At 43.0% G+C, this 141,751-nt stretch overlaps 1 protein-coding gene and 1 pseudogene across 10 annotated transcripts; one reads left to right on the forward strand and one right to left on the reverse strand.

The window, feature by feature from the left end:
* Window positions 1–7,942: 7,942 nt before the first annotated feature.
* Window positions 7,943–66,319, reverse strand: LOC149313252 (spermine oxidase-like). 10 transcript variants are annotated; one of them, XM_089526349.1, is made up of 10 exons: window positions 66,145–66,169; window positions 58,168–58,512; window positions 29,458–29,692; window positions 23,107–23,333; window positions 21,698–21,724; window positions 18,715–18,888; window positions 17,091–17,790; window positions 10,151–10,311; window positions 8,644–8,819; window positions 8,365–8,445 (listed from the first exon to the last, which is right to left on the reverse strand). In XM_089526349.1, exons 3-9 carry the CDS (start codon window positions 29,663–29,665, stop codon window positions 8,646–8,648), a joined length of 1,671 nt encoding a protein of 556 aa, XP_089382475.1. In that variant the 5' UTR covers window positions 29,666–29,692; window positions 58,168–58,512; window positions 66,145–66,169; the 3' UTR covers window positions 8,365–8,445; window positions 8,644–8,645. The 10 variants fall into 10 exon arrangements, 9 of the variants coding, with proteins under 9 accessions (XP_089382481.1, XP_089382482.1, XP_089382478.1 ...); XM_089526352.1 differs by lacking the exons at window positions 58,168–58,512; window positions 66,145–66,169 and adding an exon at window positions 62,035–62,262 and having other exon boundaries at window positions 8,345–8,445; window positions 8,671–8,819; XM_089526350.1 differs by lacking the exon at window positions 58,168–58,512 and having other exon boundaries at window positions 66,145–66,319.
* A 5,774-nt stretch (window positions 66,320–72,093) lies between these two features.
* Window positions 72,094–77,765, forward strand: LOC149313253 (lysosomal enzyme trafficking factor-like; annotated as a pseudogene).
* Window positions 77,766–141,751: the final 63,986 nt, after the last annotated feature.

The raw sequence follows: 141,751 nt of genomic DNA on the forward strand, positions 1-141,751 counted from the left end.
CATTGGATCTAGTGTTTCCACAGCACTGGCATCATTTGTAGTGGAGAGGACCTGAGCAAGAAATATCAACCTGCAAGACTCACTGGTACCAAGAGAGAGCCATGGTCTAATTAAGATATGGCTGTTTGTTACGGCGAGAAAATCACTGCCCTGCCTTTGCTTGCCCTGTTGTGGCAGCTGGAAAGCCATAGATCTACCCTGTCGCAGCTAATATTAACAATGTGCTGTAGCTCATTAACCCAAAATGAGATGATGCTGACAAAATCATTTGGACAATGTTAATTTAAGTCAGAGCATCCCTAAAGTGGAATAGCAAAAGAAAAGGGTCCGCTTCTCTTTACCAGCTCTTAGAATCAGGACAAACCAATGACAAAAGGGTCGAGTGTGATTTTCATTCCTTCCCCACTGAATTCCCTCAGTGTCACTGCCCCACATACAACAAGCTAAGGGAGGGGGGTGGTTGTTCTCACAGAGAGTTACATAAGCCTCGGCATTGTTTCCATCCCAGCCTGTCCTGAAGCGTGGCAATGATTCCAGACCTGAAAAAAGAACACAGAAATCAATTCTAAAACAGCTGACCTTCCCAAGAGAAACCCAGTTCTCCAAAGTCATGATATATCGATACAGAATCCCTGGGGTCAGAAGCAGAAAGCCACTCTTGATCTGGTTGGTGGACGTTGGATTTGATGTACCTTTGGATAGCACTTGGAAGCACCTAACTGGTTCCACTCCCTGCTAGGTCATGAAAGCCACTGAGTGACCTTGGGCAAGTTGCATGCTCTCAGCCTCAGAGGAAGACAATGGGAAACTTCCACTGAACAAATCTTGCCAAGAATACCCCATGATAAGGTTGCCATGAGTTGGAAATCACTTGAAGGCACACAGCAATGTAATTTGTAACAAGGTTTAGAGCCAGCATGGTGTAGTGGTTTGAATGTTGGACTACGACTCTGGGAACCAGGGTTCGATTCCCAAATTTGCCATGAAACCCACTGGGTGTCCTTGGGAAAGTCACATATTCTCAGCCTCAGGGGAAGATGATGGCAAACCTCCTCTGAACAAATCTTGCCAGGAAAACCCCATTAAAGTCACCATAAGACACAGAAGCATGTGACTTGAATTTTGATCCTGTCCTCTGGGGTATTAGCTACTCCTCTAATTTGGTGCCATCTGCAAATCTGATACGCATGCCCCTATTCTGTCCTCCAAGTCATTGATAAAGATGCTGAATAGCACTGGGCCCAGGACAGAACCCTGTGGGACTCGACTGGTCACTTCTCTCCAGGATGAAGAGGAGCTATTGCTGAGTACCCTTTGGGTTCGGCCAGTCAAATTGCACTGGAACATCAGTGTCTGCACTTAATCAAAGCTGAGTAATACTTGAATTGAGAAAAATATCATATTTATGAAAGAACGGTGCATAATATTACGTCTTTATTGTGTTTTTTTTTAATTCAGCACCCAAAAATACAATTAAAAAAACTACAATATTGAAAAATAGTTTTTGCAGGCCACTGTCTTAGGCGTTTATCACACGGGACGGATCCCGTGCAGAAAAGGGATTTAGAAATCCAGAAAAAAACCGCAAAAGCAAGTTGATTTTCAGACACATCGGGGTTAATAAGCAATAACGTGACATTAACCTGAATGGAAAGTCAACAAAGCCTGCTCTTTTTTACTTTCGGGATTTACTTTCCGTTCGGGTTAATGTTGCGTTAATCTCATTAACCCTTACATTGTGTGAAAATAAACCCACTTTTGTGGGTTTTGTCCACTTTTTGTTCAGGTTTACCCCGACGTTGTCTGAAAATCTACCCGCTTTTGGAGTTTTTTTCCAGTTTAAATTCAGTTGCTGCACGGGATCTGTCCCTGGTGATAAATTCCTTACAAACCAACAATGAAGCCCAAATAAATAAGCCAAGTCACTCTTTTTGGCCATTGGTGTGAAATGAAAAGGAACATCCTTCTTTTTGGATAGCGAGTTCTTCAAAGACATTGTATTTTACACAAACATTATTCTTCCAGCCAAGCGCCGTTAGCTTCCAATAAAGAATTCTACAATCTTGAAAAGCCAGTTACAAATCTGTGTAAACAAAGGTCAGTTGCTTGCTCCATCTCACGCCAGTCAAACCAGCCTCTATGCACAGTTCTTCCATTCATGCTTATGCACAAGATGGCAGCATTTCACCATTTTTTGAATCTAAACTTGGAACGACTGAAAGGCAGACATACTATCTGTGAGATACACTGAGCTTCCTAAAAGACTTACCGATTTTATTACGGCTTGAACTTTTATAGACAAACACTTACTCCTCCAGACACTTAGAAAAGTTGTCCTTGATTGATATCAGCTTATTAGCTATTTGCCCTACTAAAACCTCTTCTAAGGCAATGTTTGACTCTCTCAAATCTAACCCATAAATCTGATCTAATCAAAGCTAATCAATCAACCAATCATGCCTAAAGCCAATTGTTACTTCCAAACAGAGTAGACTCATTCATCTATGAATTTACATACCTTTTGATTTGCCAAATTTACATTCACTCAGTCTCTCTAATTGACATCAACAATTGGATTCAGTGCAATATTTTGTCTAGTCTAATCTAATTTCACTTCCTTCTACAGTATTTTGAACTCGAAGCATGAGGGATCGACCCAAGAACCTTCTTCACTAAAGCATGTGTTCTCTTTGGGTATGGGTTCTTCCTAAATCTTTCAATGCAGCAGATTATAATAGAAATAGAAGGAAGTATTTGTTCTTATGTAATTCCTATTACATAGCCTTCAACATTTCAGATGAAAAGTGGGACCAAGCAACATCACAGAGTGGTTATGATAGCAAAAGTTGTTCATGAGGAAGAAGTCACAAGCTAGAGAGGCTGCAGCAGTTTGCTGTTACCTGAGCCTCCTGGGAAAGACAAGCTCCTGACCCCTCTTGTCTTCTTCAATGACTGAGTACAAACTACAGTCCAAAACACACTGCAGAAATATTCCAGTTTGAGACTACTTTAACTGCCCTGATTCAATGCTAGGGAATTCTGGGAACTGTAGCTTTGTGAAATATTTAGCCTTCTCTGTCAGAGAGTTCTGGTGCCATAATAAACTACAATTCCCAGGATTCCCTAGCACTGAGCCAGGACAGTTAAAGCAATTTCAAACTGGATCATTTCTGCAATGTGTTTTGGACCTAAATGTGAACTTTGAACTCAGTGTGCAGCAAATGAAGTAAGATGATGACAAAGGGGGAAGGGGAGAGACAAACGGGGACCTTTTAAAACCAGGTGAAAAAGTAGAATGGCAGAAGATTAATTGAGACTCTTGCTGCCAAATCAGGACAGTTAGAGGGTATGATGACAACATTCAGCAACCTTCATCAACATCATACCCTCTTAACTGTCCTGATTTGGCAGCAACAGTCCCAATATTTAACATAAATACACAGTAATAATATGGGCAGAGCATCATAAAAACTCAGTCATGAAATGTAGGGATACCTGGGTCAACATGGCATAGTGGTTTGCATGTTGGACTACGACTCTGGAGACCAGGGTTCAATTCCAGCTCGGCTATGAAACCCCTGGATAGAGCTTGGTCAAGTAGTCACACTCTCTCAGCCTTAGCGGAAGGCAACTGCAAACCTCCTCTTCACAAATCTTGCCAAGAAAGCCCCATGACAGCTTTACCTTAGGGTCTCCATAAGTTGGAAATAACTTTAAGGCATGCACAACAAAATCTGCCCCCCCCCCCTCGAGGATGCAACCCCTTAGTTGCTTCCCTGAACCCCTTGGATGATGATCAGTTGCCACAATCTCAGGTAGTGGTTGGAGAAATGGGATCCGCAGATTGACAGTGGCCTCAAGGTTGTTTTAGGGTTTGCAAGACCCCCCCCCCCCTCTTTTAAAATATATCTTGACCTCCAGTGTCAGTTCAATTAACTGTAGCACTCTGAACAATCTGCCCTTATGACTCCAGGTTCAGATTTCTCCCACTGGGCTAAATTTAGCCATTGTTTATGGGCAGGCGTGTAAATTTAGATGTGTTTACAGACTGAGGAGCAGGGCAGGGAGCATATGGGCTTGAAATAAACATATGCTCTCAAGAGATGGCCTCACAGCCATATAGGACCTATATAGAGCCTATATATCTGGGAGAGGATGCTATGCCACTTCCTGAACTGGTCCAAGATCTCTGCATTGGGGTGGGCACAGTGTGGCCCATGACCCCCAAGTCTCGTCTGTGGGCTATGCTTGTTCTGGTAATGAAAAAGACTGCATTGCACCTTCTGGAAGCCCCTGGGAGCCATAATTCACCTTTTAAATCACAAGTTGGCAAAGACATGGTGGTGGGACAGGTGCCAATTGCCCCCCCTCTTTACTCCCTGTAGGTCATGCCACCTCCAGCAAGGCCCAATGCCTTCATTTGCTTCTGTAGCCCTTCTGAATAGGACAGGCAGAAATGGCGTCATGTCACATCTTGTCGCCATTTTGACTGTGGTGGAAAAGCATTTGAGAGTAGTGAAGGTTTTGGACATCTGGGGATTTGGTATGCCTGAGGTTTTCGTGCATTTTGGGTATTTTTGGTGCACTTTCCAGACCCCCCCCCCAAAAAATGTCATTTTTTTCCTTAAATTGAGAGGATTTGAGAGACTATTGACAGGGTGAGCAGACATCCTCCAGTGCATGTCCTACATTTCAGCCTTCTGCCCAGGAGGAATTCCAAAATGTCCTCTATTTTCAGGCTAAGAACCACAAATTTATAACAATATTTTGGCTTTTATTTGGACATGTCCTACTTTTTTCTTGAATGCATTTTACAGCACCTTGTCCTCCTTTGCAGTCATGACATCAGCTCACCCTGCTATTGTTGGAGCTTCAGCAGCCACAAAAGAAAATCCCAGTGGCCACATGTGGCCCACAGGCTCCACTCGGCCCACTCATCTTTTAAATAAGATCTCTTCTGGCCAATTTTACAGTGTGAAAACATTTTGAAAACCAGAAATGGTCTTCTGGGCTGGAATCCTGTGGGTGTCATACCCATATGTAAGTTTCCTTGTACAACTGTTGTAATTTTTGCCCATTGTGCAACAGAGGTAAGCAGTATATGGTTGCATAAGCAGAATTCCACAGGTGTAACAATTCCACAGTGGCCTAAATCCTGTTGTTAGTATAAATTCAGGTATAGTCATTGAACCCTAACCCTAACCCATTGAATCAATTGGATTTACCTATGTGTTGACTCATCATTCAGCAACTGATTCAGTGGGTTTACTGTCCTGGAATTAACCCATGGGATTCCAAATATAGCTATGGCTATGGCTATTCCAGGTATAAGGTGTTACTGGAAGGTGCCTAATGATTTGCCATTGCCTTCAATGTGCCACTTGATTTACTGGGATTGCATAAACAAACACTGTACTTTACATAGTATATGCCCCCGTGCATGACTTTTTAAACAGGAAATTTGGCAGAAACAACATGAAAAGAGCATGGCCTTTGTGGTCCCTCCCAGCGCTAAGATTCTAGAAGGGCTAGGTTCCTACACTACACACAAAAAAGCAGTTCAATATGTTTTAGTAATGTTTTTATCGAAAACCAATATGGTCACTTGAAATGAAACAACCAAGTCATGAATGCCTTTCACAAGATGGATGATAGATAGATAGATAGATAGATAGATAGATAGATAGATAGATGATAGATAGATAGAGATAGATGACAGAGACAGATATTGAGCCCTCCTAGAGACCACATAAAGCTTTTTGAAAATGCATCCTTGACTCTTTTCCTGTTGTCCTCTGCTGTTGTGATTTCCAGTTTTGTGGCCAAATGAATAGATCTAGACTTCCTTGTTTTCCCTCTGCTTTGCTGTTCATGCATGTTCAGAAAGGGTTACTGGAAGCAGTTACTCTTCAGTTTGCTTTTTGTAGGCAGGTGCGCAGTTACAGAATGGTTGGCTGGAGTGGAATCCCATAGTTTCCCGACTCAAGCTTGGCTCACTGCAATGTTTGCTGCAGGCACACTGCCGCAATCCAGCACTGAAAGTCTATGGCATCCTCTCAATGCCAATACTGCAAACCTTCCATCTGAGAAGCATAAAGAGACATTGTAAAAGGGGGCTTCTTTATCAGAAGCATTGTTAACTGAAGCATGCCTGTATTCCCCATGGCACTATGGGCCAGTAAACAGCCACACAATGCAAGCCATGGCGTATCTGGATCCTTGCTCGGTGATGGAAACCCAATGGGTGATGTTAGGCAAGTCACACTCTCTCAGCCTCAGAGGGAGGCAAAGGCAAACCCTCTCTGAACAAATCTGACCAAAAAACCCCCATGGCCAGGAATCAAAAACTACTTGAAGGCACACAGCAATAATTTGTTTTGATAGTTTAATTACTTTTTAACTTTGGTATGCTTGTTTGTACATTTATTTGTAGCTGTTATAAGATGCCTTGAATCCTGAACTGGGGGAAAAAGCAGGTGGAGGAGATGGAATAAAAACACAAGTGGCCCTTGTATCCACAGTTTGAAAGTATTAAAAAAAAATCCAAAACACAAACCTTGATTTTGCCATTTTATATAAGGGACATCATTGTATATAATAGGACTTGAACATCCACAGATTTTGGTAAACACGGGGAGTCCTGGAACCAAATCCCAGCGGATAACAAGGGCCCACTGTAGTAATTTGTAGTAGTAGCAGTAGTAGTAATAGTAGTAGTAATTTGATAGAGGCTTCATAGGCCATCAGCTCTAACCTGCTGCTCAAAGCAAGATGTCCAGTTACAGTATTCACAGCAGGTAGCTGTCCAGCCACTTTTTTGAAGACATCCAGAGGAGAAACCACTACCTCTCAAGGCAATTGGTTCTATTGCCAAACAGCTCTCAGTCTCTCTCACTATCAAGATGCGCCTTCTAGTATTCAATCAGAATCCACCTTCCTATCCCTTAAAACCATTAGACCTGGCCCTATGCCCTGGGACAGCAGAGAACAAACCTACACTCGCCTCTCTGTAACAGCCCTTGAGGTATTTAAAAAGGGCAATCATATCATCCATCCATCTTCTCATCATCAAGCTGAACATACCCAGCTCAATCAAGCTTTCCTCATGTTTTGTTCTTCATACCTCTTTTCATTGATCGGAACGGGGACTGCAGTCAAGGAATCATCAGAAGACTAAGAATGGGGAGGGCTATGAAAGAACTAGAAAAGGACCTAAAATGTAAAGATATACAACTGAACATGAAAGTTAGAATCGTACAAGCCACTGTATTCTCTATTACCATGCATGGCTGCGAGAGCTAGACAGTTAAGAAAGCGTATTTCATTTGAAATGTGGTGCTGGAGAAGATTGCTGAGGATATCATGGACAGCCAAGAAGTCAAACAAATGGGTGTTAGAACAAATCAAGCCAGAAATCGCCCTGGAAGCCAAGATGACAAAACTGAGGCTGTCGTACTTTGGCCACATCTTGAGAGGGCATGACTCACTGGAGAAAACAATAATGCTAGGAAAGGTGGAGGGAAGCAGAAAGAGAGGGAGGTCACAGGCAAGATGGATGGACCCTATAAAAGAGGTCACAGGTATGAATTTTCAGGAACTGAGCAGAGCAGTGGAGGACAAGGAGTCTTGGAGATGTCTTATCTACAGGGTCGCTGTGGGTTGAGACTGACTTAAGGGTGGATAACATGAACAACCACCTCTTTTTCTCCTTGATACCCTTCTCTAAACCCGCTCCAAAGACTCTGACAATGGAACTTCTTTTTATACCTGCCTCCCTTTTTTTGTCCTCTGTCTAGCTGGAAGGGTTTTTTTCCCTACTAGCGTCAGCTCGAAGAAGTGAACTATAAATTAAATAAACAAACAGAAAGGCTGCATATTAATTTAACTAAGAAAGGCAAGATATAAATTAATCAAATAAATGAATACACTGCACACAACCACAGTGGTTATTACAACATTTATTGAAATATAAAAGGCACTTACAATACCGGAGGACAGGGGTAGGGGGAGAATACCTCCATAAGAAGCACCAGAAATTCAATCAGAAATGAAATTACACAAAAAGAAATAGCCTTCACCCAGACAGGAAGAAACACCCTCTCCCATGGACAATACAGTACGTGAAAATAAGCTACAATCAATCAATCAATCAATCAACTACAGGTTAAAATAGTTAAGACTTTTATTTTTTTATAAAAAGATATAAATGTTTCTATTATTAGCCTTTTAAAAAAGAAAAGGATCCTTTAAATGCACATCTGCAAAAAGGAATCACGAGTTAGTGGTTCTTCTCAAAGTTCAGGCCTCTCAGTTCTTGCATTGCAAGAGGTCTTGGTACATTTCGACGAGGTGAGCTGCCTCTCTCTGGCCAGAAAGCAAAGCACCATGGGTAGTGGAATAATACTTCCTGTGAGTGGCTTCCCCCGAAAACATCACCTGCATAGGCTGGAGAGAGACAGGCCAAGGAAAGCAAGGGAGGGGGGAAAGAAAGGGAAACATAGTTTTAAAAAATGTTTTCAAAAAGAAAAAATGCCCACCTAATTTATTTATTTTTTAAAAAAATAAACAGAAATTAAAATATTCAAGCATGCACTCTCATAGATGGCTGGCATCCTATTAGTGACTTATGCACATGTGATTTACTTTCAGGGCATAGGGCTAGTCACTTGCCCTTGCACTCTGTCCAGAAACTTCCCATCATAAGCAGCTGTCAAGATCTGGAAGGTCCCTCCGCTGCTGTCTTTTACCAGTGGGGCAGGGAAGTGAGGGAGCAGGTGATTCGGGGCATGAAGTTCCTGTTGCTCTGATCTTCTGGGGAACTGAAATGAAAGATGCACTCTATCTGAGAACACACCCTCATTTCTTTTCCCTCCAGCCAACTGAACTGAGACCAGCTGCTTGTTTATGGTCAGAATCGCCTCCTTACTCCCTCTCCATCCCACCAATAAGCAACAGGAGCCTAGGACTTGAGTTATCAAGTAATGGGAGGACACGTAATTGCACAGCAGAGCAATGCAGAAATTTAAGATCTTGACCCATGTGTATTTCTCCATTCTCTGCACAGCATGTCAAAGGTGGAACTAAGGAAGCCCTGAATGAGAATAGCCCAACAGTGGGCAACTTGTGGCCATCTAGGTGTTGTTGGACTCCCAATTCCCATGATATTCATAATTCGTTATGCTAGTTAGGGCTGATGGGAACTACAGTCCAACATCTGACGGGTCAAAAGCTGCCCTTGCGTGAGCTATATGGACAACTTGTGTCCCAATAAAGCATGAGTGGGAGTGAGGTTATGTTCACCAGACAGGCTCCATGTTGTCACTATCATCTCTATACCTCTGGGGTGCATTCAGCAGTAATTTATTTTATGATGATCACTTCTATAGTTTAGAAAGTTCAGGTCATGTCCCTTAAAGTATCTTATCTTTCTTTGGGTAAAGGTAAAGGTAAAGGTAGTCCCTTGACATGAATGTCTATTTGTAACAGACTGTAGGGTTGGTTCTCATCTCCGTTCCTAAGCCAAAGAGCCAGTATTGTCCTAAGACTACTCTGTGAATCATGTGGCCAGCATAACTGCACCGAATGCTATTACTTTCCCACTGAAGTGCTACCTATGTATCGATTTGCATTTGCATGCTTTCAAACTGCTAGATTGGTAGAAGCTGGGACTAGTGACAGGAGCTCACACCATCAAGAAGCACTAGGGCAGTGATGGTGAACCTTTTAGAGGCCGAGTGCCCAAACTGCAACCCAAAATCCACTCATTTACTGCAAAGTGCCATGTCCCTCTGGCTTTCTAGTAACAAACTCTGGCAAACTCTGTGCTGGGGCGACGGCACATGTGCCCACAGAGAGGGCTCTGAGTGCCACCTCTGGCACGCGTGCCATAGGTTCGCCATCACTGCACTAGGGCCTCAAACTGCCAACCTTTCAATTGTCAGAACTGGTGTCTTAACCACTAAGCCACCCCATCCCTATAATTCCTTACAGAGGTCTTTTCAGACTTTTAATTGCTTCTTCCTGTATGGCAGGGGGTTGGACTGGATGGCCCTTGTTGTCTCTTCTAATTCTATGATTCTGTGACCTGCCAGTTTTACAAAAGTGTTTCCTCTCACTGAAGTGACTGGGTCCTCTTCTGAGCGATACTTACAGCCGTCTTAGAGCTCTCAGTATAAGGCAGTGGCTTTGCAAGTTTCTCCACGTCTGCTCCACTAGATCCAACTTGAGTATAGGAATAGGACCCACGGAAATAAGGATTGCTGCCCCATGAGGATCGTAGGATCCGTCGGGGTTTTGGAATGTCTGGATTCCCTGAAATGAAAGACAGACAAGACAAACCGTGAGGGAAATAGAAATGTAATGTAATGTAAAACTAAATAAAAGTTCCAGTAACGAGAGATGCAGGTATCTCTTATGACTACAGAACATCAACCAGGCTTGTTGTCATATTGTGATGCATGTCTTGAAACTGACTATTGCCAATGCTCTACTGATCCTGCCTTTATGGGGGAAGGAAAAGCTTAAGAGGTATGCAAGTCTCTGTGTGTGCCTTCAAGTTGCATGCTGATTTATGGAGACCCCATGAATTTCATAGGGTATTCTTAGGCACGGTATACTCAGAGGTGGTTTGCCATTGCCCTGCTCTGAAATGAAGACTACAGCACCTGGTATTCTTTGGCAGTCTCCCATCTGACAATGAACCAGAGCAGACCCTGCTTAGTTTCCAAGGTCAGACAGGATCTGATGATTTCAGGGCATTTAGGCAAGCCGAAGAAAAATTACAACAAATCAAAATGCTTAGTTACAGAAAAATGCACACTAGTTTGTACACCTGAATGCAATGTGCTCTTGTTAATGAGGAACATATTGAATCAGATCACTGGTCCAAATATTATCTCCTCTGACTGACAGCAATATCTCTCTTTACTTCAGGGTAAACTGATAGTGCTGCCTCCAAGTGTGGAGGAGTCTCCTTCTTTGGAGATTTTAAACAGAGGCTGGTTGGCCATCCTTGATCTGCCAAGGAAAAGCGGGCTATAAATAAACAGTTTATTATTATTATTATTATTATTATTATTATTATTATCTGTCAGGGGTGCTTTGATTGTGAGTTCCTGCATGGTAGAATGGGATTTGACTGGCTGGCCCTTGAAGTCTCTTCCAACTTTATGACTCTATGTGGCCCACCAGCCACATAGCCACATGTTGACAAGCTGGAGCAAGTCCAGAGGAGGGCAACAAAACGGTGAAAGGTCTGGAAATCATGTCCTATGAAGAATAGCCTAGACAGCTGGGTGTGTTGAGGCTGGAGAAGAGAAGGTTAAGAGGTATTACGATAGTTCTGTTTAAATTTTTGAAGGGATGTCACATTGAGGATGGAGCAAGCTTGTTTTCTGCTGCTCCAGATACTAGGACATGGAGAAATGGATTCCAACTACATGAAAAGAGATTCCACCTAAACATTAGGAAGAACTTCCTGATGACAAGAACTGTTCAACAGTGGAACACACTCCCTCGAAGTGTGGTGGGGTCTCCTTCTTTGGAGGTCTTCAAACAGAGGCTGGATGGCCATCTGTCGAGGATGTTTTGAATGAGAGTTCCTGCATGGCAGAATGGGGTTGGACTGGGTATCCCTTGAGGTCTCTTCCAACTCTATGATTCTATGATTTTGATTCACTTTGGCCAGCCCAGTTTGACACCAGGAATGCTTACCAATACCACTGGCATGCAGAGACTCCACACGACAGCTGGTATAGGTGGAATTTCTGTGAAGCACACAGTGCCCCACGTCAGGGTGACCAAAGTTTGCTTTACATGTTTGCAAAAGGGATATTTTTCCTCTAGCTTGCTTTCTAGAAGCTACTGTTGTAAAGAAATCCAGATATTTCCTAAAGGTCATGGACAGATCAATGACATATTTGTGGTGAAACAACATGAGCCTACTTGTTTTATTTTTAAAATCTCTTCCCGGCTGATTAAAGCTTCTAACTCAAAAACACAATTGCTCAAAATTATTATTATTATTATTATTATTATTATTATTATTATTATTATTATTATTATTTGCAAGCTGTCTCCTGAATAAATCTAAAGCTCAGGTAGGCAATTGCAATACAGGCTGAGTCTCCCTTATCCAAAATCCTTGGCACAGAGGTGTTTTGGATTCTGGATATGCAAATACCTGTATTTGCATATACATACATAATTAGATATCTTAGAGGTGGGATCCAAATCTAAACATAAAATTCATTTATGTTTCATATACACCCTCTACATATAGCCTTTTACAAGTATACAGAACCAGGTAGCAGTATTATCATGCTGAACATATGTATTTAGACAGATAACAAGATGAAACAGATGAAAAGAGGACAGATTCTTTCAAGAAAGGTCCTTTTAATGAAGAATGCACAGTTTTAGAAAGTGAAGTGAAAGCTGTTCTCCAAACATTCGGAAAGAACAAGTCACCAGGAAGAGACTGCATAGCAACAGAACTGTTTCAAGCCATAGATACAGAATCTTATCAAAAAGTAATGTCAATAGAAGATTTATATAACTTTAAATTGGTGATAGACTGAAACAGTGAAGATTTTCTATACTCTCAGCTCAGTTCTAAACCAAAATGGAGTCTGCAGTCAAGAAATCAAAGAAGACAAAGAACTAGATAGATAACTATGAAGGAACTAAATCAAATCCTCAAATGTAAATACATATTAATACCAAAGATACAAAAGATATACCATTGAATACCAAAGTCAGAATCATCCGTATTAAGTATTACTTCCAATTTCTTGGTATGATTATGAAAGCCAGAAAGTGAATAAAGCAGACAGGAAAAAGTCAACTCACTTGAAATCTGATGCTTGGCAAAAGTATTACAAGTACTTTGGACCACCAAAAAGACAAATTAATGGATCCAAGAGCAAATTAAGCCTGAACTTCACTTAGAAGCCTAAAATGAATAAATGGAAGCTATCATCCTTTGGACATAAGAGAAGGCAACATGATTCATTTGAGAAACAATAATGCCGAGAAAAGCGGAAAGCCAGTAGGAAAACCATTACAGATGGATTGACTCACTCAAGAAAGCCACAGTCCTAAGTTTGCAAGTGCTGTTAACAACAAGTTCTCTTGGAAGTCTCTCATTCATAAGATCCCCATTAAATTGAAGCTGATTTGACAGCAACTAGCAACAACTAAAAACATATTTCTGGTAAAGTTTTACTTTGATAATCAACTTTTTCAAGTAAAAAAAGACAGAGAGAGAGAGAGAGAGAAACCACATCTTCCTCTATGACCCTGCCCAAGCTTTAACTTCTGCAGGGAAGGTGTTTATCTCAGGCCCCATTCATTTTACAAAAATAATCCAGGATGAATCTGGGTTGAATCCTTGTAGTTAACACACATTCTGAATGCACTTTAGAGGGTGGTTGGCAAAAAACCCACTTAACCCAGGATATCCGATACTGGGTTTTTTTCCTGACTTTTCCTGAAAGATCCATATCAATCTACATCTTTGGCAGTGTGAATAAGCTTCCGAATCTATTTGGATTGCTCTGTATCATCCAAGAGAATGGAGGAGGCTCCATTTTATCCTGAAACGATGGCACATGTGAATAACAAAGGGGTTACAATCACTCAAAGAGATTCATAAACCCAAAACAAAATGGAAACAACAAACCCGATATGCATCAGCATGGCAATCGGCATCTCCTCAGGACAAAAAAATGAATGTGATTGCCCCCTCAGTTCCACTACCATCACAAGCACAGTTGGTAATGATATGGGAGAAAGACTTCTGAGTGTCTGCTTCCAAATTGTGGAGCCCCCTTTTTTTAAGTTGTGTTGCATTTTTAAGAGGCAGTCGTGACTCATTAGAATAGACAATAATGCTAGGAAAGGTGGAGGGCAGTAGAAAGAGGAAGGCTGCATGCCACGTGGGCAGATTCAATCAGGGAGGTCACTGGCCTGAAATTGCAGAAACTAAGTGCCAAAACAGACAGCCCTAAAGGGGCAGTGTGATGCCGCCCCTTTGAGTGCCGCATCGGGTCCGCGGCAACAGCATACTGCGGCCCTGATCCAGCTATTTGCTGGCTCAAAAAGGGGTGGTAAAAGAGCGCTCTTTCAGCCACAGCCACAGCTTTGCGGCGCTCCTGTGGTGTGCGGTGTGTAAATGTCTCATGCTGCCCACCCACTGGTTGGGCAAGCGGCATGAGGCCAGCTTGGAGGGCAACATTGGGTCATGCATCATCCAAATGTCACGCCCCCACGCCACCCATAAGCCAGCGCTTGCTGCTAGTCTGTTTGGGACCTAAGTCAAGCAGTAGAGGACAGGAGGTCTTGGAGATATTTCATCCACGGGCTCACCATGACCTGAGGGCATGTGCAGGGAGAAAGGGGGGATATAGATAAAGCTGGCTTGGATCCCATCCAAAGAGAAAGGCATGGTATACATCTAATGAGAAGAGAAGAGAAGAGAAGAGAAGAGAAGAGAAGAGAAGAGAAGAGAAGAGAAGAGAAGAGAAGAGAAGAGAAGAGATATACAGTGGGCCCTTGGTATCCTCTAGGGCAGTGGTCCCCAAACATGCTCTTTAAGAGATTTTGGACTTCATCTCCCAGAAACCTCAGCCATGTTAGCCAATAGTCTGGGATTCTGGGATCTGAGGTCCAAAATCCCTTAAAGAGCACAGTTTGAGGACCACTGCTCTAGGGTTTGGTTCCAGGACCCCTCAGATAACAATTTTTAAAAATATTTTCAAGAGTTGAATATTTTCAAGACAGTTGAATCCATGGATAAAGAATCTATGAATGAGAGGAGTGGCTATTTCGTAAACTGTGGGCTAATGCAATCATAAAGATCATAGGAAGCTATCAAAAATTCGAGCTGCCAGTAGCAGAACTCCAAGTTTCTAGACAAGATTATGTTGTAGTTCCACCTGGATACGCTGGCTCTACCTAGTACTTCCCAGTGGTCTCCCATCCAAGTACTAACCAAGTATGACCCTACTTAGTGTCTAAAGTCACACACAGGGAGGCATGGTGTACTTGGCAGCCCCAGATCTAAAGTGCTTCCTAACTCCATGCTCAAGTGATGAAATTATCTGAGCAAAATTATAACATGGAAAGAACAAAAGGAAGAGCTGAGACTTACAATGCAGCTAAATGCATTCCTAGGAAAACAGAAAAACAGACAGAGACAGACAGTGCATTAGTGAGTTTTCAGGGTGTTAGGATGGAGGCCAAAAACTACCACCATCCTAAGAACTGGAAAGCTCCTGGCTCCCCTGAAATCCAGGCGCCTAATAGAGAGGATTTAAATCCACAAAAGCTTGTGTACAAGGCAGTGAGTTGTTTGAATGAGGCACCACTTTAATCAGATTTACAAAGAGCCGCAGTTGTCAATGGTTCATAGGCCACTCAAGTCCAGCAGTAAATTCAAATAATCCACTCTGCCAACTTGTATGGGAAATCAAAGCCCCAGAGATTAATCATTTCTGCAATGAAAGGGGCACCAAGAATAACTGGTCATGAATGCTAAACATCACAGAATTTAGATCCAACCCAGAGTCCATGCAAAGTTCCTGGCATAACTCTTCCAAGAGCAGCAAGTGCAGCTGTTTTCAAATGGTAAGGATGGACAAGTTTCCCTGGAGGCCAGATCTCCAGGCGTTTCCAAGGTGAATGGGTGGAAAGGGGCACTGCATTTATCCAGAGGCTAGTGAGGCTTGGCCATCTCCTTGTGTGAACTGAGTAGCCTCCACCTGTGAATCCCACTGAGAATCCCCAGCAAAAGGTAGAAAAAGGTTTTCTTGCCTGTAGAAAGTTTCAGAAATGCTCTTGTGGGGAAATCCTGGAAAAGACATGCAAAACCAGCATCAGCCCTCATAACTGAAGATGAAAGTGTACTGGGAGCGCAACACACAGGCAGAAGAAATAGTGTTCAGTACATAAATTGCAGCAAGTTTCCCCAGACTAGGCCATAATGCCTTGGAGGATGAGGCAGAAGAAGACAAGAGAAAATCAAATGGATGTACATGACATTAAGACAGTTACATGATTAATTCAGCTTTGGTCTATCATCAACCAGGAATTCTTTCTGCATATATTCGGCCCAAGGAACATAGACACACACACACACACACACACACACACACACAGAGAGAGAGCATGAGCCATACATATCTTTCTCAACTTTAGAGAGGAACAAGTTAAGTAAATAAAACAAGAAACTCCCCTGTCATAAAGGCAGTGAGAGGGAACCTATGGCCTTCCTGAGTCACCACACGGGCTGGGGTTGATGGGAATTTGAGTCCAACAACATGAGAAGTTATTCACACTATGAAAATAATCCAGGATGAATCGAGGTTGAATCTCTGCTGTCAATATCGGGTTTTCCCCCAAGTTTTGAAAAAAGATCTGTATCATCGGTAGTGTGAATAACCAATGCGAACAGACTTGAATAGACCCAGGATAAAACTCTGCATGCCTTGAATGTGTTCCAAATGCATTTGAATTGTCGAGTCCATTTTTATTCCAATGCTTGCACATGCGAGCAACCGAACTTGCAATGATAAATATAAATGTGGTTCCATAGTGTGAATAACAACCCTGAATGCATGAATGAGATGATTTGCAATATTGCGCCAAAAAACCCCACATCTATATGACACCTTGAGCTTATAAATCTCTTCCAGCAGGTCATACCACAGTCTGGGGGAAGCCAAAGAAAATATCCTCTGGATATTCACCTAGTTTTGGCTGACTGAAGCAGATGTCTCCCAGACTAGGCAGAGAAAAGTTTATGGAGAACTGCTGCCTGTCAGAATAAGGTTTGATATATTTATTGTTCTCCTGTATCTGAAGCTGGGAGACCAGCTAAGAACAAGGTTTGCCTAGTAATCCATCAAATTATGCCAGATGCCAAATGTGAAGGAAGAAAAAATGAAAACTCATTCTTTTGGTATTTTCCCTTCCTCTTCTTCCTCTTCTTCCTCAAACCTTCTCTCTCTCTCTCTCTCTCTCACACACACACACACACACACACACACACACACACCACACACCACAAACAAAGGCCAGGATTCACAAACCTGTGAATTTACGTAGCATCTCAGTGCAGGTCTCTGCCACAGTTTCATCGTCATACTTCTCCATGATCAGGGCCTCTTCTCCACAGATCCAGCCACTCAGCACATGGCCGTAGCGCTCTGGTGGGTAGAGAACGTCAAAGCTGCAAATCTTCTTGTACCACAGTTCCTCGGGGTAGGTGAGGCTCTCAGCCTCAGCTTCATCTTCCCAGACAAACTGGATGCTGTTGCACTCAGGGCTCCAGAAGGGCTCCTCAAACTCCAGGAAGATCTTGTCAGTGGTGCTAATGCCCAACTTCTGAATGGCCATGACTTTCTCTTCTGGTAGCCGGGGGGAGAACATGTGCTCATGATGCTTCTTCAGGACCCCCAAGGACACTGTTACAATGACATGGTCGGCCAGAATGAACTCACAATCCTCACACTCCAGAAGGACATGGTAGCCGGCATCTTCCTCCATGTGGTCGCTGTTGTGGTCAGCCAAACGCTCTATCTCCTTGCTGATGGACTGGTTCCAGTGGATGCACTTGACTGGCTTGTTCATTTGGATGACCGACTCTGGGATGGAACAGGACAGGATCTCCACAATTTTTATGAAGCCACAAGGGATGATGTGGTGGGCTCCGGGGATCTCGGTCCACTCCCCAAATTCACTGAGTGAGACTTCATCCATGCTATGGGAGCTACTCTCGCAGCTTTCCACCTATGGTAAAGCAGTCAGAGAACATCATGGAGGGTGATCCCCTAGTGATGATGATATAGAACAGGAACATTGTGGTTTGCTGCCAAACTGCTAAATGCACTACAGTGGGTGGGGAAAGGAACTAAATTCACTATAGTCAATGAGTCAGTTAACATTGTAGTCAATTTAGTTCCTTTTATCTCAAAAAAAAAAATAAAGATCATATTAAGTACAGTGGAGCCTTGCCTTATGTGGGGATCCGTTCCGGACCCGCCTGCGTAAGGCAAATACCACGTAAGCTCAAGCCCCATTCAATAGAATGGGGCTTGTGCTTGTGGCGGTGTGGCGCACGTGCACCACAAGCACACACACCATTCAATAGATTGCAGCGTGGCCTCCACATAAACCAGAAGCCACATATGGTGGGCCTGCGCATGGAGCGGCCACGCTGTACAAGTCTATCTTGATGATTTTTAAATTATGAATTTTAAACTATGGACTGATTTCATTAATAGGTTTTTGCGTTTATATGTTCTTTTAAACTGATGTTATGTATTTTTACTGATATGTGTTGTATTTTAATGTGTTGGTGTTTTCCACCTCAATCAATAGGGAGAGATGGGTAAGAAGAAATTGTTGTTGTTTTTTAAATTTTAAATGTACACCAGATCTAGTGACAAAAAAGAAGAGAAGAGCCATCTCTTCATAACTGCTTGTCAAGGTTCCAGAGGCATCTAGCTAAAACACTAATAAAACAAGGCCTTGGACTAAGAGTGATCCAGCAAAGTGAATTCTTATTTGTTTATAATATAACTTAGGCCTAAACTAGTCACAATGGAACAGCCAAGTGTATTCTACCCACATGTCCTGCTTTATTCACAGCTGCTGAAATGTCCCAACATTGCACTACAGCATTCCAACAAACCTCCAGGAATACTGTCTTACTTTAAGGTATTGCTGGATCATGGCGAGCTTCAGCCTCCTGATTGCCTCTGAGTCATCCGGATCTGCTTTGATGCGCTTGCGCACGACATCTCGCGTGAAGACACCCACGCTATTCTTGCTCTCAGCATTGACTGGTTTACCACTCTGGAAGAACTCCTGAGTCAGGTTATAGACCTGTCCCAACACAAGGAAGAGGAACAGACCAAAGAGGTGTTAGGTCAAGCATGAAGAATACTATTCCTCAGCCAACCACTTTTTCATCCATCCAAACGTGACTACCACATGGTCTTTATGCCTCCCAGGCCTTATAGCAGAGTTCCTAAAGAAGTCACCAAGGTGGAACATCCTAAAGAGTTATAAGTTTCACAATCCAGCACGTTTTGAATACCATTATGGACTGTGTGTGTATGTGCCTTCAAGTCACCTGTCAAATCACAGTGACCCCATTAACTTCACAGAGTTTTCTTAGGCAAGAGACCCTCCATTTGCCATTTCCATCCTCGGAAATATAATCTCGAGCACCTTTGACAGCCTTCCTGAATGTGCTCTACTGTTTATTTGTTGCTTTCTTTTAATGGTTTTGCTTTTTTAAGAAATTATTGTTAGTTACTGGTAATTATAATTTTTTATGATATGGATTTTAAAGCTGTGTCTTAAATTTGGGGGGGTTTGCCCGACTTTAGGGGGACAGAGTGGGCTTTTGAGTGAGAGAAATGGGCTTCCAGGGCTGTATCCAGCCCACAGATCACACTTTTTCACTTCTGAGGTAGACAAAGGTTGGAAGACAAATGGTTAGTCCCAACCAGAATTAGCTTACTGAATCAATTGTTGAATTGTGAGTCAACATGTAGGTAAATCCCATTTATTCAGCGGGTCTACTCATTGGTATTAAAAACAGGCCTAGAATTTCTCTTGTAGCATAAGAGGGTTAAGGGCATGTTTTCCCCCAATCTCTTTCCACCCTATTGTACAACAGTCTGGCTAGGCCAATACTCCCCAATTCAATGAGGTCAAAATTTCATCTAGCAGAAATTTCTAAAAGCTGCTACAAATTTGTCCTCAATACAAAGCTGCTCAGCTTTCATAAGCAGCTTGCAATTGTAAGTAGATCATGTATTCACAAGACAGGCAAAACCACATTAAAACCCAGTTAACAATTGGCCAGAAGCAAAATTAGCCATAATCATGTTTTTACTGCTCTTTGTGCGGAATGCCTAATTTTTAAACCTCATACACTGGTCTGAATCTGCACCTCCAGAGTCCCAATGAAGGAATGGGAACTTTGAATCAACTGCCTGACCCTAATTCTTGGAACCACAAGTGGCATTAAGAATGTTCTAAGAGGCTCTAACTAATACATTTCCAAACGTAACCCTTCACTGACAGGCAGAGTGGAAATTCAAGACTTTGAACCACTTGTTGTTGTTTTCCTACCCACCTCTTCCCAAGGCTCAAGGCAGGATATAGCACATTAAAATGCAATGTATAACTAGCCATTAAACACATAAATTAAAACACATAATCATTGGACTGAAATAACCATTGCACATTAAAATAATCCAGATTAAAATATACTGTACCAATTTAAAATTAATATTTCAAAATCAAATGGGTAGGCCTGCCAGAAGAGATAGGTCTTTAATACTGTTTTAAATTCAGACAGCCTGTTTAGCTGTCAAATCTCTTCCAGCAAGTTATTCCACATCTTAAGGGCTGCGGATGAAAATGTTCTCTGGGTGACAGTTGCCAATCTAGTTCTGGACAACTGATGTAAATGTCCCCCAGAGGACCTGAGCATATGGGATAGATCATACTAAGGCTGGAGTCCTAGGCAGATTAACCTGGGAATAGAGAACACTTGAATCTGGCCTTTTAAACTGTCGTGATGCATACTGATTATTGGGATGGCTTTACATTTTTGTTTTATTTGTTTGTAATTACATCTGTTTGCTTCCTTGGTCATTTGGACTAGATGAGGGCAAACAAATTGAAGCTTAATCCATACAAGACAGAGGTGCTCCTGGTCAGTCGTAAGGCAGATCAGGGAATAAGAACTCTGCCTGTGCTGGGTGGTGTTACACTCCCCTTGAAATCTCAGGCTCATAGCTTGGGTGTGCTCCTGGACTCTACTCTGAGCCTGGGTACCAAGGTTTCAGCAGTGGTCAGGAGTGCATTTGCACAGTTAAAACTAGTGCACCAGTTACATCCATTCTTTGAGATGTCAGATCTGGCTATGGAGACACATGCTTTGATTACCTCCCATTTGGACTACTGTAACACACTCTACATGGGCAGCCTTTAAAAACTGTTTGTAAACTTCACCAGGTTCAAAATACCACTTTAAGAATGCTGACTGGAGCCAGTTATAGGGAGCATATAATCCCCCTGCTGGAACAGCTTCACTGGCTCAATTCAAAGTGCTGGTCATGACCTATAAGGCCCTATAAGGCTTAGGTGCAGACTAACTGAGAGACCATATCTCCCCATGTGAACCTGCTAGAGCCCTATGATCCTCAGGAGAAGGCTCTCTCAGTCCCAGCACCATCACAAGCTCACCTAGTGAGGACACGAGAGAGAGCTTTTTCAGTGGCTGTTCCCACCCTCTGGAATGCCCTTCCACAAGAAGCAAGGCTGGCCCCCCTCCCTGCTTGACTTTAGTCAGCAAGCAAAACAGTTTTATTTAGGCAGGGTTTTAATGTGTGATCATGGGATGGCTTTATATATGGGGTATTTGTTATATGGGTTGGGTATTGTGGGTTTATTGTGGTTTTAATGTTTGTAATTTTATATTGGTTTTTAGCTGATGTTTTTAATTGTTTTATTGTAATATTTTGTTAGCATTTTTATTTGTGAGCCGCCTTGGGTCCTTTTCTGGGAGAAAGGAAGCACAGAAGTCAAATAAATAAATAATGTTTTAAAAATGTTGCAGAATAAAGGAAAAATGTAAAAAATGTAATAAACAAATGAATTTGGGGGGACTTACCTTCAAATAAATGTGCCATGAACTATGCTGCATATCACCCAACACAAAAAAGAAACGGTAAGGAAAGGAAAGGGACATTGAGGTCCAATTCATACAACAGATGAAGGCAAAACTCACTGTAGCATGAGGTAGAAACTGGCTGTCTTTGTGTGACTGAACACAAGTCTAAGCTTCTCCACCTAATCTATTTTCCCAGGTCCCTTTTGAGGATGATGTAAAGCTGCATCAAGCAAATCTGCATAGCCTGAATATTGCTGGTGTCACACACATGCACAAGTTCCCTTTACTTACACAGGAAACAGAAGAGAGCTCCTTTATCCTTAATGGTTGTGTAGAAGAAGTTTCAGTAGGTGTGGTTATCACGCAACCAGGTAACAAGCAAAAGCTGCTGAACTTCTCTCTTCTGCACAACTATTATAGTTATAGAAGCGCCTTCCGCATTTTCACTCTAGCAAACCTAGCTCCCTTATACATGCAATTGTACTTTTTTGGCTGTTGTGCAATGGATGTATTCAACTCAGAGGGTGGTATTGTAATTTGACATATGTAATACTTTCAGAGCACCTAAATTATAATTTTTTTAGGAGTTTATCAGACAAGGGAAATTGGAAGTATAATCCAATGGCAATCTGAATGCAATCATGGGGTTTAACCTACTACACACAAATTCGGGCAATGGGAAGTCAGTCTGAGCGCAATCATGGGGTTTCACATTATTGTGTGATAGACTGCCACACACAAATACGGGCAATGACATGCTATTTTTGCGCAATGGGGAGCCAGTTTGAATGCAATGAGCATTCACATAATTTCGCTAAACTAGCAACTTTACGTGAATGCATTCTGGCCCCACTTTCTTTTCATTTGAAATTAAGAGAAATTCCTCACGTGTGATAAACTCCTTAGTCTTGAATACAGCGCAGCCATGGAAACAATTGCTGGATAAACTATCATTGAACAACTGATTCAGAGAGTCTACTCTAGTTCAGTGACAAACCGTGTGTTTTGCAGAAAGTCTCAGATTCAACGCCCAGCACCTCCAGTTTGAAAGATATCCTATAACAGGGCTGGGGAAAACCTCCAACCTGCTAGAGACCTTGAAGAACTACTGCCAGGGGAAGTAAACTATCTGGGTCTCATCTGATATAAAGGCAGCTTCATGTGCTTGGTGACTTACTGGTCAAGACTTAGAAGAACAGAAGCCATAAGCACATTCTTCCACTACGTAATATTCTCCAGACATACCTGGACTTCAACTCTCAGCCAACAAGACCAAAAGTCTGGAGTATTGGAACATGTGATCCAAAACAGACAGAGAGCATCAGGTTAGGGAACTGTATTAGCAGTTTCTTTTCTAGCCTTAGCTGCTAATCCCGCCAGATGAATATCTGAGGCCATCCAATACAAACCTCGTTGTATAAATCACTGAATTCTTCAACCACATCTTTCGGAATCCTTTGACCATTGTTGGTGAGGTGATAAGCCACCCCATTTTTGGAGTACAGGCTGATACGGCCCACACTCCTCTCATCGTCAGTCGTCTCTTCAAGTAAGCCATTATCTTCTGCTAGATGATACACTGGATTTCCATGAGAACCATGGATCCACGTAGCTCCCAGTTCAAAAGTAGCACTTTCTGTGGTGGGGAGAAGAGGGAAAAGCCCTAAATTAAAAGAAAAAGACACTGACACCTCCTGTCCCACCCAAAAAATCCCAACCCCATAGAAGAATGGAAAGGTCCAATGGCAAACAGAGACATAAAAACCATAAACCCAGCAAATAAAGGAACAATTTATCAGCCTGTTAAATGTATTTTAATTAAATGTACCTTTTAACATCTCAAAATTCTAACACTAATGCTAATGAACTTGCTAAATTAAACTGAACCTTAAGGTTTGGGCCTTAACTATTCTCACAACAAGGAGGCAGTGGAAAATGGTATGGCTTATTGCACAGCAGGGATGGGCAATTCAAAGATCAGGGGTGCAAATATCCCTCAAATTCAGAGTACTGTACCCCATGATCCAACTTCTTTATTTTAAAAAGTTCTTTGCGCCATCTAGGAGGTGGGAGGGCAATTTTGCTACATGCAAATCTATTTTAGACTGGAGTGGTGGTGTCCCTTTTGTAAAGCCGTAAGTGAGTGGAAGTACATAGAAAAGTGAGAAGGGGAGTAACATGTCCCTGCGCAGAGGACTGAAAGTCATTTAGATTCAGTCTCAGGCACAGCAGATATGAGAAGTTTTTACATGTCTGCCATTCTTTTGGCGATACCTTGGCCAGACAGAGCCAGAATATGGCAAGAGAACAGAGGGATGTGCCTCAATATCACCATGCATTGTTTATATGCCATGCATCCTTGGGGGACTGTGGCTTCAGGTGGCCAGGACTAGCACAACTCAGGTACTTGCCCAGCTGTCACATAAATTCATCCAGAAGCCGAAATAGCACTGTCACTCCCACAGACAGGGCTCTCTCCTGCAATTCAAGCTCAAGAAAGTGCAAAGGGCAGTTTTCAGAAAGAAATATTGCCAAGAAAACCCTATGATAGGGTCGCCATAAATCAAAAATAACTCGAAGGCACACAACAACAAAAACAACCTGCACAAAAGTTTAGCTGCTGTGTTATTCTTCCTGATGGGATTTCCCAATGGTTGGGAAACTAATTTTTTGACCAGGAAAAAAATAACTGAGAATATTATTTCCATCTCTAGTATAGGGTGAGTCGGGTGTTGTGGGGGCAGTGATGACAAGAAGGCCAACACAAGAATATCTACCACTCTGTGTATACAGATTTCTCCCATTCCACAAATGCACACATGTTCTTGTGTTCTGTTCACCACACCCAGACCCTCGCTTTGCAGACTAGGACACCTAGATTCCCATAATCCATCTTCATCTCAAATAAGCAGCTTTAGCAAGGCCAGTATGATGAGGTTAATTTGTTTGTTTTTGTTTGTTTTTTTATTTATATACCACTATTCCAAGGATCATAGTGGTGAACAGCAAGTAAGCTAATTAGCAAGTAAGCTAATGATAATGAACATCAACCTGCTCTGGACATTTATGTTGATTGCAGAAGTGCCAGGAACAGAAGCCAATCTTTCATGTTTCTGGTTCCATACAGCACCACAATCACAGCTACATGGAATACAGAGAGTGACAGGCAAAGCTTAAAATAATCCAGGCCACCTGTACACTTACAAATTTGTTAGCCAATATCCCCTCAAAGCAAATGTGCCTGGTTCAAGCATAAAACATCAAAGTACTAAGTTAATCACATTCTTTAAACGCAGATACTCAATCCTGACTAAAAGGCCTCTCAGAAGTGGGGTTGGGGAAATGGACTGTTTCTGTGCCAGGCCCCGTTATAACTGATGCTAAGTCCAGCAACTGTGCATGTGTGTGCTGTTTTAACTGCAGGCTATTATTACCTATTTCCACTCTGCTTGTGTTCCCACACTCCTACTCTTTTCTTTTTTAACCTCAGCACTAGAAGGTCCATATTTTCATGGGAAAACAGAAAAAGGCAAAGGGAAAACCTGCCTCAGAGCTACTCAACCACAAGGCTGAAATGTGGGTCCTGGATATTGCCAGGGGAGGATTGAAGTGAGGAACGCTGGCTGCTTGCACAAAAGGGATATCCTGGGAGACTGATAGTCCCATGGCACCCAAAGAGGATATAACATGACATTTCATGCTTATGACAGAGGATCACTCTGAGTCAGACATTCTGCTGCACAAGCCTCACTGAAATGAACAGAAGTTGTACAAGAACTATATGGATCTAATCTACCTGTCTGCTGCTTTCGGAGACCATCCTACTTTCTTTTATGGTAAGAAATCAAATGACAACAAAAACTTGGAAAAGCAGCCAACTAGAAAAGGTCCCCAAGACATATAATTAAATATGAAACTCAAAACCATTCAGGTCCTAGTATCTCATTTCTACATATGGGTGAGAAAGCTGGATGACCAAAGGATAGGATCAGAATTTGAAATGACCTTGACATACTGGAGAGTGCAGCCAAATTTTAAAAAAAAAATTCAATAGGGATTATAAAGTAGGCAAAAAAATGAAATGCACAAATATGGGATGGGTGATAGCCAGATGTAAAGCAGTACATGTGAAAAGGATTTAGACCACAAGATAATCAAGTGTCAGTGGTGTGGTGTGGTGGCCAAAAAAGCCAATCCAATTCTGGGCTTCATCAATAGGAGTATAGTGTCCAGATCAAGAGAAGTAATTGTGCCACTCTATTCTGCTTTGGTCAGGCCTCACCTGGAATACTGTGTCCAGTTCTGGGCACCACAGTTCAAAAAGGGTGTTGAGAACCTGAAGCGTGTGCAGAGGAGGAAGACCAAAATGGCCACAAGTCTCAAAACCAAGCCTTATGAAGAATTACTTAGGGAGCTGTGAAATGTTTAGCCTAGAGAAAAGAAGACTGAGAAGTGATATGACAACCATCTTTAAATATCTAAAGCAGGGGTCAGCAACCTCCGACCTGTGGGCCAGATGCGGCCCACGGAGGCCTTTCGGCCAGCCCCTGCTCTCTCCTGCCGCCGCCACCGCCGATTGAGGCATTTTGCCGCTCCGGGCACCGCCATTTTATTTCTCAAAATGGTGGCGAAGCCTCGCGCGACCTTTCACGTGGTCACGTGAGACTTCGCCGCAATTTTGCAAAACAAAATGGCGGTGGCCTCTAGGAGGCCCGCTGCGGCCGCCGGAGCCCTTGAACAGGACTCCAGCGGCGGCAGCGGACCTCTGGGAGGCCTGATGCTGTAGCTGGGGCCTTCCAAGAGGGCTCCGGCGGTGGCGGCGGGCCTCTGGGAGGGCCACTGCGACGGCCAGGGCCCTCCAAGAGGGCTCCGGCGGCAGCAGCGGGCCTCTGGGAGGCCCGTTGTGGCGGCCAGGGCCCTTCAAGAGGGCTCCAGCGGCGGCGGCAGGCCTCTGGGAGGCCCGTTGCCATTGCCGGGGCCCTCTTGGAGGGCCCCAGCGACAGCAAAGGGGCCAGCAAAGAGGAGGAGTCCTCCAGCGCTGGCTTTTTTGCCAGCCTCTGACGGGGCCTGGGGCCCCATCAGGGGCCGGCAAAGAGGAGGAGGCCTGGCCCCCGGAGGGTGGAAGCTCCACTCCCTGGCTTCAGCCCCCCAGTTGTCTGAGGGACAGCAACCTGGCCCCCGGTTCAAAAAGGTTGCCTACCCCTGATCTAAAGGGATGACATGTAGAATATGGATCAAGCTTGTTTTCTGCTGCTGCAGAGATCAGAACATAAACCAATGGATTCAAATTACCAAATTAAAAAAAAAGATAATCCACCTGAATGTTAGGAAGAAGTTCCTTATTGTAAGACCTGTTCAACAGTGAAATGGACTGTGGTGGAGGTGGGATTCTCCTTCTGTGGAGATTTTTAAACAGAGGTTGGATGGTCATCTCTCAAGAATGCTTTAGTTGTGTATTCCTGTATGGCAGGGATTGGACTAGATCACCCTTGTGACCCCTTCCAACTCTATAATTCTATGTTTCTAAATCAACACAGCCATGCCACAGTTCAAGACTCCCAAACTTCACACTCTGGCTAAATCCTAAACATTCTATATATAAAGACCACAGCCAGGAAACCTTCCACAGGTGTGTTGAACAATGCAATGACCGCCTAAAGGCTTGGAATATTAAGTACTTCCCTTCTGTCTGGCAACACGCACTGCCAGGGTCTATTTTTGACACAGTGTATTTGCCGTCTATAACCCATTTCCCATTCCAAGGCTGCTGCCAAGTCTTTAGCAGTGTCGGCAATTCTCAACTGAAAAGCCGGATGCTGGACTTGTTGGGCTTCCTTTCTCATCCACTTCCTGGGCAAAGAGCTCGTCAGATGTTCATGTTTTAATTTACTGTTTTGTGTTTATCAACTGAGATGCAGTATGTGATGTCAGAGATGGGCTAAACAAGAAGGAAGGAGGCAGCTCAAGCACGCACATACACAACAGGATAAAAAATAGTGTGCAGCCCAAAATAAAGGAAGTCAATTCATTATGACAAGCCAGTCTGTGCAGTACAGTGAAGGAGGTCAATAACAGCAGCATCATAGGTATGCTCTACCCAAAGGTTTGTGCAGAGCAGCCTCATACTTTGAAGAACTTGTCCATTATAATCTTGCACCTTAAAAAGTGGCCGTCAGATCTCTTAAGTAGTGGTAGAAACTAGGTGCCCCTGAGTTTTAGTTATTCCCTAACTAATTTTAGTTATTCCCTAATTATTTAGTTTTTGACATGTGGCAGGCAGTATCTCCTGGTTTTTTTAGCACAAATCTCCCAAATATCAGCCCCAGAAGTGACCAAAAGTCTACTTCCAGGTCTTACTTCCATTTTTTCCATCCACTTTTCAGTTGTAAATCAGTGGTTGGGAGCCTTGAGGGAAAACAAAGGAGTCTAACTACCGCTCCAGGTGCTGATTCATATACAGTTGGTTGTATTTTCACCTGAAAAAGAGGTTTACTGTGGCATGAGCATGGAGCAATATCCCTGGTTGGCAGGTAAATGTCTATATACGGAAAGAAAGGTCAGAAACGTAAACAGAGCCAAAAGGCCAAGCACTGAAGAAGGTACAATCTCTGACATTTCTGCACAAAGCTCACTAGCCTAATGGCTTTTTCACCCCACTGTTTACAGGTGTTATATACATACACACAACCCATATCCATACATTTATCTGCCAATGAAAGAGAACACTTCCTGCATTTGAAGACATGGGCTGTAGTCCATGAAAGCTTACACCATAATAAATGAGTCTAGTTGAAGAGGTCACAGGGCTTCTTTGTTTTGCAGTGACAGACTTAATGCCACTCTCCTGCCTAGTATTTATGCTATTTATAGGAATGCAAAAATGGAAGAGAGGTACTTTATTATATGAATGCGCATTCTGGGCAAGTCAAGCTTCAGACCCGCAACCCCTAGCCAACTGTAGTAAGGAGCTGAAGTGTGAAAACAAAGACTGCCTCCTATCCTCAACTCCACAACAAACTGCAATGCCATTTGTGCATTGAGAAGCAAAGTAAAACAATCACACATTAAAATGGCAAAGGTACAAAACCAAAGGCACATCCAGAAGTATTTGGTGGGCTGAGAAAACTGGCTTAAAGGACCTCACCTTTTAATGTAACAAACCCAGTATTTATCTTCCTAAAATTAAATTTCCCTAAGCCTTTGAAGGAAAAAAGCAGACAGAGGCTATCAAAGGCGACTAGCCAGGATGCATAAGACCTTCAACAAAATGTTGCAGTGTAGAGCTTTCTTTTCCAGCAAGCCGACAGAAATTGATTTTTAATAAGAAAGGGCTGTTTTATAGTACTGTACTCTTTGTTTTAAAGTAACATTTAAAATGGTTTTTATTTGGTTGTTGTTTAATACCGATTTAATCTTAACTTTGTATGTTTTTAACTATATGTGTTTTTGTTGTAATTTTCTGCCTTTTTGTAAACCGCCTTGAATTCCAGTCCGGAAGAAAGACAGGATATAAACAAAGGGATAGACTGATTGATGTTCACATTTCCAGTTAGCCAGCCATGCCCTCTTCCACAAAACTCCATTTCTTTCTCCCGCATACTGGGACCATTGCATTCCTTGCTTATGGGCTTCCCAGAGACACTTGGTTGACTACTCTTGAGGTCTACTTAACTCTAACTACTCAACTCTTAGACAAGAGAGACCTGAGGTTTAATACATCAAGGCCAAAGTAGAACCAACATGCAAGTCTGTTTCCTTACCGAGCTTTACGCTTTGTACTCGGCCTCCGATTCGGTCAGATGCTTCGAGGATAGTCACATCCGTGAAACCGTTTTCCAGGAGAGTTTTTGTCGCAGAGAGGCCCGCAAGCCCAGCACCAATAACTACTATTCGCGGCTGTCGTTTTTTCCGTAGGCCACTACTAAGAGGATCATCAGTGCTGTCTGCAGATATGTCACTACTTTGCATGCCGTCCAAGCTCTCTTTCTAAGGAACCTGCCGAGAAAAGACACACACAAGTAGGTTCAGACCATTAACTTGGTGATTTGTTTCTTTGCTCTTTCTTTCTCTCTTTTCCTCCCTTCCCTTAAGATCCCATTCAATCTCTTGCTCTGTTAAATCCTGGAGAAACTCTAAGACAGACAAATGGGAAAATGAGAGCCAAACCATCTAAATGGAACACAGCATGGAATATAAATGGTTCTGAACCTGGGCGAGGAAAGATTTGGAGACTAAGAAAAGCCTCCACCCAGTCATCAGAGATGACATTTTGGGAAAACTCACAGAGTGTTTGGTCTGAAGTTACTTTTTATAGACCTTCAGAACCAACTGGGGTGGCAATTTTGTGGTAAGGAGGGAGGGAATCCAGACATCACTCTGCAAAACCTGCTGAGCAAAGGAATGATTCGGTCTTGCTGCTGCTTCTCTGGCAACCACAAAACATATGCTTCAGGACCTAAAGATAAGGAAATGGGCAGTGGCGCCTAGTTATAAAGGTTCAGCAGCTAAGCTGGGCAACACAGGCCCCTCTGCACATTATGTATTTTAGGTTTCCCACACCCACCCAGCATCAAAGCTGAGAGCCCCAGGCAGCAAGGAACTCAGAGGAGGTTGGCAGGGAAAAAACTGAGTTGGCAGAGAGCAGAGGGAAACATACTGCAGCTGTGAAGAGCTTGGTAATGTGTTTCCTCGGGGATTTTTTTGTTTTTGTTTTGCTTTTTTGCCTTCCCAGTACTCAAGGCAGTTTGAGACATTTTGCTTTTAAGTATGCTTTCCTTTCTTACATTTGTCTTTTCTTTTGCATATCAGACAGCATATGAGTATTAGGTAATTTTCTGAACATTAGGCAATATCTGCAAGCTTTTTCTCCATCCGCCACCATTCCAGGTGAGGAAGCAGGAGAGAGCCCACATGAAACTTGGTTGGCCACCCCTCTGTTCACCTTACATGGACAGGCAAATATCTTTTTATTTAGGCAGGCCTTTGATGCTTAAATTATGGTGGCAGACAGGTCTTTTAATGAGGCGTGTTATGTTTTTTTATCCTTTTTACTATTCTGCATTGTGCTTTAAACTGTTTTAATTTAGTGTAGAATTAATAGATTGTTTAATTTTTGTATTAAATAGGTTTCAATTGTATTTTCTTTTAATTTATTGTAATTAGTCTTGGGTCTCATACTGGGAGAAAGATGGGATATAAATTAAATAGATTAACAACAACGAATTATTATTTATCATAGAATCATAGAATCGTAGAGTTGAAAGAGACCGCAAGGGCCATCCAGTCCAACCCCATTCTGCCATGCAGAAACTCTCAATCAAAGCAGCCTGCCAGATGGCCATCCAACCTCTGTTTAAAGACCTCTAAGGAAGGTAACTCCACCACTCTGTGAGGGAGTGTGTTCCACAAACAGCCCTTACTGTCAGGAAGTTCCTCCTAATGTTGAGGTGGAATCTCTTTTCCTGTAGCTTGCATCCATTTTTCTGGGTTGTGTTCTCTCGACCAGCAGAAAACAATCTTGCTCCCTCCTCAATATGATATCCCTTCAAGTATTTAAGCAGGGCACCTCTTAAATCTTCTCTTCTCCAGATTAAACATCCCCTCCTTTGGACACGCTCCAGTTTCTCAACATCCTTTTTGCATTGTAGTGCCCAGAACTGGACACAGTATTCCAGGTGGGGCATGACCAAAGCAGAATAGAGTGGCACAATTACTTCCCTTGATCTAGACACTATATCACACTTTTCCCCCAGTGTTGGGATTCAAGGCTGCAATGTTAGGATTCTTGGCCAAGGAACAGATTACAAACATACAAAACACCAGTAAAATATACACTTATCCCTTGGTATCCACTGGATTTGGTTCCAGGACCACCAGTGGATAACAAAAACTGTGGATGCTCAAGTCCCACATACTTTTTAAAAACCCAGCCAACCAACACACCATTAAAAACCCACTGATGTCAATTTCTGAAATCCCATTGGAGTAAGATACTTTTGACTTGCTAGTGGAAGGAGAGCAAGAAGGGAACCATCCCAAGGGAGGGATTTCCAAAGTTTGGAAAAAGCTACAGAAAAGATTATCTCCCCTACACTCACCAAATATGCCTGGGAAAATAGGAGGATGAAGAGAAAGGCCTCCACAAATATGTACGTATTAGAGAAAATTCAAAGTGCACCATCACCACAACCACCCGCAACCAACACTGACTGGTCTGCTGTTGCTGACCAACAATGGCATAAGAATTACTTATGCTACTTTGAGTCATTTTTGTGACTGGTGTATAGCAATGGCAGGGGGAAAGCAGGAGAAGCCATCTTGAGAAAAAACTGCCCTCTCTTGGCTCCTGAGCAATTTAGGAACTGGCAGGAGAGCTGATGGTGCAACTTTTGCTACTATTATGCCCTCCCTGCCAACACAATACCCATGGTCCCTTTTCCTCTGCCTCTATACTTCTGCCTCTGCCGCCACCATCGCCTCCGCTTAACGTGTGCTTACGCCACCAAATAAGTTCTTGGCCAGTGATTCCAGACATTTTTTTCAAGCTGCCTCCAGCTGTTTCTTGCAGACTACAGGGCTGTAGATCAAAGGACCGAGGAAGACCGACCACTCAGAAAAATAACCAGGAATAAGCTGCACATAAATGAGCTGTTGGGGTCATCACCGAGGAAGGATTTCAAGGCCATAAAGGGTGATTCTACAAAAGCACAAAAGAGACTGTATTTCCCCCCTTCTTTATATGTAGATGAAATGGACTAAGTCAGATCTAACCTAAGAGCAGAGAGGGAAAACAATTTTCTTTGTGAAGTCTAACTCTGGGAATATTTATTGGGGCATTGCTTTTCTCATCATGTGCCTTCAAGTCATTTCTGACTTATAGTGACCTTAAGGCAAACCTATCGTAGGGTTTTCTTGGTGAGATGCTTCAGAGGGGGTTTGCCATTGCCATCCTCTGAGGCTGAGAATGTGTGCCTTGCCCAAGGTCACCCACTGGGTTTCCATGGCAAAGCCATGACTTTAACCCTAGTCTCCCAGTGTCCTAGCCCAATGCCCAAATCATGACACCACGATCACCCTCTTACATCATTGTAATTCTGGGTTTTGCCATCAAGGGCTTTTCACATGCCTGTGTTGGGAGGTATCTCATGTCCCTTATGCAAGCAGTTCCCCTTCACTCCTCAGCACAAGGAACCAGATTAAAGCCTGGAACTATATCCAGGGGTAGCCATGTTGGCCCTATACCAAAGTATAACATCCAAAATCCACAAAACACTGATACCTTTATTGGACCAACCAAAGGGCACAAAATACATGTTGAAAGCTTTCAAAGCTCCACTGGGTTCTTCATCAGGCAAAGGTATTAACAATCATGCTGAATGAACCAGGTCAGCAAGGGGAGGTCTTGTTTCCACATACTCTGGACAAGACCGAAAGGCTGGGAGGACCAACCTACCCATTCTTGAAACTAGTACACTATCTCTTAAATTACCCTCTACCTCAGTGATGTGATTTATGTGTAAAAACTATTTAAATTATTACTACTTCTTAGAAGGATAGAATCTTAAGAGCTGAAAGGAGACACAAGGGCCACCTAATCCAACTTTTGCCATGCAAAAATAGACAAATATAGCATTCCTGAAAGATGCCCATTTGTTTAAAGACATCCAAAGAAGAAAAATCTACCATCCTCCCTGGCAGTCTATCCCACTGTCAAACAGCTCTTACAGTAAAGAAGTTCTTCCTAATGTTAAAGTGGAATCTGTTTTCTTGCAGTCTGAGTCATTTCATTTGTGTTCTAATCTAAGAAGCAGCAGAAAACAAGCTTGCTCCATCTTCTATAGTTAAAGATGATTATCATGCCACCTCTCAAGCCTTATCTTCCCTTCTTGTTCTTCTTCATGGCAGTTCTAAATTAATGAAAATATTTTGGATGACCCCTTCAAGTGGTCTCCAGAAGGGTCCAAATATTTTTGTTTACTTGGGTAAGGCTTACCTCACCTTGGTTTCATCTCATGTGTGTATATTATAAATTTCCTGAAACATGTTCAACTCCTCTCCTTTTTTTTTTTCTGTTGTAGGAACCTATCTCTGTTCTTTCTCTGTTATTTCTGCTTCTGGGACCAAATTTTCTGTTAAAGAAGGGATGCCCAGGAACACATCTACTTTGCTAACTATGGTATACCTGTAGTCCAAGCAGTCTGTAACTATGGTATACCTGGAGTCCAAGCAGTCTTGGAAGCCATCAGTGCATATCTATTGAGTATTGAGTATTGTGACATTGCAATGACACCTCTGACATGAGATGGCACAGAATGTTTTCCTGCTTAGGGAGCAAAATGGTCAGAATGTTTGCCATCATCTTCTATGAGAGAAAGGGAAGTTGTTTGTTTCGTTGGGATCACAGTTTCACACAACCCTAGGGCAGGGTGAGGTTTGCAAAGAGCTGGTAAACGAACAGCCCAGAGATGAGACAGCTTAAGAAATGGTAAAATAATAACGGATATGGTAATTTAAATAGCTTTTTAGTCTATTGGTCCTTTGTAATGTTTGCATGTTTTTAGTTTTATTTGTGATGTCAGCTTTTCTATCTTTTCATTTTGGAGAGCAAAAAGGGCTGGGAAAAGGTAGCATAGAATTAAACAAAACTTGCCCACAGAGCCCCCAGAGTTCAGGGCACTCCAGCTATAACTTGGATGCCTGCTCCACCTATATCCTCCCAAATGCCCTCCAGGCTTGGAAGGGAAAAGGACAGCAAAAGTGTTAGGCAACAGCCATTTGAAGACACTATGCAAATGCTGAAAGGGTTTTTTCCTTAATTTCAGCACAATACATAAATGAAAGGAATAATTTAGATATACTGTAGATGCAGTTTGTGAAGTCTAAGGTTTTCACAACCGGCATCCATAGTTTTTTGTGGGGTTTTCAGGCTATGTGGCTGGAACATAGCCTGAAAAACCCAGAAAAAAATTATAGATGCAGTTTGCTACTAGCAAACTATAATTTTAAGAATTTGTCTTGCTCAGATTTTGTAAGTACATTGCAAGCCAAAAGGCATTTTAATGAAGATTAGTCCATCAGAAAAATACAGTTGAGTACATAATAAAATACAGTATATGTAATATAGCTGTAAATAAACCATACAAAATGCAACTATATTTATATTAGTGTTTTTAGCTTTTGCAGTTGGACCTTAGTATCTGCATGGGATCCGTTCCAGACCCTCCCTGAGAATACCAAAAAATGCAGGACCTCAAGTCCCATTGTCCCTAATGGCTAGTCTAGCCACATGCACAGAGCCTCATTGGGGACAACAGGGCTTGCCGTCCGCAGATGCTTATATCCGCACATGACAAACCTATGGTTAACAAGACTTATTTTATTAATACTTATTTATTTATACCCTGCTCTTCAGCCAAGGCTATCAGAGCCACTTACAGTTTGTTAATTAGACATTTCCCTGCCCTCAGGCTTACAATCTAGAAAAGACAAGACACAAAAGGAGAAGGGAATGACAGTAGGGAAAGGGGAAAGTCCAGCAGATCTGCTCTCCCTCAGAGGCCTGTTGGAGCTGGCTTGCTTTTCTCTCCTTCAAGATGGTGGATAGAAAGAGCACACAAGAAGCATGCAAACAGGGCCCCACTGTATTTTGTAATGCCTTATATTTTCTTGAATGTTCTACATTTTGGGGTACCTTGTCCTCTTTTGCGGCTATGACATCTGGTTACCCTGGATTTTGAAGGCTCTGGCCCACTTTGTGCAGGCACAGAACAACATGTACACAAGAGTTGCAAAGATCCTGAAGACCAATAGAAATGGTAGAGAGGAGCAAAGAGAAACAAACAGATTGGTCCAATATTGGGTTTGTGGACAGAAAGGAAGATACAAGAGGTTTACAGTGCTAGAGACAAAGGGACTTGGAGGCAAAGATACAGCTGCTGTCTAACAGTGGCCTGTTACAAACGGGCATAAAGTACGGACGGGGTCCGTATTAGGATTGGAAAGGGGCGTCACTTCTGGACGCCTCTAACCCTAATACGGACCGAGTCCGTACAAAATGGCGGCGCCTGTTCCACACGGGGGCCGCCATGTTTACGTAGCGGATGCACGGCATCAGCACGTCGCATGGCACATATGATGCTGCGAGTGCGCCATTGGCGCCTTGCGGCATCATATCCGCACCACAAAGAGAAGTGCCATTTTGGCGCTTCTTATTTGCAGCGCAGAGGAGCTTCACGGTGTGGACGCTGGGGCTCCTCCGCACTGCAAATGAAGACAGTGGCAGTGGTCTGTAACGCACCAGTGATTCCCAAACTTTGGTCCTCAGGCTTTTTGGATTTCAACTCCCAAAAGCTCTAGCCAGCTTGACCAGTAGTCAGGAATTCTAGGAACTGCAGTCCAAAAGATCCAGATGATCAAAGTTTGGGGATCCACTGGTCTAGAAGCTGACAAGGTAACACATAGCAGGAGGATTTGGCCATTACTTGAAGCATTGTGACCTACCAATTCTAAAGGTGAAAAGAGAAGAAAGACCAAAAAGCAACAGGATGAGCTTCACATATCAGTAGGTGGACGACTTTCACATATCAATTTCAATTCTTTAGTGAAAGCCTTCTGGTTTTTCTTTATTCTATTCACTGATTTGATTTTGATAACCAGGGACTGAAATTAAGTTGGGGGAGTGAAAGAACAATAGTTTTGATCAGCATTTGGCACATCATATTTCTTAGACATCAGACGTTGAGCACGGATCAGTGGATGCCTTGTGCTGCTTTCCTCAATACAATACAAATTTCTATGCCATTTTCATGCAGCCTATTTCAGTTTGTTCATCCCTTTGGAGAAGGAAGGGGGAGAGAGCAGAGAGATTTCTTCCCAGTGCCATGTCCTATCCTGCTCTTTCAGGTATCCCATGTAATACTAAAGTAGGAAAACAGAGGAACTGACATAAGCAGTTGTCTTTTCTCCTCCTCTGTGTCCTGTTCTTGCTGAGACATTTCCCAGTCCTCACTTGTTTATGCATAATTTTCAAGAAACACACAAACATATTAAGGAAACCAGACTGTGGCAGCCAGACGCATCACACTTCTAAATTGCCATTTGTGCAATTTCCTGTTTCAGGCAAACAACAGATTAGGGGCTGTTTTGAAGACAGTGTTCTTACAGATTATTTTGCCTAAGACAGACTTTGCCAACAGGAAGAAAAATTGAATCTATATAAGGCTCACAATCAGGACCATAAAGGACCAAACACATTATCAGGACCAACATCACCTCTCCAAGAGATCTTTCCTTAACACAAACAGGCTCAGCATAATGAGGAACCTAAAAAATTAGTATATGTTGAGAAGCCCACTAGGTAACCTTGGGCAAGTCACTCTCTTTCAGCCTCAGAGCATGGCAATGGCAAACTCTTCCTGAATAAACTTGTCAAGAAAACCATATGATAGTGGCATAATGGTTTCAAAGTTGGACTCCGACTCTAGGGACCAGAGTTCAATTGCCAACTTGGCCACGAAACCCACTGGATGAACTTGGGCAAGTCACATGCTCTCAGCCTCAGAGGAAGGTAATGGCAAACCTCCTCTGAATAAGTCTTGCCAAGAAGTCATCAAGATAGGGCTTTAGAGTCACCATAAGTTGGAAATGATTTGCAGGCACACAACAACCACAACAACAGACTTATATGTACACACACAGAGAGAAAGATTATTGATTGTGACAGATATATTATTACATTTTAATCTTTGCTCATTACATCTATATTTATTCTTTTCTTGAACCCGCAACAAGAGACAGGTCTGCTCTCCCAGCCAACTTGCATCACTTTTATTCAGGTTTCCTCTGCCCAAAAACAAACACACAGGGAGGTTTGCAATGACACACACATCCTGCTCAGTCAGGCTAAAGCTGGAACAGCAAACTCCATCCTGCCAAGAGCTGGCTAGGGGAGCTACTGGAAATTCTCCTGTTGTGATCAACTTCCAAGCATCTCACTGCACTTAAAGGGCAATGTTCTCTAAGCAAACAACACAGGTCTGAGAAAGGACACAGTGTGCTGTCCATAACAAACAATAAATATCTGGAGTAGCATGCAGAAATCTGTGGGTACCTCTTGCTCCTTTTCAGTGCATCCCTCCAGCCCCCAGGAACAATAAATACACATTGTGCAATGTCTCCCTCCACCTCTGACTGGCAGTCAGCGCTGGGCAAGGCAAGAGATCACAAATCCCAGAGGTGTCATAATGCACCTCCTGACACACACCAAATATTGTCAGACAGAATGTCTTCCCAGACTATTTATCTGCTTTTCCGAACTAGTTAAACCGGCAAACCCAGCTACTGAAATTTCTTGCCGTGCAGCTTCAAAGCAATTGCTGAGTCTACTTTGGGTAATTCTCCCAACTAAAGGAGGAAACAGAGCTTGAATAGCCAGAGCCACATTTACTTTGTGGTGAAAAATAAATAAATAAATACATAAATAGTAGTTCTGAGTTCAAAGTCATGGAGGAGCCACCATGGTGTCAGCATTGAAGTAAAACTTCTGAAGACCAGTTTGAATCTCTGTTCAACCTTGGCTGGGACCCACTGGGTGACCTTGGACATGTCACACTCTCTCAGCCTCAGAGGAAGGCACTGGTAAATCTCTTCTGCAGAAATCTTGCCTTGTGATAGGGTTGCCATAAGTCATGATTGACTTGAAAGCACAAGGCAACAACAACAATCCAAAGTTGTTATGATGGTAAAACCTTTTAGGCCAACCAAAAGATACAAAAGCATCAGAGCTTACCAATACATTTTGGGCATTTCAGAGCTTTTTGTGTTGAATTTCAGATTTCAGAGATTCAAACTTGTCTTCTGAAGTTCTTTTTGTGTTGCCTTAGAGTCACCAGAAACAACCTGAAGGCACACAACACTCATACTAACCCAAACCGAGGAGGAGGAGGAGGAGGAGTCTTAGGGAGATGGGACTTCCCGCCAGAAGGGGTGGGAGCTCTGGTTGGAAGAGGTGGGACTTCCGCCCAGAAGAGTGGCACACCACCCCTCCTTGTCTCTGCTCGGTTTTCCGCGGGAGAACTGGGTATCGGAAAGGCTATGCGTGCCTCCCCACCACTCCTGTGGCTGCTGTGTGTCCTCAATGACAGCTTCACGTGCCAGAGAAGGCACTCATGCCATAGTTTCACCGACACAGCCCTAATCAAAAGCTTTAGCCACAGGTTATACAGGTTGAGTCTCCCTTATCTAAAATTCTGAAATCTGAAATAGTCTAAAAATCAAGGCTTTTTTCATGGGTGGGAGATAGTGACATCTTTTCTTTCTCATGGTTCAGTTTGTTTTATCCACAAAATTATTTTTTAAAATTGTATAAAATTACCTTGAGGCTGTGTGTTTAAAGGGTATATGAAATATAAATGAATTTTGTGTTTAGGCTTGGATCCCATCTCCATGATATCTTATTATGTATGTATATGCAAATACATGTATTCCAAAACTCCCCAATAAAGAAAATCCTAAATGCTTCTGGTCCCAAGTATTTTGGATAAGAGAGACTCAACCTGTAGCTTATTCTTTTTCTTATTAAATTATTAACAACCATGCAATATAGTGAAGGATGAAATCTGCTAAGAGATGCCCACTCCTGTCCTAGACAGTGTAAGAGGCATTTTAAGATAATTCTCCCCAATTTTGGGGAGGGGGTTGGGGGTACAATGTAGAGGGGGTGGCCCTCTGAAGGCTTATGGTGGTGCAGTCTTCCTATGTAGCCCGTGGCAGGCAAGTCAATCTATGAAACCCTATGAAGTCACTTCCCAAAGGTCCACCTGGTGCCTCGGTTATACAACAACCCTGCAAAGAAAGATCATTATTATCTAGGGTGAAAAATACTTGTCCACTCCCCCAAGGTGACAGAAAGTGTTTGAAACAATGGATAGACTTGAATGGAGGTTCTCTCACAAAAGTTGGGACAGATTTTTCTCCTCCTCATGGTTTTGGAAATGAGAGAATAAAACAAAGCTGGAAAATCAAGCTGCAGCGCACACATTCCAAAGTGGCTCAGAGAATGTGAGGAATGTCACAACAGTGGGCAAGAAAAGCAATTGGGCAGAGAAGCAAGAGGGGGCGGGGAGGCTTCTGTGAGCTGAAATTTTTTCACACCCTACACTCAGATGCTTTTGAGTTTAGATGCTGGCTCTTAAAGGAGACAGATTGCAGATGGTCTGTCTGGGGAGGGAAGCACATGCATGACACACACACACACAATCGCTTTGGCAGAATTAAGATCACTGTTGTTGCATGCCTTCAAGTAGTTTCTGACTTATGGCAACCTCTTGGCAAGATGTTGCCCAAGGTTACCCAGTGGGTTTCATGGCTAAGTGGAAATCGAACCCCGGTCACAGTCCAACACTCAAACCACTATGTCACACTGGTTCTCATTATTATTACTGTTTTAAAAAAAGCATGGTTTTCAGATAGTTTTTTGCCTGAAAACAATGCCAAAAAAAATCCAACAAACACATGAAAACATGCAAAAACACCCCGTGCATACAACCTCACTTTCAATTGTCATTTTGGGAGAGACTACAGAAAATAGAGCTACTTAGGAGTTACTGTAATGGTGGTGGCCTGGAGGAAATTGGTCCCTGCCCACCACTGATCCAGGGATAAAAAGAATACTTGCAAATATACTCATTCTCTGCAAGAAAAAGTGGTTTGATGCAGCAAGGCATCTTGTCAAGAAAGCATTCAACCACTGCAAAAAACGATTGATTGGTTGACTGACTGACTGACTGACTGACTGTATTTCAGGACTGTTTTTGTAAAAAATTCATTTGCACAAAAACACATAGCATTTTTGCACAGTAAATAAGGCAGTGTGAGTGTGTGTTTGTTTGTGCACAAATAAATTTTTTCACAAAGAAGTTCTAACATACAAAAAAAATCATTTAAAAAAAATTCCTAAAATTCTCCCAATCTCTTTCAGCGGGGGGAGGGGGGAGGCTTTTAAACTGAGACCATTATTGCATCTAAGTGTTCAGGTTCTGATAAAAGACTGTTTGATGGTTCTGAAGTGATGCTAAAGGAGCCACTTGCATGCATTTCTATACAAACTATGGCAAGAAGAGATCCCAGTGGGTTGCACTATATAGGACAGACCAGTCTCCTACCCCACAGCCCAAACCTGGCCACCCAAGTCAGCTACTTCACATGGCTCAAAGGAGTGACTGACTAAGAGCCAGGATCTCATAACAACAAAAACAAGACTACTGGCAGTCAGAAGCATGTCTGCAGGCATCTAAATTATTACCAGCCTCTTACTGGAGGCCCCAGTTTGCATAATACTTTCCTAGCAGTCACAAACATGTCGACTAACAAATTTGAGTCAATGGCCTACATACAGGTAATTGCTACTGCTAAGAAAGTACAAATAAGAGATGCCAGCTGACCTTTAATTAAAAAACAACAAAGCAAATACCAACTGCTGTGCTTCCACATGGTACATAGAGCTGTGTGCAACCATTTTTTGCAGAACTGTTTGGAGTAAAGAAGTTGAGGTGATCCCAAACAAATTTGGGTCCTGAATTCCCAATTTCTTTTCTCTTCATGGGGACTCTATAGAATCTGCCCTTAAGATAAGCCATACATTGATAAGATATGCCATGCCTTCCTTATGGTAGTCAGCTACATGCCAGTGGCAATCCTAGGGCCCCCAATATCTATCATGACTTACCGCCAAGGTATGCAATTGCACAGGAGATAGGGTGGGGGATGCCCCTCTGTGGACCACCATACATCAATTTACAGCATAGCTCATCATTCTTGGCCACTGACAGGCTTATAAATCCATGAGTGCTAACTGTAGGAGATGGCCCATAGAGCAACCAAGATGCCTTACATCATCTACCTATTTTTCAAGACCTTCTATTTGTCATTATTTATTAAGAAAACAATACCATCATCATTTCAGGTACCAGGCAGGATGAAGAAACAGCTATGTCCCTGCCTACCTGCTTAATTCCAGTCATTTCTGTCTTCATTCAGCAGGACAAATCTTTCCAGCCACAACAGTTCAAAATGGACCTTCCTCAGAAACACAGTGTACCTCCAACTATGAAGCATTCAGAACAACCAAGAACTGTTTGCTTCCACCACACAATATTTGTGAGCTCCCTAAGAGTTACTGCCTACTTCTGGGAGCCAAAACCCAGGATTCTAGTGTAATTTTGGCCTGATCCAGCAAAATCTCTTTGCTATATACAAGCACAAGTATTTAATTCAGAGACCAACCATCCACCAATGGTTTCAGCTTCTTGGTAGCCTTTGTACAGATTTGCCAGACAGGGCCCTGCTCCAGCCAAGTATGGTGAAGTCAAGTTAGAACAACATGCAAACTAAGAGAGTAGACACAAAGAGCTCACTTGGGTATAGGAGTGGGTAACACAGAATGATAGAGGACATTTCCGCTGTGTCCTACCTCTAGCAGGCTGCATCATCATCTTTTGGTGCATAGCGTCACTTCTGACTACCATTGCAAGTGGTTTTGGTAGGGAATGCTTTTGTTTAGAGACCTAGAGGCTCTGGGTGGTGGAGGAAGCAAGCTGCCATCTTTCCACTTTTGGGTGCTTTGGGCCATTTTTCAAGTAAAAAACTGCTCAAAAGTCACTACAATTTTTATGCAGGGGAACAAGGGGTTTCTGGGGGACTTCAAGCACCATGCTTTTGGATCCCAAGGACAACATGTGGCCCATGGACAGTAGTTTGCCCGCCCCTGCTCTAGCATTAAAGGGATTTTCAGATTCACCACCTGTGTGGTTTTGCAAGACTGGAGGCAACACAAAAACTTCTGACTAGATCTGACCCAGCGTCAAGCGAGAAACAAGACCTATTCTTTGCCCTTTAACTGATCCAGGCCCTAGCAGACACCCAAGTCTACAGATCACAGGTATCAACCACACAACCAGCTTCTCCCCACAAGTGTGTATATATTTTCCTTCAAGTGGCTTGTCAATTTATGGTGTCCCCATGAATTCCATAGGGTTTCCTTAGGTAAGGAAAATCCAGAGGTGATTTTGCCAGTTTCTTCTTCTGAAATATAGCCTACAGCACCTGGTATTCCTTGGCAGTCTGCCATCCAAGTACTAACCACAGCTGATCCTGCTTATTTTCTAAGATCACATGAGATCTGGTGCCTTTAGGATATTCAGGCCACCGTGCTTGCTACTTTCAACAAAAAGATCATTCTATCCTAAAAGAAAAAATGGGTATAATTTGGATCAAAGTCTCACAAATTCCGACTACCAAATAGTTTCACTGACTCCCTGCCCCGAGTTCAATCAGATTTCCTCATACTTGAAATTCTCAGCAAGGATGCTTTTTAATGTTTTCCCCCTCCCAACTTGTTGGCAGGCAGTAGATTATTTAATAAACCACCAAGTGTGCCAACATATGGCCTGAACACTTCCTCCTAATGAGGGCAGCACTGACTGCTACCATATAGGCACACCACACTACCTGCCAAGGGGAACATCTGAAGTATTCCTCAGAACAAACAGAGGCATCCAATCCTTCAAATTAAAGCATGTTCTGCCAGGTAAGAGACTGAGTCATTGCTTTGGAGAATTCTTGATGAATACCCTGTGGTTGAGGTTGTTCTCTAACTCCCATTGATCTCAAAAAACCCAGTTAATTGGCCCTCAAGCAAGCCCTCTGACAAAGGAGCATATGTAAGAGCCAAAAACCAGGTATTCCTTCTGCTATTCGGTTTGGGACCTAGTTACCTAGGAGCAGGAAAAGAGCTGTTGATCAAGTATGGCTCAGTATTAGGTATGCGAGTGCAGCAAAGTCCAAGTGGAATCAGTCAATACTGGGGGGGGGGGGGGGGGGAGTGGGAAAAGAAAGATACGAAACAAGCCTGGGGTGACTGGATCAAAGAAGGGCAAAGGGGAAGGTCTACCTTTCCAAAAAAATACTCAGCATCTGGATACGATCTGACCTGGGTGTTGTGTGCCTTCAAGGCATTTCTGATTTATGGCAACCCAAGGGGTTTTCAGAAAAATCCTATAATGAAGTTTTCTTGGCAAGTTTCTTCAGAGGGGGGTTGTCACTGCCTTCCCCTGAGGCTTAGAAAGTGTGACTTGCACAGGGTCACCCAGTGGGTTTATTACATGACCGAGTCTTCAGAGTCATAGTCCAATGCTCAAACCAGTACACCACCCTTGCTCTTATGGTCAAGAGGGGCTCAAAATGTCCTCCAAATTTGATTGCCCAAATAGCACAGACCAGGGTTCCTTTCAAAAGCCAGCATGGCATAGTGGCTTGAGCACTGGACTACAACTCTAGAGATCAAGATTCGATTCCTCATTCAGCCATGGAAATACACTGGGTGACCCTGGGCAAGTCACACTCTTTCAGCCCCATGGGATGGCAGTGGCAAACACCCTCTGAAGAAACTTGCCAAGAAAACTCCATGACAGGTTCATCTTAGGATAAACATAAGTCAGAAACAACTTGAAGGAACACATAAATAAAGGGCTCCTTTCACAGCACACAATTACAGAACTATGATTCCATTTTAACTGCCATGCTAGCATCCTAGGGAACCTTGGGATATCTAGTTTGGTGAGTCACTAGTCCTTTCCGAGTGGAAGTTATAAATGCCTCTCCTTAATCTACAAATGAGCTAGCCAATGAGGGGTAGTTGTATACAAATCCCAGAATTCCATAAGCTTGGATCATGGCAGTCAAAATGGAGCCATACCATAAATCCATAGTGTAAAAAGGCCCTGTAGAAGTGTGGTTTTAACACAACAAAAATCATTCCACCATAGCACTGAGACAGTACCATGTTTGATACTGCATGTGTCAAATGATAATATGCATGCGTGAATACTCCCTTGAGGTTGGTTTCAGCAACCCTTCAGGCTTTCTGACGTCTCATCAAGCAATTTCCAACCCACGACTGCAAGTTCTCAAAACCAAGTCAAAAAAAGTTGGGGGGGGGGTGCAAGAGAGGAATTGATAACATGGACTGAATGAATGGTTTAAAATCAAGAAAACATCAACATCACTACATAGATTAACATAAGCCATAAATTACACAACTAAAACTGGGTACTTTTTCTTGCTAATGATTTTTTTCCTTAACAAGGTAAAAGAGAAAAGTGGAAAAGAGGAAGAGGAAACTCTGCAAGGAGAAAAGAAAATATTCAAGTGTTCACATGAAATTGAGTCCCATGTTTGAAAAAGCCAGTTTAAATTATCTAAAATACATTCATTTTAAAAAATTGTTTTAGAACAGGAGTGGGCAACTGCACCTCAAGGCACCAATATTTCAAATGGGAAGTGACTTCTAGTTTTGCTTCTTGCTCTTTCCTTGGTTTAGGACAGGGGTAGGCAACCTTTTTGAGCCGGGGGCCGGGTTGCTGTCCCTCAGACAACTGGGGGGCCGAAGCCAAAAAATAAATAATTAAATATTTTTTTAAAAAATTTATATATATAAATAAACCAGGACAAATGTAGGACAAAATTTTCAAATGGAAGACACTTTTTTTTAAAAAAATGGAGGACACGTGAAAAAAATTGCTGATTTTTTAAAAAATGTTAATATAAATGCATGTTTCTGAGGCTTCTATAGACAATTGCCCTCCAAAGGCCCCGGTGGCAATCGGCGGCAGGACCAGGCTGGGGCTGGTCCCAAGGCCTTGCCGGGCCGCATCCAGCCCGTGGGCCGCAGGTTGCCTACCCCTGGTTTAGGAGGTACTGTCAGTTGTGGGAAATAAAAGTAGTCAGTTTTGGCTGGTTTGGGGTAAGCGGCGGGGGGGGGGGGGGGGAATCTCTCAAAAAAATTCAAAATGATTCTTTTTATTCTTGCTGTGGATTCTTTGGGCTCCAAAACTGGGGCTTCCCCACCCCTCTTTTAAGAGGCTGTACTGAATTGTCTCCAATTATATGCAATAGCATTGTCATTTGCCCTCTTCCGGACTGGTCATTCTATAAACACCTTATTTTTCAGCTACAAACCATCAAAATTTGGACCTGGAAAAGAAAAGGTGATTTCTCAGAGAGAATTTCCTATTATTTTCAAAAAGAAGGAGGAAAATTGTACATGCACAAAATCTCCTCATCTTTCCATTGGGACGTTTCACTTTTCACAAACTGGGAAGAGGCAAAGTCTTGTCAATCCATAATAGGGCTTTCATCCTTATTCTTTCTCAAGACTTTTCTCTAGGAAAATGAAAAGCAACCAGTGAAGAAATCAAAGTCTTCTTTCAAGCTTTCCTTTCATTTTGCCAATGTCACCCCAAGGAAAAAAAGGAGAAAGAGGAGCCACTTTCAAAGACCAATGTTTTTCAGCAGAGGCTATTTTGGGACAAGCTGGCAGCAGCTCCTGAACGCCACCTTTGCAAACAACTGCTCCCTAAATTGCTCAGTAACATTTAATTGCCACTGCATGTTTGCACAATTATTTACATTCAAAAATGACTCTTCTTGTGACTCAACTAAATAGGAGAAACAAATGTCGTCAATGTGCTGAAAAGGAGGAGGGGGAATTCATGAGAGCCTCAGGAGCAGGGAAAGGGGTTAAAGGAAACTGCAGGTGCCAAGAAACACACAGCTGTTGCAACAACGCCAACCTCTTTTCTTTCACGACTGCCAAGAAAGCGGTTTTCTTAACACTCAAAACCACAACATTCACGAGGAAAATGCTGTTTCCTATCCTGCCCATGGCCCATTCGTCATGATGCAAAGAAGTGTGACCAGCACATCTCTGTAAATCTCACAGGTACCATTCCAGCAGCACTGCAAACCTAAGGGGAGTCCTTCTGGATTAGATGGAGAGTTTCCATCTAGTCGAGCTTTGTAGTTCTAATGATGCCTCCTGGAAGTCTCCAGCATATGAATTATGCCCCCATTACTGGTTCCCACATGAGAAATTTATACTGCCCCTGAGTAGTATATCTCAGTACTGTACTAACAAAAGGGCCTGGAACAATTACTAAAGAAAGCCAAAGAAGAAAAGTGCTACAGTAGGCTTAATGCTGAAAATTAAGAAAACAAAAATAATGACCATGGAAGAACTACATGAATTCAGCCTAAACAATGATAAAATAGAAATAGTCAAAGAATTCCCATCCAACATTGATCAGAATGGAAGCTTCAATTAAGAAATCAGAAGAAGACTAAGACTGGAGGGGGAGATCCTAAAGTGCAAAGACCTAACACTGTATATGGTGGGCCCTTGGTATCCATTACGGTTTGGTTTCAGGACCCTTGTGGATACAAAATCCATGGATGTTCAAATCTCATTATATACAATGGCATAGTTAAATGGTGTCCCTCACATAAAATAGCAAAGTCAAGGTTTGCTTTTTCGGAATTTATGTATATTTTTGGAATATTTTCAAGCCATGGATAGTTGAATCTGTGAATAAAGAATATGTGGATATGGAGGACCACCTGTACTAAAATTAAGATTAACCTAAACCATTATATTCCCCATCACCATGTACAAATGTGATGAGAGCTGGACAATAAAAAAAGCAGACCAAAAGAAAATCAACTCATTTGAGATGTGGTGCTGAAGAAGATGGGGGAGGATACCACGGATGGCCAAAAAGATAAGCAAATGAGTCCCAGAACAAATAAAGCCCGAATTCTCTCTGGAAGCCAGGATGACTAAATTGAGGTTGTCATACTTTGGACACATAGGAAAGATCCATTAGAAAAATCACTGATGCTAGGAAAAGTGGAAGGAAGGAGAAAGAAACACCACAGGCCAGATGGCTAGATTCAATCAGTGAGACCATGGGTCTGGGACTGACAGACCTGAGCAGAGCAGAGCAGTAGAGGACAGCAGGTTTTGGAGATATTTCATCCTCAGGGTCTTCATGAGTTGAGGACAACTCTAGGGCAGCCAACAACAACCCCTGGAAAAAGAAGTTCTATTCAGCAAGAACAATAGCTGGTAATCAGCCATAAACTGCATTATTTTTTCAAAGCATCCATCACATCATGTGAAGTCGAAGGCTTTCATGGTCAGCATCCATAGTTTTTTGTGGTTTTTTTTGGGCTATGTGGTCATGTTCTAGAAGAGTTTGTTTCTGATGTTTCACCAGCATCTGTGGCTGGCATCTTCATTCTCTGAAGATGCCAGCCACAAATGCTGACGAAATGTGAGAAACAAACTCTTCTAGAACATGGCCACATAGCCCAAAAAAACCACAAAAAAACTATCCATCACATCTCCTAGTAAAAAAATATAGAAATCAAGAAAGTTACATTTTGGACAAAGCCATTTTTTTTTACTTTTTGTACAACAAGAAAGGCCAGTTAGGGATTCTGGGAGTTGAAAAATCTAACTTTCGCTCTTGAGAAAATCCCTTATAGCAGTTACAGTGTACAAAGAGGCAGCTTTCTTTGACATTGTGATCAACAGCCATGTAAATATTACCATTGTGTAATTTTAAAAAAAAACCTCTTTAGAAACAGTGATCACTAATGCCTTGCCATTTCATGCAACTGTTCATTTTTCTATCCATTTTCTCACACACACACCCCACACACACACCCCTTTGAGCTGTGGAATACTCTATTATTGCATGAGAAAGGGGAGAATAAAAATGATTTCTTGCTACAACACAATATTTATATATCCATCTATTGTTGCAATGTAAACAGAATGCTTCTACTGGCAATAACTCAATCCTAGCTTACGTTCAGCAGCAAGGAAAAGATATCTGTGTTTTCAGTGATTTAGAAAAGCCCTTTTAAAAACTGTTTAAACATTAGACACCTCCAAATGCATACAGATGGATAAACCTTCTCAGTTGTTGAATGACAGCTCAGAAAGATCAAGAGGAAACAATTGCAATGCTTTTATGGGCCTCAAATGAAATTAATTAATTACATAAAGCCAAACTTCAAAGCTGCCTTTGAACTTAGATTTTCTCTCTGCAAAATAAGGACAAGGTAGGAGTAAGCAAAGTAGGGCCCAGGATCAACAGCACATAGAAATCAGGCTGAGGGCTGCTCACATCTCACTGTCTGGCTCAGTTACAGGTCTCCAACCTGTCATACTGCATGGGCACTAAGGGATTATGGCTTGTTGTGACAAGGATAAACAAGGCTACTGTCTGTCTGCCTGATCCTAGTCCCAGGAGACTAGAAACAGAATCAGTGCAAAGAATAGTAGAGGCTGTAACTTCCGAAGTCAACAACTAGAGCAGCACTAGAGCTTCACATTTTGGACGATGGGATGCAACTCAACTTAGCAGTCAATATCTGCTTTGTATGTACAGGTTGAGTCTCCCTTACCCAAAATGCTTGCAAATGTAAGTGTTTTGGATTTCGGCCCTATGCTTCAGGAAGGTGGCATACTAGTGTCTGCAGCAGCCAACACTTTTGCAAAGCCAGCTGCTATGTGCTTCAGGAGGCAACTGAAAGCCACAATCACGCTCTGTGAATATGGAAGCAACAGCCCCGTACTTTGGGAGGGGGGCAGAGCAGTGATTGTGGCAACCAACTGCTTCCCAAAGCAGGCTGCTATGTGCACATTCACACAGCAGCTGGCTTTGGGAGGCAGCTGGCAGCTGCAATCACTCATTCCCACCCTTCCTCCCAGAAGGCAGCATTTGCCAAAGGGGAAAAGAGATCACGCAACCATGGATTGCCCAAAAACCATCGTGGGGAAAAGTATGATAAGAAATTATGCTAGGCTGGTATGATTCTATTCCTAAACCAGTGTGATCATGACATGACAACAGGCTGGTGTAATAAAGTCCTAAGACATCCTATCTTCCAAAGGGAGACATTTACCTCAGCAGGCAGCCTGGTATACCTCAGGAACTCCAGCTTGAGGTGGTGGTGACAACATAACACTGTGTTGTGGTGACAACACAATACAATCATCTTTCTTTCCATAATGGACCAAATGGGATGGGAGTCCATTTTTGCACTGGCTTAGAAGTGACAGAAGGTCTGCTGATCAAAGATCCAATATACGTTGCCACCATTCAACAGACTGAGCTATACACATTATGTCTACAGTAGAGCAAAAGACAAGAAAAACAGCAGATGGGATACCATATGTGGGAAACATGTTCACAAGGATCACCATAGCATCTAAATGACATGCTATGGTCTGATGCCGGCTCACATAAAGAATGGCTTTCACTGGGGACATTTCGCTCAGTGTGCCCTATTTTGCTACCAGGGAAGAATGACACCATTAATTATTCTTTTTAATACTAGGTCTTCTGGCAAATAAATAAAAACAGCTGTTTGCCTTCAAGGTTTATGCTTATTTCCTAATTTTAGGGGTTTACAACAAGGGTTTTCTTTGTTTGTTTTCAGCTGGAAATTATTAACATTGTTATTTCCAGCTGAAAACAAATAAACAAAAAGACCCTTGTTGTGAACACTGAAAACTGGGATGTAGAAATTATGTCAATCACATATTCTTTCATTTCTTTAATCAGCAAAGGAGGTCTGTCAGCTTCCCCAAATAACTGTTGTGTCTATGTGAAGGTATGTTTTCTAGCTCTGGGTGCTTCAGGAAAATAGCTTTCATTCTACCCCCACAAACACTCCTATGGAATATATTTGAATTCACATAGGGTCAGAAAGTATCACAGAAATCAATCAATGTAAGTTATTTCTTTTATCCATGTAATGAAGGTCAATGTTGGAGATGCTATTATGTTTACCATTTTGTTAATTCTGTTGTGATGAGAAAGAAAGAAATACAATGTATTTTTCTATCACAAATTAGCCCTCCCTCATGCATGGATCTAAAAGGATCCAAAGAACACATGCAGTTACTTATTACTACAGGCTGAAACTCCCTTATTCAAAATGCTTGAGCCCAGAAGTGTTTTGGATTTAAAAGCAAAGATGCAGGTTTTGGAATATTTGCATATACATAATGATATATCTTGGAGATAGGACCCAAGTCTAAACATTAAATTCATTTATGTTTCATATACACCTTATACACATAACATGAATATAAACAATTATTTAAACACCATCACTGCGCCACTAGCACACTATGGCACATCAATGACGCAAGCGCAGCACCCCGACATACAGATGGCATCATCATGGCAGCTCCCATGGGGATGGGAAGCCACCATGATGGCAGCGTCTGTACAGACTAGGGTCTGGGAGCATGCAGTCGCTGTGTGCTCCTGAACCCTAGAATCAGCACCAGGACGGCGCTTCCCACGCGTTTGTACCAGGCCTTTGTCAATTATTTGTTATTTGTGGTTTTATATCAAGATGCTGTCATTATTGACATTGTAATTTTATGTAACAGAAGTTACATAACAGAAATTGCAATGGCGTGTGCGCCCATGATGCACACGCCGCAATGCACATCATGCACAAGCTCCATTATTTTCAGTGGGGCTCGAGCATACATGCTATTTGTCTTACATGGAGAGATCTGGAACGGATCCCCGCGTAAGGAAAGGGCACACTGTACTTTGTCAGGGAGCCTTTTCTGTTTGTGATTATCGTGATTTGTTTTTGTTAACAAAATATTTTTAAAGGCCAAAATGTACAAAAGATAACCTCAGTACGATCCTCTGTACTGATCTTGTGTTAAAACACATTCAACATAAATGTCCTCAAAATTTTATACGCGGGAAAAAAAAAGATTTGGTCAGTCAAATGGACAGTATGGATGAAAATATAATAAGCAACTGTTCTTAAAGCCCTAACTTCATTTAACAGGAAGAACACATAATTTAATCATACTAACTAACAAAATCAAATTAGTTAACTAATTGTGAAGCAATGAAATTAACTTTAAAATGTAATGAAATTTATATGAAGCGACATTTAGAGTGCTGTCTGTGGTTCTAGATGCTCCATCATAAAGCAGGAGACTATAGAAACAGTGACATTGCAGAAAGGAGCAACCAAAATTACCTTGGAGTTTGAGCATCTTCCCTAAGGAGAAAGCTCAAATCTTTCCCACTTATAATTTCTTTAAAAGCAAAGATGCAATGGACTATGTACATGAAAGAGTATCTGTAGCCACAAATACAACCATCCACAGATTCAACTATCCATGACTTGAAAATATTCAAAAAAAATATAAATCACCAAAAGGAAACCTTGATGTTGCCAGTTTATATAACAGACATCATTTTACTATGCCATTTTATTTATTGGGACAAGCATCTACAGATTTTGGTATCCACAGGGGATCTTAGAAACAAACCCCAGCAGAAACCAAGGGCTCACTTTATATGTATTAAGTCTTCAAGGCACTGTAGGACTCGGGATAATACCAAGAAACTGACTATTAACAGAGCCAAAACAAAGTTAACTGATTCTTCAGATGTATCAAAACATATTTATGAAACTTGCTGTTACAAGATGTGGTGTGGATAGCTTTAAAGAGGGACAAAACAAACTCACAGAGGAGGAAAGGTCTGTTAATGGTTATCAACCAACCATTTAGTGATACTGAACTCCAGAGTCAGTAAAAAAAAAAAAACTGTGGCCCTTTATCAGATGCATATGATGGCTGAAACCAATAAAGGATTATGCCAAATAAAACTCGTTAGTCTTTAATGCTGCTCCAAAAGACTCACTTTGCTTTTGTTCCAACAAACTGACACTGCTACCATGCCCCTCAAAATTCAATTCAGCAAACTGTATATTGCTAAATACCAGTAAGCAGGGGATGGCTAATGCCAGCTCATGGACTGGTCAGGGGTAGGAAGGCAAAGTGGAGCCTACTGACCACACACAGCCTCCAAATTCCAATTTCAGGGCCCTCAAAGCTCCACATCAGTTCTCCAAAGGCCCCCAACCCCTCAAAAAAAATTAATCTGACGTAATTTTGGGTTGATTGGTTTGCCCAAAAACCATGAGGATGCCCCTGAAATGTACAAAACAAAGATAAATCCACCAGCACTTCCAAATACATTTTCATCAGACCTTCTCAAAATGGCAACAGGGATGTCACTTCCAGTTTTGAGTCCTGGTTTTGGTGTTCTTCAGGACTGGTAGCCAAACTTTATTTACTTTAAGGGTTTCTTCTTTCCTGTTGTGGATTTCAATGGCTTCCCTGTGCATTCAGACCTGATAGTTGTTGGTGTGGTCCAGAATTTCAGTGTTTTCAAACAGCATTATGTGCCCAGCATGGTTTATAATGTGTTCTGCTACTGCGGATTTTTCTGGCTGATCCAGTCTGCAGTGTCTCTCATGTTCCTTGATTCGTGTTTGGATCACACAATATATATATATATATCCACTCTCTTCCAGGTCAGCATTCTCTGAAGATGCCAGCCACAGATGCTGGCGAAACGTCTGGAATAAACTCTTCTAGAACATGGTAACATAACCCGAAAAACCCACAAAAAACTTAACAATCTGCTTCTGTAAAAATTTGAAAGGGAGAGGCTACATTTTAAACCATATTTCGTTGCTTTATTGTGTGCTTTCAAGTTGTTTCGGACTTATGGTGACTCTAAGACTAACCTATCACAAGGTTTTTTGGCAAGTTTCTTCAGAGGGGGCTTGCCATTGCCATTCACTTAGGCTGAGAGAATGTGACTTGCCTATATTTTACTTGAGAAAAGTAAGACTACCATAGTCAGTCTCAAAAATGGGTTTATCATTAGGATGAAACTACAATCAAGCTCCTCCTTCAAATTTCTGTATGTCAACATCCAGCTATAAGCAGTCAACTGATTGCAGTCGTCTACTTTCAACTGAAACATCAGCTGACACTACAATGCTGAAGATGTTTACTCGGTCCTAAGTCACTCCTAAGACCAGTGGAATTTCCTTTCTAGTAAGTGTATTTATGACTGTTGCCAGGTTGCTGTAAATCAATTTATGTACTGATTTTGATTCAGGCGGGATATTTTGAGTAATTTTTTTAAAATTGTTTAGCTGAATCTATTGCCACCAGAATTAACCTCTATAATGTTTTTATTAAGAGAACCAGTATGGTGTAGTGGTTTGAAGGTGGACTATGACTCTGGAGACCAGGGTTCGAATCCTGGCTTGATGTTGTAGACCTACTAGGTGACCTGGGCAAGTCATATTCTCTCAGCCTCAGAGGCTGACAATGGCAAGCCTCTTCTGAAGAAACCTGCTAAGAAAACCCTGTGGGTTGCCATTAATCAGAAACAACCTGAAAGCACACAACAACAATGCTTTTAATATCAAATCAATTAGAAACAGGTTTGACTTCATACTCTCAACCTTAGTTTGTCACCTGTAAAATGAAACAAGATGAAAGAAAGGCAATAAAAGAAGGATGACCTGCCTTTCCTGACCATTAGCAATATCGCAGATGTTTTAAACATATACTGCTAAGTAAGCATTTTCACATTTCCTGCAATGGTGTTATTATGTTTGAAGAACAGTTTGAGAATGCCTCAATACATAGCACAAAGAGTGGTCAATAAATAAAAATTAAGTTAGATTTAAAACAAACAAGCATGGTTTTTGCAATTGGCCAAATTCTATAGATGTCTATCACCATTTGGCATCCCACTCTGTCCTTAACTTACCTTCACAAGTTATTCTGCAGATATAATGCTTCACACTAAGTGCTCCAACACTATGTAAACACTAGATTAACAGGGTGAAGGAAGGACACCCTTCTGTCCTTAACTCTGTGCATTGCAACAGATCACAAAAGGAAAACAAAAGAAAACGTTTGGACGTACACAGAACAAATCAACAACTAGACCAGGGCCTGGTGTTGGGTTTTTGTAAAAAGAAACACAGTTGCCAGATTGCTGTATATAGCATGAGTTTTGGAGGCCACGTGTCCTAAACAAACTGCAATGGCTTCTAACTGGTTTCCAAGCTCAATTCAAGGAGCTGGTGTTGACCTACAAAACCCTAAACAGTTGGGGCCAGAATATTGTTTGTGGTGTGACCCATCATCCCAAGAGACTGTGGTAAGTACACCAGACAGAGTTATCTCTGTAGCAGCACTTCTTCCAAAGGACACTGAGCTGATTCCATCCTTGGCGAATGTCCAGTAGGTAGTGTATTATTCTATATGTATGGCCTTGGGTTTTTAAACCTGGGTGTTGTTGTTTTCAAATAACCTTTAAAAATTGTTTTTATCTGCTTTTTCAGAATGGAATGGTTTCCATGGCCAAGGCAGGATTTGAACACTGGTCTCCAGAGTCATAGCCCAATGCTCAAACCACTACACCATGCTGGCTGTCAGGGCAACTTACCTAAATTACTAACTGAGGGTTAGCCAAAAATACAGGACATAACAACACAAATACATCTCCACATCAGGTATTTCCTCCATCACCTGCTCTGCTTCCCTGGCAACCATTTGCAGGGCAACGCTGCAATTACATCACTTCACATTTTTTTCTATCACCCATTATGTGTCATGGATCAAGTAAAAAAGTCAATGCGATTCTAGACTGTATCAATAGAAGTATAGTGTCTAGATCAAGTGAAGTAATAGTGTCACTCTATTCTGCTTTTGTCAGGCCTCACCTGGAATACGGCATCCAGCTCTGGGTACCACAATTCAAAAAAGGAAGTGGACAAGATGAAGCATGTCCAGAGGAGGGCCACCAAAATGGTGAAGGGTCCACCAAGCCCTATGAGAGCAGCTGGAGAAGAGATGGTTAAGAGGTGATATATTAGCCCTGTTTAAGTATTTGAGGGGTTGTCCTACTGAGGATGAGGCAAGCTTGATTTCTGCTGCTCCAGAGACTAGGACTCAGAGCAATGGATGCAAACTACAGGAAATGAGATTCCACCTCGATATTAGGAAGAACGTCATGACAGTAAGAGCTGTTCAACAGTGTAACACCCTCCCTTGGAGTGTAGTGGAGTCTCCTTCTTTGGAGGTTTTTAAACAGAGACTGGATGATCATCTGTCGGGGGTGTTTGGATTATGTATTCCTGCGTGGCAGGGGGTTGGACTGAATTGGCCCTTGAGGTGTCTTCCAACTCTATGATTCAGTGGGGTAGTCTGCACTGGCCAGAAAAAGAGGCTTATAACTGCTTTGAAGGTGGGATGTTTAGATAACAAGAGGGGAAAGTAGGTGGAAACCGAAACAAAGCTGCCTCCGGGGGCTAAAAAATGGAGCAAAAAGAAGCTGGGATTCTCCAACTCCAGGTGGGAAATGCGCATCATCACACTGACATATAAACAGCCCAGAGCCAGTACGGGACTGCGATAAAGCACAAATGCAATTGCCAATAATGCAATGGATGTAACATACACAAGCCAGACAGTCCTACAGGGGAGCATGGGGTGAAAGGAGCATGTATGGGGGCCTCCATGATTGTGCCAATGTGTCACTGGACACACAATACACTTTACAGGCAATGCATCGCACGTGTGACCGTGTGGCTGGTCATACGGGTGAGCATCCAATGGAATGGCATCAAGATGGGAGAAGGAGGTAACTGGAGGTTGCAGGTGATGTGTTTGTGTGATGGTGCACATGCATGGTATGAAGGTGACATAAAAAAATAACCGCACAGCACAACATGATGCCGCATGGTGCAGACAGCCTGTGAGTGTTTAGCCCGCCTTAGAAGCAGGCCATGCAGACAGCAGGATTTCAATCTGCTTTCAGAAAACCCAGGAACAAGCCACTTTTTCCTGTCTGTCCGCTCTGGCCCCATGATTCTATGATTAATGGAGAGCCATGACAGCAAGACATATAGGCCAACACAAGCCCCACAACTCCAAAGAATGTGCAGCTTGCACCTTAGCTGTCTTTGAAAGGGATTGGACCAACCACTCTTTATTATTAGTATCATTAGTATTATTAGTATTATTATTATTATTTATATCCCACCTCTCTACAAAATGCAATCGAAGCAGCTTGAATTTTCTATAAGCAGCTATTAGCCACAACAGGTAAACAGATGAACCATGTACAAGCTGCATTATTCTGCACAGAGGATACATGAGGGAGATAAGTTAACAGGGTAAAGTCTATGCCCCCATACATCGTTTCTTAGTTTCCTCAAGACACACAGCTGACCAGGATACCAGATTAGACAGGCCTAATCCAGCAAAGCAATCCTTTGTTCTCCTTATCAGAATCAGGGCACAAACATTTCTGGAAAGAGTCAGACACTCCTTTCCGCCCCCAAGTTCAACCACTATCTCCTTGCAGCGCACATGCACACTGGTGTTTTGTACACATCAGCAGTTTGAGCTGCCAGTTACAGTTCTCTCGTAAATGAGGTACTCTTTGGAACATTTCCATTGACACACATAATGCTGTGCATGCTCCCAGCCAGCACATGATCTCAACACAAAGCATGTCCAGCTGATGCAGCTAAATCCAGCAGCAGACTTGCCTTCTCACAAGTACAAATGGGGGAAGGGGAGGCAAAAGGCTTTGTTTGCAGATGTCTCCATTCTTTCCTTCTACCAAGCACCCAAAGAAAACTGCCGACAAGGTGGGAAACCTTGTCTCCTAAGCAGTTACACATGTTAGAAAACAAATCACTTTTAGCTTTGGATGCTGGGTGTAAGAAGGCAGAAAACCCTGACCAGAGCAATTTCTAACATGCTTTTTCCCCTTCTTTTTGCATATCCTTTCCTAACTGATCTTGTAATAATTAAATGAAAAGATTAAAAAAAAAAACCCAGCAGTACTTGCTGCAGTATTATTATCTCCAGATTGCAAACTGTGCAAATAGACTGGTTTATTCTATAAAGAAATCTTAGCTTTGAAAACTGGAAGTCTTTAAAAAGTAAATATTTGTGACTAATGATTATATGATTAGTAGCTGAGGCAAATGTAGCAAAAGATTCACTCACGTCTTTACATAAGAGGAAAATGGGAATAATACTGGGGTGTGAAACAAATCACTATGGCAATTTTAACTCCCAGGTTTAAGAGTAATTTCCCTCCCCACTGCTCAGGCTGCAGCAACTGACAAAAAGACAATATAGCTTGCAAAGAACACCACAAATCATCATCTTCGGGATGGTTTTTAACCTTCATCCAGGCATATAAAAAAAACCACATACAGTGTGTGACTTAACCTGGTGTATTTTCTGACTGCAATAAAAATTCCACTGTCTTGTGGGGCATTAAAAATTCCTGCATGGGCACAAGATACAGAATCACAAGTATTTCATAACAGCCAAAACAAAGAGCCAGAAAACACAGATAAACATGAGGGAAAACATTTGTTCTGAGTAGTTGCTGCCCCATTTTTTTTCCCACACACAAAAGAAAAAATGCAACTAATACAATTTAAATACTGTATTATTGTCACTTTAAAAAAGCACAGCAGATGGCGGGAATTGAGGGAGATTGTTTACAGATCTTCATGTGACAATGTCATAAAATGCAAGTCCAGGTCTGTGCAAATTCTGTAATAAAACAAGACTCCGGGAGATGAAAACGCCCCACCTGCCTGAATGAGGGTTAAAACAGTGTCTAAAATTGTACTTTATCTTCCTTTAAAAAAAATGCTTCTGTGTCCCTCACCTTGAGCTCATGCATCCTTTAAGAAATGGGCCTTGGAAAGGTCACATCAAAATAAATGAGTATGTTTTTTTTTATCCAGCAATGTTTCACCACATTCCTATGGCAGTGTATGCATTTCATCACGATTTGATGGCTCTGGAGAGCCGTCTATTTTGTACAATTCCTCATTCGCAGTGTTTGGAGCACCAGGGAATCATATTAAAGAGCCGCTAAAGGCGGCAATGTCAGCAAGGATAAAACAAGACTTTATTCTCTGGGAAAGAACTGGGCAATGTGGTCACTCCTGCGGTTGGAATCGCACCCGACTCTCAATCTAAAGAGGAAGTAATCCTGAAATGAGACGGACTGGGGAGGAGAGAGAGATGTGTCATTGCGAACAAAGGTGAAAGGCATAAAAGAAAAGGAGAACAATCATTTGTGGGTGTGACACAATGCACTAGAAATGCTCCAGCATTACAGTAACAGCAAGCCTTTGCACAAACAGGGAGGGCACTATTACAGGAGGGGGGGTCTGTACAAATGGATAATGCAAAAATGCACTCTCAACACACTCACACAGTTACAGAGGTTCAATAAGGGTCAGAAATCCTTATGAAGATGGGATCATCTCCTAAAACAATAATGGGAACGCTCAAGACTATGTCATCTGACGAGACAATGATGAAAACAGGGGCTTTGAGATCCCAAGAATAGCAGCAGAAATAGAGAGGTTTAGTTCCCCACAAATAAAATGGGGGGAGGAAAGAGAGGGGACAAGGTGGTACCTGAAATCATGAAGATGGACACCTCCGTCACACCAGTCTCCCAAAGGAAAGATGGAGGGGTAGCGGACTGGAATGATAATGGGACCAGTGACTCTATCCACCTGCCAATCACTAGGAGATACTGGAAGGACTGGGGGAGGAAGGAGTGTGTGTCCCCCCCCCTTAAAAATAGCTACTATCCCCACCCCATTTCTTCTCTTCTCATTCCTCTAAATCCTCAGAAGAGATGGTGGGGTGGGGTGGCTTTGTTACCTTATATTAGCAGTGGAAAATATACTACACCTATGGAACTGGGTGCATTGAGAAGATATTGAGGCTAAAAATGACAAAAGGAGAGCTGAAGGGAAATGAGGAGGGGGCTTTATTAGCAGAACAAGGCCACCAATAACCTGCAGAGAGTTGAGGAGGAGGGAAAGGGTGCACAATCACCCCCCCCCCCCAATAAATACACAGTAATGTTAGTGGGGATATTCAGAGACATCATGGGAGAGATATTAGTGGGGATATCCAGAGATATTATGGGAGTATATTATAGGGGAGATATTAAGGGGGTATTCAGAGATATTATAGGGGGATATTATGATACAATATGGGTGATATTCAGAGGTATTATCGAGGGAGTCTAAAAGATATTAGAGATATTATGGGTAGATATTAGTGGGGATATTCAGAGATATTATGGGGAGATATTATAGGAGAGATATTGGGGGGGGGGGGGATATTCCGAAATATTATGGAGGAGACATTAATGAAAGGGGTCTAAAAAGCAGAGATATTATGTGGGGAGTCTAAAAGGTATTGGAGATCTTATGGGGAATATTCAGAGATATTATGGGGGGGGGGGGGTTTCCAAAAGGTATTCGATATTATGGGGATATTCAGAGATATTCTGGAGGGGGGTATTTAAAGGTATTAAACTCATCATCATCATCATCTTATTATTATTATTCCCCTTTATTAGAGGCATCTTTACAGCATAATATCTTACTTCTCAAAAGTAAGGAGGGGGATTATTGTCTATTATGCAAGAAAGTGAAAAGATACTGAGGTGGGGGTGTCTCTACAAATATGCCCCCCAAGAAATGATAACAGGGCTCCCCCTCCTGACATATATGGGGAGAGGGGCCTAACAAGAATGGGGGGGGGGGGATAAAATACTTCCTGCATCAAAATGAAAAAGAGGAGGGGGTCTCTATAGGACACCCCCTCCCCAAACAGGGGGTACCCTTACCACTGACCTGTGGGGCAGGGAGGGGGTCCCCAAGAAGTCTAAAGGGTATTAGAGATACTATCTGGGAGATATTATAGGGGGAGATTATAATGTGGGGAAAGATTCCAATATAATAAGAGGGGGATATTCAAGAGATATTATCGAGGGGGTCTAAGTTATTGGAAATATTATGGGGGAATATTATGGGGGATATTCATAGCTATTATGGGGTGTTAAAGGTAATAGAGAGATTATAGGGGAGATATTAGTGGGGATATTGAGAGATATTATGGGGCAGATATTGGGGGGACATTACTGAAGGGGCCTAAAAGGTAAGAGATATTATGGGGCGGGGGGGGGGGCAAAAGGTATTGGAGATCTTATGAGGGATATTCAGGAGATATTATTGGCTGCTCTGAGTCCTGTTTTGGGGAAAGGATAAGATCTTAATAATAATAATAATAATAATAATAATAATAATAATAATGGGGTCTAAGGTATTAGATATTATGCGGGGAGACATTATGGACATATTCAGAGATATTAGGAGGGGTCTTTAAAGGTATTAGAGATATTATGGGGGAGATATTAGTAGGGATATTAAGAGATATTATAGGGGATATTAGGGGGAATATTCAGGGGTATTATGGGGGAGATATTGTGGGGGAGACATTATTGAAGGGGTCTAAAAGGTAGAGATATTATGGAGGGTTTGAAAGGTATCGGAGATCTTATGGGGGATACTATTATGGGTGGTCTAAAAGATATTAGATATGAAGGTATTCAGAGATGGGGGGATCCTTAAAGGTCTTTGAGATATTATGGGAGAGATAGTATAGGGGATATTCAGGGATATTGTGGGGGGTCGAAATGAGATATTAAAAGGGGATATTTAGGGATATTCTGGAGAGGAGTCTAAAAGGTATTAGAGGGGAGATACTATGGGGATATTGAGAGGTATGAACAGTATTAGAGATATTATGGGGGAGATATTAGAAATACTGGGGTGGGTCAAAAGGTGAGATACTAAGAGGGGATATCTAGAGATATTCTGGGGTACTTTAAGGGTATTAGAGCTAATGTGCGGAGAGATACTATGAGGAATATTGAGAGGTATTAAATGTATTAGAGATATTATTGGGGGGGGGGATATTCAGAGATATTGTGGGGAACCTCTAAAAGGTGTGAGGGGGATATTCAGAGATGGGACTAAAAAGTATTATAGCTATTATGAAGGAGATACTATGGGGATATATTGAGAGATATTAAAGGTATCAGAGATATTATGGGGGAGACATTAGGGGAGATATTCAGAGATATTGTGGGGGAATCTGAAAGGTATGAGAGACATTTTGGGGTGAGATACACGATATGGAAATGCAAATATTCTGAGGGGGGGTTGAAAGGTGTGACAGATATTATGGGGTATATTCAGATATATAGATTATGAAAGGGGGCTTGAAAAGGCATTGCAGATATTATGAGGGGATATCCTATGGGGGGTATGGAGAGATATCAAATGTATGAGAGATATTATGGGGGGAGATATTGGGGGGATAGTCAGAGATATTATGGGGAGCTCTAACAGGTATGAGAGACATTATGGGGGGGGGGATATTCAGATATATTGGGGGGCTCTAAAAGGCCTGGGAGGTATTATGGGGGATCCTATGGGGCTATTGAGAGATGTTAAGAGTAATAAAGACATTATGGGGGCAGATATTCAGAGATATTATGGCGGGGGGCTCTAAAAGATATTATGAGGGGAGATACTGTGGGGGAGATCTTAAAGGCAATGGGGGTATTCTGGGGGGAGGCATTCAGAGACGGGGCACGAGAGGTCGGTCCCTGGCGAGGTCCCTGCAGTGCTTCCTTCCTTCCTTCGGGGGATACCTCTCTCGAGCGTTGTCCGGGTGAGAAGGTCCCTTCCCTGGGCGCCTGCCTGCCTTCCTTCCTTCCTTCCTGGGCTCCTTGGGCTCCTTCTTCGGCGGGGAGAGCAGGAGAGAAGCGCCCTCCGGACCCGCGGCGACGGCTGCCTGGCTCTCTGCGGCGGCGGCGGCGGCGACCGGCGGCCTCCTCCTCGGCGGCGAAGCCCCGACCTCCCTCCTCCTCCTGGGCCTGCCTCCCTCCCTCCCTCCTTCCTTCCTTCCCCGGGGCTCCTCCTCCTTCTCTTCCCAAAGGCCCGCCTCTCCTCCTCCCCCGCCGAGGACCAGGGGGCCTCTGAGCGCACGCAGAGTGCTGGGAGCAGCCCTCCTCAGGAAACGGAGGCATGGCTGGGGCTCTTTCCCCCTAAAAGGCCGTCCCTTGGGGCGCCAGGCGTCCCACGCCCGAGGCCTCCGCCGGCCCTCTTCACGCCCAGAGGCTGCAGGGAGCCATGCGGCGGCGGCGCCCTCCTTCCCTCCCTTCATGCGGCCTACTTTTAGACCACTTCTTCTGGTACGCCTCTCTAGGAATCTCTGGGTCCTCCGGCGCAACTCTATGGTCAACGCCTGACAGACACTGACCATAGAGCTGCGCTGGAGGGGCCTCTCTAGGAATAATCCCCAGGCCTTTCAGGGCAACCCTGAGGTAAAGTTGACCATAGAGTCGCCTTGGAGGACCTAGAGGTTCCTAGAGAGGACATAAGCAAATCTGCACATATCAAAGCCACAAATATGGAGGGATGTGTATATATACACACACACACACACACACATATATATATATATATATACACAGAGAAAGATACATCTAAACACACATTTATATACACATACATAAATACACACACAGAGATACATATACATTTATACACACATATATACATATATATATATATATACACAGAGAGAGAGAGAGACATATACATATTAAAAAAATTAAATTCATTTTTGTTATTTTTTTATTAAAAATTGAAATCTTAATTTTCAGAACATTGGGGGCCTCCCTCCTTCTCCCGCCGTCTCTTAAAGCGTTTCAAAGAGATTCAGGCAAATGCCACAGTGGTGGCATCACACACACACACACACACACACACTTCCCTTTGAGGGTGTCACTCTTGTGGTCTGCACCTCCCGCACCTCCCCTCAAGCGACTGGTCCCAAAACACACGCTGCAGAAATAATCCAGTTTGAGACCGTTTTAACTACCCTGGCTCAGTGCTGTATTTTGTGGTGGCACCAGGCCTTTTTCTGACAGAAAAGGCTAAATCTTTCTCAGAACTACAGTTCCCAGGATTCCCTAGCACTGAGCCAGGGCAGTTAAAGAGGTCTCAAACTGGATTACTTCTCCAGTGCGTTTTGGCCCTTGCCCAGGTTAGTGACCTTCGCTTTGTTGCTGCAGAACATCCACACTACAGAAATAATCCAGTTTGACACTGCTTTAACTGCCATGACTCCCAAGCTATGCAATGCTGGGAACTGTCATTTTGTGAGATGTGTAGCCTTCTCTGTCAGGGAGCTCTGGGGCCACCACAAACTGCAGTTCCCCGAATTACATAGCATCGAGCCATGGCAGTTAAAGTGACGTCAAACTGGAATATTTCTGCAGTGCAGATGCAGCCTAAGAGGCAAATACTGGGACCTGAGATTCTTGCTTCTATGTTCAGCACACCATTCAGAATTTACACCTTACAAAAATTGCGTAAGGACACACACACACTTCCTCTGCACATGCCCCAAGATACTTTGGTGTATTTTGTGCTTTTGAAGACTGAAGCTTGCAAGAGAAACCTGCGACAAAACGTTGCAGCACCATCCCTTCTTCCAGTTCTGACTAGCCAAACCCTTCTCCACAATTTGTTGTTGTTGTTGTTGTTGTGCCTTCAAGCTATTTCACACTTGAAATGGCCCCAGGGGCCCTTATGGAATGAGAGTCAATAAATAAATGAATATTTTAAGTAAATAAATAATAAGGTTGAAAGAGGGTGTGCATATAACGGGACCATTAGTTGGCCGCGATGTGTCATGTGTACAACATCTTGACACTAGCAAACGCCATTATATAAAAGTGCAATATCTTAGTCATACTCATGTATCTTGTTTGTAGAAATGTACAAATTATACAATTGCTTGGATTTAGCTATTTGTACAGTATTTCTCCACCACCCTGCTTTTTTTTTTTAAGGAATGTGGTGCCAAAAAACCTTTCAGGCAATAGGAAACGCATTGCTGCACGTGCCAGAGACTTTCAAAGATTTTCCATTAAGTTGGATGGCTTGTTTCCATTAACTGCTAAGCCAATTTGAAGAGAATTGCACACAGGTCTGAAGCAGATTTTTACAGGTTCCCAGAATGAGGCACCCAAAGGGTGCTCAGCAATGGCTCCTTTTCATCCTGGAGAGAAGTGACCAGTGGGTTCTGTCCTGGGCCCAGTGCTATTCAACATCTTTATCGATAGAATTGGGGGCATACTTATCAAATTTGCAGATGACACCAAATTAGGAGGAGTAGCTAATACTCCAGAGGACAGGATCAAAATTCAAAATGACCTGAATAGACTAGAAAGCTGGACCACACTTAACAAAATGAACTTCAACAGGGAGAAATGTAAGGTACTGCACTTAGGGCAGAAAAATGAAATGCACAGATATAGGATGGGGGACACCTGGCTGAATGAAACTACGTGTGAAAGGGATCTGGGAGTCCAAGTAGACCACAGGTTGAGCATGAGTCAACAGTGCAATGTGACAGCTAACAAGACCAATGTGATTTTAGGGTGCATCAATAGAAATATAATGCTTAGATCAGTGATGGTGAATCTTTTACTGACTTTTTGCCCAAACTGCAACCCAGACCCCACTTATTTATTGCAAAGTGCCACGTCCCTCTGGCTTTCTAGTAAGAAACTCTGGCAAACTCTGTGCTAGGGCGACAGCATGTGTGCCCACAGAGAAGGTTCTGAGTGCCACCTCTGGCACACGTGCCATAGGTTCGCCATTACTGGTTTAGATCCAGAGATGTAATAGTGCCATTCTATTCTGCTCTGGTCAGGCCCCACCTGGAATATTGTGTCCAGTTTTGGGCACCACAATTCAAAAAGGACATTGAGAAACTGGAGCATGTTCAAAGGAGGGCAACTAAAATGGTGAAGGGTCTGAAAACCATGAAGCCCTTTGAGGAGAGACTTAGGGAGCTGGGGATGTTTAGCCTGGAGAAGAGAAGGTTAAGAGGTGATATGATATCCCTGTTTAAATACTTGAAGGGGTGTCACAGTGAGGAGGGAGCAAGCTTGTTTTCTGCTGCTCCAGAGACTAGAACGTAGAGCAATGGATGCAAGCTGCAGAAAAGAGATTCCACCTCAACATTAGGAAGAAAACTTCCTGACAGTAAGGGCTGTTCGACAGTGGAACACACTTCTTCCTCGGAGTGTAGTGGAGTCTCCTTCCTTGGAGGTGTTTAAGCAGAGGCTGGATGGCCATCTGTCGGATATGCTTTGATTGAGATTTCCTGCATGGCAGAATGGGGTTGGACTGGATGGCTCTTGTAGTCTCTTTCAACTCTATTATTCTATGATTCTATGGGGAACCTCCAAGGAGATGTGCAAATGGGGAAACTAATTTTGAAGAAATTGCACCTGAAGAGAGATCTCTTTTTGCAGTCCTGAAAATCTACCTGAATTTAATTTAGCACCTTTCAGATTTCCCAGATACCTCCCACACATTGCTAAGAATTCACAACAGTCTAGTAACATAAGCTTATATATTTTACCACTCTGCTGCAGATTTGGAAGATAGGGGAACTGAGACAGACAATTGCCTCATGCTAGTTAAAACAGCCACATATAGCTTAACAATAAACTTAGTGAGGTTTTCTTCTGAGTAGACATGAATCAGTTCAGGCCACATCTGATTTTGTTGCAGACCGTTCAGGTCTGACACTGCTTGACCACAAACCTTTATATACATACTGGATTTTTCAAGCAATTTTTATTTTCATCCCAGGTAAGTGAGGCTAGGACTGTAGCTTTCACCACTAAAATAATAAATTAAAATAAAAAATCAGCTAAGGGTGCATTCACACCTACCTTATCAAACAGCAACACGTGGTTCCAGCAGAAAAATATTTCACTTCTCTATGATCCACAGTGTGATCTGAGAAGTCACCTACTGCTGCTGTTCTCCTCTGTCCTCTGCCTTGGGAGAAAATGTAATGCCAAATTTTGCTGCTCTCCGTTGCAAAGGCTACAGCAATAAGAGCAAAACCGGTCGTGGTTCCAACAATAAACCACCAGTGGGAACACACCCATAAGCATCAGGAATCAAGAGCTCTAGCCTTGATCCTGGGAGCATGCACTGTGGGCAGAGAACTTTATAATACTAAGGTGGAGAGTGTGGTCTCCTCTGTACTGGAGTTTCCACAGCATTTTACAAAGGGCATGGTACCTGTTCCCACCAAGTCTGCCACAATTTTAAATCGCTAATTGGGTCCTCCTGGAAAATAACTTAAGAAGGCCAGAGACAGGGACGTAGCCAAGGGAGGGGGGGTCTGGGGGGTCCGGACCTTCCCTTCCATTAGATACAATGAACAGAGTGTGCCGCCACACTACCGCACCTAAGCCCCAATATAATGGTGGCACTTAGTCTGGGATCCCCCCCTTCCCAAAATCCTGGCTACGTCCCTGCCAGAGAGCTACATAATACAAGAGAGGAAATTCTGCAGCCTTACTATTTGAAGTTTTTCCTTGGCAAGGCAGCGGTTGAGGTGGCAGGAGGGGAGAGACTGTACCAGACCCTCAGGTATGTAAGTATATTATCACTCAGACTTGCTCCTCTGATTCACAATCACCTTTCGCATTGCCAAGAGTGAGGTCACAAACAGCTGAGACAGGAGAAAGGGCACAAAGTTGACAGAGACCCATATTTGAAGAGAGGTCACCGTGGTTTGTCCGCCCACCGAACGGGCCCAGCTGTGCCATCTGCAGAACAGATGTGCATTCTCTCAACTCAAACACTGGGCCAGCAAGTCTGTGTTGCTCATTTCCCTGAGAGCATTACACCAAAAAAAAAATACCTTTCCTCTTTTTTCTTTTCTTTTTTTTTAAGTGCCACATGGACATTTATTTACACATTCTTTCAATGCATTTCTTTTTTAAAAAGAAAAGGACGGATTTTTTAAAAACCGTTCCAAAAACTGGGGGATTGCAGAGCGGTTTCCTGATGACACTGCCAGTGTTAACCTAACCCAGTGCCGCTGTCCTCAGATGGCTTTTGCTGCAAACATGACCCGGGAGAGAGAAAGAGATAATTGTACTGAGCACAATGAGAGTGCTTCCAAACTTGGCCGTACTCCTCTACATTCGTTCAGCCTATCTCCAGCCTTAGCAGCAAAAGCTAAGAGTGCTGCAAAAGATTAAAATTTAGGCTGTGCTGCATTTACTCTCCATTCTACTTTTTTGCCTGTGGCAACCCTGTGTCCTGTTCACATGCATTTCCTCCTCTAAAAATAGGAGACCATCTAATCTTACCCAGTACCATGCTGTGGGAAAAATAATGGCAAAAGTCTGGGATCAAGTGAGTGAAGCACTGCAACTACCCAGGTAGCAAGGTCTTGCAAATTCATGCCCATGACCTCCTTAATAGAGTCTTATTCTCTGGAGCAGCAGAAAACAAGCTTGCTCTATCCTCTGTAGGACACCCCTTCAAATATTAAAACAGGGCTATCATATCTCTTAACCATCTCTTCTCCAGGCCAAACATATTGCAGCTCTCTAAGTCTCTCCACATAGGGCATGGTTTCCAGATCCTTCACCATTTTAGTCACCCTCCTTTGGACATTCTGCAGCTTGTCAACATCCTTTTTAAATTGTGGTGCCCAGAACTGAACACAATATTCCAGGTGAGGCCTGACCAAAGCAGAATAGAGTGAGACTATGATTTCCCTTGATCTAGACACTATAGCTCTATTGATACAGCCCAGAATCACATTGGCCTTTTTAGCCGCCATTTCACACTGTTGATTCATATTTAACTTGTGGTCTGTTAGGACTCCCAGATCCTTTTCACATGTTGTCTTGTTAAGCCAGGTGTCCCCCATTAGTTTTAAAGCAATTAAATAAAATACCCTACTAAAAGACGCACTAATTTAGAACAATTTAGGATATAAAATATAACAATGGAAATTAAAATGCATCACCTTCTACAACAACTGGTTAAAAGCCAATAACTTCTAGATCTTTGCTTACAAGCAGAAAGAGAGCAGAGAGGGGGCCAGGCTAACCTCCCGCAGGAGAGAGTTACACAGCCTAGGAGCAGCCACCAAGAAGACCCTCTCATGTGTCCTTACCAAGCATGCCTGTGATGGTGGTGGGACCAAGAGAAAGCCCTCTGCCTACAGTATGAAAACTTGGATAGGCTTATTTCTAGGCAATTAAACAGCAAACAGGACAGGTGCATAGGACCCATATCTCAAAAATGTTGCATAGGCTAATGTACGGCACCATTTTACATATAGGAACACATGAAATAATAGTGCTAGAAAACAGGTTGGAATCGCTTGGTCAGATCCAGCAGGAGAGGAGAGGAAGTTGCTGATATGGAGAAACAAAGTGAGAGGGGTTCTGCAAGTAGACCTGAAGAGTCAGAAAGCATTTGAGTCTTTGGGTGTAGCCCTCAAATGTCTGGCAAAACTGGTCCTATAGACCAACTATTTGGAGACAGAAACCAGGAAAGCAACAAGGGACACCTGATGTTTGACTCAGCATAAGCATCACCTCATAGCAGAGCCTGGAGCTAAGTTACATCGTGATGCACATTGCATGGTTTGGCACATGTGCGTTAACAGCAGCACCTTACAAGAAGCAAATGGAACAAGCCCATCCAGAAGGCTGAATTCCCACAAGAGCAGCTGATACAATCTTTCTGGATGCGTGGTTGCACCAATGCAGCTGGTTCTCTGACTAGTTCACCTTGATCTGGCAATCTGAACCATACTACACCTAAAAATTCAATTATATACGCAAAAACCAGCAAAAGAGTATGCTGGGAGAGCTACATGGTACTAAGCATTGAGTAGACAATGAAGGATCCAGAGCAATGGCATACCTAGTATATCTGATACCTGGTACAGATGTTTTAATACTCCCCCCCTCCTTCAACAGTTTTTTTTTCTGGGTCTAGCAGAGCTATGGCCAGGCAACAAAGAGAGGAGACTTGCCTTCTCACCCGACCAACAGATCCATCAGACCCAGAAGGCAACTCCTTTCCTCCAGTGCACTGGGTAATACCTCTCTCTGATGTATTGCCTTTTAACTGGTGTCATTTGTCTGTTACTTGCTGTTGTTCCCCATCTCAATCCATGGGGAGAGGTAGGTAAGAAATTACAATCATCAGCAGCATCACAAAGCTACACAACTCACAAAACTACAATTCCCAGAATTCCGTAGTATTGAGCCATGACAATTAAAGTAGTGTCAAACTGGATTATTTCTGCAGTGCAGATGCAGCCTTAGTGTGAAACTTAAGGAGCTATCCAGAGTGCTGAACCCAATCCCTAAAACAAAATCAGCACCTGGGATAACTCCTTTAAAGTGTGGTGGCTCTCCATTGAAAGACCTCCAAAGAAGGAAGCTATACCACCCACTAAGACAGTTTATTGCATTGTCAAATAGCTCTTATAGTCACTAAGTTCTTCCTCCCAGCTTGGCCATGAAATCCATTGGATCACCTTGAGTGAGTCACAGTCTCTCAGCCTCCAGGGAAGGCAATGGCAAACCTCCTCTGAACAAATCTTGCTATGAAAACCTCATGACAGGTCTGCATTAGAGTCACCATAAGTCAGAAATGGCATGAAGGCACATAACAACAACAGCAGTGCTTAGGTGGAATCACTTTTCTTATCATTTGAATCCATTGGTTCATGTCTCTGGAGCCACAAAAAACAAGCTCATTCCATCTCTTACATGACATCTCTGCAGATATTTCAAGATCTCTATCGTATCACCTCTCAATTTTCTCCAAGTTAAACATACTCCGCTCCCTGAGCTGTTCTTCATAGCGTTTGGTTGCTTGTCTTTTGACTATCTTGGCTGCACTCCTCTGAATAGATTCCAGCTGGTCAATAGCCTTCATGAACTGCGGCACCCAGAATCCTGTGCTTCTTATATAATAACCCTGTGTGTCCAAACCAATGCTTTTGACCTGAAGCACCAAGATGGAGCAATGTAGGCCTTTTAGGAGACATTCTCCTTTAAAGAGTTACAGATGCACTTTCTCCAGACCCATCTGGAAAAAAATTTTTTTTTTACTGTTTGCTTCTAGTTGAGTTATTTTTAAAGCTCTTTTTGGCACTGCCAGGTCATGTCTTAATACCTTTCATTGTTCCCTTTTGTCTTTGTCTATGCACACAAGGCCAAAGCTTGTTTCTATTAAAGCTGCAGGTTTGCCAAGCCCATGCGCCTGGAGATTACGGACTGTGGGAGGCCAGCCACGTGTCAGACAGAAAAAGAGAGGAAGTGTCTCACACTTGACCCTTGCCTGGAGTACGAAAAAGGAGCCAGTTTCACGGCATTGCGTTCACTGTGATCTAATTGTAATGGCTTCTCTGGCGCTATCCTATCAATTGCATGTGTGGGCTTTGTATTTTTTTATTTTTGAAAGTACCCAAGTACCTCAAAATCCCCCTCAAGCCAGCATGGTGACTTGTTCCAATATACCCGAAAGTAGTGGTTCCCAAATTTTGGTTCTCAAGATGTTTTGAACTGCAGCTCCCAAAATTCCTGACTGTTGGCCAAGCTAGCTGCAATGGATAATAAAAGGGTGTCCCTGATATACAGTAAACTATATAAAATCAAAGTTTCTTTATAATTTTCTGGATATTTTCAAGCCATGGATTCAGGGGGATGACTGTACTTGATAAAAAGCAGGAAAAGACTGCAGTTTGGACTGGCAGAGCAGCTCTGGAAATGGGGTTTAACTTCCTCCTCCCCATCTAAACTGCATGTTCACCATAGCTGCTCTTTGTCCACTAGGGACTTTATCACACCAGCCTGCTGTCCCACCACAATCATACTAGTTTAAGAATAGAAGCATACCTAAAAGTAAAGTTTAAAGGCTTTCTCTTGACATGGATGTCTAGTCATAACTGACTGTAGGAGGTGGTGCTCATCTCTGTTACAAAGCCGAATAGCCAATGTTATCCGAAGACAACTCTGGTGGTCATGTGCCCAGCATGACTGCACCAAATGCTGTGACCTTCCCACTGAAGTGGTACCTATTTATCCTTGCATTTGTCACTGAAGTGGTACCTATTTATCTTGTTTGTGCTTTCAAACTACTAGCTTGGTAGAAGCTGGGACTAGTGACAGGAGCTTAGTCCGTCACATGGCGCTTGCGCCTCTAAATACCAACCTTCCAACATTACGATCATCAGAATTGGCGTCTTAATCACTAAGCCATCGTGTCCATTTCTTATCATACTTTTACTACATTCATCACTGCATATTATCCCTTATCACACTCTTACCCATGATAGTGCTTTGGCAGTCCATGGTTGCATGATCTGTTTTCTGCACTGCCAATGTAGCCTTCAGGAAGAAGGGTGGGAATGAACGATCCTGGCTGCCAACCACCTCCCAAAGCTGGCTGCTGTGTGAATGTGCATACAGCAGTTGGCTTTGGGAGGGTGCTGGTGACCAGGATCACTCCTCCTCCCCCCTCCCAAGTTCAGTGTTGCTGTGTGCACATTCACAAAGCAGCCCCACACTTTGGGAGCAATGGGAGGAATAAGTGATCCCAGCTGCAAAACTTCTTTCAAAGCCAGCAACTGTACAAATGTGCACACAGCAACCAGATTTGGGAAGACCTTGGTGGCAGGATTGCTGCAATGGAGGAGAAAGGGAGAAGAACAGAATCATGCCCACTCACACAGCATGACTGTCTGAGAAGTGGAACTACCGCAGGAGGAACCTATTGCACAGAGACAATAACGAATTGCAGCAAGATTGAGAGCCTAATGAAAAGATGCACTACAGTAATGAATGGAATGTAAGGCAGCAGGAAGACAGACACAACATTGTGTGATAAGCACTTGCCAAATATGCTTTATACTGTTAAAATTCCACTTTTTAGCCTCGTGTGGTAAAGGGGGGGAGAGAAGGGGCAATTTTTGTAAATGATGCAAACAGCAACTTGGGTTGGGGATTTAGAGTCTTCCCATTCAGGAGGTAGAAACGCAAGGAAAAACTTCTTTGTGGTTGCTAAGCAACTGGAAAAGGTGTGCTACTTAATCACTTCCAGTTTGGGTACAGAAGAAGGCATTTCTTGCAATTGCCTAGCAACCATGGGATGTCCTCATAGGGGAAAGGTACTGCATTTCATTGTTCCCTGGCATCTTATAGCAGTTCCTTAAAGGACATGGGATAAGGATGGCAGCTCCTGAGACCCAGAAAATCTTAAGAACTACGGGCAATTGGGCAATGGCTAAGGGCCTCTTTCTGGGAAAAGAACAAGAATGGGTGATGTGCCAACAATGTCAGACATGTGAACGAGCTTGATTTTCTAAATCCGTTGTAATCAGGATTTAGTCTTGATTCGGGCAGAAAAACTGCTTTGGACACTTTGCAGAATGACCTGTGCTGATAGAAAAACAAGTGAATGCAAGCTCATACCAACATTTCACAAATGAAAACCAGAATATGTGGGGTCAAGCAACATCAAAGCATGGTTAAGATGTCAAAAATTATTAAGACAGGCTGCGAGAGGCAGCAGCAGTTTGCTTTTGCCTGAGCTAACTGGAAAAAACCAAAATCTGCTCTCTTTTTTCCACCCTCTCCTTCCAATGAGTTAACTAAGTGCAAAATTTTGCACTTTGAACTCATTTTGCATAGTTGAAGTAGGCTGATGACAAAGGAAAGAAGTGGGATGAGACAAAAGAAACTGGGACATGTTAAACCACCTGAAAAAGTGGGACAACAGAGGATTAACCCTGCCAAACCTGCCCCAGTTGGAGGGAATGGGAGCTGCCTTTGAAAACAGTTAAGAAATTTACACTGGTACAAATTATGGTGTACTAACTAAAGCTAAACAATACAAACTGCATCACTCAGACAATGTGGACATCTGATAGTCTGTAATACAAAAAAAGGTAACTTATTCTTCTTCTTATTATTATTATTATTATTAAGCTTTATTTATAAAGCGCTGTAAATTTACACAGCGCTGTAAAAAAAAAAGTGGCATCACCCGGGGCTCGAACCGGTAACCACCTGGACCGCTTCTGGTCAGGCATGCCAGTGACCCTGAGTTATAGGACGGCATATTAATTGTATCTTTGAATGAATAAACAGCCTTAATTCTTGGACAGGGTATACTTGGGGAGATGTTCCTTCATGTTCCTGAGGTCTTTCGATATTATCACCTACACCTTGACTTCTGAAAGTGTACTGCAAATATATCTTGGCTCTAAGGATCAATCATATCTGCTTGAATACATAGAATTATAGACTCAGAGTTGGAAGAGACCACCAGGGCCATCCATTCAATTTCCTGCCATGCAGAAATGCACAATCAAAGACCTCCTGACAGATGGCCATCCAGTCCCTCCTTTAAAACTTCCAAAGAAGGGGGACTTCACCACTCTCTGAGGCAGCGTCTTCCACTGTTATACAGCTCTTACCATTAGGAAGTTCTTTCTATTGCTTAGCTGGAATCCATTTTCCTGTAGTTTGAACCCACTGCTTTGTGTACTAGCTTCTAGAGCAACAGAAAACAAACTCGCTCCTTCCTTAAAATGGCATTCCTTCAAATATTTAAACAGGGCTATCATGTTCTCTCTTAACCTTCTCTTCTCCAGGTAAAGCACACCCAGCTCCCTAAACTCAGCCAGAGGACAGCAAAGCCAATCCCCCTCTGATGGAACTTGCCAAGAAATCCTTGTGGTAGGGTCGCCATAAGTTGGAAACAACTTGAACGCACACAGCACACACAAACAAACACTTTTGCTTCACATTTGCACATCTGGAAAAGATACTATGAAAACCCCTCTTTCGGTATCAAAAAAAACTGGATATGTGGATGCAAATTCAGTCTGATGGAACAGTATGGCATGACTTCCAGCGGGAAACAGTAATAATGACAATTCCTGCTAGAAAAGCTGCATCCTTCCTTCATTTCTCTTGCCAGCACAGTTTCAGTTTTCCATTCCCTTTCCTAGGATGCAATTTCATTTATCTCCTGCATTTAAAAAAAAAAAAAAGATTTAAAAGAACAGTGTTAAACTAACTTTTCAAAAACTCCACAAGCACACACACACACAACCTTTAAAACCTTCTGTTCAATATCTTTCCTTTCTCCTGGAAACTCTTTTTGCCCACAGTGGCAACAAGATCACACTGTCATTTCTACAACCACAATAGAATAAAATCCAGTCTCGAAAGTGAACTCCTCCAGTGAAGCACTAAACCACAACCACATTCCATTCAAGGGTGACATACACACAGAGAGAAAAGGACAAAGAGAGAGATGTAAGCACACATCCTGACCCCTGGTTGCTGTGGAAACTGATATCACTCCTGTTTGCAACGTGTCAAGCTGCAGATGTAAGAATTTATGAAAGCATGGCCGGCATTTAGCAGGAAATTATGCATCTGGTCAAGCAGATAGCAGGGAATTCCCAGGATGACTCAAAGTTGCAGGGAAAGAGCAGGAAGAGATATGCTGTCAAGAAGCTACACAGAGACTTGCTGACATATCCATGCACCAGTGCGGTGTAGTGGTTTGAGCATTAGACTATGACTCTGGAGAGCAGGGTTCAATTTCCGCTCAGCCATGAAACCCACTGGATGACCTTGAGCAAGTCTCACGCTCTCAGCCTCAGAGGAAGGCAATGGTAACCCTTCTCTCAACAAATGTTGCTAAGAAAACCCCATTAGAGATTGGCCTTGAGGTTACCATGAGTGGGAAATGACTTGGAGACACACAAGAACAACAACAAAAGGTCACCATAAGTCAGATACGATTCGAAGGCACACAACATCAAGGCTGACTTATGCCTACGTATGCCACTAATTATTGTGGGTTTAAGAAGTACTAGCTTGTACTGAAAATTCACAAGGAAAACACTGGGACAGGTGGAATGTCATACGGCCATTTGTGTGTATGTGGCTTCAAATCGCCTGTCAACCCCATGAATTTCATAGGGTTTTCTTAGGCAAGAAATACCCAGAGGTATTAATCGACTATCTCCCATCCAAGTACTAACCAGGGCTAATCCTGTTTAGCTTCCAGGATCAGATTGAGTGCCTTTAAGGCAGTGTGTCCCAAACTTTGGTCCTCCAGGTGTTTTGGACATCAGCCCTCAGAAGCCTTAGCCAGTATGGCCAAAAAACAAGAATTCTGGAAATTGAAGAAGTCCAAATCATCTGGAGAACCAAAGTTTGGGAACCACTGTTTTAAGACATTTAGGGCCTGTATGGCCACAGCAACAATTCTCAATATTCCTGAGGTCTTCTGGCCAGTCTGCAGGAGCACTGAGAATCTCTAGGCCCTGACTGCTCTTCTGCTCCATTTTAATGGTGGTGACCTTAAATGGTTCCTTGTGGCCCTTTGGCTGGTAGTTGCTGGGCCATAAAACTATAGGCGAGGCTCGTGCTGTATGTTTCCTGCCTGAAAGCCGAAGGGCAATATCTTGCAAAGAACAAAACACCTTGGCATGAGGCCCATCTAGCTCCTTTTAGGTTACTCAGCAAAAGGGAGACGGTAATCACCTGCAATCTTGTTCCGTCTGAACATTTTTTTTCCCCTTTTCATTTTTGCCTTCCCACCCATTCCTTTGAAACGTCAGCTTTTGGGCAAGTCTCATCTGCTTTTTGTGGAAGGGTGTAATTTGGGAATGAAAGGAGAGGCAAAAATAAGACCAAAAAACAACAACAAAATCAAAAAATAAGAAGAGGGCAATTCAAAAGCTTGCTCTGGGATATATTTGTGTTTGCACTACAAGAAAACAGTATATTTGCAGAGTGTTGAATGTGATTACAGGTTCATACTTCATTGCTGAGTGTCAAAAGTTGCTTTTAATTGGTAATTAGTTACCATTCCTCATATTCTATGAAGCAGAGTTTGGAAGCAATTAAATTACAAAGGTGTGTGTGTGTGTGTGTGTGTGTGTGTGTGTGTGTGTGTTGTGTGCCTTCAAGTCATTTCCAACTTATGGTAATCCATTTTCTTATCATGGGGTTTCCTTGGCAAGATTTAGTCAAAGGGGATTTACCTTTGCCTCCTCCTGATTTGTAATTAATTTATTTTGCCAATAACAAAGGTATAACTATATCGCTTTGGCCTAAATCTTAACAGTTAACCCTAACTAGAGTTGTTGTTGCTCTAGTGTGAGCTCAAGTAGTTTCTAACTTATAGTGACCCAAAGGTGACCCTATTATGTTCAGAGGGGCTTTGTCAATGCCCTCTTCGGAGGCTGAGAGAGTCTACCCGCCTTGTTTGCAACTCTCAAAGGAGGCCATGTGACATTTAGTGATGGAGGAGGCCTCCAGGAGTTTGCTATGCCAACACCACCATCCTTGCTGCCTCCAGGTGAGTGGACTGCATCCCTTCCAGGACTTTCAGTCTCTGGGCATCCTAGTCTAGTCAGCAGTCCACCTCACCCCAGAAGGCAGCCTCTTCCACCAGTGCTCCAGATGACACCACCCACTAAGGTGTTACCCAGTGTGGTCCACACCCCTCACACCCCTCATGGAATTGGCATTGGGAACAAAGGAAAAGGAAATGAATGCATCATGACATTTATGAATGTGGACAATATGTTGATCTTATAGAGAAATATAGGGCTAGGTTAACTGAAATCAATACTTTCATTTGGTATTTTGGATAGAACACAAATAGCGATTTCCAGATTGTCCAGCCTCCACCCTGTGAATTTTGACTGTCCCTTATTGCTGTTTGGAAAAACCTGGCAATACCAGTGTCTTGAACTGTGAGGCAACTGATCTCCCTCTACCTTTGCTGACCAAGGGCAATGGGGTGATTTGATCGGGCCACTTTCCCCAGCCTCTCCTTTCCTGTCTTTCCGCCTGATTGTTGTTTGTTCCCATGTTTTCAAGCTGAAGAAGCAGCAGAGCATGGAGAATGGTGGATTTCCATGAGATGGAACAAATTGGTGGTGACTGCTGTTATGTGCCTTCAAGTTGTTTTGGACTTGTGGCAACCCTATGGTAAACCTGTTGCAGGGTTCTCTTTTTGCCTTCCTCTGAGTCTGAGAGAATGGCACAGGTTGGTATAAGATTATGTCTAACAGCAAGTGCAGCTGCATTTTGCAGTATTTTCAAAATCAATGAAGCTTATGACAGATTAACATTGGAGTGCATTCAGCAACTCCCTTGAAAAATTCATAGAAGAAACTACTTGGATGCACGCCTGAGAAGCACAGCTGCTGTCTGTACCTTTTTGGCTGTGGGCCACAATCTTTTTAATCCCTTATTTACAGATGTTCTCATTCCTTTACTCCTGTACAAGAGCTAAATCCCCAAACAGTGGGCTATTGCATCATTTCTATTTGCTTGGCTCTTGTTTGCATTTGTTCCCAAACTTTGTGAAGGCCTCCAGTCAAACCTACAGACTGCAAGTATGTGATGCCCCAATCCTTAAACCAATCTCTGCTTTCCTACAAATGGGTTTAAATAATCTGAAGATGCTTGCCTGAATGGATGTACTGTACTGTATGAATAGAACATGAAATCCTTTTTGTCAGTTATAACTACAGAGTAGAACACCCACCTTATAATATGCATACTATATATATATATATATTCACACACACACACACACACACACACAAATTGATTTGAAGTATGAATGTGCCCTATCTTGAGGAATAAATGAGGCTTCCAATCTTTGGCCTGTTACAGACTGCCAAAATAAAGCTGCTTCAGGTCTCTTTGGAGGTATGCTGTTTAAATGCTGCATGCATCCTAAGAGTCCGGAAGCTGCACCAAAAGCTGCACTCCAGTGCTTAGGAATGGAGTGTGGCTTTGGCGCGACCTCCGGACTCTTAGGACCCATGCATCATTTAAACAGCATACCTCCAAAGAGACCCCAAGCAGCTTTATTTTGGCAGTCTAAAACAGGCCTTTGAGTCTGTTGTTGTTGTGTGCTTTCAAGCGATTTCCAATTTATGGCGGCCTTAGGTGAACATGTTGGTTAATGGAGTGCACCAGATAATTCTATAAGAAAATAAGTATGTGTTTTATAGATTACAGTAAAGCCTTAAGAAAATGGGAGTGCCACTACACTTGACTGTCCTGGTGAGAAACTTGTAGTCAGGATGAGAAGCTACTATTAGAACAGAATATGGAGAAACAGAATGGTTCGCAATTGGCAAAGGAGTCAAACAAGGTTGTATTCTATCACCCATCTTGTCCAAATTGTATGCAGAAAACATCATGTGCAGAACAGATTTAGAGGAAGGTGGAGTGAAGACTGGAAGAAGGAATATAAAAATGCAGATATACTGTACTACTAGCAGAAAACAACAAAGACTTGGAACAATTTCTAAAGAAAGTCAAAGAGGAAAGTGCTAAAGCAGGCTTAATGCTAAGCATTAAGAAAAGAAAAATAATGACTATGGAATCATAGAATTGTAGAGTTGGAAGAGACCGCAAGGTCCACCCAGTCCAACCCCATTCTGCCATGCAGGACATCACAATCAAAGCATCCCCGACAGATGGCCATCCAGCGTCTGTTTAAAGACCTCTAAAGAAGGAGACTCCACTTTCCGAGGGAGTGTGTTCCACTGTCGAACCGCCCTTACTGTCAGGAAGTTCCTCCTAATGTTGAGATGGAATCTCTTTTCCTGTAGCTTGCATCCATTGTTCCGGGTCCTGTTCTCTGGAGCAGCAGAAAACAAGCTTGATCGATCCCTCCTCAATATGGCATCCCTTCAAGTATTTAAACAAGGCTATCATATCACCTCTTAACCTGCTCTTCTCCAAGCTAAACATCTCCAGCTCCCTAAGTTGTTCCTCATAGGACTTTATGGTTTCCAGACCCTTCACCGTTTTAGTCGCCCTCCTTTGGACACATTTCAGTTTCTCAATGACCTTTTTGAATTGTGGTGCCCAGAACTGGACACAGTATTCCAGGTGGGGCCTGACCAAAGCAGAATACAGTGGCACTATTACTTCTCTTGATCTAGACACTAGAGACCTCTAGTGCCCCACTAAATTACAGTTCTTGGAAGAATTCCATAGCAATGAGCCATGGTAGTTAAAGTGAATCATAGAATCATAGAGTTGGAAGAGACCGCAAGGGCCATCCAGTCCAACCCCCCTGCCATGCAGGAACTCTCAATCAAAGCATCCCTGACAGATGGCCATCCAGCCTCTGCTTAAAGACCTCCAAGGAAGGAGACTCCACTACACTCTGAGGAAGGAGTGTATTCCACTGTCGAACAGCCCTTACTGTCAGGAAGTTCCTCCTAATGTTGAGGTGGAATCTCTTTTCCTGGAGCTTGCATCCATTGCTCCAGGTCCTGTTCTCTGGAGCAGCAGAAAACAAGCTTGATCCCTCCTCAGTATGACATCCCTTCAAGTATTTAAACAGGGCTATCATATCACCTCTTAACCTGCTCTTCTCCAGGCTAAATATCCCCAGCTCCTTAAGTCATTCCTCATAGGACTTCATGGTTTCCAGACCCTTCACCATTTTAGTCGCCCTCCTTTGGACACATGGCTCCAGTTTCTCAACATCCTTTTTGAATTGTGGCGCCCAGAACTGGACACAATATTCTACGTGGGGCCTGACCAAAGTAGAATAGAGTGGCACTATTACTTCCCTTGATCTAGATACTATACCTTTACTGATGCAGCCTAAAATTGCATTGGCCTTGTTAGCTGCCGCATCACACTCTTGACTCACATTCAGCTTGTGGTCTACTTGGACTCCCAGATCCCTTTCACACGTAGTCTCGTTCAGCCATGTGTCCCCAATCCTATATCTGTGCATTTCATTTTTCTGCCCTAAGTGCAGTACCTTACATTTCTCCCTGTTGAAGTTCATTTTGTTAACTGTGGCCCAACTTTCTAGTTTATTCAGGTCATTTTGAATTTTGATCCTGTCCTCTGGGGTGTTAGCTACTCCTCCTAATTTGGTGTCATCTGCAAATTTGATAAGTATGCTCTCAATTCTGTCATCCAAGTCATTGATAAAGAGGTTGAATAGCACTGGGCCCAGGACAGAGCCTTGTGGAACCCCATTGGTCACTTCTCTCCAAGATGAAAAGGAGCTATTGTTGAGCACCCTTTGGCTTCGGTCAGTCAACCAATTACAAATCCATGTAACAGTTACGTTGTCTAGCCCACATTTCACTAGCTTGTTTGCAAGAATATCATGGTGTCAAACTGGATTATTTCTGCAGTGTGGATGCTGCTTTTTCACTGGAAACTGCAAAGAAGGAATGCACCCTGGTCTTGTCATGCTTGTGACTCTCTTGACATGGCTTTGTACTGGAGCAGAGGTGGACATGGTCTTTCTTTTGAGGCCAGTGGAGGGAATTTGGCCAGGCTTTACCTCCAGCTGCTGAAACTCCAGAGGGGAAGCAAGATTGTGCTAGAGTCAGCTCCATCTTCAGCTGTCTCCAACAAAGAGAACGAAAATACAATGAAAAGGGAAGTCACAAAGAGGTTGTGTTCCTTCTGACCTCCAGTAACACATTGGGGGGGGGAGATTTTTTTTAAAAGGGTGAATTCTCCAGTCTTACTTAAGACTGTTTTAACTGGTCCTAAAATAGTCTATCTTCAATTGAGAAACTATTTCAATACATTTAAAATCTTTTCAAACTTTTGTAATTATACCCTACGAGAGCCAGCATGGTGTAGTGCTCTGAGCATTGGACTACAACTCTGGAGATCTGAGTTCGGTTCCCTGCTCAGCCATGGAAACTCACTAGGTGACCTTGGGTGGGTCACACCTTCTCAGCCCCAGAAAGCCCCATGACAGGTTCTCCTTGGGATTGCATATCTGCATATCAGAGATGGTTGATGTTCCTTCTTCCTATCTTCACTCCCCATTCTTCTGAGTCTAAACCCCCTCTTTGTATTATATTTTCTGCATATACATTGAACAAGTAGGGTGCTAATATCCGAATCTCTTGCCCGAATCTCTTGTCAACTGGGAACCATTCTGTTTAGTCAGGCTGCATATGGAAGACACTTGGGAATTCTGGCCAGACCCCCGGACAGAAAGATGAAATGTAGCCCTGTCTGGGAAAAGGAGGACATCTGGTCACCCTGCCTGGGAGCATCATCTCTGTCTAGTTTGGGCTTTCCAAATCATCATCTGGGACCGCCCTCATTCCTATACCACTCCCCCAAATTCGCTGCCTGAGACAGTTGTCTCACTGCCTAATAGGGCAGGATCTGTTGCTGCGATAACTTACAATGGAAGGGTGCATCTGCACTGCAGAAATAATGCAGTTTGACACCACTTTAAGTGCCATAGCTCCAGCCTATGGAATCCTGGGGTCTGTTGTTTTAAAACGTCTTTAGGTGCAGAAGCATGGCAACATGTTGTGTATGTTTACACTGCACAGCTATGCCAGTTTGGTACCATTTTAACCATTATGACTCAATCTTAAGCAATCTTGAGACTTGTAGTTTTGGGAAAGGACTTATGAAGAGTCTTCTTCCTTAAACTACAAATCCCAGGATTCTTGACTACTAGAGACCACTAGTGCTGTTGTTCAAGAGAATACACTATGTTACACTGCACCACAGAGATGTCTAAGTACAAATCCCAGGATCCCATAGGATGCAACCATGATAGTTAAAGTGATATTGCACTGCTATAAGTCTGCAGGGTAGATAGCACACATGGTGTGTGCTTGTGTGTTCATGGGGTTTTCTTGGCAAGGTTTGTTCAGCGGAGGTTTGTCATTGCCTTCCCCTGAGGCTGTGAGAATGTGACTTGCCCAAGGTCACCCAATGGGTTTCATAACTAAGTGAGGAATCGAACCCTGGTCTCCAGAGTTGGAGTCCAACACTCAAACCACTACACCACACTGGCTCTAAGTCAACCTTATGCTCCCATACGTATCGTTTTGGTTGATTGAGAGGTTGGTATTCTATATTTCCCCCATATCAATAACTCCCTCCTGGAGCAGGATTGTTTTCAGACATGTTAGGCAATTTTGACATTAACCCGACATTAACCTGTGCCGAAAGCCACAAAATCACGCCGCTTTTTAACTTCAGGATTTTCCTGAAGTTAAAAAGTGGTGTGATTTTGCGGCTTTCAGCACGAATTAATGTCATGTTAATGCCCAAATTGCACGACGTCATCTGAAAATAATCCCACTCTTGAGGAATATTCCCAGGTTTAAACCCCGTTTATCCACAAGATTTGGCCACCTCCCCACCCTGTGATAAACTCCATAGAGAGAGTGGTGAGGGGTCAGAGCAGCATCTGGTTATGTCCGCATAGCCAGATGCAAAATGATTACATTATCTGCTGAGACCTCCAGAGGAGCCCAGCAGACTTCAGCAGAAGATGCAATAATTTTGCATCGGGCCAGAGGAACATAGCCAGATTCTTCTCTGATCCCCTACCATTCTCACCAGAGATGGAATGTCTCGGGGGGCTTCAAGCAGCCCTACTGTAGGTCTCAAGATCAATGAAAGGTCAGCCATAGCATCGTTCAACATGTGAAATTACTACACAAAAGTTGGACCTTGCAAGATTGCAGCCATTGGGTTGTTTTAATGTCCATGGGGAGTTTCCAGTACAAGGCAAGGTAAATGTCAGATGTCTACATCTGTTGTCTTGGTTCCTCCTGCTGAATTTTTGTCTCATGTGCTGAACAGGGAATGATTTTTGCCATGAAGGTTTTCTGCTGACCTTCTTTCCCAGATTACATATTCAGGTATCAGACTGAGCCAAAGTGGTATAGCCTTTTATTACTTTTAGAGCTGTTACTGGAATGAATATTTTAAATAATGTTAGAATGCATCCTCACTGACTGAAAAGTCCCAGATTGTGTTCCTATCCTTTCTGATTCTGTACTGGCCAGCATGGTGTAATGGTTTGAGCGTCCGACTATGACTGTGGGAGACCAGGGCTTGAATCCCCACTCAGCCATAGGAAACCACTTAATGACTTGGGGTAGGTCACACTCTCTCATCCTCACCCTTATTCCTCTGAATAAATCATGCTGAGAAAATGATAGTTGTGATAAGTGTCAGCTTGAAAGCACATAACAACGTCTGTATATGTGCATGCAATTAATCAAAACATTCATACATATAGGAAGGAAATAAAGTTAATATCTCTACCATGCACTATTGGGTATAATATTCAGATGTTGACCATATAGCAAAGTACAATGACATCCAAAATCCACAAAACAGTAATACCTTCAATCAGCCAACCAAAATGCACAAAATACATGATGCAAGCTTTCAAGACTTTACGGGCTTCTTCATCAGGCAAAGATGTTAAGAATCATGCAGGAGACAAAAATTATAAAATGACAATATTAGTCACAGGCTTGCATTTTCTCAGTTGGTTTTTGATATTCCATGGAGGTCTACCTATGCAAGCCAGTACCTCTTCCTTCTGGCTCTGTGGCACTGGGAATAAAGCCTTCCAAAATCCATGAGATAAAATTTGAATCCCATTAGTGATACAAAAAGGTACTTCTGCATTGGGTACAATGCATGTGAGTGTCTGCCCATTGCTTGGTTCCCCCTACCCACCTATAACCTCTTTTTTTCACTAAAAATAATAATTATAGCTTACTTTACAAAAGCTACTTTTAAAAGCTTAACACTTTTGGAGGGCTTGTTCCAAAAAGCCTCTTTAAAAAAAAGGCAAACCTTCCAGAAGATAATGAATATGCTCACACCCATGAGTCATTCCTATAAAACAATCAGAGGAAGAAGTCATTTAGAAATGACGTCTAAAGAAGGACCTCGGAGAAGGATTTATCTTGTCTTTGGCAGGGGCAGCTGGCAGCTCCTATGGCAGTGAAGCAATGGATTTGCTATGGGTTTTCATTTGAAGTCTAGAGGAGATATACAAAGTATTGAATTTATTTGAAGCACAGGGCGCAGCATCTGGAATAGCTCCTTGAAGTTCTAGATTCACAGGCGCCACTGGTTCTCGGCCAACAGAAGTGTATGCAAGTCAGCCATTTTATATAAAAGGCCCACACATTCCTAAGCTCAACTCATCTATTTGCTTCACCAGGAATCTGTGATGAAGCCCCGCTAACCAGTGAGGAAGGGACAGAAGGAGGGAAAGAGAAGATTTGAAAGAAGCAACTGACCTTTGATCCAAGGGGAAGGAAAAGGTTGGTGCACTCCATCTGGGAGCACACCTTCATTTCTTTATCCCCATGAGCCTAGACCAGCTGCATCTTCTTCTTCTTCTTATTATTATTATTATTATTATTATGCTTTATTTATACAGCGCAATAAAATAGATAAAATAATCCCACCGTGGTGTACAATCTAAGAAATAACAACATCTTCCTCTGAAATGCATCCCCACTTCCTTCATGCATGGACAGAGCATTATACTATGCCCACTTGGTGGAAGATTGTTGTTGATTTTTTGATGCAATAGGCTGACCCTTTGGAAATCATCTTAGAATGAACTCCCAGCAAACAGAGGAGGGATGGGGGAACAATTAAGGACCAAACCAGTTCAAGAAGAAGAGGAGCAGTGGGGAGCGAGAGACCTTTTCAGCTCCTTTTTCTACAAAGTTCAGTGGTTTCTTGTTTGCTGCAACATTTAACCATGACTGATATTTTAATGTGTGTCTCACATGTTCTCCAGAAATTCTGTCTTCAGGTTGAAATTTTGTTGATGTCTTAAACATACATAGGCTCCCCTGTAGAAGCAGTTGGACATTTTCTGTTCAATGCAGAACATCTGTATTCTGCTCAAGGTTTCCAAAGTAGAGTGATGCATGCAGTGCCATTTTGCTTGGGATGTACAGACATGTGCCTGTGGGTGTGCATCATTGGACTGTGTGTTATGTTGTGCATTCAGTTGCATGTCCAGCTTGTGTTCGGCAGCACAATAGATGCATAACTAATCATAATAATAATATTTATTTATACCCCGCTCTTCAGCCAAGGCTATCAGAGCGCTTACAGTTTGTTAATTAGACAGTTCTCTGCCCTCAGGCTTACAATCTAAAAAAGACAAGACACAAAAGGAGAAGGGAATGGCAGTAGGGAAGGGGGAAAGTCCAGCAGATCTGCTCTCCCTCAGAGGCCTGTTGGAGCTGGCTTGCCTTTCTCTCCCTCACCCTGCAATAAACAAAGTAGGATCTCTGCCATAATAGCAGTTCCTCCAAGGATTGTGTCGATTGTAGTCCAAAATATGTGGAAGATACCAGATTAACAGATCTAAACCACTAGGTAACATTTCATGCATTGGTTTTGCCAACATAAATCCTATGTCGGTCCTGACTAGACTAGACTAACTCAGCTCCCTCCCACCCTGAACCAGATCCTTGATCCTTCTAAGGCCTGCTGCGACTTGTTTAACGACTTTTTTGCGGATAAAACTTCTCGTATAAGCGAAAGTCTGAACGCTGACATTACAGCAGAACCTGGGGTAGAAGTGTCCAGAGCCTCCGTGGACTATGTTAAACTGGATCAGTTTGAGTTGGTGAGTACCGAGGATGTGGACAAGATCCTTGGAAGTGTTCGGAAAACAACCTGCTCTCTTGATCCCTGTCCCTCGTGGTTAGCGGCCCAGGGGGGACCGGTGGTAACATTATTGTTGCGCCGGATAATTAATTCATCTTTGAGGGATGGGCTATTTCCATCGGATCTTAAATTGGCCATTGTAAAACCGATCCTAAAAAAACCCTCCCTCGACCCCCTGGTTCATAATAATTATCGGCCTGTCTCGCTGCTACCATTTTTGGGAAAGGTGATCGAGAGGGTGGTTGCTATCCAGCTTCAGGCGGTCTTGGACGAAATGGATTATCTGGACCCATTTCAAACTGGCTTCCGGGCGGGTTACGGGGTTGAGACGGCCATGGTCGCCTTGGTCGATGATCTCCGTCTGAGCATCGACGGGGGAAGCGTGTCCCTGCTGGTGCTTTTGGACATCTCAGCGGCTTTCGATACCATAGACCATGGTATCCTTCTGGGACGCCTGGCAGAGGTGGGGATCGGGGGCACTGCGCTCCAGTGGTTCCGCTCCTACCTCTCCGGGAGGTCCCAGATGGTGCAGCTGGGAGACGTGTGCTCCGACGAGAGGCCCCTTAAAACCGGGGTCCCTCAAGGGGCCATTCTGTCTCCCATGCTATTTAACATTTACATGAAACCGCTGGGAGAGATCATCCGGAGACATGGGGCGCGGGTTTATCAGTACGCTGATGATACCCAAATCATTTTCTCTATGTCTCCGACTGATGCAGTGACTGGGGATGGCGTCTCTCCTCTCGTGGCCTGTCTAGAGTCAGTAATGGGCTGGATGAGGGAAAACCGACTCAAGCTGAATCCAGAGAAAACGGAGGTACTAGTGATAGGTTCTCCTGGTCCAGGAATGGCGGTGGTTCCACCTGTCCTGAACGGGGTCACGCTCCCTGTGAAGGACTCCGTGCGCAGTCTGGGGGTGCTTCTTGACTCATCGCTTCACCTGACTGCTCAGGTGAATGCGACGGTCAAGAGCACCTGTTATCAGCTTCGGCTGATTCGCCAGCTGCGCCCATACCTGGCCCAGAGGGACCTAGAAACTGTTGTACATGCTCTGGTAACTTCGAGATTGGATTTCTGCAATGCACTCTACATGGGGCAACCCTTATACCAAACTCGGAAGCTGCAAATGGTGCAGAACATGGCAGCCCGGCTGGTCACTGGTGCTCCCAGGACCAGCCATATAACACCGGTTTTGAAAGATCTCCATTGGCTGCTCATTCGCTTCCGAGCTCAATATAAGGTGTTGGTAATTACCTATAAAGCCCTAAATGGCTTGGGCCCAGGATACCTAAAGGACCGCCTCTCCCCGTACATTCCGCCTCGCACCCTCAGAACGACTGGGCAGCAGCTACTGAAGGTGCCTGGGGCTAGGTTAGCCTCCACTTCTCGGAGGACGTTCTCCATAGCTGCCCCAGCCCTTTGGAATGCGCTGCCCACAGAGCTCCGCTCGTCTACTACCCTGGCCCAATTTAGGAAGGACCTTAAAACCTTCCTATTCCAACAGGCATTCCCCGAATAAATATCCTGTGGGCCTCCCTCCTCTTTCGTGGCCAAGAGGTTGGGCTATGGGGCTTTTTATTGTTGGTTTATGTGTATTTATTTTAGTGTGTATTTTGCTGTTTTTATTGAGTTGTAAGCCGCCCTGATCGGAGGAAGGGCGGCATATAAATAAAAATTTTATTATTATTATTTAAAGCCATTGAATCAATTGGATTTACCTGTGTGTTGACTCACCATTCGACTTTAATTCAATCGGGTCTACTCTAGTTGGGATCAACCAGTAAGATTCCAGTAAGTAACAGTGCTTACAGTTAATAATAATAATAATAATTTTTATTTTTACCCCGCCTTTCCATAAAAATAATCAAGGCGGCTTACAAAAGTTAAAAACTTTACAATGCAAGATAAAACAGTACAATATAAGGTTAAAACATTGCTACAAGAAATGGGAACGGGAATCAATAAAATACACATGTCAAGGGCAAGAAAAGGGAAAAATCAATTTACAATGGCCCGGGGTCAAAAGGAAAAGGACAAGGGGCAGAGAAAGAACAATTAACTAAGGTGGGAAGGCCAACCGAAATAAATGCGTTTTTAAATTTTTCTTAAAAGAAGCCAATGAAGCGGCGGAGCGGAGCTCTACAGGGAGCTTATTCCAAAGAGAAGGGGCAGCGATGGCAAAAGCCCTCTGTGAGGTCTTCACAAAAAGTGACGTAGGGACTTCCAACAAATATGTCCCAGATGTTCAAAGAGTGCGGGGCGGATTATATGGGGAGAGGTGGTCCTCCAAGTACCCTGGGCCCAAGCCATTTAGGGCTTTATAGGTCAAAACCAACACCTTGTATTGAGCTCGGAAGCGAATAGGCAGCCAGTGAAGATCTTTTAAAATGGGTGTTATATGGTCCGACCTGGAACTGCCAGCGACCAGTCTAGCTGCCATATTCTGCACCATTTGCAGCTTCCGGGTTTGGTACAAGGGTTGCCCCATGTAGAGCGCATTGCAGAAATCCAATCGAGAGGTTACCAAAGCATGTACAACAGTTTCAAGGTCCCCACGGTTCAGGTAGGGACGCAGCTGGCATATCAGCCGAAGCTGATAACAAGCACTCCTGACCGTCGCATCCACCTGAGATGTTAGCTGGAGCGACGAATCAAGGAGCACTCCCAAGCTGCTCACCGAAGTGTGACCCCGTTCAGGACCGAGTGACAAATCTCATCACCCGAAACTGGGGAACCTATCACCAGTACTTCCGTTTTCCCTGGATTCACACTGAGTTTTTTCTCCCTCATCCAGCCCATTACCGACGCCAAGCAGGCATCTAGAGGAGAGATGCCATCCTTAGTTACTGCATCAGTCGGAGACACAGAGAAGACTATTTGTGTGTCATCAGCGTACTGATAACACCGCGCCCCGTGTCTCTGGATGATCTCTCCCAGCAGTTTCATGTAAATGTTGAATAGCATAGGGGACAAAATCGCTCCCTGAGGGACACCAGATGTAAGGGCCCTCTTATCGGAGCGACAGTCCCCCAGCTCCACCATCTGGAGTCTGCCCGAGAGATAGGACCGGAACCACTGCAAAGCAGTGCCCCCGATGCCCAACTCCCTCAGGCATTCCAGAAGGATACCATGGTTGATGGTATCGAAAGCCGCTGAGATGTCCAAAAGCACCAACAGGGACACGCTACCCCTGTCCATGCCCAGACGGAGATCATCAATTAAGGCGACCATGGCAGTCTCAACTCCATAGCCCGCCCGGAAGCCGGTTTGAAATGGGTCCAGAAAATCGGTGTCATCCAAGATCGATTGAAGCTGAAAAGTGACTGTGGTTCATGGACCCTGCCATCCTATGGAATCCTAGGATCTGAAGTTTTACAAGGTCTTTAGCCTTCTCTGCCAAAGAGTGCTAGTCCCTCACCAAACTACAAATCCCAGGATCCTGTCAGATGGCAGTTAAAGTGGTGTCCGACTGCATTATTTCTACATTATAGATGCACCCACTGTTTCAATTTTGATCATGGATAATTTAATTATGTAGAAATGTGGAAGTAAGAAGGGATTAAGTTTTGATTAAAAGAGGCCATTGAACGTCCAGCCATGCCGTCTTTTGTCCTTTTCCTTTGGATCATTCTGTTCCACTGCATCTTTCCTCATTTTTATTTTTTCATCTCATCAACCTTGACAAAAATAAATAAACCCATCATTATCTGTATTACAGGACTTTCTTCATGGAAAAAGACAAGCAAGGTCAGGGACCGTCAGAGCTGATAATGCCTCTTCAGTGCCTATCTCTGGCCTTCCTCCCACCTTTTCCTGTTTTGGGATCCTTGGAGAAATCTGCCAATCGTCTGGCATGACCTTTTCTATCCATCCTTTGGTGTGTAGTTTTACTTCCTATTATTTTTGGCTCTTATTTTCCCTCTTTCCTCCTCTACAAGGAAAAAAATGTCACTGGCGTACAGGGAAGAGGAATTGCACATGCAGACACGACATACATGTTCAAATTTTAAAACATTCATCATCCATGGAAAAGTGGAATTTCAAGAGAGTTAGAGACAACCCCCCCCCCCTAAAAACTATCAGAAAGGAAAAATCTGAGGGATTATCTCCCACCCAACCCCTGCCACGCAGGGATTGGCAAGGATTTTTGGTTGGCTTTTTAGAAGGGAAAAAAGCAAGAGGGGAAAAAAATGTAATATCTAAAAAATGCACTGCTAGCTGGAACCTAGACATGTACTAGGGGTGTACATATTGACTTCTTTATGTTCAGGAAGAAACTTAGCAATGACATTATGCATTATGCATTATGCATTAAGTGCCAACCCCATGTGCTCACAGCTTGTTATTCAAACTCGCATACAAACACACATAACAGAGAAAATATGCTCCCTCTTTGGTAATTAAGACCGAAATCCTAACTAAAGGAGCTGTTCACAGATCAAGGTGAAATAAGGAGATTATTCCTTCTTATTAAGGGGAGATGGGATAAGGAACATTTAGTTTAGCCTATTTGCTCCTAGCCAGATGGTGGAGATCTGGCAACTCTAATAAGGACTGAAGCTAAGCTGAGAGGAAATATGGAAGCCTGACAAGGTTGTCTGCAACACTGACATTCCTGTTCATCAAAATTTCCTAACACCTTGATCCCATAAGCCCCGGCTGCACTGTTTGCTGTTGCTGTTGCGTATCTTCAAGTCATTTCCAACATGGCAACCCTAAGGAGAACCCATCATGGGGTTTTCTGGGGCTGAGCGAGTATGACTTGCCCTAGATCACCCAGTGGGTTTCCATGGCCAAGTGGAGAATCGAACTCTGATCTCCAGAATCATAGTCCAATGCTCAAGCCACTATACAACGCTAGTTGTAGTATACCATTGCATATACTCTTCCAAGTCCCATTCCAAGTATCTCTCATTTGGGGAGAAAGGCAGGATATAAATCCCATACAATCATCATCAGCATCAGCATCAGCATCATCATCATCATCATCATCATCCTCCTAAATCCAGGAAAGCAAGCTTTGGTAATGCTGAGGCACTAGTTTAATTAGTTTTCTACTTGGCAAGAAAAGCGTTCAATATTCCTCCCACCATGTCCCCATTTCAAATGCCCACAACAAAGAAACCACATTGTACATAACTCATGTCAACAGGAGATGTGGGGTTGCATATTGCTTCTTATGAACGATCTTCTTCAAGAGATTTCCTACTACTGCCAACTGCCCTGGCAGGAGCCTGAATGCAGAAGATGTAAACTCAGATGCCAGCGTTGTTCAGAAGGGACCCAGACTTGGAACTGAGAATGCCATTTAACACTTGAGGCCATAATAACACCCAAGATTAGCAATGTTGAGCAAAGATTTTTTTTCCTTCTTAATTAAAAACAACACCTCTCAATTGTTATAATTGTTTTTGTAATAAAGGCAGATCCTGCTTTCGTATTGCTTTCTTTGTCTGTAATATTTCTCTTAAGCTGTCCCATTGAACTGCATGTGCCGTATACAACATGGCATTGCAATAATTATTAATTTATTGTCACCTCTTTTATTGATTATGTCCAGCTTTGGTTTGTGAGAGGTCCCCCACCCCCCAGCTACTTCTGCATGCAGAGATGACATTCATCGGTTGTTATGTGCCTTCACGTCATTTCCAACCTATGGTGACCCTATCATGAGGTTGTCTTGGCAATATTTGTTCAGAGGAGATTTGCCGTTGGAGTATATCACATTGAGCTTTCTGGAGATTTTCTGGCTCAGTTCCGACATGACTGCGGGTCCAACGATGTGCATTCACGCCGTAAAGTGAATGTGTTATCAGACACCATTCCTTTCTATGGGAGCTCCTTGCGAGGTGCTTCCACAGTGATTCCAAAGTGACCCCTCATTTTGGTAAAACCGGAAAAAAAGTGACTTCACAGAATTCGCTTCCAGGCTCACTTCAATTGCACTTCGAATTGGTGGTGTGGAAAACCACTCCGATGTCAACCCCCTTGGGCCCCTGTGTCCCGCTCCATCATTCCCCTCCTCCTTCTTCATGCCATCTCCTCCTCTCTGCCAACCAGCTGATCCATCATCCCCTGTGTCCCCTGTGTCCTCCTAGACCCCGATCTGCTCCCCTCCTTCACCCTGCCACTGATCCCATCATCCCCTGCGTCCTCCTAGACCACGATCTGCTCCCCTCCTTCACCCTGCTGCCAATCCCATCATCCCCTGCGTCCTCCTAGACCACAATCTGCTCCCCTCCTTCACCCTGCCACCGATCCCATCATCCCCTGCGTCCTCCTTCACCTCGATGAAAGATGACAGCTAAGGAGGGGGCAGGGAGGGGGACAGCGTCCAGAGCCCCACTGAGCATGCCCAAGAGTGCCGATTCGAATCATTGAACCCTCAAATTATGTTCCAGTGTGGTAATATAATGTGCACTCACTCCCCTTTGCTTGAATCCACATCACGTGACTTGCTTGGAATCAAACTGACTCCACTTCCCCCTCAATTCAGAAGGGCAACAGAAAGGCAACCAGGTGTGCTAAAACATCACATTTTAACGTGAATTCGCATTGCTAGACAGGAGTGATTCCGGATCTGGTGCGAAAAAACATAACGTTTCGCATTGCTAGAACAGGAGTGACTGCGGATCTGAGCTGCAACCCCCCCCCCCCCGTGTGATAAGGGTCGTTGTCTCATCCCTGAGGACAAGAGATTGTGACTTGCCCAAGGACATCCAGTGGGTTTTATGGCCAAGCTGGGAGTTGAACTTCAGTCTCCAGAGTCATAGTCCAACTCTATGATGGATCTCTGCTACAAATCCAAGATATCTTTTCTGTCTGGTCACAAAGAATTCAGGCTCAAGCACCACAGTTGGAAAATTATAGATTGTGTGTTGCTGGTAAGAACTTCATTTGCCCAGAGTTCATTCTGCCCCACTGTGGTTCACTCTCCCAGATCAGATCACAAACAACTTTTGGGAGTATTTTGATAGTTTTTGCAGTTTAGTCAACCTGAAGAATTTGTTGTGACCAGAAATTCCATCATCATCATCATCATCATCATCATCATCATCATCATCATCTTCTATATAGAGACGGAAAACTATTATAATAATCAATTCAAACAAATAGAAGAAGACAGCAGAAAAGTAGAATGAAAGACCTCTTGAGAAACTGAAGGGAAAATCAAATCAAGAATAGGGATGCTATATTATCATTATCACTATTAGTGATAGGGTCGCCTTAGGGTCATTATAAGTCAGAAGGCACACAACATCAATAAATTCTATCCCACCTTTTGCCCAATTTGGCACTCAAGCTAGCTTATGAAGATTAAAAGAGATACAGCTTTAAAAATACACATTAAAAACTTTAAAATGCAGGTTGAGTTTCCCTTATCTGAAATGTTTTAGCCTGGAAATGTTTCAGATTTTGGAGTTTTTGGCATTTTGGACTATCTGCATATACATAGTGAGATATCTTGGAGATGGGACCAAAGTGTAAACATGAAATTCATTTATGTTTCATATATGTTTCACACATAGCCTGAAAGTAATTTTATACACATTTTTTAATAATTTTGTGCATGAAACAAAGTTTGACTACGCTGAACCATCAAAAAGCAAAGGTGTCACTATCTCAGCCACCCATGTGGACAATTTTGGATTTCAGAATTCTGGATAAAGGAAATTCAGTCTGTATAATTAAACTAACTATACACGTCAAAGCAGTGTTAGCTAGATAGCTATAATGCAATTGGAACTTTTATGTAGTTGGAATGCAATTCTAATTGACCAAGGTGGCCAAGGGCTAGCAAAGCTGGCATTAGGCCAGCTGAAACTGTGCTGAAGCAAAACTGCTCCTGGTCTAGGGTGTGGGAAACTGCATGAAGCTACTACCTTCACCCTGGCCTAATTTTGTGTTGGTGTGATGTGCGTCCCTGGGCTAAAGGTTGGAATCTGAAATAATTTGGCTCCTTCCTCACCCCACCCCTTCTATCTCCCTTTTCAGCTCTCCTCCCAGCAGACCTATTCTGCTGGCAGGTTGCACTACAGGTTGAGTCTTCCTTATCCAAAATGCTTGCAAGCAGAAGTGTTTTGTATTTTTTTTATTTTGCAATACCTGTATTTGCATATATGTACATAATGAGATATTGTGAAGATGAGATCCAAGTGTAAATACAAAATTCATTTATGTTTCATATGCCTATCCACATCTCCTAAAGGTAACTTTATATAATATTTGTAAAAAAAAATGTGCATGAAACAAAGGCCATTGAACCATCTCAGAAAGCAAAGGTGTCACTATCTCAGCCAAATAAAAATGGATTTTTGGAGGATTATGGCATTTGGGATAAGGGAGACACAACCAGTATTGGCAAGATCTGTTGAGATCAGGTTCAAGCCCCCATTCAGGTTTGGAGACCTGCTGGGGGACCATGAGAAAATCACACTCTCTCAGCCTCAGAAGAGAGCAATGGCAAACCCCTTCTGAACAGCTGAAAGAATGAAGTTGGAATAAATGAATTTATTCCAACATACTTAAGTCTATAAAAGCTCATGCTGCCAATGTCTTTCTTTTAGTTAGTCTCAAAGGTGCCACAAGATCGCTCTACATAATGATTCTACAGACTATCATGGCTATAGCTTTGAATTCTACTCTTCTGAACATTTAGGTTTGCCATAAGGTGGAAATTACGTAAAGATAAACAACAACAACAACATATTCTGTTATTTGCCAATTTCTCTGAGCGAAACATTCCCAAACATTCATCTTCCTCATGCTTCAAGGGGGAGGATACAAGGTGTCTGTCATTCACACGTAGGAAACTAAATACATGATGCAGAATGTCAGCAGAAGCCTTTTATGTTGCTGAAGCATTAAAATAAACTTGGATTTAATATGAACATAAGTGTTGCTTTTATTTTAAATTTATCCCCAACATTTATATTGTTCCTCCCTCCACACACACACACACACACACACACACACCCCAAAAAACAGAGAGAGAGAAATACTCATGGCTTCAAACTTTTCAGAAAGTTTACTTCTCTGAGTACTTCTCTAAGGCTTCACTACCTTAAATGCCCCTTCTCATCTCATGAGGGCAGGTGCCTTCTTGCAAAAAGATGGTCTCCAAAGCACAAAGGGAACAACAAAGCATTGGAGGATGTACTGACAGAGTTGAAAGGGCCAGGTGTTTTGCCCAGGGGCCCTTGAAAAAGGCCGACCACACTCAACTGGGAACTTGATGCAAACAAGGCTCCCTGGTGAATTCTTGAAAAGAAACCAGTCAGCAGGTTTTTCATTTATTTATTGCTCCATCCTCCATAAATGGCATTTGGGTTTCTGCTGTACACTGTGTTACTCCAGAAAGAAATTCCAACCAGAGCCTGGAAATGTTGGCTGGAATTCTGCTGGGCTCTTATGTCTTTGTAAGTGGAGATATCACTCCAGAAATTAGAACTGAGTAGCTCCATAATCTCCAAATCCAGTAGAGGGATGTTGTTACCTTATTATATAGCACAAGCAGCAAGTGACCGAAGCACAAAGGGAGCAACACACAACTGGACCGATGTACAATGAGATGCACATCACATTGGCCCTAATTGTGCATTGCTCAAACTCGACTCAGGCTTACATCCTTCCAAGTTTGCTAAAATGAGTACCCAGATTGTTGGGGGCAATTACTTACAGTTGTAAACCGCTTAGACACTGCTAGTTTGGTGTGAAGCAGTATATAAATGAAGCTGTTTATTTGTTTTGATGCACTTTGCATCTGTCCTGATGTGCATTTGGCACCAATGCACATCAGACATTCTTGCTAGTGTCCTGTTGTACATCTTTGCAACTCAGTAATGGAGTTCTTTAGTGCCTCTACTGTATAGCTAGGTATATGTAAAGTTGCACAACATAATAGGTTATGTTATAACATTAAATAACAAAGCCCTCAGCCCCCCAATTGAAAATTGGTGGTAGTCCCAACTAAAGTAGAGCCTCTCAATCAATCAGTTTTACCTGTGTGTTGACTCATCTTTCAACAATCAATTCAATGGGTTTATCCTAACTGGGATTAGCCAACAGGATTCCATTCAACCATAACTGCTAGCATGTCAGGTCAATATCAAGTCCAATATTGCAAGGCTGAAAAACATGTGGTCCCTTGCCTTCTAGTTTTCAAAATGCATGTGGTCCCTTGCTGTGCTACTTTTCAATATGCAGGGAGTTCTATGTCATCCACTGACTTGCTAGTTTTCAATATGCAGGGGCATCTTTGTGGTCCCTTGACTTGCTAGTTTTCAATAGGCAAGGTGTTCTATGCAGTCCCTTGCTTTGCTAGTTTTCAATAGGCAGGGAATTCTATGTGGTCCCTTGACTTGCTAGTTTTCAATAGGCAAGGTGTTCTATGCAGTCCCTTGCTTTGCTAGTTTTCAATAGACAGGGAATTCTATGTGGTCCCTTGACTTGCTAGTTTTCAATAGGCAAGGAATTCTATGTGGTCCCTTGACTTGCTAATTTTCAATAGGCAGTGAGTTTTATGTGGTCCCTTGCCTGGCTAGTTTTCAATAGGCAGGGCGGTCTTTGAGGGAGCATTCCAAGTTTGTATAAAAACTTTCCATCTTGAACACATCTCATCTCATTTGATTTCAGAAGGTGAGCAGGATCAGGGGTTGGTTAGTACTGCAATGAGAGACCCTCAGGAGGGAATCACAGGGATCTCTCCAGGCAGTAATCCTGTCTGAAATGCTGGAGAGCTATGGCTACTAGCCAGAGTAGATACTAATGGGCTGGGTGGGCCAGTGCCTCTGACTCAGTATCAGGCACCTTCCTGTGCTCTGATGAAAATGCACCCACCTCTCCACGCCTGCCATGATGCGTCCAAGGGGAGAGTTTTTTCCTTCGTTGCATTCTGCTGAGTGCATGAACTTGCCCAGATCCAGCTCCTGAGTCAGCTGTCCTTCAAGCTGCCAGATGTTCTAGAAGGGAAAAACCAGGGATTTGCTGACATCCGACTTTGGCAGCAGTATGCGGTCATTTTCATACCACCTGCTGGCTTAATGAGGAAGGTGTTTTCCACCCACAGATGAGATCCAGCTTTGGCTGCAGGCACAGTGATGGATATGAGAGATTTGTGAGCACATAATTGCTTTTATTCTCTTGTAGTAATTTCAAAGGATGAATCACAGCACTTCACTCTCATGGGGGGTATCAGGAAGGACCTGAGACTTTCCATCCACCTGATCCCTTTTGCCTTTCATCTATTTGATGGCTTCCTTGATCCTTGAACCAATTTCTTGGATAACAGAGAAATACTGCTCCAAGATTAGAGGCCTCCAAAGCTCACAAGAACTGGACTGATTTTCCAGCTGCGAGGAATGTGAACTTCTAACTGCAGAGAGTCACAAATCTTTGCAGATGGAACTAATACTTTTTTTCCTTTCCTCACCTAGCCCTGGTCACCATATTCCCAATCTGTTTATCAGATGGCAGATTTCATTACGAGGAAAGGTCAGAAGGCACCTGAATACATAGCCTGACCATCCAGGACAGAACAGAGGTATCTTCAAGATGTTTTGGATTACACCTCCCAGCAGTTATGGTCAATGGTCAGAAACGGTGGGTTTCCTAGTGCCAAAGCAAGCACTAGCCTCTTGATAATGCTTCATGAATTGAGTAGAAGAGTTTACAATACAGTCAGCCCTCCTTATCCCTGGATTTGCTACCCACAGATGCAACCATCCACAGCTTGAAAATGTTCAAAAATAAATATAAATTCCAAACAGAAAGACCTTTTTTGCCATTTTATATGAGTGACACAACTTCACTATGCCATTGTGTATAATAAGACATGAGCATGCATGGATCTTAGTATCCATGAGGGGTCCTAGAACCAAAACCCAGCAGATATCAAGAGACCACTGTATACATGCTATAGTGTTTGTTAAGCTGTAAAGTAATATCAGTTTCATATCATTTTCATTGTCATGGCTCTATTTGAAGGAATGTAGGGATGTGTACTTCACTGAAAAACTTAGAGTTCTCTCCTAGAAAGCATTCCCCTAAATGTACAGTTCCCCTAAATGCATTCCCCTAAATGTACAGTTCTCGAGCTAGATTTAACATTGAACAGCTCTTCTTACGAGCCATAATCATTAATGTGGTTTTAAAGTGATATAATTGCACAGTGCAGAAACATATTTAATCGGCCTCACATGGACGTGTAGATTATGCCAAGGCACAATTATTCATCACAATTGCATTTCCTGGAAAACGAATTGTTGCTGAGGTGGCAACTCCAGTTGTGAAAGTGATGCAAGAAATACTGCTCTCTGCTGGCACATTTGTACGGTTTTGCTCATTTGTCCCTGACCACTATGGCACCTTTAACTCACCTGATCTCACCTGATTGCAAAGCCTAAACAGGGCCAGGCCTATCACATAACTGGATGGGAGACCCTTGGGGATCTCCAGGGCTAGAAATGAATCCTCCCTGAAACACTGACAGAGTTGACAATACTGGACAAGCCAATAGTCTGACTCAATAGAAAGCAGCTTCTTGTTTTCCTATGGACGTTATCACATGCGGGTTTAAAACCACAATTTTAGCAAGAGAATAGCATCTGCACCAATACCTATCGCATGATGTCACCTCCGACCCATTTCCGCTTTGCCTTTGAAACGTTGTTAGTGGGCTTTGAGAAAACCCATCAGTAAGCAGCCAATTGCACTGCCACCACATTACTCTATAGATGTGCTAAGTTGCTCCCACGGCAGTCCTGATATTGGGCAGTCATATGTAGTCAGACTCATCTTTTCCCCATCTCCCTCTTCCCTTCGCTATTCCCAAACAGCCTGATTTCCCCCCACTTTTTTCACTTTCTTTTCTTTTTTTCTCTTTTTACTAAATCTCATTCCTATAACTCTGTAATTGTGTTGCAAATAAAAATTTAAAAAACGAAAGGCATTTTGGTTAGCGCTTAGGGCAGGAAATGGGATTAAGGGGAAGGCAGGAGAGAGAGAGTGGGACCATCAACAGCACAAAAAGCCCTGGTTGCACTATTGAAGAAACATGAGACAATAAAAGCTCCAAAACTGCTATGTTTCCATTCTACTTAAATACTGTGATTGCAGCAAGACCAAGATGAGACTGAGGCTCCCCTGATAAAGTCCTAAATCTAATTTCTAATCTCAACTAGAGTAATCCCACCAGGCCTAAATAGCTTGAAGACACCAAATCCCATCTCATCATGAAAGCTAAACAGGGACAGACCTGGTTAGTATTTGGAAGGGGGACTACAAGGGAATACCAGGTGCTTTAGGCTATACCAACCACCTCTTGAATATTTCATGCCTAAGAAAACACCATGAGATTAATCGGGTCATCAGCTTAAGTCAACAGACAACATGAAGACATGATACTGACATGCACACACAGAGTAACCCCACTGAATCAGTGGAATTTACACAAATCTTGACTCACCAAGTTCCCATTGATTCAGTAAGTCTACTCTAGCTGGGACTAATTTACTCCTATGTTGCTATGAATTCTTGTTGCATCACTCCAGCCCTGGGAACAAGTTTAGAACTGTATGACCATATGGCGCTCTGAAAGTCCAAGGGTCTGAACTGAATCCAGAATGATATCCCCAAAATTAAAAACAAGGAAGATTCACAATAAGTTCAGAACAGGTGGCTCCCCATATGTTATTGGACCTTCTGAATCTAGACTGGGCTTTCCACTAAGCTTTGATGACTGATAAGCATATGTACACCTCATTAACATCCATAGATTTGTTTACTCCTGCCATCTTTTAAGAGATTGAAGGTAAAGGAGCGCTGTGGATGAGGCCCTTGCCTACTTCAAAGCTCCCTCTACCACCATCTCAAACTCTGCTATAACATCCCAAGAAAGGCACAGTTCTTGGCCTTCCATTGTCACCTTTCTTCCCCACCTCCATTCCCAATGGAGAAACCTGTGAGCTTTGAAAGCTTGCTTTGTGTATTTTGTCCCTTTTGGTTGACCTAATAAAGGTCTCACCATAATAGGGATGCAGAGTAGATTTTGATATATTATACAACTCAGTTGACAGCCTGTCACGGGGTAGGAAAGCTCCTGCTGGATGATTCATAGCTCCAAGTGTCAGCAACTTCTGACACAAAGTGTCACAGAGCTCCTGCACAAAGTGAAGATAGCTTTCATCCATCAGCTATTTTCCTTTAGATATGAATATTCCACTGCCTGTCATGTTTTCACAGAGATGCTTTCACAGCTTGTTGCTTCTCTTCCCAACATTACATCTTGGGACCTTATTGGCAACGAGAGATTTTTCCTGTCTTATTTCCTATCCTTTTTCTGAAATGCTAGTCAAAGTGTCCTATTTGCCAAGAGCAATGTTCTCCCTTTGCCTCCAGTCTGAAAGTCCATCTTCCCCATGAATTCCAGTCTCTAAAGGAAACTCTTTTTATGTTGCCACACTTTGCCTAGGATATCTCTCCAGAGAATCATAGCATCATAGAGTTGGAAGAGACCACAAGGACCAAATAGTCCAACTCCCCTGACATGAAGGAACACAAAATCAAAGCACCCCTGACAGATGGCCACCCAGCTTTGGTTTAAAAACCTCCAAAGGAGACTCCACCACACTTTGAGACATTCTACTGTCGAACAGCTCTTACTCTTAGGTAGTTCTTCCTAATATTGAGTTGGAATATCTTTTCCTGGAGTTTGAATCAATTGCTCCATGTCCTAGTGGTCTCTGGAGCAACAAAATAAAAACTTGCTCCATCTTCAGTATGACATCCTTCATATGTTTAAACAAGGCCATCATTTCACCTCTCAACCTTCCCTTCACTTCCCTCTCTCTCTTCCCACTTTTGGGGAACAGCTAAGTCTTGCTTAGTATAAGTTACAAAGCAAATCATTTCAAGAAAATAATCAAAATAACCTAATGCAGCTGGCTGATATATTCTCTTGATCTTACTCACAGTCCTTGAGGTTCATGGGATAGTTGGGAGTTGGGATTCCATTGTCCAGCTTCCACCAGCCTTCCCAAATCCAGATCTCTTGATTTAGAAGCTCTGGTCTGGTTGGAAAGATCCAGAGACAAAAGCACCTCATGGTGGTTTAGGCTTTTGAAAATCTCTGCTCAGAACCATCTTGAAGGTTTGTGCTTCTGCCCAATTGCTCATCTTATTGGGCTGTTGCTATCTCATCACCTCATTAAAATGTTACTGTGGCCTGTTACAGACTGCCAAACTAAAGCTGCTTCGGGTCTCTTTGGAAGTATGCTATTTAAATGCTGCATGCATCCTAAGAATCCGGAAGCTGCACCAAAGCTGGACTCCAGTGCTTAGGAATGGAGTGTGGCTTTGGCGCAACCTCCGGACTCTTAGGACCCATGCATCATTTAAATAGCATACCTCCAAAGAGGCCTGAAGCAGCTTTATTTTGGCAGTCTGTAACAGGCCTGTATTTCCTTCCACATTTAATCCATTGTTATCTGGGGGGAAGGCTCTGATAAAGGAGAGACTCCCATTTATCACAGTGATCTCAGATTTCTTTCTTCTTCTTTTTTTGTAAGTTTCTAGACCTTATTATTACTTGTTTTTCAAAAGGACTGTCAATGTGGCTAGTGTTTGGGGTTATTGTGACTTGTAGGTCCAAAAAGTAACTTCCAAGCTCTGGTTAAGTGGAGATGGAGATCAGTGTTCTTGCCCACAATGCATACCAAAAAGTCTTCCTTTCCTGAGGGTAATAGAAGCCCCCTATTACTTGCAGGGCCTGTGGTTAAAGATGAAGCCATAAAAGCAGGTAATTCAGGAGCAAAAGCAGCATCTGAGCCCATGTCCTCAGCTAACCAGGCATGTGCCTTCCTGATCGCAAGACATCTTGTGCTTAGTTTACTAATCAGGCTTCCTTGAGACACAAAGGGAGAGTTTGTCCTGGTCTTCAGGGATCTGGGTCAGCACTTACAAAAGAAAAACAGAAGTTCGGCTTAACCATACACCACAAATTTTTGCTCAAGCTAAGCTTTCCATGACCTTTTTCTAGGCCAACAACATGCCAGTCTCTAGACAGGATGACTGGGGGTAAATCTACACTGTCGAAATAATGCAGTTGGACACCACTGTAACTGGCATAGCGCCAGCATAGCGCCATGCTACAGAATCCTGGAGCCCTGGTGGCTCAATGGTTAAATGCCAGTACTGCAGCCACAAGGTTGTAAGTTTGATCCTAGAGCAGGGCTCCAAGGTCCACTCAGCCTTCCATCCTTTCACAGGTCAGTAAAATGAGTACCCAGCTCATTGGGGACAATTGGCTTACAGACTGTAAACCCCTTAGAGACTGCTTAGTTCGGTATGAAGTAGTATAGAAATGTAAATGTTATTACTATCCTGAAATTTGTAGTTTTGTGAGGCACCAGCACTCTTTGGCAGAGAAGTCTAAAGGCCTTGTAAAACAGCACATCCCAGGATTCCATAAGCACTTAAAGTGGTATCAAACTGCATTCTTTCTACTAAGGTAACAACATCTTAGCCACTATGGATGTGGAATCCCTAGATACCGGGGCTTATCAGATGAACTTTAAAACCATCTCAAGCTTCCTGGGCTGCAGCCATGATGTTCAGGGAGGCATTCCAGGCACTGTGTGATTATCTATCTACATTTTATAAGCCCCACCAACAAGTCACATAAGGATGGATTCCAAGCAGTGAGGAACATCATACTAGATGGAGTCATAGGAGACCTAGGCACCAAAGTCTGCCACTTCATTCACACACATAACTACTTCATTTTTCAACACCATCAAGCTTGGCCATCTGATTCTTCACTGCTGACTCTCAATGCAGATGATCTCCATCCCTGATTAGATCCTAACCCTGAGATCTCTCCCATTTCTTTGCACTGTCTCCTTTGTTCTATAACCAACCCATAAGAGGATTTCCCTCCTTACTCCAGGACCATAAATGCCATAAGTCAGTGATTCCCAACCTGTGGTCCCTAGATATTATTGCACTACATCTCCCATAATCCCTCACCATTGGCCATACTCACTGGGGCTTTGTGGAGTTGATGTCCAACAACATCTGGTCTAAAGATGCCAGCCACAGATGCTGGCGAAACGTTAGGAAGAAAATCTTCTAGAACATGGCCACATAGCCTGAAACACCCACAAAAAATCTAACATCTGGGAAGCCAAGGTGGGAACAATTGCCATAGAGAGTTACTAATCCCTATGAGCAATGCCTCTCCATGAGCCTGTTGAGAAGTGAAATCAAGACTCAAGAGACACTCCACCCATTTTGGACTAGGGTTGTCCACAAGCCTTTTCTGCTATCTGATCTCAGAGGTCTGTTGAGAGAGCTATCTGCCAGCAGAAGACCCAAAAAAGAGGGGTCTTTGTCCCCAGATGCAGAATGATGGCATCATCTGCCAAGACCTCTGGAGGACCCCGGTGGGTCTCAACAGAAGATGCCATCTATTTACATCTTGCTAAAGGGACATAGCCAGCCACAATTCCAAAGTTTCCGATCCAGCTCCCGCTTTCTATCAGCCTCTGAAAAGCCATGGGAGAGGGCTTTAGTGACTAAATGTTGAGTCCATGGATGGGAGGTTGAGGAGAGAAACATAGCATACTTCCGCATGTAAGGCTTTTACACTATGTTCTTCCATGATGGAAATGCAGCCCAAGTAGAAATGGAGCCAACCTGACAAAGCAACAGCCGCCAACATTTGACACCTCCAATAAATCAATACACCTTCCGCCTCATTCAGGAAGACAGATGCAAAAACTTTCCCAGGGGCAGATCTGTCAACACACAAACCTTTCCCCCTTGATTTACTTTGATCTTATTCTTTTTCTTTTCAAATAGTTTCCTCTGGAAAATTAACACAAAGTGCTTATTTTAGGCAACACAATTGAAACAGTTCCAACTGTTGAGGCCTGGGAAAAGGGAAGGTGCATTTTCTTTGTTCTGCTAGAGCATTGTATGGGTTGGCTGTGAGTCTTATAAAAACAGACTTGTTAGGACAGGTCAGCTGAACGGTGGGCTGGTTGCCCCTGCCCTGATACCAAAGGGGCAACACCTGCTAGACGCACCTTGCATGCAACAGCTGGAGGGTTCAAATAGTTATGAAAGACATTGTGATGTAGTAAAATACAACAAAATACAAAATCCCCAAACAGTGATGCCTTTGTATTTTGTGGGTTTTTCGGGCTATGTGACCATGTTCTAGAAGAGTTTCTTCCTGACATTTCGCCAGCATCTGTGGCTGGCATCTTCAGAGATTCTGATGTCAGGAAGAAACTCTTCTAGAACATGGTCACATAGCCCGAAAAACCCACAAAAAACTATGGATGCCGGCCATGAAATCCTTTGACTTCACAGTGATGCCTTTATTGAACTAATCAAAAAGCACAAAATACATCCTGCAAGCTTTTGAAGATTCACAGGCTTTACATCTGGCAAAGATGTTTTAAAAAATATTGTTGCTGTTGTCGTGGTTGTTGCTATGTGCCTTCAAGTCATTTGTGAGTTATGGTGACCCTAAGGCAAACCTATCCTGGGGTTTTCTTGGCAAGATTTGTTCAGATGAGATTTGCCATTGCCTTCCTTCTGAGGCTGAGAGCATGTGACTTGCCCAAGGTCACCCAGTGGGTTTCATGGCTGAGTGAGGATTCAGACATTGGCCTCCAGAGTCATAGTCCAGCATTCAAACCACTAGACCACGCTGAAGACAAGGGATGATGTTAGAATCAAAGGCTTGTACTGTTACATCTGGAAAATTTTTTAAGTGCTGTATAGATAAAACTTGCTAGTTGTGATCCAAATGAAAGAACTTGACATTTGTTTAAGGTAGCAGCCTCAAAAAGTTAAGTCTCAGTCCTTTAGCTCCCTCTTGTTAAAGGTTCCTTTGTTGCAGCTAAATTTGTTATCTTCAAATCCAGGAAACATATTCAGGGGGGTAGCCATATTGGCCACATCGCAAATTGCAGCAGCATCCAGTGCTACCAACTTCTTTCTCTCAGTTACTCTCAAAGGCGCTACAAGATGCCATTCTAAAATGCACAAAATGTATCATAAAAGCTTTATAGGTATAGTACTGACAGTATTCGCCTGGAAAATTGGGAGATATCCATGTCATGCCCTCCAACATTTCACAATCCTGATTCTGTCAAGGATGGTCCCAATTAATCCTCAGTCATCCCACTTTTTAGCTGCTTTTAAAATGTCCCAGTTTCTCTCTCCTCCACCCACTTTCCCCATTTGTCCCCAGCTTTTTCCCATTTTTGCAAACTGAATTCAAAATACAAACTTAGTTTGCACTCCATAAAATCAGCAAAAGGAGAGGAGAGGAGGAGGGAGGAATGGGATCCAGAGGCGACTTGTCCTCTGACCCATCATGGACCTCACACACACACCAACACAACAAGTAGTCCTCAAAAACCACATAATTTTCAAGGATCATTTGAGAACTGGATGAAAAAAATTGAAATTATTTGTGTGTGTCTGTGTGTGTGTGTGCCTTCAAATCGCCTGTCAAGTTATGGTGACCATTCATTTCATAGAGTTTTCTTAGGCAATGATTACTCAGAGGTAGTTTTTCCAGCGCCTTCCTCTGAAATATAGCCTAGAGCCCCTGGGATTCTTTGGCAGCCTCCCATCGAAGTACTAATCGGGGCTGACCCTGCTTAGCTCCCACAGTCAGGTGGGACCCAGTGTCCTTAGGCATTTAGGCAGCAAAATTATTTGCATACAAGAACAAAATTTACAAAGATTTGCATCCTGGCTTTGAACGATGCTGATCAGATGCAAATTTCTTGCAGGGATAAGTCACACATGCAAACCTCACATCCAAAGTCAAGATATGGCTTATTCATTCAATGAAAAGCCAGTTATTGATAAGAGGGACAAATAAGGAGAAGAGGCTAGAGATGCAAGTGTAACTAAGGATGTTGTTCACTTTACACTATTTCCCATACATACAAACACCACCACCCCTTGTAGAGTAGTTTCCAAAGAAGTAGCCATGTTAGTCTTTTTGAATAACAGAATCAAGGAGCTGGAAGGGACACCAAGGGCTATCCAGTCCAACCCCATTCTGCCATGCAGGAATACACAGTTAAACCACTCCCTGTGGCAGACAGCCGTCCAGCCTCTATTTGGAAACTGCCAAAGGAGACGCCACCACTCTTTGAACCACCATCTTCCACTGTCAAAGAGCTTGCCGTCAAGAAGTTTTCCCAAGGCTTCCCAGTGATTGGGCGGCATATAAATAAATCATATTATTATTATTATTATTATTAAGAAGTTCTTCCTAATGTTTAGGTAGAATCTCTTTTCATGTAGTTTGAATCCATTGCTCCATCTTCTAGGCTGTATCGGCACTGCAGAACATATCCTGTTTGACACTACGTTAACTGCCATGGTTCAATGCTATGGAATTCTGGGAACTGTAGTTTGTTGTGGCACCATAGCATTGAGCCATAGCATTGAGCTATGGCAGTTAAAGTGGAGTCAAACCGGATAGTTTCTGCAGTGCAGATGCAGCCCTAGGAGTTTATCAACTTACCCTTGCCGCGCTGAAGTCTCTTTCAGTATAAAGTCAGGTATTATCATATGCAAAATGCCGCTGATGCTGCCAGCCAAGTGCAGCCCAGCTAACTTTCGTCTAGAAGCCGTGCTCAGCCAGCTGATTTGCAAAGCCAGGAGCTTCCCGGCTTTGAAAAGAGGAAGGTTCAGGAGCTGTTTCTACACCCCAAGTGAATCAGGTGGTACAATGAAGGCATCAACAAATAGTTATATACCATCTAAGAATAAACAACTACATATGAAAAGGCTAGACATGCAAAACTCAACAGTTATACAATATTGAACTCAATACGCCCATTGTGTAACGGCCAAAAGAGTACAACTGCATGTGTAAGGGAGCTTGTGTGTGTGTGCGCCACACCAACAGGACTGCAGCCCATTGTTACTATAGTCATCATCATCCCCATCGTCATTTGTGCATGTAGTGCCAGCAATAGCACTCTGTGATGGAGAGGAGGACAAGTTCCTGCCCCAAGGAACTTACAATATGACATTCAACAGGAAAGTGAGGAAAAGGGCTGCAGGGTTTACAATGCCACGAGGACACGGTTGTTTCAGTTGCACATGATGAGGCTTATTTACAGCCTGGCTGACAGTTCTTCAGAGCTATGAGTGGCACAACGGAGCTGCCTTCCAAACAAGAGGCTTCTGTTATATTCCAAAACAGACAAACAATTCATCTCAAAGCTTAGCTCTCCAGAGACAAGGGCATGACTCCAGTCGCTCCTACGATAGTGCCCAGGGCTTGGGTTCACCAGTTCAAATCCAAATTCAACTTGATGTACTGACAGGGTCTAAACTCGAAAGTGTGTGTGTGTGTGTGTGTGTGTGAGAGAGAGAGAGAGAGAGAGAGAGAGAACATTTCAGCAATGTTGGGGGGGGGGAATCCCTTTGCAGACTCTCCTTAGGGTTTCAGTGAATCCTTTACATGAGGAACAGACAATTTTCAGGTTTACAGAGTAATCTTGAGGGTCTGCACCTCACACTCTTCCCACTCTTTATTTCTTGTACCCCCTTAAAAAAACTAGTCTAAAAATGGCCAGACAGAACCCAAAAGTCTTCAAGGACCATTGAGAGTATCTCTAAGCCCCACCTGTTTTAGGGGCAGAAGGACTTTCTTTGAAAAGTAGTGTTACCCAAAATGGTGGGGGAACTGGGGGGTCCCCACCAACTGTGTCAGTGCCTTTATAAATGGCTTAACTCAAAGGACACTTGCAAGAGGCTGGGTAACTTTAGGATTGTTTCCACCTAGGTATACCAGTACTAACTGATGGAGGACTCCCAAGATTGGTTTCAATCAGGATTCTTTCTAGTCTTATGCAGAGAGCTCTGGCATTCCCTGGTAGTCATTCATCCAAGTACTAGACCCGACCCTGCTTAAGTTAAAACCAGATGAGATCAAGGGTATTTACAGTGGTATGTAACATGTTTAACGTTGTTTAGCGTGGCTGAGTGCCATTTGGATCCAGTTTCCTGCTTCTGGCCCTCTGGATCCATGGATTCAACCATGCACAGCTTGAAAATGCTTTTTTTCAATAAATTCCAAAAAGCAAACCTTGATTTTGCCATTTTACATAAGGGATACCATTTTACTACACCACTTGAGCATCCATGGATTTTGATATCCAGGGGATCCTGGAACCAAACTCCAGCGGGTACCAATAGCCTACTATATGTAAAGCCTTTTCCAAAATGAGAAGCAATTTGGTTACAGTACCAGATCTATTAGTGTCTGTTTTCTTTAATTAATTTTTTTAGGGAAGAAAAAGAAAAAATTGTGTTTTACTTCAGGATATACCCTCCAAAATTTCAGAAAATGGGCAAGCTGGAAACCTACTTCAGATGCTTTGGAATGCAAATTCAGAAACCTCTTGGGCCTTATATAAAATTCATAGATTTGTTGGGCATGACCAGTCAATGGAGGTACCATGCTTGTCAAAAGCATACCTCTAAATACCAAGCCTTACATATAAATGATAGAAGCAAGCTTGCCACTTTTATATCCTGCTTGTAAGTTTTGTACCAACATGAGGTTGACCTCTGTCAGAGGCAGGATGTAGATGGGAGTTTTGACTGGAACTAGGGGACTTTTCTTACTTTCTATCAAAGTTAACAGTGTAAATTGAAAAACAGCTTGGGAAAGTGAAGATTATATGGTTGTATAAGAACATTAAACAAGAACTTGGAAAACTTCCTTTTTCAGAGTACATATCTCAGACACCACTTCATTAGTCAGCATGAGTACAGACTAGCTGGCTGGGGGATTCTAGGAGATGTAGTCCACAAAGGGAACTTTTGTAAGTCCTCAAGGAAGGGGAAAGCCTCATATGATAACATCTAGAAACCATGGTCCTGTGATTCTATTATGAATCCAATTCCATGATTCTGTGAAAAGAGCATATAAACCAATGCATATTGGTGTTATGTGTCCAATGTGTCTGATGAGGAGGAGGAGGAGGAGGATGAAGATGAGCAGGATGATTTATTGAACCTAAGTGTGTATAAAACACCAACAGGATGCCAGCCACTGTGTTGAATTACAATGCTGCATAACTGAATGAAGCATAGCATTTTAGAGTTGGAAGTAATCACAAGAGCCATCTAATCTATCCCCTTGCTATACTAGATGGCTATTGTGCTCGCTTCCAATTCCCAGTTTATATGATTCTATGAATGGCCAAATGGATGCACAACCAAATATGCCTGTGCATGTTTCTGCATACCCACACATGCACTTGCATGCACAAGGGCACCTCAAATGCAACTCTGCTTCTTCAGCTTTCAACTGGCTGTGGACTTTCCTCATCAGAGAAAAACACCCAACCACTTCCATAGGGGAACATAAAACACCAACAGGATTCCAGCCATTGCCTCTTTACCAGCTTCCTGGATTTCCTCCGCTTCAGACTGAAAAACAAAACAGAACAACATAGTATGAAAAACCATGGCATGATCACTCTCTGCCAGTAGCCAAGAACTTTGTTGGCCACTCTGGCCCAGAAAAACTGCTTTGCGAAGACTGCACTTCCCACACAATGGCTGTTTTGTGAGTCTGCCAGGGAGAAGGAAGACTTGCTAGAAGAGAGGCTATTCTTCTTTGCAAATCTGGCCAAGGCAATAGACACTCTTGGAATTTGCAAAAACTGTCTCATACTTCGCCTGCACAGCTTGCCTCCACCCCCAAAAGTCCATCACATACAAAATGGCTCATTCCACAAATGGGATTCTGATCTCTTCCATCTCTAAAGAAAGAAAACATTGCCTGGCATCCTGTTGGTGTTTTAGGCACACCTAAGTTTTCTTACACATAGGATTCTATTTTTTGGACCATGTCTGTATTCAGGTCACAGTTTTGTATGTTGAGTTCAGCAAATTTAACTGCATCACATGCATCTGCACATTCCTAGATGGTGCAAAACTACTTCTTGGTGTCTTCAATGTTCCACATGAGTCACAGGAGTTGTGGAAACACCAACCACAGATACACAATTGGTTGCACAATGTTTTTATCCAGCTGAAGGGTGCTGTAGCTCAACAACCACTTAATTACACTCTTGTGTTCTGCCCTGAGATGATACAGAAAAACTGGAGACGGGACCAGGCCCTGAGATCTGGAAATCCTAGTTAAAAGCCACCTGAGAGGATCAATGGAAAAATACAAAGTCAGGAGAACTCTTAACCCGCTTTGATCTGTGCGGTTTCTTTTTGTTTTGCTACAAGCAGGAAAGGAAAAGCACAGAAAACATTAAGGATTAATGGTTATCTCTTTGCAGACTTCACTTCTGAGAAGTGCTGTAAGAAACTATTAATTAGGACACATCTTCAAAAAAAATGAGGGGGTGGAAATTATGAAAAGATTTCACTTTTGTTAACATGCACAAAACCATCCGCTCACAATCACAAAATTGCAAACTAAATAACAACCCACAACCTGCTGCCTCACTCTCTTGAATGGCAGGACTGACCATCAATCAATCAATCAATCAATTTTATACCTCACTTTTCTCCTAGAGAAGACCCAAAGCAGCTTATATGGTAAAATATTAAAATGCTACATTAAAAAGGTATGGCAAAAACAGTATGCAATATAAAAAATTAAAAAGCAATAGACAACAATCTACTTAAAAACATTAATTTAGAACAATTAAAACCACACCAAAACCTCTTACACATTAAAGACCAGTGTGCCTGTTGTGCTACTACCCCAACAAGTTAAAAGAAGACCCTTTTAAATCCACTCGGCCCTTTTGTGAACTTGATCATTTTCGGATTTGATTAATATGTTCTCTCTAGGAATCTCTAAGTCCTCCAGCGCAATTCTGCTGGAAGTTGGCCATAGAGTTGTGCTGGAGCACCTAGTGATTCCTAGAGAGGTGTTCTCTCAGGCAAAAAAATTCCCAGGTTCACACACACACACCCTTTCCAGGAAAGCATTCTCAGAAGATGCTGGCAAAACGTCACGAATAAACTCTTCTAGAACATGGCCACATAGCCTGAAAAAAACTCACAAAAAAAACTGTGGATGCCGTCCATGAAAGCCTTTGACTTCATAAAAAAATATAGTGTTTTTTGTTTGCATATTTTCCACTTTCATTGTGGTCTTGTACTCCAGCGAATGTGGAGGACCTACTGTAAGAAGATCTTTGCCTGTTGGTGAAAAGAGATCAAAGAGAAGACCAACCAAGCTTCCCTTAGAAGAGAGTTGCATAGCCTGGGAGCAGCCACCAAGAAGGCCCTTTTCCAGGTCCTGTGAGGATGATGGGACTGAAAGAAAATCCTCTCCTGATGTCCTTAAAATTTGAGTAGACTCATATAGCGGGATATGACAGTGGTGTCACTAGGGCTGGTGTCACCCAGTGTGTTAACTCATTGACATTCTCTTACGACACACCATACAGAATCTTTAGTAATACAGTGCACCCGCATCAGATGTGGGTACATTATACGCTGCTTTCATTATATGCCGTGCGCCGGAAGAAACAATGGTGCTTGCGCCGCCGCCGCCATGCACCACCACAAGCATGAGCCCCATTACTTGTAATGGAGCTCAAGCATATGCGTTTTTTGTTTTACGTTGGTGGTGTCCAGAACGGATCCCCTGCGTAAAACAAGGGTGCACTGTATTGTTTGTATTAATGTTACCCCTAAATCATAATTCCTACATATCACTGAATGCAATGGTAATAGCTATGACATAAACAATGAGAAATAAATTAAAATGACACCTTTAAATTCCAGTATCATATGCACGGAACAAATGTATATACATATAGATAGTTACGTGTAGTTAAAGTGAAAATTTGATAAAATGTGATGTTTTTAAATATTTTTTTAAAAAAATAAAAAATTAAAAATTAAGAATTTTGAAATTTTAAATTTTAAATTTTAATTTGAAAAAACCTGGGGGCCTCTCTTTTCTCCTCTCATTGACTTTTACGCCACTCACACCATCATTTCACCATTTCAAAGGGACACAGTCTGACTCTGCCCAAACGCAGTTGTTTGGAGATCAGTGGTGTCACCCCTCCTTGGAGTGTCACCCAATGTGGTCAGCACCCTCCGCAACCACTTTCGTGACACCATTAAGAGACAGTCTTTCAGATTGCCCAGACCTAAGCCAATTTAAATTTGAACTCAATTGTGAAAATACCTGAAGGATGTAAAAATTCCTCTTCTCGGGCATGTCTTTGTTGTTGTGTGCCTTCAGGTCCTTTCCGACTTACAACGACCCTAAGGCAAGCCTATTGTGGGGTTTCCTTGGCCAGACTTATTCAGCTGAGGTTTCCCATTGCTTTCCCCTGAGGCTGAGAGAATGTGACTCGCAGCTTCAAGGCCAGACTATTCCTGGAGCAACCCAGAGCATTCTAGCCTGTGTAGACCTACCTCTAAATCAGACCATTTCTATCCCAAAACTACCAGCCAGCTGCACCTAAAGCACAGAATGATGGAGGCAAACAAACCCTTTACATTCCTACCCCAGGCTGACCAGATATCCTCCTTTTCCAGGACATGTCCTACATTTCCGGCTTCTGTCCAGGAGGAATTTCAAAATGTCCTCTTTTTTGAGCATGGCTAAGAAGCATTTACATATGTGTGAGTGTTTATAGCTTTCACGTGGTCGTGTCTTACATTTTTTCTTGAATGTCCCACATTTTGCAATACCTTGTCCTCCTTTGCAGTGATGACAGCTGTTCAGCCTGCCCTAGCCTCCAGTAAACTGAGGTAGACATTCACTGAACAAGGAGATTTTGTGCGCCATTTTATTTTGGCTAGTATTACGTTGTCACTGTGTGCTTTCGAGTCATTTCTGACTTATGGCGACCCTCAGGCCAACCTATCATGGAGTTTTCTTGGCAAGATTTGATGAGAGGAGGTTTTTTACGGCTTTCCTTCTGAGGCTGAGAGAGTGTGACTTGCCCAAAGTCACCCAGTGGATTTTCATGGCCAAGCAGAGATTTGAACCATGATCTCCAGAATCAAACCACTACGCCACATTGGCTAGTAGTATATTAGCTGTTAACTGGTCTATACTTGTCAGACTAGCTCAGTAATCTTCCACGCTCAGCTGCGTCATGGATCACCTAGGAGGCTGAAGCATTCATAATCCCCATCAGAAGGTAACCGAATCAGCTGCTAAATAGTCTTTTGGCTTGACCGTTTGCCATGGGATCATATGAATGCAACCCTACCCTCCACAGTCTTCCTGTCTCCAGTTTAATAACAATCTCCAATGAATACCTATTTCATTCTGTTTTAAAGCAATTATATACCTTAGACAAGTTTCACGAGATAACAAAAGCAATATTAAATGCTGTTCAGAGTGAGGTTGTGTAATGCTTATTTCCGATCACCTTAAGTGAAGTTTTGGAAAAGATTAAATTTGGCAAGTTTTCTGTTCTAGGATCAGTGTATGCAAACCTGCCTCCTTGTGGCCACTGCTGAATATTCAAACTCTGCATTACATAGTGGTTTTAATCAATTTTTAAATTTTAATGTGTAGTGCACCAAATCGGGACAGTTGGAGGGCATGCAAATCTCAAGCAGCAAGAAAAACAGGCCACTGAACAAAGTAGGGGTTCTTGTTTCCCCCTTGCCTTCCTCCTACCAAAACCTACGGATTGTGCTTAAGAGACAGGAAAGATGTTTTCATCTTCGGAGGGAGTCTTCAGTTGGACCTATCTTTATTCTCTCCTCTCCTTGCTTATTCTCAAGGCAATCTTACGGGGATCATCTAGGGTGAGGGTTAATACGTTGCCGAGAGATAACTTGGAAACTTTTGCAAGAATCTGGTCCTGGCTTTTTCCCTGCTAGAGAACCCAAGATTGGACCGTGGAGTTACCAAGCAACATGGAAGGAGAGAAAGAGGATGCCAGGGGGAAAAGAACATCCTGGCTTCTCCTTTTCTTTGCTTCTTTCAGGCTAGCTATCAAAAGAGCAAAGTCAGGGTCCATGGACAGAAGGACAGAGGAGGTTGTCCTCTTGTTAGCTAGAACATTTTAGGTGCATAGTAATTATTTTGTGTCTCTATCTATCTATCTATGGAGTTATACATGTTGTTGTCATTGCTGTGTGCCTTCAAGTCATTTACAACTTCTTGTTGTGTTGCTGTTGTATGTCTTCAAGTCATTTCCTAAGGCAAACCTATCCTAGGATTTTCTTGGTGAGTTTCTTCAGAGGGGCAGTTGCCATTGCCATCCTCTGAGGCTGAGAGAATGTGACTTGCCCAAGGTAACACAGTGGGTTTACATGACTGAGGTGGGAATTGAACCCTGGTCTCCAGAGTTGTAGTCCAATGCTCAAACCACTATGTCATGCCGGCTCCTGTGGAATTATACATATAGTATATTTTATTTAGGATCCAGTGTGGCATAGTGGTTTGAGTGCTGGACTATGACTCTGAAGGCCAGGGCCTGAATCCCCATTCAGCCATGGAAACCCATTGTCACACACTCCCAGCCTCAGACAACTCCATGATAGGGTTGCCTTGGGTCACCATAAGTCAGAAATGACTTGAAGGCACACAACAACAAACAACAAATATTTAATTTAATTCTGCATGAATAATTAAGTACATTGTGTATGTCTATGCGCTGCTGTTGTTATGTTTCTTCAAGTCAACTGCAGCTTACAGCAATGTTATCCTCATGTTTTCTTGGTAAGATTTATTATTCAGATGGAGGTTGCCATTGACTTCCTCTGAGGCTGAGAGAGTGTGAGTCATCTATAGGCATCCAGCAGGTTTCCATGGCTGAACATGTATTCGAATCCTGGTCTCGCAGAATCTAGATCAAACACTCAGACCACTGTACCATGCTGGGTTGACACGGCAAGGTTTCAATATTACCATTCATGTCGCTGATTCCTTTACAAAGACAGGAATAATACCACAGTGGTATCAAGCACCACTGGTGTCGTATAAATACACACACATTAGGACAGCGCCAAACATGTTAAAATGGGATCAGACTGCTATAATTGTGCAGTGTGTATACACTCCAGATTTCAAGGGACCCTTGCACAGTTATAGTGCTTCGATTCTGCTTGAACTGCCATGGCAGCATCCTATGGGTTTGCAATTTAGGATGGGCTTCACTTGGATTCTTTCTAGATTCAGAAAGTTATTTCCATGGCAGTTGAAGTGAAACCATAGTGCTACAACTGTGCAGTATGAAAAGGCAGATGGTAATAGATAGTGGCAGCAAAATACGAGGGAGGAAACCACGGAGGCGATATACAAGTCTACTCCCTGCATTGCTTGTGTGATCGCTCCTCCCATATTCACACACATATAAACACCCCTCATCAGTCCTGGCAGAAGCTTGACACCTTGCCTGGTTTTTTTCCAGCCAAAGAGTCTTTCAGTCCCTTGCTTCCCATAGATGGGCTGCACTTGGTTTAGTGGATCACTAGGATTGCAACCTTATCAGATTTCCTAGTTTCTCAGATCATCTGCACCTCCCAATGTGAGCAAACACTATGATCCTTTGCACACTTATTTTAAGAATAACACCCCGCTGACCTCAGCAAAACTGAACTCCACAGGGAGAGAGGGAATAATCACCCCAGTCTCCACAATTTTTGTCCCCTAAAGCATCCAGAAGCCTCTTGGGACAGACATAGCCTAAGACAGTGGCATGAGAAAAGGCATATACTCCAATTAAACAGGTATGGTCCCAAGTGCTGTCCCACTTTTGCAACTTGGGCTGCACTTGGTGGATCACTAGGATTGCAACCTTATCAGATTTCCTAGTTTCTCGGATTACCTGCACCTCCTAGTGAGCAAACACTATGGAGTTTATCACACGGGAGGAATTTCTCTTAATTTAGAAATGAAAAGAGAGTGGGGTCAGAACACATTCATGTGAATTCTCTAGTTCAGCTAATTTACATGAATTCGAATTGTGCTCAAACTGACTTCCCATTGCCCAAAAATAGCTTGCCATTGCCCAAAATTGTGTGTGGTAGTCTATCACGCAATAACATGAAACCCCAGGATTGTGTTCAGATTGCCATTGGATTATACTTCCAATTTCCCTGGTCTGATAAACTCCCATGATCCTACTTTTAAAATGCTCAAGGCTGCATCTGCACTGCAGAGTTCTGGAATTTCTAGTTTCGTGAGATATTTAGCCTTCTCTGTCCGCGTGCTCGTGCCACAACAAACTACAAATCCCAGAACCCCATAGCATTGACCATGGCAGTTAAAGCAGTGTCAAACTGCATTATTTCTACAGTGCAAATGCAGCCCCAGAGTCTCTGGTTTTCAGTGTGGCAGCATCCCAAGTTTCTCTTTCCTCCTCCTGCTTTCCCCCCTTGTCCTCAGCTTGCTTCAGTTGCTGCAAACTGAGTGAAAAGTGCATTTAGGCTCACAAACACACAACCTCAAGTCAAACCCTGCTCTCCCATCCAGATGTTCATAACTGGAGACCCACCAAGTCGAACATAGCTCACTTCTAGCCATACACATTGCCCTCCAAGAGGCAATCCCAAATAATCCTCAATCCTCCCACTTTTTCAGCTGCTTTAAAAAATACCCCAAATACCCCTCCATTTCCCTCCTTTGCCCTCAACTTACTTCAGTTCCTGCAAAATGAGTTCAAAATGGAAAAGTAGTTGGCATTCTGTTAAATCCGCAGGATGGAGAGGAGAGAAGGGAGCAGAAATTTGTCCTTCCCAGTAGGGTCAGGCAAAAGCAAACTGTTGCAACATCTCCTAGCTTTGTGTTCTTTCTCATTAATTACTTTGGGCATCTTGACCACACTCTGATGTTGCTTGGTCACATGTGTCCCAGTTTTCACCTGTAATATGTTGGAAGATATGCAAACGGAGGAAAACATCTAACTTAGGGATGCCACAGCCAATTGCTCCCTGGCACATCATGGATCTCACACATCCCAGCACACCAACATACCTCTGTTTCCCCAGTTTTTATGTGCAAAATGTTGGAATATATAAAAGATAAGAGTTTTCTTTGATGAAAGAGGTAGGTGGGCGGGTTGCTATTTCAAAAATAATTAGCAATTCTATCACAAGAGTGCAATGGAAACACACAGGCTTTGAAAAGCTTATCTGCTCTGCTTACAAATGCAGAAAGGCCGACAAACACTGAAAGCTACTATTTGCAAAGTTATTCTGAATGACCTTGAGAGGAGAGCGCTCCAGTGCCACACACAGCAAACACGATCCAAACTGTTTCGTTTCCCCTTACATCCCATGACTTGAGTTCAAGTTTCATGGCTAGCTCTTAGAGATCTAAAGAATGATGGCAGGAAAGAAGAGGGGATAATCCACAGGATTTCTACATTCCTGTGCCAGAGCAGATGGAGTTGTGTAGGAGGAGAGCCCAAGGCAAGACTTGGACAATGACTTGGCCTGATCCATATATAGTCTTGTTTCTTGCATCTGCAGCTGTTTGAGGAAGGGGCTGCTGGTCGGGGGAACAGCCACTATTTTTCCTTTCCAGGCCCTGCAAATGCCTGAAAGCAAAAGTCAATTGCATGGAGCCTATGGGGACCTAAAACTGAATCAGAGTGCCCTGCGTGGCTTTATGAGCCAGGATTTGGTACTGAAATACACAGCTGGTTGTAAACAGCATACTTTTAAAGACATGGTGTACTGCAAGGTGACTACCTCAGGCAGGGAATCTTGGGTGCCACAAAAGGACAGAAATAGTCAAGTTCATATCTTCCAACTGTCCTGCCTTTCAGGGACAGCCTTGGTTAATCCTCTGTTGTCATACTTTCTCGGGTTCTTTTATAATGTCCCCGTTTCTTTTCTCTTCTCCCACTTTCCCCTGGCTTTCTTTAATTGCTGCAAACTGAAAACCTCATCGCATGAGAAAACAAAGCTAAATGGAGCTGGAGAGTAGCGGCTTTTTCTATGCCTTACCACATGACATCGTAGTGTTTGAGTTCTCTTCCTGCAAGAGACTGTCATCAAAGTGTGTCTTTTTTTTCTGGACAAAAGACTTGCTTTGACTCCCATTTCTCACAGGAAGAGAACTGAAGTACTACAATGTCTTGCAGTAAGGCGCAGAGAAAACCGCTATTCTCCGGATCTTTTCAGCTTTGTTCTCTTATGTGATCAGATTCTGAATTTAAAGTCCTAAGGAGTTAACTCAGTAGGAGGGAGAGGAGAGGGAATGGAGTCTTCCCTTCTCACTAGTTCAGGCTTCCCTCAACTTGGTATATAAATTCCAGGGTTTCTCTTCTTAAAATACAGTGGGCCCTTGGTATCCACTGGGTTGGGTTCTAGGATCCCCTGTGGATAACAAAATCCATGGATGCTCAAGTCCCATTATACACGATGGCATAGAGAAATTGTGTCACTTACATAAACAAGGCAAAAACAAGGATTTCTGTTTCGAATTTATATTTATTTTTGAATATTTTCAAGCTGTGGATGGTTGAATCTGTGGGTAGCAAATCCATGGATAAGAAGGGCTGACTGCATTATTGACTCTTGTATCCAATGCATGAACATTATCAAGGGTAGGGTTGCCATACCTCCGGACTTCGAAACTGGGAAAAATGTAGGACAAAAGTTTCAAATGTAGGACACACAAAAATGTCTCCTACATTTGAAAATTTTGTCCTACATTTTCCCTCGCCGCTTGGGCTCCGCCCCCCGCCGCGATCGCAGCGAGGCCCGGGGCCCAGGCGGGGAGGGAAAGCCTCCCTGAGTGAAGGATTCCCTCCCCGCCTGGGCCCCGGGCCTCGCCGCAATCGCGGCGGGGAGCGGAGGCCAAGCGGCGAGGCAAAGCCTCCGCCTTAAGGAGGCTTTAACTCGCCGCCTGGGACCCCGGCCTCGCCGCGATTGCGGCGGGGAGAGGAGGCCAAGCGGCGAGGCAAAGCCTCCCTCAGCTTGCCACATCCTGCCCGGGGGCGGGGGCAAACCGGGGCGGGACCGTGCGGACCCACCCCAAATTGGGAAAGTCCCGCCCCCAGGTGGGATATGGCAAGCCTAATCAAGGGGCTAGCACTTGCTTTGGCACTAAAAAACCCACAGTTCCTGACCTTTGACTGTGACTGCTGGGAAGTGTAGTCCACAACATTGTGAAGGTGCCTCTGCATGCCCTTTCCTCATAATGCAATCTGCCATCTGGTAAACAGATTGGGAAGATGGTGACCAGAGCTAGTCCCATTATATACAATGGCATGGTAAAATGGTGCCTCTTATATAAAATGGCAAAATCCAGGTTTGCTTATTGGAATTTATATATTTGGGCGAATAGTATTTTCAAGCTGTGGATACTTGAATCCATGGATTAAAAAAATCGGTGGATATGAAAAGCCAACTGTAGTAGTTTTGTGTGTTCTTCCTCATTAATCTTTTACCCTCTTTTGGTGTGTCCATGCCCTGATATTGCTTAACCATCTGTTTTTCATGTGTGAAATCTTTGAGGGTGTAGTTAGTGTTAAGGGTCCTAAATACCCTAAATGCATCAGATCTTGGAAGCTAAGGATGGTCAGCCCTGGTTAGATGGTTAGCACTTGGATGAGAGACCACCAACAAATACCAGGTGCTATAGGCTAGATTTCAAAGGAAGGGAGAAAATTAGTTAGTTAAGGCTGATTATCTACAATCTACAGCATCTATAATGATAAACCTCATCAGGATGGATAGAGTTCAACATCTTAAATACTGCCTTTAACGTTTGGACTAAAACCCAGAGTAGATTGACATGGAAGCCACCTCTGGGGGAAATGTTTCTGTGGGATTGTTTGTTTGTCCGTCCATCTCATATAACTGGACTGGCGTTGGGTTCTTGTGCATGTGCTGGTTTGTCACAAGATAGCAGTATATCTGCCTTCCCCTCAATTTGTGCAAAACGTGCAGTCATAGAACCATAGAATCATAGAATCATAGAGTTGGAAGAGACCACAAGGGCCAACCAGTCCAACCCCCTGCCATGCAGGAAATCTAAATCAAAGCATCCCCGACAGATGGCCATCAAGCCTCTGTCTGAAGACCTCTAAGGAAGGAGACTCCACTACACTCCAAGGGAGTTTGTTCCACTGTCGAACAGCCCTTACTGTCAGGAAGTTCTTCCTAATGTTGAGGTGGAATCTCTTTTCCTGGAGCTTGCATCCATTGTTCTGGGTCCTGTTCTCTGGAGCAGCAGAACACAAGCTTGTTCCCTCCTCAATATGACATCCCTTCAAATATTTAAACAGGGCTATCATATCACCTCTTAAGCTTCTCTTATCCAGGCTAAACATTCCCAGCTCCCTGAGTCGTTCCTCATAGGACATGGTTTCCTGACCCTTCATCATTTTAGTTGCCTTCCTTTGGACACGCTCCAGTTTCTCAATGTCCTTTTTTAATTGTGCTGCCCAGAACTGGACACAGTATTCCAGGTGGGGCCTGACCAGAGCAGAATAGAGTGGCATTAACAAGGAAACTCTGTCAACCCCCCTACCCTCCAAAAAAGCCCCCCAGAATTTGGCCTTTTAAAAAGGGATCCAGACAAAGCTCAGAGCTTTGCCCAAACTATTTATTTGAACTCCAGCCCCTAGAATCTTCCAGCCAATATTACTACTGTCCCAAAAAGAGTTATTGTTGTTTTAAAAAAAGTGACTGGTATTGCAGGCTGGGGAACACCAGAAGTCCAAGTAAAGGATTTTTTTTTCCAAACTGTGACCAGGCCTATACATATGAAGCTAATTTATATCAGGTTAGACCATTGGCCAGGCTCTGGATTTGTCTCATGACAGCTGCCAACTTGATGCCGTCTTATCAAAAGAAGCCAAAGACCAAGGACCCACCATTCTCACCAGAATTAGACTGAGAAACTGTGCCAAGCAGCTGTCAACACGGACCTCTGGCCTGAATCACTCCATTAGTCCCAATATGTTCCTGTATGTTGTCAAGCTGCTGAAAGACTGGGAATTTTACTGGAATGGGAAACTGTCTTTGTTGCCAGGCGTCTTGGTTGATGGCTCTCAAATGCTGGACTTCCCAACCAGCTAGCAGATACCTAAAAGGAAATACCTCTTCCTCCATGCTGATCCTGTGCATAGAGAGAGTCAGCTGTTGGGAAAAGATGCTGGAATCTTGGGCTACAGGTTACATTAACTAATAACTAACAAAATCTTCCAAACAGTGGGAGTTACAAGACAGCGTGTTGGGGAATATAAGAGATACTAGTAGATCTGACAAGCAAAGTAATTAGATAAACAACAACCAATTCCACACAACCAACATCACCACACGGACAAGGTTTAATAGAGAAATAAAGCAGGCTCAGGCCATGTGCAGACCAATCATTAAGGCCGGCCTGGGGGAGGAGTTGGGGCATTGCATCCACAGACGCATGCCCCAACTCCACCCCAGGGTGCCATGATGCCATGTGCTGCTCCACATGGCGCATGGCATCAAGGCACTCCTCTGGCGCTGCATCCGCACAATGCAGTGCAGAAGGAGCACCACAAAGTCGTGGCGCCCCATCTATCATGCCTTTTCCATGGTGCAAAAAGGAGTCACTTTCTGCGGCTCCTTTTCGCGCCCTGGAAAGGCCAGATCAGGGTCATGCCATGCAGTTGCCGCAGCCCTGATCTGGCTGTAAAAGGGGTGGCTAGAGGCCACCCCTTTGGGGCTGTCTGCACAGCCCCTTCGTCTTCTTTGTAAAAACATATGGCATAGGTTTACTTGCAAATACTAAAGGTTTCATAACATCATGGTAAGATATGCTCTGCAAAAATGGAGGGAGAGAATTGCAGAGTGCAAAATGGAAGATGCAGAAACTCAGACTAACTGACTAACTGATGCAGGTGGAGAGAGCAACAAAGAGGAATTGACATGTATATGCACAGTGCCTAAACGCTTAAAGAGATGGGTAGATCAGGAACTACTCAGTATAGGCATACAAAGGTTGCTATCTCTACCACAGATAAAAGAAACCATTTTATCACACCATTCACATTTAAATTATGGAATCTGCTAAGACAAAAGCTGAGTTCCTACATCACAACTATACAGTGCAAATCTATGTCCGCTGAATTATGTGGTGGTTGTACAACGCTGTTCTTATTATGAATGCAGGCATTATGCAGTCCATAGTATCTGTAGACGTCTTCTCCAGCACTAGTCAATATCTCTAAGATCAATCTAACTTTCAGGGTCATTGTAAGGAGACAAAAACAACAACATGAAAGCTGGTGTAAATAACTAAATAGACCTTGAGACTATAATAGTCTTCTGGTCCCTTTACAGACATGCTGTATTATAACTCCTAACATACCCACCCAGTGTAGCCAGCCAATTAAATAATAATTATAAATGGTCATGTGGGTGATAGGCAGAAAGTAGTTGTAATGATCACGGGAACCTTTTAAGAAAGAAGAGATTAAAATTAAAAACCCTCATAATCTGAGTCCTATTTGCAAAAGCCAGTCACATTTCAGACAACGTCAGGCTAAAAGCAGCCACTTGCATGTGACTTCCTTCCTTTCCTTAGTAAGGAAAAGGTTTTACAAACTTGTAGATTTTCCTGCCAAGGCATGACCCTTTATCCCAGCTTGGATAAATTACATTTTTGGACTATGACACAAAATTAGAAAGGAGGCATGGAAAAAAAAGTGGAGCTCTCCAAAGAATATGAAACATTAAAAACAATTCTGCCTGTGATGAGAGCTTGGAAAAGTTACTGGGGTTTTTTGGCTACAACTCTCTGAATCTAGGCTGAGAGTTTCAAGCAGTTGTAGCCCAAAAGAACAACTTTTCCAAGCTGTGCCTGTTATACATTGGAGGAAAAACTTTTCCCAGACACTGTGATGATGCACAAAGAGATCCATTTCTTTATCCTTCCCTGTTCTCTCATATCTCTTTCTAGATTTTACAGCACAACATTACAGAGAGGTTAGATGATGTTCACATACTTTGCAAATAAGATCGGCCATAATAAAACAAACCTAGGGTGTGTGCTTGTTTTAATCTTCCTTCCTGAAGTCCAACAAGGCGATCTACTTTTAGGGCATGAGCCTTTCTTCCAGAGAACACATGTAAACAAGCTTAGGCTGCATCCACATTGCAGAAATAATGCAGTTGGACACCATTTTAACTGCCATGGCTCAATGTTATGGAATCCTGGAATCTGTAGTTTGGCACTAGAGCTCTCTGGCAGCGAAGGCCAAATATCTCACAAAACTACAAAACCTAAAATCCCATAGCATTGGGTCATGGCACTTAAATTGGTGTCAAACTGCATTATTTCTGCAATGCAGATGCAGCCATAGTGTAAAAGATTCACATGTGGAACTGTACTATGGCTCCTCTTCACCCCTACAAAGCCCATTTTTAGCTGCATAAGGTCCCCCCATCATACATTTCTTGACCCATGAAAAAAAGGGATTGTTAGAGAAGTATCTGGCTTTGGCCCTATAACCATGAATATGTCCACTGCATATCAGCTCAAAAAGGACATCTATATGTGAGAAGAAACTTAAATAATAGGATAACAATAGAATTCCAAGCCAAATATTTATTTGTACCTGAAGTGGGATAGGAAACAAACAAGAGAACTGGGTCCAGGAGAAGTGGCAATAGTTCCCAGAGGATGCTTCCTTTTCTGAATACAAATACTTCCTGTTACTCAGTCTTCCTTCCTTTGCACAGACATCGACGCTGTTCTTTCTGTCAGAACAGGATATCCCAGAACAATTGTCACAGCTGTCAAAATCACAACAACAACAACAACAACAACAACAACAACAGGCAAAACAGAATCTAGGCTGGTCGGTATTTCATTTGAAACAAAGGTCCAAAATGCACTGCAGAGATAATCCAGTTTGAGACTACTTTAACATAGAATCATAGAGTTGGAAGAGACAACAAGGCCCATCCAGTCCAACCCGCTGCCATGCAGGAACTCACTGTTTTGATTGTGGGGTTGGACTGGATGGCCCTTGGGGTTTCATCCAACTCTATCATTCTATGATTCTAACTGCCCTGGCTCTCAAGGACTCAGGATAGTAAGGTTGAAATTCCTGGGCCATGGAAACCCACTGGATGGTGACCTTAGCCAAGTCACACTCTCTCAGCCTCAAAAGGAGGCAAGGGCAAACAAAAGCAAAAACAAATTCTATCAAGAAAACCAATGATAAGTTCACCTCAGGGTTACTCTAAGTTGGAAACAACTTGAAGGCACTCAACAACAACAAATGGGCATCCATCTCAGGCTGCACCCACACTGGAGAAATAACTCAGGTGCCAAACCGGGTTATTTCTCCAATGTGGATGCAGCCTCTAATGCTTTTTACCTATTCCAAATAACTCCATTCCTATGCTGACCACCAGAGGGCAGAAAAACCTCACTTCTCATGCAAGTTCAGGACAAGGCACATTATTGGCCCCCCTGGATATCATAATTGCAATCAACTTGCTGAAAACATTTGGCATACAGCAACAGACCATTTCTGCTTCTGGAAAATTGGTGTGGGTTTCATTTTAATGTTAAACAGTGCAAACAAGGCTAGAAACCGAACCCAAGATCTTACACCATACAAGCACAGTGAATATCTATGGTCATAAGGAGCCCGTATAGACAGGCCAAAATAAAGCCCCTTTGGATCAATTTGGAGGTATGCTGTTTAAATGCTGCATGCATCCTAGGAGGCCAAAAGCCGTGCCAAAGCCACACTCCGGTCCTAAGCACTTTAGCTTTGGCGCAGCTTCTGGCCTCTTCAGATGCATGTGTCATTTAAACAGCATACCTCCAAAGTGACCCGAAGCAGCTTTATTTTTGCCTGTCTGTACAGGCCCATAGTTAAGTAGCAATTGCATTGTACCACATGTTGAGGACAGCCATAGCCATTGAGCTCCAATGTGCAGTCATTGTACTGTGTCACTATCCAGGTTAGAGGAAGCAGAGCATAAACTCTCTCCGTGTGTGTTTGTGTGTCTGTGCCTTCAATTCGCCTGTCGACTTATGGAGCTTATCAGACAAGGGAAACTGGAAGTATAATCCAATGGCAATCCAAAGGCAATCATGGAGTTTAACTTTATTGCGTGGTAGGCTACCACACACAATTTTGGGCAATGGCAAGCTAGTTTTGGGCAATGGGAAGTCAGGTTGAACGTAAATTATTTCGTAAATTTGCTGAACTAGTGAATTACCATGAATGCGTTCTGGCCCCACTTTCTTTTCATTCAAAATTAAGAGAAATTCCTCCTGTGTGATAAACTCCTTATGGCAACCTTATGCCAACCTTCATAGTGTTTTCTTCAACAAGGAATACCCAGAGGTGATTTTGCCAGTTCCTTCCTATGAAATATAGCCTATATAATCAACACTCTATTCTAGTTAGGGTTAACATTTGGATTTAGGCTTGGATTTTGACTTACTGTGTATGTGCTTTCAAGTTGCAAACTTGGGCCCCATTCATACTGAGCTATTTGCGCTGCATGGAACTGGGTAGATCCGGATGCCCTCCCCCCGAATCTCTCCGAAAGCAAGTGCCCACCATTTACCTCAGGGTAATTTAACCCTGAATGCCATGCAGTTCCGGAGAGAGTTCTCATTTGCCGATCCAGTTTAAAAAAAGGCTCCTTTGCTGTCACTCAAATTCTCTTCTGCTGTCGTCAAGGGTGACGTTTCTTATAGCGATTGGGCCACAGGATGGATGATTTCCCCCTTCCCCCCCCTCTTTTTTAAAAAAAAACCAGGCGCCAGTATGCGCATATTTTGTCAAATTTAAAAACCTTCTGTGTGTGTGTGTGTGTGTGTGTGTGTTGTGGGCATTTGGGTCAGTGCAGGTTATGATCTGCCCTTGGCCCTGTTTTCAACCCCAAAATGCAATCTAATGCCATTCCTGCATCCTCCCTCCTTGCCACCCCAGAGTGCCTCATACACCTCGGAATGTCAGAAAAGGATGTCATGCATCCTCTGCTTTCCCTCAGCTACCCCTGAATTCCTTACAGACAGCAGCAAAAGCATTCTGTATCAATTTGCCAAATTGGAAAGAGAAACGTTTGTAATATTCGCATTGTAGCATTCACATAGAAAAAAAGCCTCCTTCAAAGTGCAGCTGGAAACAAGGAAGGGAAAGGGAAAGTGAACAGGCAGGCACATTCTAGCTATACAGTATATCTATCTACCTGTAGCAAAAAAAACATGTGCATAGTCTGCCAAAAATAATTTAAAAAAATAAAAAAGAGAGAGAAAGCTGCCTGGTGCGAGAGCAGAGGTTTGCTCCGTTCTGTGCCCTCCCTCTGACCTGACCTGAATTGACCCTTCGTCGTGCTCCTTCCTTCTCCTCCAAGATTGTCCTCCATGGCCCCCTTCTTCCCGGCTCCTTCATCCTCCTCCTCCTCCGTCACTCTTGGCACCTTTTCTCCAGTTCCCCCCTCTGCACTCCCTCTGACTGCCCTTTGCATCCCCTCAGTCACCCCATTGCCCTTTTTTGCATCCTTCCTCCGGCTCCTTCCTCCTCCTCCTCCTCCTCCTCCTTCGCCCCAATGAAGGGGAGGGAATGTTCTGCCCACTGCCCTCCCTCTGACCTAAATCCCTCCCCTGAACTTGCCCCGATCATGATCGGGGGCAAGTTCATATTCACCGAACCTGGGGGTTTTCAAAAGATATGGCTTTTACCCCAATTCCAAATGACCCACGCCAAGGGGCATTTGCCCCAAAATGGTTGTGGAAGCCTCAGATTCACTTGTGAGAGATTCAGGGCAAATATGAACTTCACGTGCAAGATTTGATTCCTGATCCGGGGTAAAAGGTAGTCTGAATGGCCCCATGGTGAGATTCCATGGTTTCTTTAAAGTATTGACCTGGGTGCTCTCATACACATCCAGGGCTAGGCTGAGATGTTTTCTGCTACAGGCAGAGCAGGGAAGGATACCACCCACCGTAGTTGAATTGTATAGTATCCATATTATTTTGGTACAATTCAAAGATATAGCCTTGTTAGTCTATAGAACCAGTATGCAGAGAGATCTTGTAGCACCTGAGACTAACTGAAAGAAAAAAGTTGGCAGCATGAGCTTTCGTAGACTTCATTCTACTTCCTCAAATGCATTTGCGGAAGTAAGTCTGCAGAAGCTCGTACTGCCAACTTCTTTCTTTCACTTAGTCTCAAAGGTGCTACAAGATCTCTCTATGTTTTGGTACAAGAAGTAGAAAGATGCATACCCTCCAACATTTCACAAATGAAAGCCACAACATATGTGGTCAAGCAATGTCAGAGTGTGGTCAAGACGGCAAAAGTTATGAATGTAGCATGCTAAAGGACAAGGAGTTCATCTTAGGCCTGTTTGCTATGGGACTTTTGTTATAGTGGAGGAAAGGCAGTTGAAAGGTTACATGAAGCAAATGAGGAATGGTTGTTACGCTTCTCCATTCAGCCTCATTGAGCACCGCTGTCCTTTTCAGCTGAGTCATTTCGCCTCCGCCTTGGACCCAAAGCAGCTTAGAAATATCCGGGATTCCTGAGGAGCAACAGTCCAAAGAAAGGATGCAAGAGTTTGTTGTGCGTGAAGATATCCTTGGAAAGGGCTGAATCTAGAAACCTAGTGCAAGCTCCCCGGTTCTATTTTTTTGAGTTTAATATGGATTGGATTCTACACAGCTCTCTTCCTCAAAGGGAAATTCTCATACCCTCCAAGGAAAACTGAGACAGAATCATAGAATGACAGAGTTGGAAGTGGTCCTATGAGCCAGAAGGTCCAATCACATGCTCATTGTGGTCAGTGCAGTGCTTTGGTCCTCCAGGTATTTTGGACTTCAATTCCCAGAAGCCCTAGCCAGCTTGGCCAGTGGTTAGGAATTCTGGGAGCTGGAGTCCAAAATTTTAGGAGCATCAGAGTCTGGGAATCGCTGAGCTAGAGCATCGCTAGCAGGTAGCTGTCCATCCCCTTTCTGAAGACGTCCAGAGAAGGAGATCCCACCACCTCTCAAAGCAATTGGTCTTTGGATGAAGGTCAGGATATAATACTTTAATATTAAATAAATAAATAAGTAAATAAGTAAACGGCATCCAACATTTCACAAATGAAAACTAGGTCATGTGTGTCCAAGCAACACAGCAGAAATTATTAATAAGAAAGAAGACACAAATGAAGAGTGGCTGCAGCAGTCCGCTTTTCCCTGAGACAACTGGGAAGAGCCACCTTGACTGGACTGAGTGCAAACTACTTTTGCACATTAAACTCCATGTTGACAAAGCGATAACTCTTTTAAACAAAAAGTCGAAGCCTGAATGATTAAGTAGCATAGACAATAACAAAGGAGGGGAAAGAAGAGAGAAATGAGTGATTGGAAATATAATTATTAATTTAGGTATTTAATGTAAAACAATGCAATGAAAAATATTAAGTTCAAGATAGTAGCGTTTCAGAAACAATGAATTTTTTTAAAAACCCCGAGAGTTATAAAGTATAAAAAGAGCCAATAACCAATGCTAGCAAGGGAGGAAGTCTTTGGTAATTTATGTATGATATGTTATGATTGTATTATGTTTGTTGTAGATAAAGATTCGGAGAAAAGGATAGGAGGAGTAGAATGTATAAATAGTGTGGTTGTTTTGTTGTGGTGGATAATTTGGTTTTGTCTTTGATTGCTGATCATTGTTGAAATAAGAAATAAAGAATAATTATAAATAAAAAACTCATCATGCAAGCAATGGAAGCAAGCTGAGGACAAAGGAGGGAAATGGGAGAAGGAGAGAGAAACTGGAACATTTTAAAATCTGGATCTGGAAAAGTGAGACAGCAAAGGATTTGTTGCACTGTCTCTGCCAAGTTGCAAGGTGCGGCACATTTGGATATGAATCTGGCCCACTGCAGTCCTCCTTTCACTAAGAAGGATCCAGTTGCAAGTTCTGGGAAGGACAGATAACTGCTACCATTCAGAGAAAGAAATATTGACTTTAAAGGAGGGGTCTGCATTATTAGCAGGTCCCAAGGTCAAAGAGAAAGGAATCGATGGCAGGGAATTTTCTATGTCCCACACTGGACAGTAGATGGCAACATACAACAAACACCAACATCTACAAAAAACCAATCCATTTATTGTGCCAAATAAAAAGCAAAAGAGGATTCCTGCAGGCTCAACTGGCTTAGTTTTTTGTGGGTTTTTCTAACTGTGTGGCTGTGTTCTGGAAAAGTTTGTTCCCGATGTTTCGCCAGCATCTGTGGCTGGCATTTCCAGCATTCACTGGTGAAACAAACTCTTCCAAAACACAGCCACGTAGCCCGAAAAACCAACAAAAAAACTATGGATGCTGGCCATGAAAGCCTTTGACTTCACTTCACTGGCTTCTTCGTCAGGCAAAGATGTGAAAAATCATTCAGGAGAAGAAAAGTGGTGGTGTTGTTCCAGATTTTACTTCCGTTGCCAATTTATCAGTGATTCCCAAACTTTGATCCTCTGGACTTTTTGGACTTCAGTTCCCAGAAGTCCCAGCCAGTTGAATTCTGGGAGCTGAAGTCCGAAACATCTGGAGGACCAAAGTTTGGGAACCACTGAGGGATGTCAATGCAACCAAAGGCCACTCTGCCAGGTACAATGGCCAACAAAAGACAGGTAATTAATTTATTTGTAAAAAAACAAAAACATCACACTTTACCAAATTTTCACATCAACCACATGAAACTAGCTGCACGTATATACATTTAGACTGTATGTCTGGTACTGCAATTTAAAGGCGTCGTTTTAATTTTGTTAGTTGTCCATGTCATAACTATTGCCATAACATTAAGTGATATATGGGAATTATGATTTATGAGGAACATTAGTACAAAAAAACCTTCCTAAGGATTCTATGGTGTTGTATGGGAAGAGGTGAATGGGGGTTACCATGAGTTACTACACCGGGTGACACAAACCCGAATGATGCCACTGCTCCATACCACCGCCTTCACAATGCTGGGTAGGGCCTTTTCAGTGTGTGCCCCTAAAGTCTTGAAAACCCTTCCTAAAGAGATTAGAATATCTGCTCCTTGCAGTCATTTTGTTGGCAAGCAAAGACTTGTTTATTCTGATAGAACTGAAGGCTTTTAAAGAAAGGCCTGTTAAGAATGTTGTAGAACCAGCATGGTATAGTGGTTTGATCGTAGGACTAAGATTTTGGGGACTAGGGTTCAGTTCCCAACTCGACCATGGAAACCCACTGAGTGACCTTCAGTGAGTCACACATTCTCAGCCTCAGAAAACGCTGTGATAAATTCACCTTAGGTCACCATAACTCAGTAATAATTCAAACAGCAACATTGATATTGACATCAGTGGACTTGTTTATGTTGCTGTTTTGGTTTGCTGATTTTTAGGAGCACAACATTGAATTTTCACGTGCACATTTGCCTGTTGGGTGGCATAACATTTTAATAAATCAATAAACCACCTCTTCAGCTGACTTCACAGACAGGCCGGTCTTTTCCAAAACGCCACAACAATCATCTTGGGTATGTCCTGTCTGATCTTGTCTGAATCCAAGCCCAGCGCTGACGCCAAACGAATGGCCAGCTTATAAGGACACACCAGAATTTTCCCCAGCTGCATCCCAAAGCTTGGCCCTCCCTTTTGGGGCTTGCAAAAAAGCTGGGAAGAGTCTGAGGAGATCAAACCAGCTTCACTTAATAATTAGCCCAAGAAGCATAATTATGCCATTGCACCTCAGGGGCTTTCCAGACTCAGAGTCTGCCACTGAGGTGTAGCATTTTGATGTTTGGAGCACTCCATCTTGACAGCCCTGACTGGAAGATGAGGGTTGCAGACTATCCCTTAAAAATATGTATGGTCTGCTCTTCTGCCCTTAACAGAAGGCTTAATTTGTAGAATTAAAGCTGGTGCCCTATTAGGGACATATGGATCTGTATGTTTCCCTACATGTGTGCATGCAATGCCCACCAACTGTCCTGATTTGGCAGGGATAGTCTTAGTTAAGCCTCTGCCATCCCATTTTTTGTGCTGCTTTTCTAATGTCCCAGTTTCTCTCTCCTCTTCCCACTTTCCTTCTTCGTCTTTAGCTTAATTCAGTTGCGACAAAGATACAGTGATCCCTCCACCTTCACTGGGGTTAGGGGTGAAGGACATACACGAATGTGGAAAAAACACAAATAAAGCAACACTATTCCCTTTACCTAAGAGAACGCCGCTCTAGGAATCTCCAGGTCCTCCAGTGCAATTCTATGGTCAACATCTATCAGAGGTTGATCATAGAATCATGCTGGAGGACCTACAAATGCCTAGAGAAGTATTTTCTCTACAAACCTCTATGTTCTCCAGCACAACTCTATGGTCAATATCCAGCAAAATTGTGCTGGAGGACTTGGAGATTCCTAGAAAGAACATATTAAAACCACAAATAATCATAGGACTTTATCACACGGGGGACAATCGGGGGTTTAAAAAGGCATTTTCCCGGGACAATCGCACGATCATGACAAACATTTTCCCATGCATCATGCTTAGAAAGAACTTATCCCAGGAAGAACCAGGAATGCTCCAGCAACAAATCATTCATAGGAAATCCCATGAATGATTTGTTGCTGGAGCATTCCTGGTTCTTCCTGGCATAAGTCCTCTCTAATCGTGACGTTGTGGGAATGGAATGATTGTCCTGGGAAAATGGCTTTTTAAACCCCCAATTTCCCCTGTGTGATAAAGTCTATAAAATCATAGAATCATAGAGTCCACAAATCCAGAAAAGTCAGAGCCGCACATGTGCAGGGCACTTAATTCAGCAAGGGTAGAGGAGAGAAGACTGCAGAATCATACCCTTCCCTGTAGGCTCAGGCAAAAGCAAATTACTGCATTCACTCTTGTTCTTCCTATTAATAACGGACCACACTGTGATTTTGTTTGGCCATGTGTGTCCCAGTTTTCATTTGTGGAATGTTGGTGTATATAGCATATGTCCTTTGTGGGGAGCAGGCAGGATCGCAGAAGCATCTCCCCATAGCTAGCATGACGGCATCCGCATTGAAATCTCCTGGGATCTTTCTGGCGTCTCAGCATTACTGTAATGAATCCACGGCTGACTTCAGGGACGGAGCGCCCTTAGAGTGTCACCTGGTGTGGTCCTCACCACCCACACCCTCCATGATGCTCCTGACTGTGCATTGCTGCATGGGAGGAGGTTGGATTAGATGGCTTTTGTGGTCCTTTCCAACTCTGTGATTCGACAACCACTGCTTAATTACATAAGTGTTGATTTACATTACATCAGCACCATGTAGGATTACGTCTACAGCTTGCAAACCTTGCTGAGAATAGGTTTCCATTCAATGATAAAAGACTTCCACACACAACACACACACACACACACACACACACACCTTCATCCATTTCCTGAATGAGTCTTCAGTCTCCCTGCAAGGAGTGGTCTTTTCTCATCCAGTTGCTTGTTTTTCACCAGGAGTCCAATGCAGATCCTATCTTTCAGCAAAACTTGATGGTATGCTAAAATAAAATTTGCCTCCACACCATTCCTCCTTGCCTCTCTGCCAGTGCTCTGCAGCGCTCTGTGAAAGCCAGCACATCATTTACAGTCTACTCCCTTATTATGTAACAGCTTTGAATTTCAACCAAGAGCTAAAACAACATTGCTTCACTGAGCACATGCTGATTGCTTCTTATCAAAGAGCAAGTTTGTTGCCTACAGATGGCTGCCAATTGCTTCGGTGGCTTTGGAAAGCATTTTTAAAAATCAAGAGTATCAGGTCTGTTGGTGCCTGATAAATATAATTAAAAATTCTGCTTCCATCTTCAGAAACAGTAGGTGTCTTTATGCCAGACAATGTGGACAAAGGGCTATTATTTATCCTAAGCAATTCTCAGATGATTTCCAGACGTACGTGGCAGGGCTGCCAACTCTCCAGTTGGCTCATTCAGTTGTGCATTTAACAAGTGCTTGATATCTTGTGGCATTTGCCAGGTAGTGTCTATCTCCATGCAGTTCTCAAATTATTTCCAGAGAAACATAGTAGGGTTACCAAGTCTTCAATTGGCTCACTGCATTTAACTTGATATGCAGTGCCATTTACCAGGTAGTGTCTATCTCCATGCTGTGCAAAACTTGACTTGCCAATCCCTTCTTGATCAAGCTGCTGTTATAAAGGCCTAGTTGCAGAACCTAGAATCTCATGAGACACTTTTGAAGGTGAGATTTATTAAGATCTTTTGGGTGTTTTATCACACCAGCCTGTTGTTCTGCCACAATTGCACTAGTTGAAGAATGGAAGCATATCAGTTTGGAATAATTTCTTATCACACTTTTCCCCATGATAGCATTTTTGCTATCCATGGCCCAGTACAGACGGGTGGAAAGCGCCGTCTTCAGGCCAAAATTAGGGTTCGGGAGCATGCAGCAACCACATGTTCCCAAATCCTAATACAGAACAGTGGTGTCATCATGGCGGCCCCAGTCCACACGGGGGCTGCCATGATGACGCAAGCACCACACAGCATCTAGACATCGTCGGCAGGAAGTGGCTTCATGGCAGCGCCCCTTTCTGTTTGCGTCACCACAAAAAAGAAGCCGCTCTAGGCAGCTTCTTTTTGGCAGTGCATTGGTGCTTCAGCGTGCAGCTGCTGCAGCACCGACTCAGGGCAAAGACAGGCAGCGCACAGCTGCCTGTCTGTAGAGCTGCAATGGTCATGTAATCTGTTTTCTGTACTGCCAAATATCACCTTTTGGAAGAAAGGATGAGGACAAGCAATTGCAGCTGCCAACTGCCTCCTGAAGCCAGCTGCTGTATGAATGTGCACATAGCAACCAGCTTTAGGAGGCGGTTGGTGGCCACAATCGCTGCAAAGTGCAGAGAGGAGGAGAGGAGCAGAATCGTGCCTTTTCACACCATATGACTGCATGAGAAGTGGAACTGCAGCAGAAGGACCCTATTGCACAAAGGCAGTAATAGAATAATAGTGACACTGAGAGCCTGTTGATGGGTTTTGCCTGTCAATGAAAAGGTGCACTACAGTAACAAATGGAATGCAAGGTGAAGGCAGGACAGACTCGATGTTGTGTGATAAGTACTGGCCAAAGCTATTTTCATCCTGTTACCATCCCAGATTTTAGTTTCGTGTGACAAAGTCCTTAGTCAGAAGAAGCAAGCAAGCAAGAAGTAGATTGCCACCTTTCTGGCTGGCACAGCTCCTGTGCATCTGACAAACATTTGCTCAACTATGAAAGCTCATACGTTTATAGAAGACATCCCTAAGTGAATGCATTCTGGATGTTTTGGACTTCAGTCCTCATGATCCCTCATGATCAGCTTTATCAGCTATGTAGGAGGCACATGATCAGGAAAGTCCCGTGTATATAAAAGAGTTCATCTGTGGGTTTTCCAAAATGGGAATTTGGATCAGCATTTCAGTGTCTGACCACCAGAGGGAACAGCTAAACCTAATGCAATTTTCTAGCTGCTGCACTCCAGTGAATGGAAAAATCCAGCAGCTGCAGCTCATCCCAGAAAAAAGGCTAATTGGAAAAGTTGAGGAGGTTTGGGGTGTTTCTTCTTAGCTGAAAAATCAAAAGAAATTTTAAAGAAATTCAAAGAGGGTGTTGAAAAGAGGAATACAAACATTTAAGGACTGGAAAATGCCATTCCTAGCAACAGAAAGAAAACCTGAACACAGCTTGTAAGTCACCAGTTGCAATGGATGTTGTAATATTTCCTGCTGTCAGATCTGCATGATACCAGCAGAAGACTGGAAAATGCTGTCAAACCATTCCACTTAATGCAATACCAATCTGGGGCCTTTGCGAACTACACAATGGCAGAATGGCCCTATATGTGAAATGGCATCCCATGTTCAACTCCACCCCTGCAGTCTTCAACTGAATGTGAACATTACGCCACTGCCCAAAAAGTACTACCACTCACGTTATGCAATCTCTAGCAAGATGCTAGCCTACATTTGTTATAGCTGAGGACTTCAAAGGTAAAGAGTTACTTTTAAAAACGGACTTGGAGCAGTTACTATGGAAGGTCAAAGATGAAAGTGCAAAAGCAGGCTTAATGGTGAACTTAAAGAAAGCAAAAATAATGGCCACAGAAGAAATACTTAATTTTAACCTAGGTAATGAGGAAATCAAAACAGTCAAAGAGTTTCTATACTTTGGATCAAACATTGATCAAAATGTGGACTGCAGTCAAAAAATAAGAAGAAGACTAAGCATAGGAAGAGCATCTATGAAAGAACTAGATAAGATCCTAGAGTAAAGAGATGTATCTGAGCATTAAAGTTAGAATCCAAGCCACTGTGTTCCCCATCACCAAGTACAGATGAAAAAGCTGGACAGTAAAGAAAACAGAGAGAAAGAAAATCAACTCATTTGAGATGTGCTGCTGGAGAAGGGTCTTTTGTCAGCCAAAAGACAAACAAATGGGTCCTGGAACAGATCAAGCATGAAATCTCCTTGAAAGCCAAGATGGTTCAATTTTGGCCACATAATGAGAAACCATGGCTCACTGATGCTAGGAAAGATAGAAGGTAGAAGAAAGAGAGGAAGACTGCATGCCAGATGAATAGACTCAGTCAGAGAGGTCATGGGCATGAATTTGCAGGACCTGAGCAGAACAGTGGAGGACAGGGGAGCCTGGTGATGTCTCACCCACAGGACCACCATGAGTCGGGATTGACAACAGCTAACAACAACAACAACAACAACAACAACTGCAATGGTAGCTAATTGTTTTTGGCCTTGGAACAGTAACTATTTAGTAATTATTATTTTTAGAAGTAACTTTCCAAACCTTGAATTAGAAGTGATTAAAGATGGTGTTGGTTAGGCATACAGGGTTTCTGCTTGGCTAAGATATCAAAGGAATTCTAAGGGAAGCATAAAGCGGATTCAGAAGAGGAGTACACTACAGTCATTCAAAGGCATGGAAAAGGAAATTTCTAGGAACCCAAAGAAAACATGAATGCAGACTGTAAATCAACAATTGCAATGTGCTGTAATATTTCCTGCTGCCAGCTCTGTAAATGATGCAAACAGGAGACTGAACTCTGGAATGAAGCACATAAGACTTAACCCTTTTTGTCTAGGCATATGGCTTTCAAAATTGCACTGAGGGGACTCTGGGCCATTTGGCTGATACGGAATATTTGTTTTGGATCTGATTCTTCTTGGCAGAACATGTCCAGAGGGTGTTGCAAGAAAATAAGTCTTCTGGTAACACTAGGATGACTTTTTAAAGAATACTACATTGTGCTTGTCTAGTGTAAATCTATACTCAGGTATTTAGAAAGCAATTGCTGTACTCTGCCCTTCTGCTGAACACTGGCCTGGGCAAATGAAGGCGTCTCTACCAATGTGTTCTCTTATTGTTCATAATGTAGCAGAGGATGCACAACAGCTGTTCCAACAATCCCAGCAAATCAAGTGGTGCATAGAGGGCACTAATAAAGACTTATGCGTTATACAACAATGCACACTTGCATGGCTAGAATTCTGGAGTCCCATTGAATCAATCGTTGAGTGGTGGGTCAACAGACAGATAAATCCCATTGATGCAAGGCACTACTGTAGCCAGGGCTATAGTAGTCAGGACTAAAGTAAGGTTTAAGACAGTCTGGCTCCAGTGTGACTGCTTATTGTCCCCTTTCACAATAGGAAATAATGCACATTGGCTGTTTTGGTTATTGCAAGAATCAGGTGGTACATAGAAAGAACTGGTGACCATTGAACACCATTCAAGAATGAACAACTGCATGGCTTGCAGTCTTATTGACTAGTCCCAACCAGAGTAGACCCTGAAGGTGCCAGATCCCATCTGATCTTGGAAGCTAAGTGGGGTTAGTACTTGAATGGGAGACTCCAAACGAATGCTAGGTACTATAGGATATAATTCAAAGAAAGGAACTGGCAAAACTACCTCTGAACATTCCTTGCCTAAGCAAAACCTATAAAATGCATGGGGTCACCATAAGTCGATAGGCGACTATAAAAGGCACATAAACACAAAGAACAGACCCAGTGAATCAGCTGAATGGCGAGTCAACACACAGATAAATCCCATGGATTCTATGGATTTATTGTACAATTGGCCTTCCATATCCATGGATTTTTTTATCCATGGATTCCACCGTCCACGGCTTGTAAATATTCAAAAATATATAAATTCCAATAAACAAACCTTGATATTGCTACTATGAAAGGGACACCATATCACTGTGCCATTGTATTTCATAAGAATTGAGGAGCCATGGATTTTTGTATGGATGGAAGATCCTGGAACCAAACCCCAGTGGATACCAAGGGCCCACTGTAGATGAGAGTTGGGAGGTTGAGTCTTCATTGTCTGAAATGCTTGGGACCAGAAGTGTTTGGGATTTTGGATTTTTTCTTTTCAATTTTGTAATACCTGTATTTGCATATACAGATATAATGAGATATCATAGAGATGAAACACAAGTCTTAAAAAAATCATTTATTTTTCATATACACCTTATACATATAACCTAAATGTGATTTTAGACAATGTTTTTAATCATTTTATGCATTAAAAATTGCATTCAATGAACCATCAGAAAGTAAAGAGATATTGTAACAGACTATCTTTGAATTCAATCAGAAAGTAAATGCGTCATTATCTCAGCCCCCCATGAAAAGAGTATAGGTTTTTGGAATATTTTGGATTTTGAAATTCTGGATAAGGGAGACTCAACCTGTAATGATAGGCTATAGGCCCATGTGAAATAATTACACTTGTGACTCTCCAGTGTTTCAAGGAGTGTGACAGCCCATCCAAGGAGAATTTGGCACAGAAAAGGGTGAGGGCCAGAGAGTTATAGATTTTTAAATGGGAAGGTATGGGTCATCAGATTCCAAGGGAGGATGGAAATGGCCCCTGGACCCTCTGAAAATGTCTACCTCTGCTCTGTATGTCTACCTTCAAATCAGTTCCAACCTATAGTGACCCTAAGGTGAATCTATCACAGGGTTGTGGGGTTTTTGGCATGATTTCTCCAGAGACAATTTGCTATTGGCTTGCCCAAGCTGGAGTTTCTGTGGCTGAGCAGGGATTCGAACCCTGGTCTCCTGATGTCCCACTCCAGCACTCAAACCACCAAACCATGCTGGCTCTCTACTTCTAGATCTTAATTATTCCAGCATCAGATTATTATGTAACCAGCAGAGAAATACGTAGGAGTGGCTCCTTCTCACTGGTTAAGCCAGAATATCTGATACGATCAAGGATTGTTCCTTCTGTCTTCCTTTTTAGAATGCCAGACTGGCATGGATTACGTCACTCCTTTCTCTTTTGACATTATGTAAGATGGCATTGGGAAATACCACACGGCTTAATTAGAGGAGGAAATATTGAACTCTTTGATAGCAGAAATTCTTCTCTGCCCACTTGGAGAACTCTGGGCCTGTGAAGAGAGAAAGTTATTCACATCCAGAACATGATGTGCTGATGGAAAGGAAGATGTCGCAAGCAAACCTGGGCCAAGGAAGGCTCTAGCTAATTTTAATTTTAATTTCAAGTTTTTCTGCTGACATTTTCCTCCTTAACATGAATGCTTTGATTTGCACTGTGCTTTGATGTTCTTATGAGCTGTACAGAGTCCAGAACCTACTGTATAGACTCATGTGTAAGTCTAGAAATTTTAGGCAAAAACTTAACCCAAAAAACCTGTGTTGACTTATCCATGAGTCAATGTAAGTACAGTGGTCCCTCCACCGTTGCTGGGGTTCGGGGTGAATGACCCCCGTGAATGTGGAAAAACCACAAATAACAAAGCACTATTCTTTTTATCTAAGAGAACACCTCTCTAGGAATGTCTCAAGTCCTCCGTTGCAACTCTATGGCCAACATCTGCCAGAGGTTAATTATAGCATCAGGCTGGAGGTTCTACAAATGCCTAGAGAAGTGTTTTCTCTACAAACTTCTAGGTTCTCCAGCACAACTCTATAGTCAACTTCCACCAGAATTGTGCCTGAGGAAATTCCTAGAAAGAACATATTCTTAGAAAGGACTGAGAGGGAAGGAAGAAACCAACCACATAAATATAGAGGCCCTCTGAAGAGTCTTTTAATATCTGCAGTTTTACTTTTCAAAGTAACTTTCCAGCCTCTGAGTGAAACATCCATGCTCCCCCCACCAGAGGACTAAAAAAAAGGAACATGCTCAGCAGACACACAGAGAGACAAACACACACTACCTCATGTATTTTGTTGTTGTTAACCACCTTCAAATCGATCCCGACTCATGTCCACCCTGTGGATGAGGCATCCCCAAGACTCCCTGTCCTCCACTGCGTGTGTAATCATTCCTAAATCTTTTTTGTTTAGAAACAGAGCACATGTGATGCTATCAAGCTGGGACCAACACAGATCAGGGTTCACCAACTCAGACCCAGTTCTGGGCTCTGATTCTCTGTCATCCCAGATTCCTCCACTATCTCCTCCTGCGGCTTCCAGCCTGGTCATATCTCAGACTCCTTTCCTTAGCCTGGAATTTACTTGGATGTAAAGTGACCAGTGAGCCTCAGCGGGTGGGCAGAAGGAGGGGGACTTGACTCAAGTGGCAACCACAACAGCTGCTCAGTCTTGTGGGAGGGTGAGAATCATGTTGTTATCTGGGGGGATGCTGAGCTCAGGAGCCTTGTGAGCAATTTGATATGGGATCTTTGACACCCTGCAGGAAGCCGCGCTCACTTAACTGCTGGGCCTCTTTAGGACTTTGGCTTACCAGCCAACATTTTGCAGATGAAAACCAGGACGCGTCTAGATGTTTCTCATGAGGAAAAACACAAAAGCTAGAAGGGCCTGCTGCAGTTTGCCTTTGCATGAGGCCATTGGGGAGCAGGGGCATCACTACGGGAGTGTGGGGGGTATAGACTGCACCAGGTGACACACTGTGTCTGCAGTTGCAGCATTTATTTGTAAGTCATGGTGGGAAAAGTGGAGGTCCCTTACACTGTGACACTCAAAATGTAAATGCATATGGACAAAGCTCCTTAAGTTAATTGCAAAAGTAATCCTGCAAACCATTTGCAGCTATGGCAAAAACCAATTCAAAGCAGGGCAAGAGAGTCGCTTTGGCTCAGCCCGTGCATTGCTTTCCTCCTACGCATCACGTTCTGAATGGGAGTCAGCAGCAACATATGGTGCTCCAAGTCTCCAGTGGTGATTTTCCACCATCAAAGAACTCATTAACTCCTCCTCTAATTAATCTTCAGGTGTTTCCCAATCTCACCTTATATAATATAGGAGGAGAAGTGAATGACATAATTTGCCATGCATCTGCCATGCTGAAAACAAACGTGAAGTAGCAAGGCTTGGTAGCATCAGGTTTTTCAGCCTCACCTTTGAGAAGAAACCACTCCTATTTCCGTATTAGTCAGATAATGGTGAGATGGTCTCAGGCATCATTGTGTCAAGGAGGGAAAATACATACATAAGCCATTCCTGTGTATCCTTTTCATTCTCGCTCCAGTTTAGTTCCATATTACTGGTGGTTAGCATCCTCCAAGTCAAGAGGGTCTTGATTCTGCTCCAGGTTTTTAATGGTGCTGTTCATTCACATGGAGAAGCAAATAAAAGCTCAAACATCATGAAAATACCCTGATTTAGCATATTTGGGGAAAGTTATTTGATTTTGGACTACCACTCCCAATATCAATCAGCCACCCCAAGCAGCATATGCCATAAGAAGGCTGTGATCCTTTGTCATGATAAACAATATAGAGATATGATATCATTTTAATGGCCATAGCAAGATCTATGGAATCTTGGGATTTGCAGTTTTAGGGCAGACATTTAGAAGGCTCAGCGAAAGAGTTCTAGTAACTCATCAAACTACGCATTCCAGGATTGCATAGGATGCTTCCATGGCAGTTAAAGTGGAATCATAATGCTATGATTGTGTAGTGTGAAAGGGATCCCTGTATGCATACCATGTTGTTGCGGTATTCTTTCAATTCTCTTCCAATGTATGGCAACCCTAAGGTGACCTTATCACAGGGTTTTCTGGGGCTGAGAGTGTGTGATTTGGCCAAGGTCACCCAGTGGGTTTCCATGGCCAAGTGGGGAATCAAACTCTGATCTCCAGAAGCCTAACTCAAAGCTCAAACCAGTACAATACACTGGCTTTCATATCTACTGGGGAACAAACCCTTTTGAACTTAAGAAGGGTTTCTTTTAAGTAGATGTATGTAGGCATGCACACTGTAAAGTCTGTTGGCCTGCAAGATGCCACGTGCCTTTGGGGTTTTGCTGCAGCAAACAATGTACAATTAAATGCACCTACATGTCCAGGGTGCATCCTTTCAATTAAAACAGCATGATCATTTGACTTAGGCTGATAACATGGTGATAATGAAGATATATAAGAGAACAAACACAATAAATATTCTTAAAATACATAGGTGTTGACTCCTGGGTTGATCCTTTACCACCAGGTTAATACAATTATTAAGGAAAACCAAAGAAGAAAGTGCCAAGGCAGGCTTACTGTTGAACATTAAGAAAACAAAAATAATGATCACAGAGGATCTATACAAATTCCATACAGACAATGAAGGAACGTTGCTGCAGTACATTGCTATACTAAAAATCCCAGGATCCCATAGGATGCAACCACAGCAGTTCAAGGGCTATCCAAGTGTTGTAATTGTGGAAGGAGCCCCTGGAAATTCTTATTTAACTGCTTGCTTATAGGAACCCATGGGGTATTCTTCCACTGGAGTCTTGGAAAACAAACCAGAAAGTGGTTAAATGACAATGGAGAGAAGAAAAAGGTCATGGGAACAACCGAAAGAATTTCCAATAAGACAAAGAACACATGGCTCTGCAGAGGAGGTTGTCAGAAAGCTCCCAGCTTCATGCATTCCATCCTCCCCAGAGGCAGCCTCTCCAGATGTTCTCTCTTCTGATCTTGGCTCATAAATGATGTAGTGTTGGAGACAACCAATGGGAATTCCTTTCCT

Source organism: Sceloporus occidentalis, unplaced genomic scaffold, assembly GCF_023333645.1.
Source record: "Sceloporus occidentalis isolate IW3139 unplaced genomic scaffold, rSceOcc1.0.p SCAF_5, whole genome shotgun sequence".
Lineage (NCBI taxonomy): Eukaryota > Metazoa > Chordata > Lepidosauria > Squamata > Phrynosomatidae > Sceloporus > Sceloporus occidentalis.

What these genes read in the sequence shown, in the direction of transcription:
- LOC149313252 (XM_089526350.1), bottom strand. Translation starts at nt 29,665, where the DNA reads ATGCAAAGTAGTGACATATCTGCAGACAGCACTGATGATCCTCTTAGT. An exon ending in GATGCTACGTAAATTCACAG is followed by an intron (nt 10,312 to 17,090) that starts GTTTGTGAATCC and finishes CTTTCATTTCAG; the next exon opens with GGAATCCAGACATTCCAAAA. An exon ending in CTGAGAGCTCTAAGACGGCT is followed by an intron (nt 8,820 to 10,150) that starts GTAAGTATCGCT and finishes CTTTCATTTCAG; the next exon opens with TTCCCCAGAAGATCAGAGCA.